Source organism: Elgaria multicarinata, chromosome 13 (genome assembly GCF_023053635.1).
Source record: "Elgaria multicarinata webbii isolate HBS135686 ecotype San Diego chromosome 13, rElgMul1.1.pri, whole genome shotgun sequence".
Taxonomy (NCBI): domain Eukaryota; kingdom Metazoa; phylum Chordata; class Lepidosauria; order Squamata; family Anguidae; genus Elgaria; species Elgaria multicarinata.
Window position 1 is genome coordinate 11,526,969 of NC_086183.1, and position 130,143 is coordinate 11,657,111.

The 130,143-nt window shown below is 43.9% G+C and overlaps 1 protein-coding gene across 1 annotated transcript; it reads left to right on the forward strand.

Annotated features, from left to right (window-relative positions):
- The first annotated feature begins 25,369 nt into the window (after window positions 1-25,369).
- ARID1A (AT-rich interaction domain 1A) lies at window positions 25,370-114,803 on the forward strand. The gene is made up of 20 exons (XM_063140670.1): window positions 25,370-26,566; window positions 54,549-54,761; window positions 55,217-55,693; window positions 57,478-57,591; window positions 88,430-88,670; window positions 89,239-89,328; window positions 90,245-90,415; window positions 91,656-91,971; window positions 93,544-93,689; window positions 93,782-93,891; window positions 100,361-100,570; window positions 101,334-101,538; window positions 104,275-104,407; window positions 104,550-104,722; window positions 104,890-105,031; window positions 105,815-105,940; window positions 106,054-106,150; window positions 107,948-108,821; window positions 109,216-109,346; window positions 111,802-114,803. Exons 1-20 carry the CDS (start codon window positions 25,370-25,372, stop codon window positions 113,515-113,517), a joined length of 6,882 nt encoding a protein of 2,293 aa, XP_062996740.1. The 3' UTR covers window positions 113,518-114,803.
- The last annotated feature ends 15,340 nt before the right edge of the window (window positions 114,804-130,143 follow it).

The following is a 130,143-nucleotide window of genomic DNA, read 5'->3' on the forward strand; positions in this document are numbered from 1 at the left end:
TTTGTTCTATACATTCTTCTAAAAATCTGTCTTTTTTGGGAACAGAAAGCTGGACTAGATAGGCCAACAGGGTTCTCCATATGTTTTTTATATAGGCAAGTAAGGAACATCACAAAAGACATCTTTATTCACCGTGAAGCTTCCTGCAGCTCACATTTGTACTGTGTTGATTCCAGTGTCTTCTGCCACATTGTGTATGGCCATCGTCACCTTTAATTGTTACTGAATGAGAAATTATACCAGAGTAAGCAAGTGATCCTGCATAAACACAGGCTCACTTGGGTTTATTTATTATTTAATTTATTATATTTACACAGGTTTATATACTAATTTCCGGCAAACTATCAAAGCGGTTACAATAATGATATAACTATAAACAATGTAACAATAAAAATGTCACAATAAAAATACAATAAAATAATCACTGGTCAGCAATAAAGCTTATAACACCTCAGGGAAAGCCTGCATGAAAAGGTGAGTCTTAAGTATACGTCTAAAGATCAAGATTGAAGAGGCCTGTCTAAAGTCAATGAGGAGCGCTTTCCAGAGGGTCAGCACTGTGACACTGAACACTCTTACAAATACTCCTGAAGTGGACCTCAGAAGCATGTGACCATGTCAGAAGTGCTCCTTCTGAGGATTGCAAGGACCAGGCAGGGACATCAGGGGGTGAAGCGATCCCTAAACTAATCTGGTCCCAAATAGTTAAGATATACTATTCTAAACAACAACAACTTTAAAACTTATTTATTTATTTATTTATTTAAGGATTTTTATGCCGCCATTCAGCCAAAAAAGGCTCTCACGGCGGCTTACAAAAGTATTTCTTGACAGTCCCTGCCCACAGGCTTACAATCTAAAAGACATGACACAAAAAGAAAGGGGATTGGGAGGGAGGAGGAGGAGGGGGAAAAGGAAAGCAAATTCAGGCACTACAATCTTAGTTGTAAAGTTCAGCAGTTACAGAAGTTGCATGCGCTTTCAACGCTAGAGTACACTAAGTCAACTTGGTGATGCAACAGTGATCTGGGAACTGGAAGCTGAGAGATTTAAGTTTCTAATATGTATTTGGTTGTATTTAATGTTGTTCCCTGTCTCGATCCAGAGGGTGAGGTGGGTAAGAAATATAGTTGGTCGCTTACTGCCAGTCAGATCTTTTTAGCAGAGGTGTAACACGTTATCAGAAAGAGACCCTGTCGGTAGCCTCGTTGCTTCATTTTGTACCAGCTGCAGCTTCCGGAACAGGCCTAAGGATAGCTCCACATAGAGCCCATTACAATAATAGTCTTAAGGTCACCAATGTCTGAATCACCGCGGCCAACTATCATGATCCAGGAATGACCATTGCTGGTGAACCAACCAAAGCTGGTAAAAGACGCTCATCGCCATGGTGGCCACCTGAGCTTCTAGTGACAAAGATAGACCTAGGAGCTGTGCCTTCAAACGGAGTGAAACTCCATACAGGATAGGCAAATGACATATTCCACAGACCTGTGAATCGCCTACCCAAAGTGTTTCCATCTTGCCAGGATTCAAATTCAGTTTAATTCAGCCCATCACTGTGTCCAAGCACCGGTACATTTGGGGCTGGCTAGGTCTGAGACCAGACTGGCAAGCAAGGAGGACAGCGGCAGGGACTCCAATCTGCTGCTTTTTGCAGCACACTCCTTGAGGTGGGCGCCTCACCCTGCTTCATGGGAGAATCGGCCCTGGTGATTGAACAAGAGGGAAACTAACATTATTTCCAAAACAACAATGTTTTGTATTGTGTTTGACTTCTAGGATGCTCTTCCCCTCTTTAAATTGGAGCAACTTGTACCATGCAAAAATATCTTGTGGAGCGTATACTACCTATATCCAGATGGCTTTAGTGTGGACATTGCACATCAGCAGTTTGTTAAAACAACTCAATACTGCGCTGCAGTAAAGCTATAGAGTGGGCAGTCCTGAAATATAAGCACAATGGCCTAAATCCAATGCACCATTAGTGGAAGAAATTGCTGCGCAAGCAGAGATCCACTGCCCTTTCCCACTTTGCAAGCGCTTTGTAAACCTAAGATCTGCAAACGGTTGTGCATCTAGTTGCAGAAGCAGAACTTTAGTTGGACCCTCCCCTTGTGCATAATTCGGAACTTGGTTTCCATCAGCGTAATGTCATTTGCGCCAGCTGAATGACACCATTGGATACAACCCAATATCAGAGCATTAATGCACCACAGAAATTGTAAACTACACATTAATGTTTTCCCATATGGCTAGTACTTAATGCACACAGAACATTCAAGATTTCCTTGCACTTTCTTGTCTTCCCCTCCGCACTTTTCTTGTTTTCCCCTCCTTTTCCCTCTTGGTGTTATAAATATTTCCTCTCTAAGGAAAATTCTGACACAGCTACATACTTCCACTATCACAAAGCTATAAATGTGATGCCTCTGAAAAGCAAAATATTATGACTATATATTTAGCAAAAGCTAGGGTTTTTTTTTTTTTTTGGCTAAATATCACTACCATCATCACAGGCTAAGGAAAACCACTCCACAGATTCGTTCTGTTTACCTGCTAAATTGCATCATAAGTATTAAAAAACTAGTGCTATGTTTCAGGGGATGAGTAAGGCACCAAGGACAAGATAGTACTGGTTTCAGGAGGTCTCAGATTAATAAAACATTGGGTTGCCATATTCAGAAGGATGCTTAGTTCCTCAGGTGGAAAATCCAAATTGTGCTCCTCCCCAGAATACAGCTGATTTCCCCTGCTAATTCTTATGGTACCCCAAACCCAGATGTTGGTGTGACAAAGTGCACACTTAACTCCACAACCAAGTTGATTATTCTCCTACTCCATCACCGTAACATACCAACAAACCAGTTTTATAAGCCTAAATCATTATAATTTATCGGACGTTGTGTAAGAATATAAACATAGGATATCGTTCTTTAATTATATTTGAAATCTGTCCAAGAAATACTTGCCTCACTTACCATATGGTAGAGCTGGCTCCACAGGCCATACCCCGAGAATGTCCTCAGAATTGCACTGTTTGTATTACATTGTAAGCTACCTTAAAACGTGATGTAGAAATGTTTAAATCAGGGGTGGGCAACCTCTGGCTCTCCAGATGTCATCGGACTGCAGCTCTCACAATCTGTCATCATTGACTATACTGTCTAGGGCTCATAGGAGCTGTAGTCCAACAACATCTGGAAGGCCACCTGTTGATTTAAATTGAATAAATAAATATAATTAAATGTTTAAAATAAATAAATTCTATCATTTTCCTCAGTGCCAGCTCCAGGATTTTGAGGGTGCTTGGGCAAGACAACCCCAATAGGCCCCAGCCTCCAGTGATTCTACCTTCTCACCACCATTGTCACCAGCTACTATTGCTCCTCCTCCTCTTTATCCTGTTTGCTAATACCTGCTTGTTTGACGGGGAGCAAGTAGGCGGACACATCTCCGCCTCCTCCCTACCACCATCACTATAGTCTGGGCCAGAGCGCGAGGCAGGTTAATAAGCAGGTTGCAATGATGAAGAAGAGGAGCAGATCCAGGGGGCTTTTGTTAGCGGGGCTCCTGAGTTGGCCCTTGGCAGGTGCCCAATCATACTTACTCTTGCTGCTGGCCCTGATTTCACCTTTTGTTGCATCTCCCAAGGGCAGAACTACACTTGTTTCATACAGCTAATGATGTAGGGCAGGGGTGGGCAACTTGTGGCTCTCCCGTCATTTTGGCCTATATCTCCCATCATCCCTCACCATTTGCTATGCTGGTTAATGCTGACGGGAGTTGTAGGCCCAAACATCTGGAGGGCCACATGTTCCTCACGCCTGATGTAGGGGTCGAGGCTTTTGAAAGGGAACTTTGATGGCAGGGGGAACTCTTTCCCCCTGCTTGCTGATTTTGCCCTGCAAATGCCCCTCCCCTCACCATTTTATTTATTTATTTATTTATTTATTTATTATATTTATATCCTGCCTTTTTTTGTCCAAGGAACTCAAATCCTCCTCCTCTCCATTTTATCCTCACAAGGTTGTTGTTAGGCTGAGAGTCTGTGACTAGCCTAAAATCACCCAGTGAACTCATGGCCGAATGGGGACTAGAACCCAGATCTCCCGACTCCCAGTCCAACACTCTAACCACTACACCACACTGTCTTTCCTTATCTTGTTTCCCCTTGATGGACCCCAGAAGAAAGCCTGGTTGGAGTAAACCCCATCTGAGGCAATTTGCAACAGAGGATTGGTAGACACCAGATGGACAAATCATCCGCCTTCTGCCATTTCCTGATTCTTACAAATCCACACACTTAATTTTGTGTCTCCTTAGCAAACATGGTTTTCAGAACACACATTTGGCAAGATGACCTCTGGGTAAGAATGGACAAATCTGTCAATGTTGGTTTCTCTCAGTTTCTCAAATGTAAATTTGTTTCACCCTGAAGTTTGAGATTTTTAAAGAAAGTTGTATGAAAATTCATATGCATTTTTGTGCATTTATCCTAATACATCCGTTTTTGTACACAATTTTGCCTAATGTACACATTACTAGCAAGTATTTTTGATGAATATACACATTTTTGTGTGCATTTCCCCCTAATATCTGTGTTTTTTGCATACATTGTTAGGTTAGGGAACTTCACTGCAAAATTCGGAGATGTGTGAATTTCAAAGGATAACCGAATTTCTATTCATGTATTGGTACAAATTTAGGTAAGTTTGTATTAAAATGTAGGCTGAACAAATTCCTCCCCCATCCCTACATCTAGGTAGATTCCTAACAGAGCATTCTTGCAGTGTAGACTTGGTTAAAAAAAACTTTTTATCATTGCCTCTAATGTATGTGTATGCATAAATTCAACCTACTTGGCCTTGGGGTTATATATATGCGCAATGACTTTTATAGCAAATTTCTGCACCTCCTAATAATGGGTTTCAAAACTGAAACAGTGGCAGATGCTTAACTAACATATACTACTTATAGAGTACCTTATCTCTAAGAGTCAAGAATGGTAGGGAAAGCGGTTATAATTCCTCAATGCACATCAATTTGCATTAAGTTTATGACTCTTTTCTCCTTGAATACAAACACTTTCTCCTACAGCACAATCCTAAACATGTTTACTCCGAAGTAAGTCCTGCTGAATTTATCCTTGGTGAAATTTGTATCCTTGGTGAAATAAAGCAGGATTTCTCTTCTTAGTAATGCTCCATTCCTATTAGCTCCTTGTCCATATTTTCTGTCTGCTTCATTTTGTTTGGAAAATGGCAGGGTAGAATGTGTTTGGTGTAACCTTAATCCTGACCAGCATCTGGGCTCTGTTAAAAAAAAAAAAAAGCAGCTTCTAAGAGAGGCTTCTGTATACATTTGCATGCCTAAAGCATGAAACGTTTTAACATCCAAAATAAAATACGATTTTTTGTTTTGTCTTGAAACCAAGAATATATCCAGATTCAAATATTGTTTTTAATTCTAGCAATGTAAATGAGTTATTACTGTGGTATAGTAATATAACACCAATCCTCTTGCATATTACTTCAGAGGTTAACAAAATGACTGAGAAAACTCGCATTTTCACACATGACACCAGTTGCCATTCAATGTGCCTTTCCCTGGCAGTAAGGTCCGTAGAACATAGTGGGACTTATTTCCACGTAAACATGTATAGGATTGTGCTATAAGTCACTCTGAGCTTGTTTTCATGCGGTGTGTGCTGTGTTTTAGTTATATTACTGCAGAATGAACAGTAAGAGACATTTTTAGATATGACGTATATACCTTGGTCAATCCAGAATGTGCATTCACATTATAAGATATTTTTAGGATGTTTTTTAGGATGTTTTTAACAATGTATATTATGTTTTAATTCAGTTTTATGTATTTTATCATTTATTGTTGTTCCCCGCATCGATAAAAATGGAGAGGTGGGTACGAATTATTATTATTATTATCATCATCATCATCATCATCATCATTATTATTATTATTATTATTATTCAGATTAACAATGCAACCCTAAACATAGCTACTCACCTACTTCTAAGTAAGTCCCATTAAGTTCAATAAGCTTATTCTCAAGTAAGTGGGTATTCAATTGCAGTCTAACCCTTGTGGGTGAAAGTCCCTTTTCGCTCAATCCTACACATACTTACTTAGAGGATAAGACCCAAATATGCCAATGGGTCTTATTTTTGTGTATATATGTATAAGAATGGGATGCCCAGACACAAGAGGAAAAAGCGAAAGGGTAATCTTAATGTTTTTAATTAATCATACAGTTGAAGTTAATTGATCACTTCACTGGCAAGTATTGCTGAAACAGCCATCCCTAACCTAGTGCCCTCCAGAGGTTTGGGACTTCAACTCCAGCCAACATAGGCAATGGTCAGGAATCTTGGGAGTTGTAGTCCAAAAAATCTGGAGGGCGCCAAGTTGGGAGAAACTTTGCTAAAACTATAGCGGAGGTGTGATAACTCCAACATTAGCTTCCTGAGAATTTCCTGTTCGATGTGCAGGGCATTCTTTTCCAAGGCCTCCCCAGTAGGAATTGTTTCAACAGAAACCACAGAATAAGATAATGAAGATGGCATTCTGGGAATCAAAGGCCTTTCCTTGCGTAGTATTGTGGCCAACCTAAAAACTAGGAATTCCTCAGTTTCATATTTGATTGACCTCTACTATGAACTCGCTGTGCGGTCTCATGCAAGCCGCTCTTTCTCAGCCTCAGCCCCATCGTAATGTAAGGACAACACCAGCCTACCTTTTTGGATTGTTGTAAAGATTATGAGCTCCATCACACCTACTTTTTTTATCCAGTTTTCATCTGCGGTTTCCCCCTCGGTTTTCTTAGCGAGTCGAGCACTGGGCACTTTCATGTCTGTGCGTTGTTGCACTCTTTCAGTTCATGCATCTTTTCACCTGGAGCGCTACTGTGCCTGTGAAGTCTCCTGCCACGCCCCACCCCTTGGGAAAGGTTTACAGGAGAGGAGAAGCAAAGGTTTGTTTTGCTAGTTTCAAAGAGTGGGCAGATGAACAATCATTTTAACTAATTTCTTTTGTAAAGGTGGTCAGGTCCCCTCCTTTGCTCCAAGGTAACCAATATGCTTACATCTGTGTACATTTTAAAGATAAAGGGATCAAACTTGGCATGGTGATAGCTCTTAAGTAGGGCTTTAGCCACCCCAAGTTTGAATCAGATCGGTTCATCCCTTGATTTTAAGGAATTTTTAAATTGGGATTTAACAAAAATGCTTGCATCTGTGTACATTTTAAAGATAATTGGCACAATGATGGCTCTTAAGTAGAACTTTCAGTATGCCAAGTTTGAATCAGATCAGTTCATTTCTTGATTTTTAAATATTTTTTTTTACATTTTTCTCCCTTAAATGCTTTTCCTGGAAGTCCACCAGTGCGAAGGATCGCTTTTCCTTTTCGTTGATCATGCAAAGCTGTGCATCTCCAAATTTATAAAATAGAGATCTGCTGGTTCTCTTATTCAAGAGTAAATCCCATTGATTTCAACTGCATTTGCATCGAAGTCATACTAAAATCCCATGCATGCTTACCTTTAAGCAAACACCATTTTAGTAAGTCTCTCACTGTTCAATGGGGTTTATTCAAAGGGGAAGAAGCGAAATCAGTTCAGGATGTGGACGACATTATGTGAGTACTGCAAAACAGCATACCAGGCATGGCGAGTGTGTGATAAATCACTGGTGTGATGGAGCCCTACAACAAGGGCTTTTCAGAATTTTACTTTCCAGAATTTTATGCAGTTTAATCATAGAAAACTTCATCATTTTTTTTAAAAAAAAACCACTGGCGAAAATGTGCATTTCCCTCATTGGCTAATGCATAAAAATGTGCATTTGGGGAGGGGGTTGTGCAGGTGCGAATTTGCGCAAGTATGGGAAATTGGAAAAAAATCTGATTCCACTAATGGGCAGGCAACTGAACAAAAGGTGCCTGACAATCTGCAAAATGCAGACAGAACGGATTTTACAAAATCCGTACATCCCTAGCAGCAGCTGGAGTATACAGCCCTTGAACCTGCATGTACAACAGATGTTTGTGAAGGAGAGAGAACATCTGGGTGTTCTGCCATTGCTCATACCTCAGCCTCCTTTCCCCGTACCTCCCATGGGTGGGGTGGGGAAGAAGACTGCATTGCCTGTGAGTGTACCACCCCCTCGGGGGTTGCAGTGAATCACTGTGTGTGCACTGTGTCTACTTGTTCTGCTCCCTGCATCAGGGCTGTGATTCTCCGAGGTAAAAAGTGCTCATGAGTGGTTGGTGCGCAGTCTGGCCTTTGCCCACAGACAGCTCACCTGCATGTGGGGATGTGTCTGCTCCACTCTCCCGTGATTGGAGTGAAGTGGAGTTTAGCGCTGTGTCGAGAGTCTCACTCACAGTGAGTAGAGAACTGTTAGCAATGCGCTCAAGTTCCAAATTGAAGCCAGGCTGTTTTGTGCAGAGTGCTCCCTCCTTTTGTGCTGTCTTCCTATCCACACTTTCCCGTCCCTAGACCTTCCCTCTTGTGAGCACTAAAGATGAGGCCAAGAGATACATTCTCTTGGTGTGCTTCCTGTCGCCTGAGTTACAGTCTCCATGTGTGGGGCTTGTCTGCTGATGGTGATGTGCAGTTGCTTGGATGTTGACTTAGATCATATCTTATGCCCTGTCATGGGGAAGTGGGTGGGGCAGTCATCAATGCAGGCATAGCTATTTTTGGTTTTTCTCCCTCCCATTGAAGTCAATGAGAGTGATGTTTCCTACCAGGCCAGGGGTTCATAAGAACACAAAAGCAGCCAAGCTAAATCAAACCAAAGGCCTGACTAGTCCAGCGCTATGTTCACGTAGTGGCCAACCAAATGCCCATGGGAAGCCCACAAGCAGGTCATGAGTGCAACAGCACCCTCCCACTCATGTTCCCCAGTAAGTGGTGTACATATTGCCTACGATACTGGATGTAATATATAGCCAGCATGATTAATAGCCATTGATAACCTTATCTTCCATGGGTTGGTCTAAAATTGTGCCTTCAGTGGGGCATGGGCATAGATTAAAGGGTTATAGGGTTTGACATGTACTTCTCCTCCATACCATTCACAGCCCAAACATGACTCAACCCCATTTCTGCCAGTGAATCAGGGGAATTCCGTCAGCATATCTGTCATGGTGGCAATGCATCTAGGGCCACAGCTAGACCTAAGGTTTATCCTGGGATCATCTAGGGTTCGCCCCTGCCTGAGCACTGGATCCCCTGTGTGTCACCTAGATGAACAGGTTTGACCCCTGGACGATCCAGGGATAAATCTTAGATCTAGCTATGGCCTAAGCGTTCCACCAGCATAGAGGACCTTCCGTCAAATCCTAAGGCACTCCAACCAGTGTAACTCAAGTATAGGGTTGTCCCTTAAAGCAATACCGTCTTTAATAATGTTCTAAAACCAACAAGGGAGCAGGCCTGATGGACTTCATGGGGGAGGGAGTTGCATAAGAAGGCTCATTGTGCCTACTACTGTATGGTCAGATAAAGAGGGTACTTGGAATCCAACCAAGTGGCCTTATTTATCGGTTCATTACATTTCTAACTAATAAATAATAACTACTGAAGTTCTCTGGACAGATTATATGGTGTTTGCATTTATGTTGTACCCCGCCTCGATCCAGAGGGAGAGGCGGGTAACAATATTATTATTATTATTATTATTATTATTATTATTATTATTATTATTATTATCTAAAAGACTGAAATGCCATAGAACAGTTTAAAATATAAAATACAGCACAAATATTTAGAAGAATAAAATACAATGTGCCTAGGGGGCATTCCTCCCCCTATCACATATCCTGGATCCAAGTTATTTTAGGCCTTACAAATCAAGTCGTTTTACAACTTTTACAACTTCATTGTCTGCCAGTCCAGGTCCGGGCGATTCAAAGTGCTGGTATTAACATACAAAGCCCTAAATGGCTTGGGGCCAGGTTATTTGAAGGAACGCCTCCTCTCATAATGTACCTGCCCGGACATTAAGATCATCCACAGGGGTCCTTCCCCGTGAGCCCCTGCCGAAGGAAGTGAGGCAGGTGGCTACTAGGAAGAGGGCTTTCTCTGTTGCGGCACCCCGGCTGTGGAACGAGCTCCCCAGAGAGGTCCGCCTGGCGCCTACACTGTACTCCTTTCGTCGCCAGCTGAAGACCTTTTTATTCACTCAGTATTTTAACACTTAATTTTAACTTAAATTTAAATTATACTGGTTTAACTCTGTATTTTAACCTTATATCAATTTTGCTGCATGATTTTATCCTGGTTGTGCTTTTTATACTGTATTTTGTATTAGGGTTTTTAGATTGTTGGTTATTTTATTATGTCCTCATGGTTTTAATTTTTGTGAACCACCCAGAGAGCTTCGGCTATTGGGCGGTATAAAAATGTAATAAATGAAAATAAAATAAATAAAACTATTTAGTTTCTGTATTTCTTTGATTCTAAGACACACTTTCCCCCCCATATAAACATCTCTAAAAACGGGGTGAGTCTTAGAATCGCGGGGGCGTTTATTATTTCTTAGAATCAAAGCTTTTTTTCTGTTGGTGGTACTGAAATTAGTGTGTGTCTTGCAATCGATGGTGTCTTAGAATCGAAGAAATACGGTACTTAGACATTAAGATAATCATTGGAGGCCCTCCTCAGGTGCACCCGCCAAATGAGGCGAGGCGGGTGGCTGAAGAGAGAGTGTCTTTTCAGTGGTGACACCCGTTTGTGGAATGTTCTCTGAGAGGCTCATCTGATGCCTACATTATGGTCATACCAGTGCCAGGTGAAGGCCTTATTATTCTCCCAGGCATTTTAAGGACATTTTTTTTAGTGCTTTTAGTACTCTATTCTCTGCTGGTCGTAATTTGGTTTTATGATGTTGTAATGGTTTTATTCTTTGCTGGTGGTTTTATCTTGGTTGCATTCTGCACTATTTTTATTTTGTTTTAATGTCTGCACTGCGTGTTTTTAATGTATTGGACACTGCCCAGAGAACTTCAGTAAATGAATGAATGAATAAAACTAGCCCTTTGAATTGCGACCAGCATCTAAGTGGGAGCCAGCAGAATTATTTAATCACATGTGTTATGTGCACCCTTTGACTGATTGACCCACCAGCCAGCAGTTGAAGGATACTGGGCAGTTTTCGAAGGCAGTCTCACGTACAGTGTGTTATGGCATTCTATTCTAAGGCTTTACAAGAAGTGTAGAATCGTTGCCAAGTCACCGTTCTCAAGGAAAGGTTGCAGCTAGCATTCCTTCATTACAGTTGCCACCTGTGGATCCAGTAGCGCAGGAATAGGCAACTTGTGGCCCTCCAGATGTTTTGGCACATATGATATTTCTGAGTAAGCTGCCCCCATGTCAAGAATTATGGCTTGAAAGGGAGATCAGTTTAAATCCTGAAGGCTGCAATCCTAGACTCACATACTTAGGAATCAGCCTAATTGAACTTGGTGAAACTTATTTCTGAGTAAACATGCATCGGATTTGGCTGAGCTTCTCTCAAGAGCTGCAAGAGATCAAACAGGAGCCTTTAGGTTTGTGCGCCACTGCCTCCTCCCCCCAAGGCTAGCCATTGGATCCTCCTGGACAGGAAGAACTATATAAGAAAGCTTCCTGTTCAATTTAAGCCTTGCTTAGGCAACAACTGTCTGAACTCTGGTGTGCTCTGATCCCTTAATCCTGACGTTCTTCAGTCCTTGACTTCTCACTTGCTCCTCAGCCCTGCATTCTGGTTTGTACTTTGGTCCTGACTTGCTTTTTGGCCCTTACTACTGGCGTTACGTCATCGCTCCTGGTTCCCAGCTCTCCTCAAATTGCTGCCTGTGGCACTGCCCTGACAACTTCAGTTTCCTATTGTGGTAACTCACTGGGCCATTTTCAGGTAGACCTTCTTTTTTTTAATGGACAGAGTTTGGGATATTAATGTTTTGTATAAAACTACTTGTTTCAGGAAAATAGAAAGTAGGTGTCTCCCTTTTGTTTGTTTCATGTACAACATCTTTTAAGTTTCCAAGGGCGTGACATCTATGTGGTGGACATAAGCCTGTTTTGCAAATAATGCTAATCCATAGTATGAGTTGTTGAATTTCTGGCTTGTCGTGATGTGTGAAGATGGCTGCATTAACACAAAAGAAAGAGAACATACGGTTTGTCGTTGGGTTGTGAACTCTGGATTATTTAAGCCATGTGAACACAGAACCGTAGGTTGTTCTTGGGTTGTATTGCCAGACTACAAAGGCAGTGGACAAGAGTGGTAAAAACAACAACAGTTGCTCTACATGCCAGTACAACAGTGAAGGAGGTGAAGGAGGAGAGAGGGCAAAAACTCTGGGATTTAGAAAACAAACCACAGTTTGTTTGATCATCTGCCAGACAAACCTTGGGTAAGGCAACCAGGCACTTTTTGCCAAACCCTTTCACTTTTTTGTTGTTGAGAATCTGTTCCATGATCATCTTCTAAAATATTGTGAAGAATTTTCCACAGAAAATTATTTTCAGGCAAAATTCACCGTGTCTTAGTCCCAGAAGCTGTTTTGAGTTTGAAGGCTCAAACCCTGAAGGGGGTGAAGTAGGATATTTAATGCATTGAATTGCACAGGGGTATCTCCAGTTTAAATGTACTGCTATGCCAGTCTGACGATGTAGTGTAATGGCTAGACTAGATGTGGAAAACTAGCTTCAAATTCCCACTCAGATATGGAATTAATTGGGAGATGCCGGGGTTAATATCGTGGTCTAACCCAACTCATAGATCAATTCTGAGGATAAAATAAGAATAACCCATGGGTGGAACGATTAACTCTTTGAAGGAGGAGAGGGGAACAAATATGTGATCAGCTCTGTTTTATCAGCCCTAATATCAAAAATTAGAGCTTCAAAATAAATGGACTGGCTTTCAAGCGGGTTTCGAGGACAGTATTTTTCTTTTTACCAAGTAGTACTGGTTTTCTTTTGCGTTTATTGGATGTTCCCTTAAGCAGCTATCATATTCTGGAGGGCTGATGTTTGATGTTTGATGTATATAGTATGTGTCGTCTGTGTGTGTGTGCATGAAAAATGTGTGTGCAGTGAAATACAATAAGTGTTTATGAGAACACAGTATGTGGTGTGGGTTGTGCTTCTTTCTCATTGTCTTCTGTTCAAATGCATCTGTTTATACACAGACCTTCAAAAACCATGCTGAAGAAAAAAACCAAGGGAGCCAACCTGCTAAGTTTGCAGATCAGATATTAAGTTGTCAAGAAGTATTGAAGGAGCAGAGGATGGTGTGGTACGATGCCATAATTTGTTCTAATTTGTTAGTAGCATAGAGAGACCACGCCACCCATCTGTGCAGACTTTCCCCAATTGCTTCCCAACCTGCCCTCCAGATGTTTTGGACTACAGCTCCCAGCATTCCGGATCATTGGCACTAGTCCAAAACATCTGCAGCTACAATCCAAAACATCTGAAGAGCATCAGGTTAGGGAAAGCTGCATGAACACTGGGGAGGAAAATCCTTTTCTATTACTGCAGAAAGACCCCCCCCCCCCTTAGCAAGTACGACCACTCATAGGTGGTGAATGAGAACATTAAAAGAAAAAGAAAAACAAGACACTGGTGGAAAACAGCCTGTCTGTTAACATTTTTCTTAAGTCTCTTGATTCTACTTACATTTTATATAAGTATTTATGTTTTATAGTCCACCCTTCCACCTGTTTTATGCTATTTTTAGATTTCATGTTTATGTCTTAATTCTTTTTACAGCTTAAAACTTTTTCTGTAAACCACCCAGAGAACCTTGGTTATTGGGTGGTATATAAATAAATAAGAACGCATGGTTCTCCTCTTCCCTATTTGATCCTCACAACAACCATGTGAGGTAGATTAGCCTAAGAGCTAGTGACTGACCCCATGTCATCCAGTGAGCTCCATGTCTGAGCAGAGCTTTGAAACTGGGTTTCCCCAGTCCTAGTACAACTTCCTTACTTCATTGGGGCTGTTCAGATAACACATTAACCCACACTCACGAGTGTGGATTGTTGTTGAACCATGGGTTATTCGTTGAACTGTAGACTGTCCACATGGTGGTTTGTAAACCATGCAGTGTGGCTTACTAATCACCCTGAACAATCCAACAATAAGCCATGGGTTCTCAGGATGGCTTATTTGAGAAAAATGAGCCACATTGCATTGTTAACAAGCCACCCTGTGGACATTCAGACAACACAGAAACCCATGGTTCAGCAAACAACACATGGTTCAACAATAGTCCACACTCAACCACTGACTGTGGGTTAGCCTGTTGTCTGAACATCCCCTGTAACATACTGGCTTACAGCACAATCTCCACTACCAACTCTCTTAATAGACAAATCAGAGTTCCCAGTTTGTATGTTGTGGCAAACAACATTGGGTTGTTGTGATGTGCAAACTAGGCCATTGTTGCTAGGAAAATGCAACGCTGGCTACCGTCGCTTCTCCATGGACACTCAGTTACTTCCTGTTTTCAAACAGGAAGTAAACAAGGTGCATGAGGGCCATTCAGTCCCTCATTGTGAACATGCTGCTTCTCCCACACACAGCAAGGGCTTGTCTATACAGCTACTTTACCCCAATATAAATGCGCATATTAATGTTTCAGGACACATGACACAGCCGTCCATTTGCCGTAGCGCTGGGTTTCTAACACAATAATGCACATATTCACATTTGCGATTTACCGCGACTTTGGATCATCTTCCGAGTTTGCACCGTGTTAGGGTTATGTGTCGTTGGGGGTGTTAAATCGCATTTTGAAATGTGGGCATAGCTTTCAGGGTAGGACAAAGTGATTGGCCGATTTCCCACCTTCCCACCTATTGACTACCTTGTTCCTTCGTGACGTTTTCAGTTTGAATTTTATGATTCTGCGAAGCTCCGCATATAGAGGTTATTAAAACAAACAGGGGGGAACAGGCAGTCAGAGGGAGGAGACGTGTTCCAGTTCCTCTCTCGCATCCTCCTCTGCTGCCTCATTCCTTTCCCCCCCCTCCTAATTTGTCTCTTCTATGAATTTGTGGAGCTCCGCATATAAAATGTATATCTTCCCTCATCTCTCCTCCGTAGCATCGTATGTGCGTATGTGCGCATTAATAACTGCACTACAAAAAAATCTTTAGGAGATAAATCACTGTTGCTGATGCAGTGTGACGCTCTTTACCTAGATTTGAATCAACGAAAATTCGGGTTTACATTCAATGAGGTGCAATCCCATTGTCATATAGATGGGGGCCAGGAGAGAGCAGCAACTTCGGTTTAAAAAATATTTCGGCGTTTTTCTGTTTTTTATTGCGGCGCAAGGAAGACCAGAAGGGGCGGAAAGCGTGCGAGAGGCAGACAACGTCATGTGAGCTACCTCCAAGGAATCCGTGAATGCCCAGTAACGAGTGTGCAATAAAACTCATCGGGTGGAGCTTTAAGTCCAAGGTAAGATTGGAAGACTTCTAAACTCTTGAGTTTTCTAGAAATGGTTGAATTCCTGATCTGAGGCAGTGGTTTTATAAACCTTCAGCCAGTGATACAGCAGATAAATTTGCTCTTCTATTGAACTATGCTCAGCATCAACAGAGGCTGATACCTAAACTCTGGTGTGGGTATGCGTACTTGTCATAAAGCAAATTTTTATCTTTAATTGGCCGTTCAGGCTAGATGGCTTTTTAACATTCAGAAAACCTCCCAGGTCTGATCTAGGTTCCATGTTTACTGTGCTAATCAAGTTTACCATGCTGTGTAATGTCATAGTTGCCCTTTCTCCCCATTCTCGCTCACTCTAGATCTAGATGCTGAACTACCGCACACACACACTCTTGCATTCATATTATTCTAAATTATTAACGTCAAGACTGCGTAGAGGTCACAAAACAAGCGCGTTAAAAGCTAAAAAATGGACTCGCGCGCTTGGCACAGTGTCTGTTCTCTTACTTTTCTAGCTCTTTCAGTTTGCACTCCCTCCTCTGAGCCCCTGCAGGCCGGGAATTATATTACAGGAACTGAATGCGCCGCAGGCTCCGTTCCATCTCCCTTCGCTGAGATCTAGTTCCAGGTTTTGGAGTTCACAGGCTGGGGCTGGTAAAATAATAGATTTCCTTGACTCAGACTCAATCCACTTTCTTGTCTTTTAATATGCAGCCCAAAGTTTTGGAAGTCGCTGTAAAATCAGAGTCAAACCTCTATGCCCAGGTTTAGCAGTCTGACGGGTCCTTGCTGCAGTTCCCCAAAGCAGGTTGTTAACTTTGGTGGACAGCAGGGCACTCACATTTAAAATCCATGCCATTCTTTGAGCGTTGCAACTTGTGCTCAGCAAATGGATTGTTGCCTTGTGCTCAAACTCCACATCAGTTTCCACTGTTAACACTTTCTCACCATGTTCTCATCCCACCCACCCCCACCAGCCTTGTGTCAGTGCTGGAAATGAGAGGGGGGGGGGGGGAAAGGAAGCATGATAGATCTCGGTGGAACTTAGCAACCATGTCAGCCCAAGTACTGCAGCTGCTGCTGTCCAATCAAGATCCCAACACATGCCCATATTATTTGGATCTTTCCTAACGTTGTAAGGAGAGCATTGAAGGAAGAATATGGTTATGTTTGAAAATCCTAGGGAGGTTATGCACAAAGGAAAGGAAGAGTAGCACACGACAGCACACACCCATTGGGGATTTATAATTTTGCTTCCAAACTACTTAATATCCACTTGGTTTATAAAGTAAACCCACCCGTGCCTGGACTCCATTCCGCATTTTGTAATTCACTCTATTAATTATAAATAATAGATGGGTCTCCTGTTCCTGGTCCTGTGGTATCTCAGAATGCAGTGCAATTGACTTTAAAAAAAAAAGGAAGAAGAGCAGTCTCTTTTCCTCAGTATGTGTCTTTTCTCCCCCACCCTTTTCCTTTTCTGCTCTTGCTTTCAACCTTGGAAGCATTTATTGCTGAAATGTTGTCCTGTTCCTGCAAAGCGCTCCATGCCTTGTTTGCAGACTGCTTGGGGGCCAGGGATAATGATAAGGGCTGTGCGTGTGTGTATGTGTGTGTGTGCGCGCGCCGTGCATGCGCGCTGCATGAGGGAGAAGAGCGTGTCCCAATCCCGTTTCCATGTCAACGATTCAGTCCACATTTGCCATCGCGCAGTTGGCAGAAACGTGTGTTTTATGGGAGAGACCCTGTTCCTCTCCTCTTTTAGCAGACTAATCTAGACCAGGTTTGCTAAACTGCCTTGGTGCTGTGTTAAATGGCAGGGACCACTTTCATGAAACTCCACTTAATAGGAGCCAACCTAGCGGTGGTGGGCCTGTACTGCCATCTGGGAGACTGAAGCTAACTGAACCGTGGTATCAAAGCAAGTAGGAGCTGGCACTGCCGAGGAAGCCATGTGCTCAGTATCCAGTAAAAGGAGAGGAGGAGGGAGGGGGAAGTGTGCTGCGATAGTGACAAACTGTCCTTCTCAGAGAGGAGGAGCTGGCTCCCTGTGGCTTTTGGCATCCTCCTTCCTTAAGCTTCTAGTTATTGCATTTTATTTATTTATTTGAACGATTTATATACCACCCTTCGTCACAATTGATTCCGCTGCGATGAGCGAACAATATCAAGCACAAAAGTTAAAACGCAACACAAAATGGAAGGCCATAGCTTAATGCAGCCTTCTCCAGCCTGGTGCCCTCCAGATTTGGTGGACTGTGACTCCCATATTGGCTAAGGGACACTGGGAGTTGTATTCCAACACATCTGGAGGATGCTGGCTTAGTGGTAAAGCATAGAATACCTGGCATTTCTAACTCCTATCTCAGTCTACGAAGAACATAAGAAGAGCCATAGAAGTAGTCTAGCATGCTGTTCACACATTGGCCAACCAGCTGCCCACGAGACACCCACAACTAGGACATGAGTCCAACAGCAGCGCCCTTGAGGGCCATTGCCAATCAGAGAATAGATGAACCAGTGGTTCAACTCAGTATAAAGCAGCTTCCCATGTTCCTTCTTCCCTCGCCAACCTGAAAGAAACAGTGTGGTATAACTGTTAGATTGTTGGACTAGGACTGGAGAGACCCAGGTTCAGATCTCTGCTTGGCAGTGAAGCTCACTGGTTCACCTTTGTGACTGGTCTATTTCTCAGCCTAACCTATCTCACGGGATAGTTATGAGGATAAAATGGAGTAAGGGAGCTATGTATATTGCTTTGAGCTCCGTGAAGGCAAGTTGGGATATAAATGAAAAAAAGAAATAACTACCAGGGGAGGGACCATAGCTCAGCAGTAGATGACATCCGTTGCAATCCCTGCTGTCTTGAGTTAGAAGAATCCAGGCAGCAGGTGATGGGAAAAACCTCCTGCCTGAAATCTGGAGAGTCGCTACCAGTCAGAGTTGACAATACTGGGCTGGATGGACAATCTGACTTGGAATAAGGAAGCTTCCTATCATACTAAAACCAACAATAAAAGCAACAGATTTTTTAGAAAGGATAAAAACAGCCCTTAAAATATCTGGGTAAAAGGGTTTTTTGTCTAGAGCTTAAAAGACAAGCTGTCACAAGATGAGATGTAGTGATGGCCACCAATTTGGATGGCTTTAAAAAGAAAGGGGTTGGGCCAATTCATGGAGAAGGCTATCAATGGCAAGTAGTCCTGAAGGCTATGTGTTACCTTCAGCAGCAGAGGCAATATGCCTATGCACACCAGGTGCTGGGGAACATGGGCAGCAAGGTACTGTTACACTCATGTCCTTGTGGGTTCTCCGTGGGCAGATGGTTGGCCTTTGTGTGAACAGAACACTGGACTAGATCATCCCTTGGTCTGATCCAGCATGGCTCTTCTTATGTTCTTATAACAATGCTGGCACTGGGTGAGCCTTCTTTGGGACGGCATTCCATAACTAGGTCATCACCACCAAAGGAGCATCTTCCGGGTTGACATCTGCATCAGGGAGGAAGCAGCAGCCAGGCACCTCTCCACCGTGCCTGGGTCCAGCTCCAGCTGAGAGCCCCCTCCCTCCTGCTACCAACTGTCTCTGCAGAGGCCACCAGTGAGGGAGGAAGCAGCAGCCAGGCACCTCTCCACCGTGCCTGGGTCCAGCTCCAGCTGAGAGCCCTCTCCCTCCTACTGTCAACTGTAACTGCTGAACTTTGCAACTAAGATTGTAGTGCCTGAATTTGCTTTCCTTTCCCACCTCCTCCTCCTCCCTCCCAATCCCCTTTCCTTTTGTGTCATGTCTTTTAGACTGTAAGCCTGTGGGCAGGGACTGTCAAGAAATACTTTTGTAAGCCGCCGTGAGAGCCTTTTTTGGCTGAATGGCGGCATAAAAATCCTTAAATAAATAAATAACTTCAGATGAAGAAGGCACTCCAAAAAGAGCACTGTCAGATTACCCCAGGGTCTGTGAACTCTGGCTTGTCTTTCCCCAAACAAGCTGTGATTTGTTGTTGGTTTATGACCCTGGAGATACAAGCCTGAGTTACCATTCAGATGTCACAATAAATAAACCATGGATGGAGGGTCTGTGATTTGACTCTTCTACTTGCAGGAAGAGACAAGCCTACTTGATCCTGATAAGTCAGAATTCCCACAAATCAGGAAATCCACAGTTTGACTCTTGCTTCTGCTGTGGTGATGAGATGTATGAGCATATGCATGCACCCAGAGCCTCCCACATAGGTGTAGGAAACCCAATGATCAAGGCTTGGATAACTGTAGAGTTTGTAGTGTTCAGTAATCTGTGCCGTTATTTAAATAGGGTATTTCATTTAAGATTTTTAAACATTTTCTAGTCAAGGGTTGTATTTTCCTAAATTTGGGTGGAATTTAACAATCTGAGTCCCTGATCCTGCCTGGTACCTTTACAGGCAAAAATACTTAAACACAGCTATAACTGGTTTTTCTAACTCCATAAATACAACTATAATTATCATCATTCTTACTTTTCAGAATCAGACATACATTGTATAGCAAAATATTTGCTCTGCCTACAGCTTACAATATGGTTTTGTTGCTCCAAGATGCAGGCAGAATTGCTACCTATTACCTTTGTTGACTTACATCCTACTTTCTGCTATGGATGGACCTATTTTCTTCCATGCAGACACGCCAGATGTACCACATATGGTTTAAATGTTTGTTTTGAATTTTATTTCTGCATTAGTCCTATTGTGGAACTTGAAACGTGCCATAAATGTACTAGGAGCCAAGATTTGCTCCCAAAGGAACTCTCAACAATTAAAATCCAACACAAAGATACCACACAAGATGGTAGTGATACACGGGTGTGCGTAGGACAGTGTATTCAGATCTATACAATGAATATTTGCAAGATGAGGCCCTTAAAGCTAAAAAAAAAAGCTATTCCAGAATCATGGGGTATACTGGAGTTATAAAAAGTAGGTCTATCACATGATTCAAGACATTTTAGCACACAATCCTATGCATGTTTAACAACCGGGGTGGGGTGGGAGAGAGACTTGCTGAGGAATGCTGGGAGTTGTAGGACGTTTTCTGTTTAAGCATACCTGGGATTGCATCTTTTGTTGATTAATCACAAGAGTTAAATCTGCATGCATTTGTGTGTGAATAAAACAGTAGCTTTGTGGAGGGGTAGTGGGAAACCAGTTTATTCTGTATATGCTGTAGCATGTACCATCTTAGAAGAGACGTTCTTCTCCCTCTCTCAAAATACTAGAACCTGGGGTCATCCCATGAAGCTGATTGGTGGGAGATCCAGGACAAATAAAAGGAAGTACACAGAGCATAGTGAAGCTATGGAGTTTGCTACCACAAGATGTAGTGATGGCCACCAATTTGGATGGCTTTAAAAGGGGAATACATTCCTGTAGGAGAAGGTTATCAGTAGCCACTAGTCCTGCTGGCTATGTGCTACCTCCAGGAACAGAGGCTATGTACATCAGTTGCTGGGGAACATGGGTTGGAGCGTGGTGTTGCACTCATATCCTGCTTGTGGGTTCCTATTCAACAGCTGGTTGGCCATTATGTTAACAGAATGCTGGACAAGATAGACCCTTGGTCTGATCCAGCATGGCTCTTCTTATGTTCATGTGAAAAGAGACTGCCTCTTCTAAGATGCAGACTGCCATTTGATGTTTTTATAAGTATTAATTTTCTTAAAATGTTCAGCTGTGTTGTGGATGCCATTTTGATCGTTCAAATTGTATTTGAATACATCCTAATTAAAAGTGGATAATTAATAGGCCAAATGGAACATAGGAAACACCGTTGATCCATCTCAATAGTATCTTCATTGATTAGCAGCAGCGTCGTGCATTTTCAGAAAGGAGTCCCTCCCAGTCCTACCTGGAGATGTCAAGGACTGAACCCTTTGCATGCAAAGCAGGTGCTCTACCATCAAGCTCTGAACCTTGCTGAATGAGTAGTAATTATGAAAGAGCCATTGACTGCAGATCTAGAAAACATTCGGTTTTCTGAGGAAGAAATAGCTTGTCCACCAAGTACTGTTAAAGTGGATTTGAATCTAGAACAGAATTCTAAAGCTGCTGATTAAAATGTCTTCTGTCCTCTGACAAATTAAACCCTTTCCTAGATATTTTTGTATGGTACGCATTATTTTTTCATGGTAGAATTTTGCTTGTTCTTAAGATGTTCTGCTTTTCTAAGATTTTCTCACTCTCTCTTCAAGATGATAAATTATATTGTGTAATAGTTGTGCAGTTGTCACTCTTGTCAATTTTAGAGGATCTAAATATTTCCCTTCCACTGCCATCTTATCTATTGCATGGAAATCAGTCTTGTCAAGTGCACCAACGTTTATATTTTGTTGCTGGGAAATTATGACACCCCCTCCCCTTCCATGCTAGGAAGTCTATCATAGTAATGGAATGTGATTGAACAAGCGTTGATGGCATGTATTGGCTAGTGCCTGTAACATCATTGGAGAAATGCAATGCCATCTCCTGCTCCCATCCCCATACTTGTTTCAATGTCAACTAATTGTCATGATGGCTGTATGCTACCTCCAAGATCAAAGACAGTACACTTCTGAATACCAATTTCTGGGAAACAACAGAAGAGGGCCATCGTGGAAAAAAAGATACTGGACAAGATAGGTCTAATTAGTAGGACTCTTCTGGTGTTCTTTTGTGCTCTATTTTCATTTTTTTAAAAAAGAACATTCCTCTGCCTTATCACTCAAGTATGGGGGCTGTCACAAAACTATTTTAAAACAAAAACACTGGCAAGTCTACTTCAATGTTCACCCCTCCCCCTAAACTATGGCTCACTATTTCACTGAACTTTTTGTTATTTTGTTCATGGAGGCTATACACTCCCATTCCAGAATGGAAGGACAGAGTGGGATGGGAGTGGCAGTCTTGGTCGAACGTAAGATAACTGGGCCATTAATGTGATGTGACCACAAGGCAAATGAAAATTCAGGACATTGTTGTGCATGCTTACAAAAGTCTTAAGGATATGTTTTGAAGTGTTGTGTCCACTTCTGACATACTAAAATCTAACAAGTGAGAAATCCGTTCAAGGGTAGTCATTCAAACCTGACACTTAAAAAAGAGGGTGTGTGCGTTCTTTTGGACGAACACAGGTCATGGGTACAAGAGCAATTGCATATTTGGAATAATTGGTGCAAACCCTAGTGTACTAAATGTGTGGTTAATAAATTGAATTAATAATGATAAATACTAAAGTCGGCCATAAAACTTACAATGTAGAAGAAAAAAGTGAAGAGTAGTCCATTAGTAATTAATAATTATTAGATGATCTTCCAGGAACAGTCATGGGAGAGATATCTTAATGTTAATTGAACTGGTTAAATGTCTGGATAATGTTGCGTGATACTTTATGCCGATGTTTCAAAGAGCTTACTGCTGTTCTTCCTTTGAAGTCATAACTGGAGATGGCCATAACTCAGGGGGTGGGCGACTTGTGGCCCTCAGTGATTTGGCATACAAAACCAATAGTGAAGGATCATGGGAGTTGCAAGCTAGAAGATTTGGAAGACCACAAGTTGCCTGCTGTTGCCATAACTGGAAGGGGTCCCTAGGTGAGTGGATTTGTAGAGGACTCGTGTGGCGCAGAGTGGTAAAAGCAGCAGTTTCTGCAGCTGAAACTCTCCCCACGGCCTGAGTTCGATCCCAGCGGAAGCTGGTTTCAGGCAGCCGGCTCGGGTTGACTCAGCCTTCCATCCTCCCGAGGTCGATAAAATGAGTACCCAGCTAGCTGGGGGAAAGGTAATAATGGCCAGGGAAGGCAACGGCAAACCACCCCGCTATAAGGCCTGCCAAGAAAACATCAGCGAAAGCTGGTGTCCCTCCAAGGGTCAGTAATGACTCAGTGCTTGCACGAGAGGTTCCTTTCCTTTTTTCCAAGAAAACATTTGACTGAGGAGATTTGGTGGCTGGACTTTGGCCTCATACTGCAGTTTTTGCCTAAGTCCAAAACTGCAGGAACAATATCCTGGTGTTGTGTGTCGGCCTCTTCTTTTATGGTTCTTGTATGCTTGCCTGAGGAGTCTGAAACTCTTTTTCATGAACATATTACTTACTCTCCTGTGTGGCCCACCTTGCACACGCCTGATAATATAATATGGATGATAAAGTCACCTGGTAGAAGAGAAAATGCAGAGATCCTGCTTCAGTGCAAAGGCACACATTTGGGAGTCAGCAAGAGGCCAGTTGAATACACATAGGCTTCACACACAGTGAACGCATGCATCACTAATGCTGCATGCTATCAGTCCTGCATCTAACAATCCACTCAACATTGTAGGAGATTCTGGCGCATGCCCCTGGACTCAAATGCTCTTCTGATAGCAGATCGAAGAAGCTTATGTGCAAGAAGGATGCCTCAGAATTCCCTGCAGCCTTGAACAGCAATCCCCCGGGGGAAGTTAAGGCCACTTAGGAATTTGCTTGAATTAAATAAGGGACCATTATCATGGACAATGAGCAAAGTGTGACTGCCCATTGGACACAACCTTGCAGCACCCATCAGAATGTTTACCTAGAAGTAAGGCCTCCTGAGTTCAGTGGGATTTAGCCCATTTCAAAACCAATGCTTAATACTGCAGACTTGGAAGTTTCTCTGGCAGGGATTGTGTGAACGCATCACAAGACGGTGTTTCACCTTCAATGAGTACTTAAACGACGAGCATCCTGCCCTAACGTTAAGGACGTGGTGGCCCAAGCTTTCTTCCACCAGGATTCTCCTCCTTGAAGTTTTGATCTCTTCTAGCTGCCCTTCTCTCAGGCCTTTATTGCTTGTGCCTCGTTAATCCCTCCTGCCCTTAAAGGCACGAGTCCTGGCCTTTCCTGGCTGACGGGAGTCTTTGTGCTTTGAGCAGGGCACCGGGGGAGAATTCCCTACCAAGCCTGCTAAGAACTGGCGGGAATTGAGGGAGGGGGGTGCGCTCTCTCGCTCGCTCTCTGAACAGTTCCCTTCACCTAGGTTCCTTCCAACGCGCCTTGTGTGTTTTGTCAGCAGAGAAGCTTCCTTTTGTGGCTTAGGCGAGAGAGCTCCGCTCCTTCAGGCCCTGCGATCCGGGGCGGGTTTTGCGGGCGCCGAGGCGCCGCTGCTGTTCGCTTCGAGCTTCAGCCTTGCTGAGTTGAAAGCGTCCAGGGCCCGGCAGCTCCTCCTTTGTGAGGGAGGGAGGAGAGGAAGGAGGGCGGAGGAGTGGGGCGGGGGAGGGGAAGCAGGCTCCAGTCCGGGCCAGATTCCAGTCCGGGTTTGGCAGGTTGCCGCGGCGCTGGGTAAAATGGCAGTGCTGAGCCTCGTGTCGGAGTGAGCAGGACTCGGCGGACGAGAGTCGGAAGCCGCCGCCACTCGGCTCGCCTAGTCTCGCCTCTCCGGCCGCGCCGCCCGGCTCCGAAGACCGGGGGCAGAGTCCGCCCGGCTGCCTTCCGCGCGCCCGGCCCGGCCGTGTCCCCCTTTCCCTTCCTCCTCTCCCACACCGGGAGCCCCGTCCTGCCCCCCCTCCCCCTTCCCTCCTCCTCCTCCTCCTCCTCCTCCCCCTTTCTTCGCCGGCTGCAACTGAGCGAGGAGGCACAGTGGGGCCAGGCCCCTCGCACCCGCCGCCAGCCCGCCGGAGCTCTCCGCGCCTCGCCCGCCGCGCCGGGGGACGAGGAATGAGCGCCCGTTGTCCCGACGAGCCCGCCGCTGCCGCCGCCGCCGCCACGGCCGCCTGAGCGAGGGGGAGGACGACGACGACGACGAAGAGGAGGCGGAGGAGGAGGCAGAGCAGAGCGGTGAGGCCTTGTGCCGGCCGGCCGGCCAGGCAGGGAGTAGGTCGGGGGCGGAGGACGAGGAGGGAGGGGGGCTGGCTGGGTGGGGAGGGGGGATCATGGCCGCTCAGGTGGCCCCCGCCGCCGCCAGCAGCTTGGGCGCCCCGGCTCCGTCCGAGCTGAAGAAAGCGGAGGCGCAGCAGCGGGATTGTTCGTCGGAGGAGGCGGGGGGCGAGGCGGCGGCAGTGGCGGCAGAGCGCGGCGGAGAGAAGCAGTCGGAAAGTGAAGGTCCCCCGGGAAAGGAGCTGCAGGACGGGGCCGAAAGCAATGGCGGGGGCGCAGGGGCCGAGCCCGACCTGAAGAGCTCCAACGGCAACCCGGGCCCCAGGCCCGTCGCCACACTGAACAATAACCTCCCGGAGCCGCCCGGTGGTGGTAGTGGCGGCGGCGGCAGCAGCAGCAGCAACAGCAGCGACGGGGTGGGGACGCCGCCGCAGCAGCAACAACAGCCGCCGCCGCAGCAGCAGCAGCAGCAGCCTCCCCCTACTCATCCGGCCGCCTTGCCCCCGCCAGCTTACGGCTTCGGGCAGCCCTACGGCCGAGGCGCCCAGGCTGCGGCGGCCGTCGCGGCGGCCGCTGCTTTCCACCAACATGGCGGACAACAAAGCCCTGGCATGGCAGCGCTGCAGAGCGGGGGCCTGGAGCAGCCGTACTCGGGGCCCGCGGGGGCCCCCCCAGGGCCGTCCCCTCCCCAGAACTCGCATGGCGGCGGCGGCACTTCGGAGCACGGCTTCCCCAACCACCAGTACAACTCCTACTACCCCGCAGCCGGGCGCAGCGCGGGTGCCTACCAGCCTCCCCCTCAGGCCTACGCCCTGAGCTCCCCCCGGGGGAACGCTCAGAGCCCCGCGCAAGCCGGGGCCAAACCTCCCACCGCGGCGGCTTTCCAGCAGCAGCGCTTCGGGGCCATGGGGCCCTCGGCCGCCGTTGGCGGAGGAACCGGAGGCAGCGGCGGCGGCGCCACCCCGCAGCCCACTTCGACCCCCACCCTCAACCAACTGCTCACTTCCCCTAGCTCGGCCAGGGGCTACCAAGGGTACCCTGGGGCCGACTACGGGAGCGGGCCCCAGGACGGGGGAGCAACGGCCAAGGCCCCGGCAGCAGCGGACATAGCCTCTCAGTACAGCGGGGGCACCAGCCAGGGCTGGGCGGCAGCGGCGGCCGCCACAGGAGGCCAACAAAGGAGTCACCACGCGCCCATGAGCCCCGGCAGCAGCAGCGCTGGAGGAGGGCAGCCGCTCACCAGAACTCAGCAGGTAAAAAAAGGCTTCGGGTTGGGCGAGAGGGATGTGGGGCAACCAGCGCACATGGGCTGGGGGCTGGGCGGGCAGCCCGGCTGGGATTAGGGCAGAGGATCGAGGGCGCCCCTGGCCGTGGGAGTGCGAGGACGCCCGTCTTTGGGGCTGGGGTGCCCTTTGAACGTGGCAGAGCTCGTATTGTCGTCTTCAGGCCCACATTGCTCGGGAGCTGCCATTGTCTGTCTCTTTCCTCTGTCTCTCTAAAATGGCTGCCTCTCTGCCTTCCCTTCCTCCCCTTTTCCAGCCTTTGTGTAAGCTCCTTCAGAGAGAGCCTTTCTCCTTTCTCGTTTTCCTCCTTCAGCTGTGAGCTTTGAGGGGGGTCCTGGGGGTGGGGGGAGGTAAGCCTTGCCACCATCACCACCTCTGGGGAGGGAGGGGTTGGGGTGGCAAAAATAGCTCCATGTTGCCGGGTTGGGGGAAAAAGAGGGTGTGCTGAGCAGACTGCTGCTGTTCAGGTCTGGTGTGCTCCACTCTTTCTCTGCTCCCTTTCTCTCCCCTCCCTCCACCTGGTGTGGGTTGCATTGAGCGGCCCCTGTGCTTCCAGGGGGTGCTAAGAGGGCAAGTGACCTGCTCTGACACCCTCATTTCGTCCAGGCTGGCTGAAGCCATTTTCTGGGCAGCCTTTTTAGATAGCCTAGTGCCTTGAGTTTCTGCTTGGAAGTGCTGGTAAACAGTTCAGTGATTGGAGTAGTAAGTGCAGATTGCTTTGGTTTGGGATTTGAATTATGGAGGTAAAATCCTTCTGTCAAAGCCAGGAGACAGTTGGTCTTAGGTTGACATCCTATCTGTGATCTGATTGGCTCCCCATCTCCTGCTCTTGGCCATTTATAATTGCCTCTGATGTAATGGTACAACAATCCTGATGAGCTCATAAACTTTTACACTCTGCTTTTTCTACCAGCCATAACCCAGAGCATCACTGCCACTTTCTGCCTTTTTTTATTCCACAGCTGAAATTGGCTGTGACCTTGAGGAGGTTCAGCAGGAGCAGATCCACAGGCAGGCTGCCCTCCTTGCATTGTGCCTGAAACAAAAGAGGCGGCGATGGCATTCTGTTGTACCTTGGATTTATTTTGCTTGTTAAGCCTTATGCAGCCTGGAGTAGATTCTGTGGGGCTGAAGCAACAATGGTGTGTTTTTTCTGTCAAACCAATTTGTTTGTTTTGGTTTTGTGACTTTCCCGGATATAAGTGATTCCTCTTAAGTTTATAAGGGTTCCTCGGTTTCCAGCAGAACTTGACCCTTTTCATCTTGAAGCTCTAGCTGCGGAAACAGAAATAGTGCAAATATTATTTATTCATTATTTTCAAAATTAGTGCTATTTGAACATCCATTTTGTTCTGGAAGAAAATTAACCAGAACAGTTTCCTTAGAGGGGAAAGGGTTGCATGTCCGCTTTTAATATAGGAGCTTACTTGAAAGTAATGCCTGCTGTAGCAATATGAGAGTGAGGAATAGGAGGGTATGGAAATAGTTGGTATTTACCTGCTGGATATATATTAATTAGCACATACATATTTAGTAGTATCTTTAATGCATTTGGAATATGAACAGGCTTTTTAAATTTTTGAGTATATAAGATGCACCAAGTTGTCTCATTGGCATTTATATAGGGGGTTTCTATCAAGAGGCAGCAATTCTCTCATGATCTAGCTACCTATCTGCTAGACTCTTAGTAGTTTTAGGATCTAGGTAACGACTTGTGGCACTGAATTGTTCAATTTTCTGCTGCCTTGTTGCTAAAAATTATTTGTGTTACTTAATTACCATGGTAATATGAATATTGAATTAGTTCAAGGCGTATTTTTCTTTTCAAAAGTATGCATATACAGTCTTTTCTTGAATTTCTATTTCCATACATACATTAGTGTCATTATTATTTTATATAGTGTTGTCACTGTGCATGGCACTATAGAATAACAACAAACAGGCCTCTGTCCCTAGGAGCTTGCAATTCTAGAATATGACACAGCGAGGCAAGAGAGGGGGAAATAGAAAGATGTTGTCTTTTGAGCTAATTCTATTGAAGCAGGATTTTAAAATCACTTCGAGGATTTTGTTCAACACAAGGCAGACTGTGATGATTATTTGTGTATGGGGTTGAACCATTGGTCATATTTCTTGGAGCTATTTCACACGCTACAGGTTGGCAAAGCCAGGTATTTTCAACAGGGGGCTGCAGCCAATCATGGCTGCCTACCTGGAAGATGAATGTTGAACTCTGTTACACTTCACGCTTTTAAGGCACACATAAAAAATAAGGCAGATATTTAACAAATGAGATACGTGTGTTGGTTCACATATCATGTTTGTGTTGCATCCCACATTGTATTAGAGAAACTGGCTACTCTGTAGCACCCTTGCATCCCAATGATGGTTAAAAATACTTCTAGTCCTGAAAGCTTGTTTATGAAGATACCCATGTAGGGGTGAGGAAATACTAATTAAATTACAGTGTGTGGACAGTTGGAATTAATTGAGGAAAGAGTAGTAGCATGTGAGCTAAAATTTATAAGTAAGGATGTCTAATGTAAGTGAACTATTTATGCATGTGAGTAACTTTGAGTGTAGAATGGGAGAGGGAAGGGAATGATGTACATCTGGGACAACATTTAATGGCTGGTGGAAAAGTAATTTAGATTTAGGGAAGAGTTCCTACTCTGTTAGTGGACAGATAATTTGTTTGAAAACTGGAGGAGATGTTGAGAAATTTCTTAAGGTTTGGGTTCAGTGTTGGTCTGTGAAACCTTACATGGATCTGTGTTCCAGGTGTTAAGTGTCTGGGTTGTGGAGGGAAGAATGCAGGAGCAAAAGAGCAGAAATGAAATACGCTAATTTCTATTTCCTTTTAGCACTCTGTTGCATGTTTTGGTTTCTATTCTACATCCGAGGATCCAAGCTAAACACATCTACTAGGGAGTAAGACCCACTGAACTCTGGAACTTCCTGAGCATGTTAACTCAGAAGTATTGTGTTGTTAAGTCTCTTTAGCTCACTGCGTGACTTTAAATAAGTCAGGTTTGGTCCTTTTGTGTTTAGCTATCATATCAATAATACAGTTTGTTATCTGTTCATTGTTTTGAGGGGAGGCTGAAATATACTTAAAATCAATCAACAAAACTCTAAAAATGAAATACAATACATTAAGATTACCTCCCCCCCCATATATATCTATACACACACATATAAACTCAGAATGTATGCTTTGAAGAGAGCTTTTCTGATGGATACAAATATTCAGTATTGGTGTCTGCTTCTGGGATAGATGCAGGCACTCTCTGCATAGGCTGACATTTCTGACCTGGAAACATCAAACTGAGTAAAGAGAACAGACTTTCTGTCTCAAAGTATAAAGTGGAAATCTAGAGTTCCTGATCAATTCTGAGTGGCTGGCAATGGAATCTTTAGGGCATCTAGAGAAAATGGGGATGTTGGGGGTGGTATTGCAATAACGCTGAGGTAGACAGCCTGGTGTCCTCCTGATATTTTGGATCACATCTCCCATCAGCCCTAGTCAGCATGGCCATTGGTCAGGGGTTGTAGAAGAGAAGTTGTAGTCCACAACATCTGGAGGTCATCAGGCTGCCTACCTGGTCTAAGCTTTTTGCTACAGCTTAGATTTACTTGTAAATTGATGGCACATTCATCTTCCCAAACTGGCCATTGGATGAAGATCCAACAGTAAAGGTGGCTGTTTGGAGGTTGGTTTTTTATTTTATTTTTTAAAATCTTCACCTCTTGGCAAAATTTCATGTAGCTGTGTGCTCATCAACTGTTTTTTTGCTGCATCTCTTCTGTACTCCGTTTTTAAATGGTCTGCTAACAAAAGATTAAATGGTCCTTTTTGCCTTTGGACTCTAGGTGCTGAGGCTACAGTTAACTCTAACAATAAGTGAAGCATGGAAATGTTAAAAATGTGATTTTCACACCAAATTGGCACTAAGTGTTTCTGTGCTGCCAATGAGCTGTGATACCTTGGAATCAGAAATTGTGCCCTAATAGGTAGTAGGTGTTGTTGTTTTTAATGTCCTGCTTTCATTTTGTTGAGTTTTGGCTGTGTGCTGTCTGGAAGTTGGTATAAACTCTTGTTTTGATGAGGTGGTCTATCTATATGACTTTCATGATTTATACGAATAGGTTTAATGGGTTCAATTCCTTGAAGCAGTGACAGGCAGAAAGTAGAACTTCAGATGTTTTGAACCAATTCCCAGCAGCCCCTGCCAGCGTTGCCAATGGTCAGGAATGCTGGGAGTCGAAGTCCCAAATATCTACCTTCTGCCCACCCGTATCTTAAAGGAGATGCTATTGAATTGGTCTGTTTAGATAGGAGTTTGTCCTGCTTTGATTATGAATAGTGAAGTATTTAAATATTTTGTGTTTTTTAAAAAAATATTCCTTGGCCAAATTTAGATATTCTTCTAAGCACTCAATGATCCTCCTGCCTACTGAATGGTGTGGTTCACATGTCAAAACAACCCAGATTTTTTACTTATGAGTTTATAGTAGTAGGAGTGGCTAAACAACCCAGAACCTTCTGGGCAGGGCTTGGTTAGTATTACGTGCAAACCAGGAACTTTGGCTTTTCTTTCCCCTGACAAGCAAGAGAAATAACCTGCAGTTTGTTGGGCAATTCCTCTGGCTTGTAAAGGGAGAGACAAGCCACAGTTCGTGGTTCATATGTAATGCTAACGAAGCCTTGGAGAGATGGTTGTCAAGTTACTCCCGCTTGCAGCAGGCTGCTGTGTTCACAATAACTTAGAATTTTAAACAATGCTGGTTTATTGGAACATGTGAACTGAGCCAATCTATACCTTAGATTATAAAGATGTGAGCCAATCTATACCTAATATTATAAAGATGTGAGGCTATGTATGCAAAAACATTGGAGCTTTTTCACCCAGTAAAAGATCATTGGAAAATAAGTAGCCCAATGTGACATAGGAATATGTATATATGCTTGTTTCAATTTTATGTTTTTTCACTAAGAAGGAATGCTCAGATCAAGACAAGTCTTTGAGATTCCTAGATATCAAAACTAGATTTTTAGGTGCCTGGTATTGCTGTAGCTCTACAGACACTTCTGGCTTAAGAAAGGGTGGTTACTGAAAAGATGTTGACGAAATGACATTGTTTTGCAGAATTGTTTCAGGGCAAGTTAATTTAACACTTGAGTAACTGGTCGGTGCAATGCCGTAGTTGCAAATAAGAAAGGATTACACATCCTTAACTTGGTCAACTGTCCTGCCAGGAACAAATGACTCCTTGGCAGAGATGGGCAATCTGTCCAACACCTAGAGCTGTAAATAAAACAATTGTACCTTTGGAGAATAGCTTGAAATGTATTTTATCCACATATACCATGTATCACTTCCATGGGTGTGCTTAATGTCAATCTTTGATATGTTCGAAACTCCACAAGCTGCATTTCAGATGGAACATTAAACCATGGTTTGTAAAACAAATTCCCCACTCATTACCCACTTTTAAGCTAACACTTAAGACAGTGGCTATGTTCGGACAACACAATAGTCAATGGTGGGGTAATAATCAACTCAGCAGTTATTTATCTAGGGGGTACTCCCCACACAACATGATAATAATCAACCATGGAGTGGATTGGGATCAGAGTTGCATTGACTATTAGTCCACGCTGAGTTGACTCACTCATCTCTGCCCTCTCTCCTCCCCTCAGTCCTCCTGCTAGTATTCCATCAGCCATTGCTGCCAAAAATCTATCCTGTCGGTTGGACTAGAGCGGCAGTCGCTGCCTTGACAGCTCTTGCCTTGTGACTCTGGCTGACGAAATAACCAACGGTGCCCTCCACACAACACAATAACCAGCAGTAGTTCAGATAACCAACTCTGCACAATGTTGGTTATTTTGGCCAAATAACCAACCATTGGTTAAAAAATTCCCTCCACACAATGTGATAACCCACAGTGGGTTAAATAACCAACCATCGACTATTTAAACCACTGTTAATTGTCATGTTGCCTAAGCCCAGTCGGTGTTGTAGTAGCCTTTTTTAGTTACTTTTGTTGTATTCGTACTTTATTTTTTACTTTTTGTTGTGTACCACATTGTGTCTGTTTTGTGGTAAAGAAGGGTTATAAAATTATAAATAAAACCATGACCCGCCCAGGGAGCTTCGGCTATTGGGCGGTCTAAAAATGCAATAAATAAATATCTGAAGATAACTACTTTCCAAACTATAATGTTTGAGGGGGATGTCAAACTATCGCAATTCAAACTAACGTTTTTGCTAATTGTGGTTTGCCATCATGTCTGAATTAACAAACCGCAGGTAGGGACATTGCTCTGTTGATATACCATGAATACAGGAGTGAATTTGGGAACAACCTAAGTCTCCAAATTGAACCACAGTGACTATATTCTGAATGAATTTAGAAATAGAAAGCGGTTGTATTTTCTAAATTGATACTGGAAGGTGTCTTTTTAAAAACACACAAAATAAAACTGAGACTGCTTTTTACTGGCTTTTGTTGCTTTATCATGGCAAGTCATCACATATAGATAGAACTGTAGCCATCAGGGCGAGGTACTCTTGTTTCTGAAAGGTTGGGATTCTGAGAAGTCTACCGGTTCCATGTTTCCCACCCCTGAATGAAGCTTGTCCAACTCGAGGGCAATAGCTGGTGAAGTCAAAACACGTTGTCTTGCAAGTGCTGAATTTACCTCTGGTGATGGCTGTTCCATCCCTCTCTTTACTAATTTATACAGTAACTCTTATAGTAATAATATTATGCCGAGGCTCTTAATCAAGTTATGTACTGAGGAGCCAATGGGACTGTTACTTTATGAACCATTTCTGGTCAGAATCTCCTGCCAATTTTCTAAACTAATCGGTCTCTTTCCACTGTCATTTCATCTGTTTCTCTCTCTTTTTTTTTAAGCTTAATGTTCAGTGGTAATGCTGTAATAGTTCATTCACAAATTGTGCCCTGTAGGGAGAGATCTCCCTGGCATCAGAAGCTTTTAAAAGTGCTGGAAAAGAGGAGGAAAACCTTCTGAATTTTTAAACGCTTCTCAGATTCAAATTGGAAAATGAGGCTCATTTTAACTAGAGCTGGCTATGTCTTTAAGGACTTGCAGTTTTCCCATTTAAGAGGTTCCTGTCTAAAACAAGGCGTTTAATGACAGTTTATTGGCTCTGAGAATATTAACCAAAAAGAGAAAATCTGATGGGAAAGCTGATCTCTGTTGCTCCTTTGTAGTTGGTTGAATATTTTACCTCTTTGAACAACGTCTTGGTTAAGATGCAATGCTCCCATCTTCTATCATGGTTGGCAAATCAGTAGTGTGTCATGGGCTTTCAAGCATGAATTCCTTCCCTCTGTTGTTCTGAACTTAACTATGCTGCACGTGTCACGCCCACACTGATAGCAACACTAACCATAGTTATAGTTATCTTTCAACAGAGTTCGCCTTTAACTATGGTACAAACCATGGTTTGTTAACTTTGGTGCAGGCAGAACACTTGGGGAAGAGAGGAGGATATTCATTGGTGCTGGTGGTGGGGAGAGGACCATAGTGAGGAGATTGGGGGCATAACATCTGCACTGGATCATTATCTTTGTGATGTCTCAGGGTTAGGGTGGAGGGAGATGGATTTCAGTGAGCAGAATTCCTGTTCTAAACACATGAATATAAGACAGAATCTTTAAAGATGTATGCATGCATATATGAAAGCAAACCAGGCTTATAAGCAGACATTCATCTACTTTCCCATACAGAGCAGGAATCGCTTCCAGGTGAGTGGTAGATAAACTTCTAAGGCTGTTAATGTGCCACAGATGGTATAAATTTGACAGGCTGGTAATTTTTTTATCGTCTTATTTGTAAGAGTGAAAAAGTACGGTTCTACCTAACCTCTACCAGAGAGTTTCTGGGGCTGAAATGGAAAAACACATTTATAGGGTTCGCATTTGAGTTCAGTAGGGCTGAGCATGCACAAAGGTACATGTCCCCATCTCCATGTTTTCACTCTGACAGATGCAGTTCTTCAAGGATCTCTGTTAATAGATTCCCCCAGCACTTGGTACTTTGGGCTGGATTTCTGGCTATCTTTGCTGTGTATTCATTATGAATTGTAACTTAAACCTGTTATTAATAAATTTTGATGAATGACCTCTTTTTTTAAGAGGAAGATCCATGAAGAGGATGATCCATCCCTTAGACTAAAAATCAATTTTATATATAATGGCAGGTGTTTCAACTAGATTTTTTTTGTGGGAGGGGTGTGACCTTATTCTATCTTTCTGTATTTATAATTCCAAAATGTGGCCTTAGGTTCCACATTGACTCAATGGCAGCTTAACCACTTCCTCTGCTTTAACTCATTAACCCATGATCAGTTCCTTTGTAGGTTACTGAGTATAACATCTGAACCCAGACCACTAGATTACTTAGGGGCTAAACAACCCAGCGGTTAACCCAACAACAAACCATGGGTTAATCGCTGGATTGTTTAGCTCCTAAACAATCCAGTGGTCTGGGTTCAGACATGATGCTCAGCAACCTGGGAAGGAGCCAATTGTGGGTTGCTGCATAATGCTGAAGAGGCAGAGGTGCTGCAGCAGCACTGCCGCTTAAGCATGACAACCCATTGGTTTTTAAACTGATGGTTTGTCATTATGTGCGAACCAGGTTAATCTGTGTTATGAACTTTGTTGGTTGCAGTTCTGTGAGGTCTACTAAGAATGAGGTGTAGGGCAGGAGAGATGAAAGCATATGTTTACTTCTGTATAACACATTGAATGTGACTAGGCAGGCATGTGTGTGAGCCTATGTATTATTTTGTTTAAGATGTATATACATTGTAAAATTGGGTAGATCGGGCATCCACAAGGCAGCTTGTAAAAAGCAAAATCATACGCAATTAAGAACCCATAACATTGCAATAAAAAGATAGAAAAGCAACATAAAACTGTAGTGGAATCCAATATCATACAGATGTCTGAAGGAACAGGCCAACCTCATCTTCCTGTCTGTTTAAAAGCTATGGAGAGAATAGCTGTTTTAATCTGATACTTAAAACAAAATTTGGTGCCAGGCAAGGTTCCATAAACAGGCACCACAGCAGACCATGGCCCTTTTCCTGGTCATCAATGGCTTCTCCATTTGAAGGTGGAGGCACCTGTTTGGGTGTCTTCACCAATGATCTCAGTGTACAGGCAGTTTCATGTCCCCTCTGACACCTGGGTCCCATGTTATATAGGGCTGTGAAGTTGGAACCTGTGCTTTGCATCATGCCCAGACACACTGGCAACCAGTGGAACCATCTTAACAGTAGCTGGTTGTTCCATGCAGCTATTTCTAGTTATTAGCTGCTGTTACGGTGTGCAAGCTGTTGTTTAAAGTTAGCTTTCAAAGGCAGCCCTACATTCAATGCATTGCGCTGATATAGTCTAGATACAACCACAGCATGGATATCTCTGGCCAGTAATTGCTGTCCAGGAGGGGTCAAAACTGGTGGAAGATGCCTTCTGCCACTGATGTCACATCAGCATCTAAAGTAAGAACCAGATCAAAAAGCATCCCTAGGTTGTGAACCTATTCCTTAAGGATAATGATATGGGTTTTCCAGAAAATTTTGAATTTAGATACTTCCTAAATTAGGTTAACTTGTATCAGAAAATTTTCAGTTTGTGTCAGAGAAGCCCCCTTCCAATCTGTGGCCCTCCAGATGTTTTGAGACTACAATTCCCAGCATTCCTGACTATTGGCCATGCTAGCTGGGACTGATGGAAGTTGAAGTCTGAAAAATCTAAAGTGCACCAGGTGCTGCTGTAGAAAATGATCTAATTGAGCTTTTAAAACAAATATCCCATGGTATTTTTTGTTCCAATATGCCATAAGCATTTGGCCTCAAATATTTGAGAAAAAATATTAAAGCACACCTATTGTGATTTAAATGTTTTAATATGTAGAAAATTTTATTAGAAAAGTTGTCTTTATTTTTTTTACAGTAGAATGTATTTTCTTTACACTGTTTAAATGTTAGAAACCCCCCCCCCAAAGGTACCAAAAAACCGTGGCACTAATAAATTTTAGCAACCCCCAAAGCTGTGCATGCTATGCTGACCACCACTCACCTGCAATTTTGAAACTGTCAAGTTTTCCTTAAATTGTATTTGCCATCTCTTTACTGTTGTCAATGAACTTATGAAATGGGAAATTTTCTGCAGGAAAAATAAAACACTGGTTTTTAAAAAAATCCATTTTGGAAAATTTCCCCAGGAAAATCTTCCACCCCCATATCACTACATAAGGACAACCCCATCCAGAACACCATCTTCCGATTTCCCTTTGGGAGGGAGGAAAGAGTGGTTGTTCAACTAAAATGAAGGTGGAATAGCTATCTAGATGCTATGCTATCTTAGAAAATTATATTCTAAGTATAAATTTACGATAAGTAAAGGACAGTATGTGTTGTCATGTACGTGTCTGTATCATTCCCTCTATTTCTGAATTTCAGAGGTTAGTGTGGATACTTAGGTAGCCGAAATGCACCATCCAAGCATTGTAAACTGCCCAGAGAGCTTTTGGCTATTAGGAAGTGGGTGTTATAGAAATTAATTAATTAAATAATATAATATATATTTTTAAAGGGAGGTATCGCCAGATTCAGGGAAACCTCAAGGTTTGTAGAAGTACAACAGATCTTTATGTGTGTGCGGGGGGGCGGGGGGGGGGGAGGAACCCTGCTGAGGGAGGATCCCAAAACAGCTCAGTGAGGACTGAACAAAAACATGGAAAACCAGGTGAGGGGTGGGGATAAGTTACGTTACTGAGCAAGAGGCCCTCCCAGTTCAGAAATACTAAGTGAAACTAATGAGGTTGCTGTCTTTTCCTTATATGATGTAAATTTATAGGTTGTATCTTCCTTCCTATTCTCCCCCCCCCCCCGCCCCTGGTTTTGTACAATAAAGCAGGTGACTTTTTAATGGCTTCGTTGTGCTTGAACAGTTCATGAGGTGCTGGAGAGCAGCGGAGAGGCTAAAAATCTTTCAGCAGATTTAGACGCAGCATTTCCCCCCAATAGCTTTCAATAGCTCTTCCAACAATACAGACCTGTCAATTCAGTCATCAAACTAAATTTGTATAGAAATGTTTGGTTAGTGGCTTTTTGTCAGTGAAAGCTTTCTGTGGATTACTAACTTTTTGTGTGTTTGGTCCTCTTGTAGTCTACTTCTACATAAAGGGAAACTGCAAATCCAGAGGTTTTAACTTGTACAGACTCACACAATCACTCTGGGCAACAGCTGGGGATAGAACCCAGCTCTTTGATTTCTAGACTTGTGCCTTAACGACAAGGTCATTCCTCCTCGACGCAGCGCTCATTTCTTCCTTTATGCTCTGTGTTTAAAGTAATAGTGCCCAAACATGCCTTGTGAGGCACGCAAAGGGAGGAATAAGCACCAACAGGGCTGGAACAGGAAGAACTGCTTCTCTCGGGATTAATGTATTGCTTGTTACAAAAGGGTATAGTGATCTGCCCATGTGATATAATTAGGTATGGGTTGGGGAGGGATTCATATTTCTCTGTGCACCTGGACTTGCAGGTCTTGGCATTGCTCAGCAGTTTAACGATGCAACTTTGGCAACTATAACAACTTTGCTACTAGAGGAATCAAGTACTCCCGAGTTTCTAGAGTGAAGTAGTGCAATAATATATTATTTTCCTAGCTTCTTTGAAAGTATATTTATCTTTCTCTTATCCATGTGAATCAGTATTCTAGTTTCCCTAACTGGGGAACATGAGACATGCACGGACTGCGTATGCATTTCACGACAAGCCACTGAGTTAATTAACCCTCAGGACCACCACAGCATGTGCTGGCCACCATTTTGAATATGCAAGCCCTGGCTGGCAGTTGCTATGGTTTGTTGTGTCATGTGAACCCAGGTAGTGGGGGTTGTGCGAAGATTAAATAACCCTCTCAAAACCCATGCCACCCAGGTTCGCACGATACAACAGGCCATGGCAATGGCTGATCAGGGCTTGCATATTCAAAATGGCAGCCAGCACATGCTGCGGTGTCCCTGAGGGTTAATTAACCTACGGCAGCTTGTCGTGATGTGCACATTGGCCCATTGAATCCAGGCCCTGTGAAAGTGTTGAAACGATTGGATCATTTTTATTTGTGGGTTTATTGACATGTTACCTGATATTAACTGCAATTCAGATACAGCCGTGTTCTCTGGTGCTCTGAAAAGCCTAAGTAGTGATTTCAAGAAGTTACTCAGTCGGAATCTGTAGAAGTTTGATAAATGCTATTGAGATGTGTTCTTGCCAAATATTGGATAAGCTCTGTTGTCCTGCAATTTAGATATTTGTATGTTCACTAAGCATAGCAGTAGTAGTTTCAACTCATTTCCTGTCTCTTAAGTGAGCTGGGGGTATTCAGCAATACTACTGCCCGGTGAATGAATGTCTGATAGTCTTTTCTTTGTACAGATTGCCTTCCTGAGCTCATATTGACTCTTGCCTAGGAGATCCATGGAGTGGAAGGAATGAACAACAGATGAGAGAAATGTTCTATATGACTATTAAAGAGTGAACACTGGTTTGGAGAAATATAAAGTGCTTCAGACTTTCCAAACAGTGAAAGTAGACTTGAGTCTAACTCAGCTTTCCTGTCAAATACACTTTTACTGTGTAGAATTCCTTAAATTTTAATATCTCTGTATTTTAATTATTAGAAAAATAGTATGCAGTACATTTGCTTAACTTGTCTTCATGATCTGTGTCAAGCTACATTAAGATCGTAATTTGAAATTAATTGCACACAAGTTGTATCTGTTGCAAAACATGGATTTCTATTTGAGTCTCAGTACACATGCACACTATCTGCACTGAGCATAACCATTTATTTGAAGACTAAGGCCTGATTCAGAAGACACCTTAAACCATGGCGAATAAGGCTTTTTGTTTTATTCAGTATGGTTAAAGCCATGGTTTAAGGTGTCTTCTGAACACAGCCTGGCTTTCTGGCATAACCACCATGGTTAAAGCCATGGTTTAAGGTGTCTTCTGAATGGGGCCACTGGCTTGGTTTGTATGCAGTGACAATCCAGGGCAGTTTCTGAAACTCTTGAGTTGTCATGAACGACCCAGCGTGCTAGTCACCATGGCTGGAGTGCCCCTGCTTGGCTCCTCCTGCTGGTGGGAGCAGCTGAATTCAGAGATGCTTCATCCCCCAGTTGTTCATCATGATACTGAAACACAGAATTCTGGTTTGTCTCTCCCCCAACAAACTAGAGTTGGAACTGAGAGTTTGGTTGTCATTTCATGCAAACCAGGCCTAAGGCTGCATTGCTAAGCATACTTGTCCGGTGGCAAGTCCCTTTGAGGACTACTTTGAGGACTAAACATGCATAGGACTAGTGTGCAGATGTCCCAAATGCAAGGTGCTAGTAAGCTACTGGTCAGAACAGTGCATTCCCATGAGATGAGAAGTAAATGTGTACGTTGTTTGGTAGGTAGAACTATAAGTATTCATAATTTGACAAGCTGTGCAATTTGTCCAGTTAAAGGACATAAAATAGATGTTAAATATCACAGGCTTGGTGGAATAACCAGGAGAAAGATAGGATGGGCTTCCTTAGACTGGATCCTGCTCCCTTGTGGGACCTGCAACTGAGACCCATCCAGTTTTCTGTTGCCCCCAAACCCACCCCCTTGCATTCTGTGGCCACTGGAATACTTAGTTTTCATTGGGCTGTTTTGGGGGTGTTCTTGAAGAAGATATTGTTATACTTTTATACACCTCGGAGGTTTCCCCAAGCCTCTTTTGCCGCCCTCTTGTGCATGGGGGGTGTTACTTTGGCTCCATAAGCGACAGCACTCACCACTAAACCTCAGAAATAGAGGGAATTTGGATGAATTGTGCCTTGTTTAAACACTTGACCTAATAAGGCAAATATTTACTTTACCCTGATTTGGTGTGGGGTGGAAGCAATTATAAAGTCAAGAAGGTATTGCTTGGGGGATACATGTTGCAGTTGACGGTAGAAAATCAATAACAGAACACATGGCTTAATCTTACTAGGTGGGCAACTCTTAAGTTCAGCTACTCTTTTGGGTAGAACTATTAAAATACTACTTGATTGTAGCGTGCGCCTCTGTAGGGGAAAGGCTTCTTCATTATGTGGGCAGAGAAGATGCTGGGAATGTAGTTCATGGCTATTGCCTTGACCAACCAGTTGGCCCGAGGCCTTATGATGATGGGGTGACTGAGTCCTGAATACACCCCCAAAGTGTTGCTCATTGCCATCCTATCATCTCAACACAGTTGTATGATGGAACATCCTAGCTATAGGCAGCCTTTCTTTTATATTTGTCTCGTAAGTCAGACTTCATGAATGATGATTGGTGAATTTTAGTCCAGAAGGCTGTAGGACTGTGTACCCTGAATAGCTCTAAGAGAAATAACTGGTATTTATTAACTTGATGTAAATAATTAAACATGAATACCAAGCTAGACAAATCTCTTTCTAGAACAGGATTTTAACTATTAAAAGCTATTTGCTTCTGAAACGATCGATATGGCAAATATTTCCACAGATTTCGTACAGTGTTGGGTAAGTCTCTAACTTGTCACATGGTCTGCAAGTCTTGTGCTATATTAAGCAACTGTCCAGTGCAGGATGCTTTACTGTTTCTGTCTGTTCTCACATTAGGTCACTTGTTCATTTTACAGATCAGAGAGTGAGACATATCCAAATTCACTCAGGTGGGATTTGCACTGCAATGGGATTTGTATGAAAGGTGTGTGTTTTCTGTTGACTGGAACACACTGCTTTAAAAGTGATGGTTTTAAGGTCTTAAGTGATACTGCAGTGCCAATTTGGTAGGGGGAGGTTCTCCCCCAAATCCCTAGTTTAGCTAATAGGTTAGCGTGTTGTCTGAACCCAGTGCATTTTCGGTAAGGTGGGTTAACTTGTCTCCCGAACAGTGTATTCTCAGGGTGATTGATGTTGTCTGAACGCAGCATGTTTTCCGAAGGGTGGATTATTGTGTTTGAACATCGCGTGTTTTTTGCAGGGTATCTTGTAACCATGCAGTATGGTTTATTTTTCTTGAACAAGCCACATTGAGAACCCATGGGGTTCTTCAGGTTAGTTAACAAGCCACACTGCATAGTTAATGAGCAGCCCTGTCGAAAACGCGCGTTCAGACAACATGATAATCCATGGTTCAACAACAACCCATACTGGTGGATTAGCATGTTGTGTGAACCTAGCCAGTGTCTTAACTGGTAGTTATGTCGTACAGGGATGCAGTTATCGATGGGATATCCATCGGTTATGCAAAGATCATTTTTTGTTACCTCTGCTAGTTTAATTAAAGCAAGGGTAGGGAATCTCCAGCCCTGTCCCCTCAGCCTCACTCCTTGCCCTTCACAGCAAACTGCTGATGGAGGAAGAGTGTGTTCCCCCCCCCCCCATCTTTCAGCTCGCTGCATTTCTGTGCTGAGAAAGAGAAGCCTTTTCCTCATCACACAGCGGGGGAGCCAAGTATGTTGCCAGTGGAGGAACAGATAACTTTCTTCCTTCACTGGCAGCCCGGGCGTTTTCCTGTTGAGTACCAGGGGTGGTAGTGCAGGGGAAATGTTAAGATTACTGAAGGGGTTTGGGTGAATGTGTATTCTGCCCAATTTTGGCTTTGGCCTCACTTACTACCAGTATGTGGCCACTGACCACATCCCCCAGGGGGGTGCAGCCCTCCATTTAAAGGCACCTCTGATTTAAAGGGTGCTTGATTACTAGATCTATAGATCACATTTGGCTTTTACAATAATCATTCCTTTCAAAGTGTATTTTGACTCTGACCATCAGGATCACATATTATTTTAGCTCTGGGGAGAAAACAAAAGTTCATTTTTTTGTGGAGGAGGTTGAATATTTCCATTATTTTGATGTCAAAACACCTGTGTGTGTGTGTGTGTGTGTGTGTGTGTGTGTGTGTGTTGTAATAGTATTCCAGTATAATGTCTGTGCCATACTTTCCCTTCCAAAAGGAAGCCCAAAGTGGCTGCTAATATACAGAAACAAATGAAACATCAGAATATGAAAAGCTATCTAACAATAAAAATGCTATAATTGTAAAGTACCATACAATACGAAATAATTAAAGGTTCCCTGAGGCTCCTTGGAAACATGTGGTCGGCTCTGAATTGAAGAATGAATACCAAAAGCATTGGTGCTGTGGTCATTGCCCCAAAACTAAGTAACAGTGCAAATAAAACATAGAATTGCAGAATTCAAACCTGTACAGCAGTTGATATAAAGGCAATTAAGAGTTTGGTTTGGGAGCTAGAGGACACCAATTTAGATTTGGTGTCCTCTAGCAGCCTTGAGCTTTCTGGGTGACTTTCTCTCACTTTGCCTGAACAATCTCCTCCTCCTGATCTGTAATATAGCAAGGATGGCCTTTTGTGTTTTTTGCAAGGAATGTTGAAATGTATGTGAAACACTTTGAGCACAAAAGTAGTGCTGTATCACGTCTACAAAGTTACAACTTGATGGCTGTCCAGTGCAGCACCATCAAAAAGAATTATCTTCATGTGACATGAGAAGCAAAAGCCATTTTAGATTAACCACTAGCCACTGACACTGTGGTTTGAAGAAACCATAGTTAAAATTAACCACAGTTTGTCAGGATCAGATGACGCAACAAGCTGTGTTTAGTAAAAAAAAATGGAGGCAAAAGCTTTTGAATTCATCCCTGCAGTTCTGAAGGTGGAGGAAGTATGAGGCTAAGTTTGTTCCTGTCATGATAAAGCTGTGGTCATGATTTACAATGACATCTGAATACAACCAATGGATGCTTATCCAGAAAAAAGGTTGTTATTAGATATGAAAATAGGTGTCTGAAAATCAGTAGGAGAGCTGTGCGTCAAGATTTGCTATCATTATAAGAGTAAAATTGGCCCTGCCTCTTAGTATTCTGGTTTCTTGCTATACTTGTTCTTAAACTACTGAAAGCTTTGCAGCATCGGCTGTTCCTCCTTCCCCCCTGGCACTGGCATAATATGAATTTCAATATCTACTCATCTGCAGACAGGGATCTCTCTCTCTCCCTCCCTCCCTGCTGAACAACTCCTAGTGTTGCTAACTTTGCTTTTATAAGCGGTCCAATTAATCCATCTGAGTTAACATGTAGATGGCTGGTGCAAGCTTCTTAATACAACTATAAGCTTTTGCTGTAGTATACCATTTTAAAACACATGGAGTATATTTGTTTTCTCCGGTTTCATGCCACAACTTCATGTGAGACTTTCTAAGAGCAGCATGTAACAAACTTTTAAGAGACGAGTTAAATTGGTTCTGAACTCGCACTAAGTTTTCGACTTTCAGACCAATTGGAGCTAGATTCCTGCTCCCTGGTATTATTTATTACAGATGCTCCGCAATAAAGCTGATTTGAGCTGTGACCTGTAAATTGCAAGGATCTCAGTGGGCAGTAAGGATGTGTTTTAATTCCAAGATAGTAAAGTTGTTTTAATTACAGCATTTTACAAATACACGTTTCCATTCATTATTCCAGTTGGTTGCTAGCTTCTTTTGGGAGCTGCTTGCCTTGTTTGGTTGTGAGTTAAAAGAGTGAGCAGGAACAGTATCCAGATTGGGAGAGCCTTCGGACCGTGGCTTGACTAGAAACGTCATCCTTATTCTGCTACAGAAGATATTAACACTCTTATTTGATTTTTGATTTGCCACCAACAAATAGGAATATGAGAGCAGCCAGGCCTTGCAGCTAATTACTTAGGAGGTGATCAACTTCCCCTTGCTCAGTTCTGAGGCTTGGGCTTTCTTTGCTCTCTTGCTTTGGGAGAGGGCTGGACGTTGATGCCATGTTACATCTAGTGTTCTGTCTCCTTTTCTGCCTAGCCTGGGATTGACTGTGCTGGATGGTAGCCTTGAGCATCGAGGACAATTATGAGTTACCACTAATGACCAGGAAACATGGAAGCAGAACTGTCCCTTTCTACAAATCTATGGTGTGACCACTCTTAGTCACCACACCTTAAAAAGGCACACTGTAGAATTGGAAAAAGTGCAGAGAAGGGCAGCTAAAATCATGAAGGGGGATGGAGCATTTCCCCTATGAGGAATGGTTACAGCAGCTGGGGCTGTTTAGCTTAGAAATAAGGTGGGTAAGGGGAGACATGGCAGAGGGGTACACAATTATGCACAGTGCTGGGGAGACATTGTTCTCCCCCTCATAGTACTAGAACCTGGCCCCTCACCCAGGCCCACAGCTTCTGAGGCAGGAGGATTTTATTCCCCAGGGCTCTGACTTCCCAATTTCCAATTGTTTGACAATAGCAACAACAAAGAACACCCCATTTTATATTGCTCAAAAGAAGAAGGTGGGGGCAGGAGTGGATTGTTGTATGAAAGACGATTAAGTTCCTGGATTCCAAATTCTTTAATTTTAAGTGCCTTTTGCCCCTGTTTCTGGTTGGTGGATCTCTATGTAGTAAGAAAGAAGATTTTACAAGCCTGATGTCTACCTGTCCCCGTTCTGAATTCTTTCTTTCTCACCCAGAAAGCAGATACCCCCCATGACTACGTTGTGCCTACTGAAATGTCAGTTCTCCCCCACCTCACAATTGTTGCTTCTCCCTTTCTTTGTATATTGCCCCAAAAGTCATGGTGAGAGCATTGGTGAAACACTACCAGGTGTCCACCCTTCCATTGCTTCTCAGAGTTCCCCTTTTGCATCTCTGTGTTGTTGTATTGTATTGTCCCGCTGGCTCGCTCTCTCAACCTTCATGTCAGGCCTTGTTGCTAGGATTGCCTCTCTTTCTCTGAAACATTCTCGCTTCTGCTACTTGGTGACTTCAACAGTTACGTTGTGATAACCTCTGACAGAGCTGCCTCCTCCTTTCTCTTCCCTGACTTTGGTTTACATATTTTGGATGACCCTCACCCATTGCCACTCTTTCAATCTCATCTTCTCTAAGAATTGCTAGTCTAACCTTTCTACTTTGACCATCGCCACATCTGAGAGAGAATTACAGTGTTCGACTCCATACACCTTCCCCTTGTTCTCGCCTTTGCTCCTTCCTGTAGGTTTCTTAGAAGCATTTTTTTCCTCTTTTGCTTCTCAGTAGTTGCCTTTAGTTCTTCCCTATCCCCTGATCCTTGCTTTAATTGCCCCACTGTCTCACCAACCCATTTGCTCCACTAATCCCATGACTGGCATACCAACCTTCTTTGTCTGCTTCCTCCAGAGGCATTCAGCAGCATGAGAGCATGATGTTAAAGTCAGCTAAATCTCTCACTTCTAAACTCATTCACTCCCAACATGAGTACACCACCTTGATCCACAGCCACACTTTCATTCTGTGGCATTTTTCTTTCATGTGGTGTAGTGGGATTCCACATAGGATCTTTCCTCCTACAGTGATTAAAAATTAAGCAATTTGTTCCTTCCTTCCCTGATCCCTAGTGACTTGTGAGGATTTTACTTTTGTATGCAAGGGCTGGTTGAAGTTTTGTGATGGGTACATATCCATTTGGCTTGTGTACACATAATGACAGGAAGCTATTGCAACTTGAGGTTGAGGTGAGTGAACTTGGAAAAGTTGGGGGTTCATATAACTATTCTGTATGGCGATGTCACTTAGACCACTGGAGTAGAATGGTTGAACTACTATACTCTTGTGTTTTAAGTTTCCTGCCAAGAAAGCTGGCTGAAGTTTAACTGTAATCGTTTGAAAGGCCTTCTGTTAATCATCCCCTTTTTATTATTGCATGTCTAGACAATCATCCCAGACTTTTATTCATTAGATGGGAAGAAATTGCAAAGGCCTCTGCATATTTTATCAACAAACATACACATGGTTTGGTCTTTTGTATATGATCTCCCCACTGCTGACCCCCAGTTGCATAATCATAACTTCAATATTATATGCGTCATAACTTCAATATTACATGTGGCTGCTACAGCAGATTCAGCTACTGTGGCTCATAGGAAAAACTTGTGCTATCAGTGTTAAGAACCATTGGCACAATCAAAAATGTTGGTGTGGTATTGCTTCTTATGCTAATTCCTATAAGAGAGACGATTCAGAACCCTTGCCTCCCATTATCACTGGTGGTAAGTGTCTTGGTCCTCTGTAAAAATACATGACCAATGAAAGAAAGAGGTGCAACATTCAGTTGATTTTCATTGATAAGATGAAAATTGCTTTGATCGCTTAAAAAAACCCCTATACTTGTTTAATTAGGCAGTTCTTACAAAATAACTTGTTAGCTTTTAAAGTAATAATCAGGTACATTTAGGCATCTTAAAACAAAGAATGGATTTTTGGGGGGAGAACTGTTGGTTTTATTCATATGCAGATATAATCCAGTCTGTTAGGACCCCCCTTTTGTATGAGTTCTTAAATTGTGGGTATTTACCTTTTTCTTCTACAAATCAAAGCTTAGCTCTTATTTTAAGCTTCTCCCCCCCTTCCGTTCAGCACTGCCATCTTTTCATGGGCCCTACTTGAGGCCTCCGAGAAGGGTCCATTTATCTAGTAAATGTTTAGAGGGGAAACCAATAACATACTATGAAAATTATGGGCCAAAACCTTGTTAGTCCATTTGATAAAACAGCTCTGGTAAAGATTGGGTCAATCTCAGAAAAAAACCACCAGTCAAACACAGGGTCGACAGATATTCCCCTGATTCACACGTCATGGCTAATTCTGGGTTATTTAACCCAGGAATTGATGGAGGTTCGTGTGAATGAACAACTACTCTGCCTCCTCCCACTTGCCACTTCTGCTTTCAATTTCAACCTGACAACAAACCATGGGTTAACTCTTGGTTGTTTAACCCCTAAACAACTCACAGTTTCAGGGTTCGCATATCACGAAACAACCCAGGAAGTTGGGTTGTTACTTGGAAGTGGGCAAGTGGATGGGAACCAGCAAATTTGCTCAGGTGCACTCACAAACAACCTATGTTTCACAAACCATGGATTGTTTGTACGAACCAAGTGATTCTCCTCTCTTCTACAATCTGAATGGAGCTTCCGGACCATAGTTTCAGAACATCTGATATAGACTTCATCCTGTCACTGCTGTTGCTACTGTTGAGTACTCTCTCTTGCTTCTGGTACTACTATTGCCAAGCCTTGAAAGTAGGGAAGGTTGAGAAATTCAATCTTTGCAAATTCTGATGTGAATCTATCTGAATCTGTACCTCCTGGATTAATGTGTGGATCAGAACATAGCTATCCATTGGATTTTGCACTTCTGAATTTTTTGATGCAGCTCTTGGCATAAAAAAAACAGGAAATGCTTTTGAGGGAGAAAAACCCCTTCAAGAATGTGCATTTAAATAAAGATTTTCATGTGGATTTAGAAAAAAAGCTTAGATTAATGATGGAAATGAGACTGTATAGATTTGTAGTGAGCATGTGCAAAAGTGACACAGACTGGAAATTGTCCGATTCATCTATCCCTAGTTGACAGAAACTACATTAGCCTTATCTGCTTCCTAACAAACCATTCATTTTGGAAAAAAACCCACCTACCTTTCATAGTTGTGTGTGGATTGAGCTTCACACAGTAAATTGGCAGAACAATGGCTGCCATGGCTCAACTCTGTTTAGGAGGCCTTGTTTGGAAGGGGAATAATTCATGAGCAAGAATGAGTTGCTTATGCCTTGTTAATCAATGTCTGTGGTGCTTTTCAGGTAACAAATACAGAGATCTTCCGCTAAGAAACTTGCAGTCTAAAATTTGTCATGCTAAACATAGAGGGAGGTGAGGAAGAAGGCGACGAGAACAGTTACACATACCTGAGCTTCGTTTCAGTAGAGGATGCAGACTGTAGAGTTGTGCCAAAGGCTTTATGGAAAAGGGTACGGTTTGAGGAGGGCATTGAAGAGAGGAAGAATGTTCAAAAACATTCCTACCCAACTTGGCTTTTCTTTTTCTTTTTGCCTTGATATACAAAACCATGGGGAAAATGTAAGGGTGGTGTCTTCTTCTCTTGTAATTCCTTTCTTTCCTTTATTAGTAAGCATGTATAGAGTTCTCATGTCTAATTTGAAGTGCTTCCTTTACTATGAGTTTGGAATGGGAGTTTTGGATGATTAAAAAAAACCCACTTAATGATGATTCATCCTCTATATGATGTGGGTTGCATTTTCACTTTACAGATGAAGAGGCTAAATAGTGTCTGAAAGCTCCACAGTGAGTTAATGTTACTGGGTTTTCCATTTAGAATTTTGGGGGCATGTGCTTTGTGTCACTTTGAAATTTCTCCCCTGCTTCAAGTGCAAGTATGCTAGAAGGCTGCTACAGCTTAGGAATTTTCATAAAAAGCTAATGCAGAGTAAATGAGTGTGTGCTAGATTTGGTTTAAATTCTCACTCAGCCATGAATCTTATTGGGTGACCTTGGCCCAATCTCTCTGTGTGTATGTGCCAGATTTCTTCCCTGCAATTCTGAAATACTACAGCTAGATGTGTCATTTCTGGTTCTATGGGTTCTACCTTTGGGGGAAATTTCAAATGTATACCATGGAATCCAAGGTGAATAAGCAGTTCTTGGTTTTCCCAAACAGCGCAAGACGTCTAAATGGTAGGGAACAATTTCTCTTAATCAGGGTTACCCCATGGTTTTGTTCATATGCATCTTACCTTGTCAATGAGGGGGTTGTAGTGCTCTTTATTGAATGTCAAGCTAATATGGCCCATTACTCCTCTGTTTATTACTTAGAACTAAGCAAAAATATGTGAGCTTTTCTGAAAGCATGATTCCCAATGGCTTTATTTCGACGTAATGCTAAACCATGGTCAGCATTATGAAAATGAGCTGCAGTAAGCCTTAGGATTGTGTGCTTCCCCTCCTCCCCATTCCTTCTCCAGTGCAGACGCAAAGAAGCTTCTACATCATAAACCATAATTTGTTCCAACAAACCATAGTTAAGTTTAAGCACGTTTTGGGGGTTGGATGTAATGCTAAACTGTGGTTAAACTAAAATGGAAGTGGAAGCTGTTCTGGAAGAGAAAGGAGGCATGTGAGCCTGGGGCTCGGTGCAGCTCGTTTTCATAATGCCAAATGATTATGTTTGAACACAGCCAGTCTTTCAGCCATTGCACTGAAGCCTTGAACACTGTTGTAATAAAAGCAAATGGGTAGCAGCCAATCACCCCTCTTTGTTTTAAAGTTATTCTTGTTTTAAACCTGGCAGTGTGAACCTAAAAAGTTACTTGATCATTTCTTTGGAACCTCAGATACCTTTAAAACACACGCGCACACACACACACACACACACACTGAAATAATGTCTTCCCTGTGCCACAAACACAACACTTCTTTCTTTTTTTGAGCAGAAATCTAATTTCTTCCTTTCATTTGTCCATGATCCCATCTGGGTTCAGCTGTGGGGAGCTGATGGAAACTGCATCTGTGCATTTGCCAAGCTGCATTAAATCTGTGTGTTGTTGGTGAGAGCTTTCATCCGTTTGGTGGCTTCAGGTCCCAGGGGTTCAGTGGTCTCTGTCCTCTTGACTAGCTTGAGCGTGGCAGGGTCCAATAGCAGAAGCGGCAGGAACAGCTGCTGCTTCTCCTTGGATTGCCTAGGAAAGCAGTCTTGCCGTCTTTGTACAGGAGCCCAGCCGCCAAACAATAGTTTGTGCTTTCAAGGCCATGTGGAGAGTCACGTGGCCCGTTGCTGTTGCTGCTTGGGGCCCTTACCCATCTGTTCTCTCAGCTCTTTCTGGGTTATCAGGCGCAGGTCCAAGTTCTCTGAGGCAGGCAGCCTCCTGGTCAGAGATTACGAAGCGCTAACCTTCCTGGCAGGGGTGGTGTGGCTTTGCTTTTATGCAGATTAGCCATGTGCTTCTCACTTAAAGGCGTTTAGAGGAAAAGACATTTCCTGTGTTTAGCTCTCAGTGGGTGGTTCCTGGCTTTACTGTACAGGGACTGCAGGGTTGGGGCCTATGAACTCGGAGCACGCCGGAGAGGGATTACAGTACACTTGCCCCCCTTCCCATTCCACCTCCGCTGCTACGTCACCACAACACAACCACTCGTGCTCTCATAGTGTTGGTGTCATTCATTCAGTGCCAAGATTGCTTTAAAAAATTCCCTTGGCCCCAGTTCAAACAGGAGTACAGCTGGGATGTGTTAGATTTTAGGCAGTCTGCCCTCAATTTGAGATGAGTTATAAATAGCTGTGCTGACTTCCTTAACTAGCACACTCTGAGGTAAAATGCAGGTTAATTACTGTGGGAATCAATTAGGGCTTCTCTCCGTTAAAGAGCCAGCAAGACTCTTTTTTAAAAAAAACTTTATTTTTTTTTTATTATTATTATAAAGCAGATGACAAATCCGGTCAGGAATAAATTCCAGATCTGAGGTGGGTTTTTCATTTTCTCCATAATCCGAGGGATAGAATTCTGCTTTGCCTTTAACGCACACAGCCATTTTACAAGTGCTTCAGGATTCTTGTTTTCTCTCTCCGTTTCTACAATTAAGTGTAGTAATACCTATAATCTTGAACAATGAAGTGCTTTATATTAGTGTCTCTTTGCTTTATTTCGCTATCAGAAACTGAATTTGTGGCACTGTCATAACAGGCTTTTGCATCTAGAAAACATTTGCTTTGTTTTGTTTGAGATCACTCGCCCTCAAAAAGTAATAGCGCTGCCAGTTATATGGCTACAAGGCAGCCACTTTTTTCGGACTACTGTGCAAATGTGGATTGGGAATGGGGAAAGTGACAGTGGCTTCCTCCAGGAGGAGGCCAGACTGCGCAACTGTTAAGCACAGACTCTCCTTTAGCATGCCACTGCAAAGCCATGCTTCCGGTAGCATTTTGTAAGTCTCAAAAATATCCTATGTATAGTGGTGCCTGAACATGAAAAGCTCACCACAGGTAGAGAATGAGTGCACTCCTTTGCTTTAAATCAGATTTCCAGCAGCCTCTGTGTGCTTGATGGTTATATAAATTGCCCCTAACAAGTATTGGGGGAGGAGGCGTTCATATCCGCATTGGAACAGCCTGTACCTCTTTTAGAAGAGGCCGCATTGTGTTTGGAGTCTACAAAGTTTAACCTGCTCTGTTTGCATGTGTGTTAAAATGCATTGCTCAGGGGTGATGGAAGAGAGAAATGCTGCTTCTAAAATATTTAAGCTACCCCTTGTGCCTGACCGCCAAGTGGCATTTCACAGGATAATTGCAGTCTCTCCAGGGTTGCTTCAGTTTACGCCTTTTTGTATCAGGAAAGGTATAGAAATTGGTGCCTTTGCTCTTCATGGAATGTAGATGTGCATTTGACCCATTGGGACAGATTAGCAGCTGTGCGCAAGGAGAACAAGTTTGAAGATGTGTGTGATGGTCAGTACTCTCATTTTGTTCTGATTTGGGTTTTTGGAAAGTGCTGTGGAACCAGCAATTCTGAGATTGCTTGCAATTTCTTTGAATATAGGTGAGTTGTAAGCAGGGGGTCAGGGTTTCAATGATCAAGGAGCAGTGCCTTCCTCTGTTATGTGTGTCTGTGGAAGGCCCTTTAGTGTTTGAAGTGTAATCATGGTAATCTATTCCTGTGGTTTCCTCTTTGAAAGGATTTCCTGTGTCAGTCCAAAAAAGAATCTCAAGCTCTTTGCAGTCAGGGTTTGGTATTTCCTTATTTTATCCTGAAGTATTCTTGCAAATGAACTGGTATCACATTTTCCTCTCAATGGCAGTTTCTGTCTCTTGTAAAATATCGGAGGGTATATTGAGCTCTGACAGCTCTTCCTCACGTCAATGTTTAGTGATCAACATTAGTTTCACATCTTATTTATTTATTATTACATTTATATCCCGCCTTTTTTCCTCCTTTTTATTTTATCCTCACAACAACAACCCTGTGAGGTAGGTTGGGCTGAGTGTGACTGATCCAAAGTCACCCAGTGGGTTTCCATGGCTGAGTGGGGACTAGAACCCGGATCTCCCGACTCCCAGTCCAATACTTTAGCCACTACACCACACTGGTGAAGAATAGAGAATTCTAGTGCAAGAGAGTGGTGGACTGTAATGGAACATCTGAGGAATGGCCAACACATATCATTACTGTAGTTTGTGAACCAAACTTTAATACCTGGAAACTTTTAGACCCCACACCCCCAACCCCACACCCCACAAATCTACACAGGATTTGTACCTGTGGGTTCCATGTTGCATATTATTTTTCCAGATTTTAAAGAAGGCAAGATGGTGTTGGCAGAAGATGTCCTTCCCAAAACCACCAGTTGAGATAATTGGACCTGTTCAGGTGTAACCCTGGCAAATCGTGGGTTAATTCACAATTTGCTGGAACACTTGCCACAATCAGGCTGCTTCCAATTTGAATATGTGACTTCCGATTGGCCCAATCATAGTTTTTTTCCTGATGTGTGAACTTGGACAGTATGGGTTATTCATGGGTTAAACAACCCAGAGTTAACCTAAGAACTAATTTTACATTAGGGGTAGGAAACCTGTTGCCCTACAGATGTGTTGGAGTGCAGCCCTCATATGCCTCAGCTAACAAGGACAGTGATTAGGATTTTGGGAGTTGTAGTCCAAAATATGTGGATGTACATCAATAGCATTAATTTGTTACATTTCTATACCACCCAATAGCTGAAACTCTCTGGCATTTATATAAAGACAGCATCTAAACCACTCCTTGGAAATCTAAAGCTGTCAATAACCCATCTTTTTAGCATCATACTGACTATATTGTACACAAGTGTGAGGAAAGTACCGTGTATTAATATGTTCTCCTAAAAGCCATTTGCTTGCCTTGCAGGAGGAATCTTGTTTTCTTAATTTGCTTTTCAGACCCCAAAATTTAACTTCTAGTCAAATGGAAAAGTTGCTCTGTTTTATATGATATGCAGATACATTAGCAATCTAGAATACTAAATAACATCTAAGAACACTGGAACGTTATGCCAGTTTGTTGCCAAACAGACCTCTTGAATGTTGGAAAGATGGTGATACCTGCTTAATAGGAAAGAGCTGGAATATTTATTTGGGAGCCTGAGGAAGGAGCAAATTGACTGACAATGGGGGTTAGATAACAACGGTAGCCGAAATTTAATAAACGTAATTTTGCTTTAGGATTTGCTTTTACTTTGTATTTATGTATGCTATGTGTAACCTCTTCCTGTATTAGCAAGTGTGCCTCTACTTAAAACACACTGGCCAACTAAGTAGAACTGAGTGCTTGTACTGTTGTAAACCTATTAGGACTGGATGGATTCTACACAGCCATGGGCATTTTGAGTAAGACCCTGTCTGATGTGAATGCAGCAGAAAGATTACTTTTGAGTATGGTCTTCAGGTGGAAACCACTCCTTCCCTCCCTCCTGTGAGATTTGAGTTATCTCGTAGGACTGTAAATTCTGGAGTGATGAGGATGAGGATAATGAAAGGTTTCTTTTGTACAGACTAATTTAATAAGGTGGTTGTATGAAAAACGTCTGCATAATTGCTTATCTTATCTTTTCTTACTTGTGGGATGAAACTGTTTCATGATCTTAGAACTTCCTTGACTTTCAGTGCTGGAAAAAAATAGGGAATATATTTTTGTTGTGAAGAAAAATATATATTTATAATTCTAAACTTCCAGGCATATATTATTGTAGTAAGGTAACTTACTCCAGAGCTGTACGTTTTCCCCAGAGCAGGTAGTAATATACTATGATGCCTATGTCTCAGTTGGTCAAGAGTTGGCTTTTCTTCTGCCTTCTTAGTTTGCTGGTGAATGTTAATTGGTTGGCAACTTTTTCTGGTAGTAAAAAGTGTGTGTGAATTTTGCCGTGTGTCTGTTTGAAGTGATATTTCAGTCCTTTGTGAGTAAGAAGTTACATCATTTGGATAGTTTCTTACGAATGTAACAAATATTGCTATTTTATTTCCTAGCCATCCAGCCCAATGGATCAGATGGGGAAGATGAGACCTCAGCCTTATGGAGGAAACAACCTATACACACAACAGCAGGGACCTCAGTCAGGCCAACAGCAAGGCCATGGATATCCAGGACAGCCATACGGGCCACAGACTCCCCAGAGATACCCAATGGGAACTCTAAGCAGGACGCAAGCTGCAATGGGCAGCGTCTCTTATGCACAGCAGGTAAAGCGAAATGAACGTCTTTTAAAAGTGCACTCCTCATTAATCGTATGCTTACCTTCATAAACTGGTAGTAGATGCTTAAAACCTGAAATAGGATAAAACGGTTACTGTTTTGCGTAAAACAAGTGACCACATCCCAGCGTAATGAGCAAGGGTACCTGATGTTCCTTTATGATGTAGTGGTGCCACTAGATCAGCTTGTCATGCTGACTGGGGATGATGAGAGTTGTGATCCCAACACATCCCCCCAGGTTGGGGAAGCCTGTCCTAGGTAAACAACCAAGAGGTGTGTGCGGTTTTTCGTTCTGTTTCTGCACTGTACTCTAACCAGCCGTGATGGTATCCTAACCTTCCAGAGGTGGTTTGTCGGCTGCCTCTCCCTGAGCTCCAGTCCTTTGTTCAGCACCTTCCTGATCTGCTGCTCTTTGTGTGTGTGTTTTCTCCCTTGTATATAGATCCCTCCGTACGGACAGCAGGGCCCGAGTGGATACGGGCAGCAGAGCCAGACTCCCTATTACAACCAGCAGAGTCCTCATCCCCAGCAACAGCAGCAGCCTCCCTATGCCCAGCAGCCACCATCTCAGACCCCCCACGCTCAGCCTTCTTATCAGCAACAGCAAGCCCAGTCTCAGCCGCCACAGCTTCAGTCATCCCAGCCCCCATATTCCCAGCAGCAGTCCCAACCACCACATCAGCAGTCTCCATCTCCGTATCCTCAGCAGCCGGCCGCAGCCCAGCAGCAGCATCCACAGAGTCAGCCTCCCTACGCTCAGCAGCAGTCACAGTCACCCTACCAGCAGCAGCAGCAGCAGCAGCAGCAGCAAGCTCAGCAGTCTGCTACCTCGGCGCTTTCCCAACAGTCGGCATCTTACCCTCAGTCCCAGTCTCAGCAGCAGTCGGCGTATTCTCAGCAGCGCTTCCCACCTCCACAGGTAGGACGTCTTCCGTCTGCTAGCCGGTCTTTACATGGCCAGCCGCGGAACAAATTTGCTGTATCTCTTAGGAAAACAGTGCCGTTACGGTAACCGATGAGACTCGGTTGTGACCTTTCCACGCTTGCGTAGGCTCTTTCTGCTTTTAATGCAGAGGTAAAAATGCAGAATGGCAAGGGGCCAAGTGGCCATCAAGATGTGTAAAAGCATGAAGTACCGTTAGCTGCAAACTCCAGTTGGGTCAGACCTTCACACACCCCACCAAACCGAACACAGCTTTATATAGCCTTATATGCCTCCCACCAGGAAGTTCAATAAAGCACCTTCTTTTGCTTTCAGTTTGTAACTGCATAAACAGTGGGGTTTATGCCAAGGTATATGGGATACCACAGATCATGGATGGCCTGAATTAGATATATTATTACATCCGTATCCCATCTTTCCTCCAAGGAGTCCACATGGTTCTTTTTTCTTCTCTTCTTCCTCCCCACTCCCATTTCAGCCTTGCAAACAACCCTGTTAGGCTGACAGGTAATGGCTGACCCAAAGTAACCCATTGTTCTTCATAAGGTGGAGTGGGAATTTGAACCTGGGTCTTCCTTGTCCTAGTCTAATATTCTATGCACTACACCACACTGGCTGTCAAAAATGGGACTTTAGATTACATGAAATTTGGATGTAAGCAACTGGACAAATAGCAGATAAAAGCTAAGGTGCTTGTCAGAACGAAGATGCTCATCACAGTTACTAAAGAGGAGAGAGGTAATGAGGGTGTGTGTGTGTGTGTGTGTGTGTGTGTGTGTGTGTGTGTGTTTGTTGAATGTAAAACCATGTTGAAGGAAAATGAAACAGGAGCCTAAAGAGCTCAGAGCTCTTCTGTTTCAAAATCCCCTGCGTGTGTTTTGTGCAGCCCTATGGTGCTGACCATGGGAAGCATAAGAGAGAGTGGAGGAAGGCTAGCACCTCAGCCCAGCAGTTTTCTGCACGATTGAGACAAAGGTCTGCCTTGGGTCTCTTTCCATGCCTTCAGTTTAACGCCAGAGGTGTGGAAAGATCTGGACAGAGTTGTTGCCTCCACTTTGTCTCACTGGTAGGGAAAGGAAGTGGGCTATGGGCCAGGGAGCTAAGTGTCTGAGCACTTACCATGTTTCCAAGCACAAGGAATGGCAGAGTGCTTGTGGGAGCAGCTAGTCTTTGCATTCTCTCTCCCTATCTCTTTGCAGAGACAGAGAGCTGCCCAAGAGCCCCTCCTGTATTGCTCATCTGGGAAGCACAGCAAGGCAATTTAGGGTATCCGCTAGCTAGAGCTTAGAGGCATCTGATTGCCTCTTGCCTTAAAGAGCCAGTACTCTAAAAGTCACAAGAAAGGTGCAAAGTTGACCACTTCTCACCTGATCCTGGCCCTCTCGATTGCATATGCAACTGTGTTTGGTTGGCTGTAGCTCTGGAAAGTTTGCTCCTTAGGTGCTTTTTCAGGGCAGTTAACCTGTAGCTGTAGCAGTCACAGGAAAAAGACTGAAGTCATGAAAGTGCTTACAAGACAAACTCTTCAGTGGGGCATGAGAATTGCTGTTATCATCCTTCATTCATGATTCAAAGGCAACAATGCATGCTGCTATTGACAGTTGTAATGAAACTACAGCCATCATTTGAGGCAGTTGATTGGAGCCAATCATGGAGATACAACAGTTTTTCACTTCTTATGGTCAGTGCTGTGAACCAGAGTGAGGATACAATTGCTTTCCTGTTGTTTTTTTTAATTGGACTGGTCTCTTGCATTCTAGGAGTTATCACAAGACTCATTTGGGTCCCAAGCATCATCTGCTGCCTCAATGGCTTCCAGCAAAGGGCAAGAAGATGTGAATTTGAATCTTCAGTCAAGACCCTCTAGCTTGCCGGTGAGTCTTGAAAATGGCTTAGGATGAGATATTAGAGGCACATCAGGATATTCATTGTGTGCAGCGTTCTAGATGGAAATGAAAAAGGAGGACTTCCATGTACTGTAGAACCCTGAAAACCCACCCCCAAATATTCTAGAATACCAGTCAAATTCCTACTTAGGCTATAGTAGTATGCCTGACATTTAAGAGATTATATATGCTGAAATCTCTGCTATTGCTTGCTCTTGTAGTAAACTCTTGTCGGCACATGTTCTAGTAGAAATTGCTGCTGTGTTGTAAGCGGGTTTTTTTTTGCTGCTGTTGATTTAGCTGCTTCTAGGGCTTCTGAAATCAACTGGTTGATGAAGTCAACAAGGCTGACCTGATTTTCAGCAGATGGGAAAATCTGCTTTGTACCTTCAGATGCTGGTCAGCTATTGCCTCTAAGCCTCGCATGTCCTGAAGCCATTTGCTAGATACCTGGTCCTGTTATTTTAGTCAAACACTAGCCTTAAATATGGTGGGGAGACTGAGGGTTTAAATTTTTAGTGGTGGTCCAATTCATTTTTGGTGGCCATCAGTGTACAGTAGTGGGTGATGTAATAGATCATACATAGAACTGCCTATTTATGGCCGTTGCTATATCTTGTGTATGTCTCATGAGGGGGATAATTAGTAGGCTAATGACTTCATATGTATAGCTCTTCCCTGTTCCTGAAAAGACAGCCTTTTCGTAGTGTTTGGAAAAGCTATTTAGTGCCTTGGCCCAGCGCCAAGCTGCTCCTCAAGAGACTGCCCCCAGCAGGCTCAAAGGGGAGTTTGAGCCGCTGACCTAGAATTGGTTGCTTCCACTTCGGCTCGAGTGTGTGGCTTTCAGAGTCATGCGCCTCTCAAATTTGCCGTTGCATGAACAAAATGCCAAGGAACTTGGTGCATGGCAGAAACTGCGCTTACTATATGTTTACAAGATTTATTAGATCCTCCTTAAAGAGGAAGTCAACATGCAACAGCTCAGTAAAAGTCGTATTAATAAAAAATACATATTCTTGAGTAGTATGGGATGTAGTTCTTATCCTCCAACCCTGAAGTGAGGGAAGTTGTAGAATCGAATCATGCCTGCTGTGAAATGAAAACAAGCTTGCTGTTAACACCATTACTGGGGGAGGGGGGTTAACTCCTCAGACCCTGATCAAAGAGGAAGTGTTCCCCTTCCGTGATGAGCTGTTGTCCTTCATGTCCTTCCATTTGACCAGACTTTGGGTCTTCGCTTTCTGTAGGCTTTGCTGCTAAAGCGAGTGGAGAAATTGCTCTAATGCTGAACTGGCATAGTGGGTAGCAGTTTCATTCTGTCCTGCGGTGACTCTGCCTTCCAGTCCTTTCTTTGGCATTTGTTGGAATTAAGTTGCTTTATAGTGGACTGACCCTTGTTCAGAGCAAAGTAAGCATGTTTTCAAATTTGAAAACAACAGTGGAATGTTGTTTCATGCAATCTGCTGAAATTCAGCTTCTTTAAGGGTGGGGTTATTAGAAGGCCTCTTACCTGTGTGACTAAGGCTTGGACAGACGAAGTCCTTAGATGCTCTACAAAGTGTTAATATTTATTAGGGATTTGAGATTTTCTATCTGGCTTCTTCGGACTGAGCTTGGCAGTTTCTTGCATTCTCCCAACTCAGCAGTCTTCAAGTTCTTTAGATTTTAGAACACAAAGTGCAAGAAAACTGGGTGTCCACAGATGTTGTCAGGCATTGGTAACCAAACCAAACTCCTACCTGCCAAGAGCTCTCCCTTCCAGTGCTATCCTAGGCAGAAGTCAATCCCACTGTGTGCAGTAGGGCTTACTCCAATATCACTGCAGTCTTATGCATGCTTACCTGGGAGAAAGCCCCACTGGACTTAGTGAGATTGACTTCTGAGTAGAGATCCATAGGTTTGGGCTGTTGGTTTCTGACTTTATACTGTACATTTGTGAAAGGTCAGGGCAATGCCCTGCTCCACACCCCGCAGCTCTAAGTTTAGCACTGGAAAAGCAGGCTGACAGGGTCCCGCAGTTTCGGCATCGGAGGATCTTGGAAGTTGGGGGGCTGTAGCTCAATGGTAGAGCCCATGCTTAGAATGCACAAGGAATCCTGCTTGAGACCCTGGAGAGCCGCTGTAAGTCAAGTGTCGACAGTACTGAATGCTGGGCTATACAGACCAGTGGTCTGTCTCAGAATAAGGCAGCTCCCTATGTGCGTATGAAGCTCAGTGTAAGGACCCTGCCTGCTCCTTCACTCTAGCTCCAAACCTGGTGCTAGGATTTGTTTGAGCACTTGAAGTAGTTCTGCTACCCACCTCCCAAACGTGTCCCAGCTTTTCCCTCTGACCAGAAAGGCTGGGGTCTGTAGGCAGTAAACGCACACTTTGGAGTCCTTCTGTAACCCGGTATCCAAATGGTCAGCTTCAGCTTCCTCTTCAGCTGACCATTTGGATCTTCCCTGTAGTGGTTGTGTTGAGGTTTAGAGTCCTCTGAAGCTCAGCACAACTGAGGGGATTGTATCTCTCCCCTCTCCATCTCCTGTCGGGTGGGAGTGACGAGGCTTACTATGGTGAGGATGGCGAGTGGGATCATGGAGGTCTGCATGTGGGACCCACCTAATACGTCCAGTTTTCTCTCTGCCTTTCTCTTGCTCTCTTACTCCCTTCCTTTAAATTTAACCCAAAATAAGTACAAAAAAGGAGACGATGCTGCTGGTGTGACCCACCTGAGGTCAGGGCATGACCCACTAATTGAAGGCCTCTGCTCTAACTTGTACATCTAATTTCCTAAAGCCACGAGTTAATCCAGAAATCCTTTGTCATGGCCGGCTTCACATCTGGCTGTTTCGTATATGAAGGACTATTTTCCCACACACCCACCTTTACTGATAGGTATTGTGAGCCCTCAGTGTGTAGGTGAAAATGTTGCTTGCATCAATTGCAGGTTGTGCTCTGTATCCTGTGCACTCCCTTATTCAATCTGTCCTGTTCAGTATTTTTTTATTATTATTATTTATTTATATAGCACCATCAATGTACATGGTGCTGTGCAGAGTAAAACAGTAAACAGCAAGAATGTAAGCATAGGCTTACGTTCTAATAAAATCATAATAAAACAATAAGGAGGGGAAGAGAATGAAAACAGGCACAGGGTAGGGTAAACAGGCACTGGGTAGGGTAAAACTAACAGTAAAAGTCAGAACAAAATTTTAAAAGCTTTAGGAAAAAGAAAAGTTTTTAGCTGAGCTTTAAAAGCTGTGGTTGAACTTGTAGTTCTCAAATGTTCTGGAAGAGCGTTCCAGGCGTAAGGGGCAGCAGAAGAAAATGGACGAAGCCGAGCAAGGGAAGTAGAGACCCTTGGGCAGGCGAGAAACATGGCATCAGAGGAGCGAAGAGCACGAGCGGGGCAATAGTGTGAGATGAGAGAGGAGAGATAGGAAGGAGCTAGACAGTGAAAAGCTTTGTAGGTCAACAGGAGAAGTTTATATTGGATTCTGAAGTGAATTGGAAGCCAATGAAGAGATTTCAGAAGTGGAGTTACATGGTCAGAGTGGCGAGCCAAGAAGATGATCTTAGCAGCAGAGTGGTGAACAGAAACAGAGTGGTGAACAGTGGTGATCAGTAGTCAAAAGCTGAACCTTGTCCTTGGAAATACCACTTGCAGGTTATGCTCTATATCCTGGGCAACAGCCCTATTAAATCTGACTTGTTCAGTAGCCATGAGCTGAGCCTTGTCCCTGTTCTTCTCTTAGCCCTGCTCAGTTGGATGGCAACTGAATGGTGCAGTACAGACATAGCACAGCCCAAAGTGAATTTGCCTAAAATGTGGGCAGAGGCATATACTTCAGCAATTCTAGAAGACCCAAGAGCATATCTGTCTGAACAAGCACTGCAGTATTTGTGATCAGACTTTGTGGGAGGCTGCATCCCAGCAATTTAGGGAAACCCCTGGATTAGGGCTTCATGATTATGACCAGAAGTGAATATTTTGCAATTTCCTGTTTTTCTTTATACATACTCTTGTTCATCTTGAAAACTTTGAGTATTCTATTCAGTTCCTTGTATTTAAAGCCCTGTTCTTTCGGAAGGGTCACTCTTGAGAAGAGTGTGTGCGACAGCAACCTAACGTGCGTCACCTAAAGTGACCCACCTGCCAGCATATTTTGTTGCCATAAATGCTACTTTCATCACACCTCTTCACCTCTAGCTTGACACCTCTAAAAAGGCTGGATTTAACACACACATGTCTTGTTGCTCTAATTTAAAGGAATAATTTATTTGGTTGGCAGTGTTCTAGGAGCACTTAACTGTTCTGAGTGATGATATAATCTGCTAGCAGTAATACGCATGGTAAAATATTGGGAACAATAAAAATAAGGTCAAGATGTTGACTAGGCTAGAATAACTTTGCCACAGCTCAAAATATGATGAAACTATCTTCACTAGATGTCAAGAAAGAACAGTCCTAATTGCCATGTTGACACATCATAGTTCTAATATAAATGGTCAGATGCACTAGTTGGTATAGTGAAGTGGTATGATTTTTATTGCTACGATCTGATTTATGCAGAGACTAGGACTACTCTTCTTTACATTTCTGGTAAGACGATAGGATGTTCTCATATTTCTTTTCCTGGCTCCACTTCTATGATATTGAGCAGCATGTGATTTAACAACCTGATGAATATTGTCTGTTTGGGTATACAAAAAGGGGGATACAAAAGGGTCTGTGGATTGCTCAGGCTGTACAATGATGCAACACTTCTGAGTGGGCAATGCCAGTGCAAGGAGGATGTATAGACCACTTCTGACTTCACATATCTGTGTTCCAGAAATTGCCATTCTGCTGTTGAGTATCTCTTGGCAGAGTGGTGACGTTGCACAGAAGTCAACATTTTTTTTTACTGCCCATCTTTGATTCATTGGACCCATGCATCTTGGCTATTGGTTGGCCAATAAATTCCCCATTCTGAGAACTTTGGCTTTCATATTGGTGGCTTAAAACATTTCTATCTTGCCTTTCCTTAAGAGTTCAAGGTGGCTAAAATCACTAAAAATATATATGAAGACCCATAAAAACCTGGGCAGTTATTCAATAGAATAATTGAAATGCTTTTTTTAAAAAAGCCTGGTGTACATAATAACACATCTGATTTCTTAACCATGGCTAAGCAATTGGGAGTGCACCTTGAGATCACATTCTCCCTCTCCTCTTGGGAGTCCAAATTTCACTCTTTAATTGTGGTTAATTGCAATGGCACCAATACTGACTGTGGATGAGGCTAATTAAATGTTGGAATATGTGGACTGGATTCAGTATGCTCCTTTTACTGTACTGTTCCTAGTATATTTTTGGCACCCTTGCAAATAATAGACAATAGTATTGATTTAGTGCTTCAAAGTGTTCCAGATTTTTGACATTCGTTTGTCTTAATTCTTACAACAAACCTGTAAGGCTGTGTTTTTTATTACGTTCATATAACATGTGGGTGGGGGAGCTGAGGCTGAAAGATGGCCTTAGACAATAAGAACATAAGCAAAGTCACGCAGGATCAAACCAAGAGTCCCACAAGCAAGCAACAGCACCCTCCTGCCCATGTTCCTAAGCAACCGGTGTCTATAGGTACATTGCCTCTGATACTGGAGGTAGCTTATAGCCATCAGGACTAGTAGCCATTGATAGACTTCTCCTCCATGAATTTGTCCAATCCCCTTTTAAAGCCACCCACATTGCTGGAGATCACTACATCTTATGGAAGTGAATCCCATAGTTAAACTCTGTGCTCTGTGAAACTAGTAGCAGAGGTAGGATTTGAACCAAGTGCTTTGTGATTCATAGCTCAGTCCTTTGGCCTCCGTGCCACACAAGCTATGATGAACATCGCTGCTGTTACAACACTTAACAGTGATGCAGAGCAGGAGGAATTTGTATTCTGGAAAGGAGCAAGCAAGGGCGAGGGTGTGATCCTGCAGTCTACCATGGTTAAGTGAATTCTGACTGTGCTTACTAAGTTTTTTAAATGTCCTTTGTTGCATAGACATTTTTTCAGACTTGATAGCATAAATGTCAAAGGCTTAGAAACCAATAATAGTCCAAATTAGGGATGACTGAGATGCAATTTGAACCAGGGACTTCCAGGTCCTGCTGGAAATAAACATGTATGTGTGGTTCATCTTGACATTTCTGATACAGCCCTATTTGTAGAACAAAATGTCCACCTCTGTAACTAACCCACATCAATTTATTTTGTTTGAATCATCTCTTCTATTACTCATGTACATGTAGATTCATTTTCAGCATGAAGAAACTATTTCTAGTCTAATGCTACATCTGTACGTACTGAATAGATAGCTTTTGCTGGTTTGCTGGGTTTGCTGCTGAAATTATCACAACCGTGGACATGCTGTGCTGCTAAGCCGTGTCCTGAACCACAAGGAAGTATACTGTTAAACTTTAAATGTAACTGAAACAAAAATATTTTTAAAGTGTCAGTGGACTTTAGCTGTGCTAATTCGATGTAACCACCGGTTTAAATGTTGCCTGCACTGGACTCTGTTGCTAATGCTGTTTAAAGCACTGTTGTATCCAAATAACTTCCCTAGGTAATAGTTTGAAAAATTAGTTTGAAGTCTCCTTCAAATTCATTTACATTAGAATTGTACTAAATATAAACTTACCTATAGGAGGACAAGGATAGTATCTAAAGTGTGTGTAAGCAAATAATCCTTGTTGTATTGAACATTCATATTATGAAGTGTGTTGTTGTTGTTGTTGTTTAAAAAAAGAGTACCTTGTCTTATGCTCTAGGAGACTTCCCAATAATGGTTAGGTGTGGATAAGTCTTATTAATTAATATTTGAAGTGGTTTTTCTTTCTGCATTCAAGCTTGGCAGCTGAACACCAAGACATGGCAGATAGTCATCTGACACTTTGAAACCATATTGCATTCTTGAAGGGGAATTGTGAGGCTGTTCTGGGAATGTATCGGTTGTCTTAATTAATTGAAATCTGAATTTGCACTTGCTAAAAAGCCCCTTCTTGAGATCAGGTTAAGAACGGTGGTGGCTGTGCCTCTGTTGCATTGGTGCAAACCATTTGGTGTCCTGTATTCAATCAACAGTGATGCACCAACACTGTAACAGTATCCAAATAGTCTTAAATGCAGGAACTGTGACATACCCACTACAGCTGTGTAACTCTTCTACCAATCATGTCATTCCCCAGGCAATGGTCCTGCAACTATGCATGCAAACACAGCAACACCTACCTTGCATGGTTTCTGATGTGCTTCCCGCACCCCTGTAGCCTTCACTGACATGGGCTGAAACAATTGCCTTGTCTTTGGGATTTCAAATCTGATGCTGTAGTTTAGTGGAATGCTTCACTATAAAGTTCTGCTTCTGGTAAATGGTGTTATGATGTGCCACCACTGGGAACTTGCGCACATCCATGCCTCATACCTTCACATTATAGCCCTTATTGCAACTCCAGGCTATTCTTCTGCTCCCCATGAACAGAATCTGAGTGCAAAATGGGAGTTTCTGGCCAGTGACCTGGTCTGCCTTAACAGTGGCATGCATTTGCCTATATAATTCCTGGACCCCTCTGCCTCAAGATTATAGTGGATTCTCATGGACAGCTTGAGTTAATCATGTGTCCATACCAAACCTCACCTTTATCTTCAGATGCTAAGGTGTGGGGCTTTATGCAGCTAGGCCTTCTGCATGTCTTATCCGGGCATCAGTCTGCTCCCCATTTCACAGATGGGAATATAAACCATAAGCATGTACCATAACAAGGAGCTAACCCAAATCTTGGACTAGGGAGTGTGTCTTCTGTCCCAAAGTTTTGGAATCTGTGGTGAGCCCTTCTTCAGATACTGTAGTGGTAAGTGCTACTTCTTTATAACCAGAGAGTGTCATTCAACAAGAGCAGTTTATGCATATAGGGAAGTGTCTTGAAATAAAAGCCCAGCAACCATCCCTATAGACCACCTTTCCCCAACCTGGTGCCCTGCAGATATTTTGGACCACAACTCCCAGTATTCCAAACCATTGGCCATGCTGGGAGTTGCCATCCAGATGTTTTAGACTACACCAGGTTGGGGATGGCTGCTATAGACCTGGTCTTTGGAATCCTAGAACTCAGAATTGATTGTATCTGTACTTGAAGCATATAATAGCATATAGTGGTAGGCTAAGCGGTAACCCATCTCACCATACTTACATCTCAGCAGATTGAGAACATGAAAAAATGCTGTAGTTGCAGGCTTTCACCACCCTCATTTTTGAAGGTAAAGACACTTTCACTTCTTGTATTTATTTATTACATTTTTATATCGCCCAATAGCCGAGGCTCTCTGGGCGGTTCACAAAAATTAAAGCCATGAGGAACATGATAAAACAACCAATAATCTAAAAACCCAAATACAAAATACAATATAAAAAGCACACTTGTACCAATTCTGTCTGCAGAAATTGTAGGTTCCAGGACTACAGCCTGGTCTATAGGGCTAAATTGCCAGTACATGGAATCGGTATAAATGATGCAAACTCCACATATTTGCATAACTTTGTAAATTTTAATAATTCTGCTTGCCATGTGTTTGAGCAAGAAGCTAAGCAGGGCCCTGAAGTTCTACCCGTTGCCACTGGAAATTTCAGTCACTCAACGTAGCTTCTGAGATTTCACCAGGCATTGCTCAAGCACTTTCCATCTCGTCATCAGTGTCGTAAGGGCTCAACACTTGCATTTTTTTTTAAAAAAAAGGAGTGTCTCAAAGTTGCTTTTTTGTCAAATACCACATATCTGCGCTTATTTGCACAGAATCATGGTATACATATAGCTCAGCAAATACGAATGCATTGCATGGCCCAGCCATAAATACCAGCAATTGTTCACCTCCAGTAGTTGCAAAGATGATGTTCAAGAAACTGTGTGTCTCAAGTTCAAAATGGGAGATTTTGAACTTGACTGACCAGGCTTTGGGTATCAAGCATAACTCTGATATGCCAACCCTATTTCAACTTCTGTGGAAGACCATTACGAGATGCATCAGCACTGTTTTATGTTTAAAGATTTATTGACTAAAACTGGTCAGTCCTCAGCCGTTTCAAGCTTGCTGCTCTTAAAGGGGAAAACAAATGCTTTTGAGGCTAACTAGAGGAGCTAATATAATTGTGCTCATGTGTTTTTGTTGATACCCAAAGTTTCTGCAAAAAAAGAGAGGCCTGCTCTCTTCAAATTTGTATTTGAGCTATGAATTTTGTCATTTGCTTAGATTATGCAGCATGGACAAAATATACTTCTTAATGTGGTTCTAAGCCCTCCCTTTCCCTCCGTTTGTAATGTGGAACTGGGCCCAGCAATTCATAAATTCATGGGAAAATAATATCTGCTTGCTAATTATAACTTGTCTAGGCATTGCTCTAAATGGTCCCACAGTACACAGTGCCAAAGATCCATATGGCGTTTGACGGATCAGTGCCTCCCAAATTGTTCTGGCAGAAAGGTTCCTATAAGAGCTGGCTGTTGAATGACTCTGCTCATTTGCATGGGAAGACTAATAGCAAAACAAACTATGCGTGTGACTACCCACATCTTATTTTTTTATTTCTCTGGAGCCCAATCCCTTTCTCAGCTTTAATAAAAACAACAGCACACAAGTAGCCTTTCTGCATTCGAACAATGTGTTCTAAAGCCACTAGCAAATCTCTCACTAGGAATCTTAGCGTCATTCCAGTGACATGATTTCTGAGTGTGACCTGCTTCTTGGAACTGATCTGCCGTTTGTCCATGTGGCACTCCCCTGGCTCCCACTTCTGAACGAAGTGAGTCTAACCTGGTGCTCGGAAGGAAATTCCCCACCCCCCACGGCTGTGTCAGTCATGGCCGTTCCGAGCAGCGCAGAAGGCTGTGTGCCTGATTCTCTCCGAAGGGGCAGCCAATCAGGGCCTGCCTTATAAATCATGCTGCTCTGAGCCGCTGATGCAGTTTGCTGTCCCTGTGCTTCGTGCAGGAGGCCGTGTTTGCAGCAGATCACTCTATGCTCGATCCGGGGCCCGTTTCCTGTTTCTATTCTAGTCATTGGTGGCTCAGCATGGCTTCCTGCCTGTATACGTTACAGATTCCCCTGATGGGAGCTTTTGTTTTCTTAGGAACAATTTCGGTTAGAAAATTAACTGAAATATGAAGCCAGCTGCGACTTGGAAGGGAACTGATTAGACAAGAGGCCCAGGCCCTCTAAGCAGTACTGGCATTTCTTTCTTGTTCTGCTTTGAGCCCAGCTTCTGTAAGCAGGGTAGGCTGGTATTCAATCAGAAAACTGCTAGAGGATACCCAATTCTGAACTTGGATTCCCAAGAGTGGCTGTTTCTTAATCTTGTATATCCACTGAATTAGAAGAGCCACAGCGGTGTTGTTGCTTGCCCCATATAAATAAGCTAAATCAGTGCAAAGAGTGTTTGGTTGCTTTAATCCAAGAGCAGCCAGGGTGAGAGGAATGAGATTGAGAAAGAGGTGGATAAAAGACTAATTTTAAATTGGATTCTTTTACCTAACCAGCACCCAGGGTGATACACAATTCTGCCATTAAAAAAGTCACATCATAAAACACAGGAGCATAAATAAAATAAATTCTGAGATAACAATGAAAGGCAAAGTTACATAAGATCAGACTAAGGGTCCATCTAGTCCAGCACTCTGTTCACAATCGGCTGTCTACCAGGAACACACAAGAAGGATGCAGGTGCAAGAGCACCCTCCCACCTGTGTTCCCCAACAACTGGTGTATTTGGGCTGACGATAAAAACAACATCGAGCAATATTAAAAGCCTGGTGGAACAAAACTCTTTAAAATAAAATAGCCAGGGAACCATCCTTGCTTCCCTTGGGACATAATTCAACAATTGGGATACTCTAATTACCACAAGATGTAGTGATGGCCACCAATCTGGATGGCTTCAAAAGGGGGTTGGATAAATTCCTGGCAAAGGCTATCAATGGCTACTAGCCCTGATGGTTGTGTGCTATCTCCAGTATTCGAGGCAATAAGCCTGTGTGCACCAGTTGCTGGGGAACATGGGTAGGAGGGTGCTGTTGCACCATGTCCTGCTTGTTCATCCCTGGCCAATGGCTGGTTGGCCACTGTGTGAACAGAGTGCTGGACTAGATGGACCCTTGGTCTGATCCAGCAGGGCACTTCTTACGTTCTTATGCTATTGAAATTACCCTGTCCTTACAGTATCCACCAACCTAGCCTCTCTACATGATGGGACATATAATAGAACCTGTATTGATTGTAAATTATGAATACATCCATATGGTAGGAGGCAGGCCTTCAGATGCCCTGGTCCCAAACCGTTTAGAGGTTTATAGGTCAAAACCAGCACCTTGAATTATACCTGGAACCAAAATGGAAACCAGTGAAGTTGATCCAGGTCCATTATAATGTGATATCCAAAGTATGTGCTAGACAAAATGTTTAGCCGCAACATTTTGCACTAGCTGAAGTCTGAACAATTTTCAAGGGCAGCCCCAAGTAGAATGGGTTACAGTAATCTTAAGCGGAAGGTGATTAAATCAGAGATTGCTATTGTTAGAACTTCCTTCCTCAAGAAGAGGCGCCATTGTACAACAGCCAAAGCTGGCCATCATTGCCACCTGATCTGGCAGGAGCAGCACTAGATCAAGGAGCACCCCCAACCTGCGTATCTGATCTTTTGGAAGGAGTGCTGTCCTATCCAGAACAAGTGTACTCCTAACCATGGGTTATTATCTACTGACCAGGAGGGCCTCTGTCTTATCCAGATTGAGCCTCAGTCTGCTCACCCACATCCATCCCTCACTGCATTTAAGACTTCCACATCCTCCTTGGCGGCATCAGTTGAGAGGGAAAGCTAAAGCAGGCTATCATCAGTGCACTGATGAAACCCAACTCCAAATGACCTCCAACTGCTTCATGTTGATGTTAAACAGCATAGGGAATAAGTAGAGCCTTGAGGAACCTCAAAGGCCAGGGTGTCAAGCAACAGTTCTTCAGCACCATTTTCTGGGAACACTCAGCCAAATTGGATGGGAACCGCTGCAGAACAGTGCCCCCAAATTCTATATTGGTCAAACGTCCAATTCCAATATTCACAGAATTCTGTTTAATAACTCAATAAAATAGCATTGTTGGACTGAATTTAGTAATTTTATAAGCCCATTTAAATGTAATCCATGATCCTGTATTGCATCATTCCACAACATGATACTTTCCAGTCGTTTGGGACTACAATTCCCAGCATTTCTTACCATTGGCTCTGCTGGCTGGGGCTGGTGGAAGTTGTAGTCCAAGACATCTGGCAGGCACCAAATTGAGGAAGACTGTTCTATTGTATGTCCAATGCATCGCCTATCACCATCAAACACAATTAAAACTTGATTTTCTGTTCTGCACCCCTGCACACAGCTTCTATCTTTTTAAGCACAGTCGTTATAAATGGGGTACATAGAGGGCAGGTACTAGATTCGTTGTTAAGGTCTTGAAGATGGAAACCCGAAACTGGGAACCCGGTTACCGTCACTGAGGTTCCTTTGTTCAAAGGGTCCCCATTCTGCCCCCAGCTTTTGGACCAAGCCACTTTACGCAGAGTTAGCATTTCCTATTTCTTGAATACTGGAAATGACAAGGGAACTGCATATGTATTGTACTTCCCTATTTCTGCAAAGACCCATCCATTAGTGTCTGGTTCACTTGACCAGGAATGAAGATGCTCCTGAAGCTTGGAATGACAAAAAGTGACATATCTATAAATGACTTACCTAGCCACCTCTGACCTCCTGTGGCTAATAATTAGCGTGGCATATGACCAATGTGCCACAATAGGCTGGTTACCATAGTTACCCAGAGGATGTCTTGGGAATATGGCTGCTGCTTCTCAGCTAACCTGTTCCATCAAGGCCAGCAGCTTAATTTCAGTTCTGTGGCCTTGGAAGGTCCATCTGGTCAAAACAAAGCACAGACGAGATCCTTCATATCCAAACACGTTGTAGCATTCTATGTAGCAGGATGACCAATATTGTAAGTCATTTGAATATAATATGCCCCCAACCAAAGTAAAAAAGGACCAAATGTGCACAATCCAGCCATTCAATTAAAGAGAGAAATTAATTCCATGAAGCTTCATATGCTAAGGACCGTCTCCTCATACTTCAATGGATGATCATAATAATAATTTCATTTATTACCCGCCTCTCCCTCTGGATCGAGGCGAGAAACAACATGGAATACCAAATATTATAAAATACATAAAACTGATTAAAACATATAAAAACTAATACGTTATTAAAATAACAGCCAGCCAGACATCTTAAAATTCAGATGGGTAGATCAAGGTCAAGGTGGCAGCAGCGGCATTGGACTTAGAGGATGGGTGAGCATAAAAAATATTTTCAGATATTTTTGACTTCAGTTCCTAATATCTGAGCATTGGTCATGTTGTCAGGGGCTTCTGGGAATTGACATCCAAAACATCTGGAGATTTTCCTTCTGCCTATCCCTGCCTTGGAGAGGACATGGATGTTGAGGATGCCTCTTCTAAACTTATACCTCCCACCTACAAACCCCAGGTCTTTTAAGCCGTAAGAGGGCAGACTTCCTCAGAGCCTAATTCCACCTCCCCTTCCCAATTTTCATGGGTCTCTGCTTTTCAAAATGTCATTTGTTGATTTGTAATAAAAGTCAAAGAAGGGATGGTTTCAAAGAAGAAGTAGTATGACACATGTACTGTGACATTTTTCACAGGTCCCCACTTGTATTGAAAGAGCAGTGAAGACAGCAAAAGCTATTGCCATAGCAACTGCATATCCCCCCACCAAGCAATCATTTTTTATTTATAAAATTTCTGTTGCCTTTTCCAACAAAGCACTCAATAAAATCTTTTTTAAAAAACTACAACAACAACAATAAAGCCACCCTAAAATCAAGAAAACACAAGGCCAGCAAACTCTGTGAACTCAGGAAATGCTTTGGCAGAAAGAAAAAAGTTTTCACCTGACAGTGAAAGCTGCACAAGGAGGGATGGGGGCGGGGGGGAGAATCTAAATCCCTGTGGAGGGTGGGGGTAATTCTGTAGAGTTTGCACTACACCGTGGGAAAAGCCCTTCTCTAAACGCTCTTTGTTCTAGGTAGTATAAAAGGAGACCAAGCCCCTGCCAGATGACTTGGAGTATTCCTTCTCCCATTATGTATCATATCTCTTCACTAAGGTATTTGGGACCCAAGCCATTAAGAACTTTATAAAGCCAAGGTCCAGCAAGTTAAATAAAGCTCTGAAAAGAATAGGCATATAGTTGCCCTGCACTAAGACGAAGGTAACATTAGTTGCAACTCCTGTAAAATAATAATGAAAATCTAGCAGTCTGCTGTAGCTAAAGCTTCTAAACCATTTCCAGGGGCAACCTAGTTCCGGAGTGTTGCAGTATTCCAAGCGGATGTTTATCACTGCATGACAAACGAAAGGAAGATCCTGATCCAAGCGAAAGGGTTGCAGCTGGTTTAGCATCTGAGATGATAGTGTGAATCAAATATTAAAGTAGGATGCCCCATGGCTGAATCTCTTTTGGGGGAAAGCTGTGGTCCACTATTAGCAATGTCCTGACTTTCCCTCGGAGGTAATCAATCAATATGGATTTGAATCTCAGCCCTTAACCAACCTGTAATGGTGTCCAAGCACCTGTCCAAAGAACTGGCTCCTCCTCCTATATCTTCCACAATGAAAAGTAGAGTTGGGTGTCATTAGAATACTGATGACTCTAAAGCAGATAATCTCTCTCCCTGGTTCTATATAGATGTTTGTTTGTTTTTTTAAAAAAAATAGGACAAGATGAAACTTTGCCATATACTATAGGATAAATTCCGTGGGTTAGAGCTGTCGTCTCCTAATATAATCAAGATTCGATCATTTTTGTCTGTCTCTTCTGCCAAGACTCTTGTTCATGCATTGGTTATCTCTCGGTTGGACTACTGCAACCTTCTTCTCACTGGCCTTCCTTCTCACATCAGTCCGTTGGTTTCTGTTCACCACTCTGCTGCTAAGATCATCTTCTTGGCTCGCCGCTCTGACCATGTAACTCCACTTCTGAAATCTCTTCACTGGCTTCCAATTCACTTCAGAATCCAATATAAACTTCTCCTGTTGACCTACAAAGCTTTTCCTTCCTATCTCTCCTCTCTCATCTCACACTATCGCCCCGCTCGTGCTCTTCGCTCCTCTGATGCCATGTTTCTCACCTGCCCAAGGGTCTCTACTTCCCTTGCTCGGCTTTGTCCATTTTCTTCTGCTGCCCCTTACGCCTGGAACGCTCTCCCAGAACATTTGAGAACTACAAGTTCAATCGCAGCTTTTAAAGCTCAGCTAAAAACCTTTCTTTTTCCTAAAGCTTTTAAAACTTGATTTTGTTCTGACTTTATACTGTTAGTTTTACCCTACCCTGTGCCTGTTTACCCTACCCTGTGCCTGTTTGCATTCTCTTCCCCTCATTGTTTTATTATGATTTTATTAGAATATAAGCGTATGCGGCAGGGTCTCGCTATTTACTGTTTTACTCTGCACAGCACCATGTACATTGATGGTGCTATATAAAATAATAATAATAATAATAATAATAATAATAATAATAATAATAATAATAATTCCTCTGTCGTCGTTTGGTAAGATGGGAGCAAAGCAGCTACAAAAAACATGCCCTCATGGTTGTGGGCAACCCAGAAGGATTTGATGGCCAAGAATATCAAATCTGCCGAAAGTTGCACCCACAGGGTCCTGCTCTTCCTGTTGTGCTATAGACAAAGTTCGTCCATATGTGTCACTAAGGTGGTCTCTGCTATGAACCCTAACTAAAAACAGGTCAAGAAAATCTCTTTCTTCCAAGGAATCCTGGAGATGCTTCACCACTACCTGCCTAATCACTTAGAAATTGGAATTTCAATTAGTTTTGTTTTGTTTTTTTCATTGGATGGGTCGAGTGACACTGATAGCTGCTTTTGCAGAAAACCTCTTTAATGATACTCAATAACATTTGGCTCAATTGTTCTTCTAACTACCGTTCACCAAAGGTCAGTTAGGCAGATGGTTGAATGCATTTCTCCAAAGATTTTGTCCATTTCTTCAGGCAATCGTATTTGAAACAGATCCCATGAAATTAGACATTGAACATTTCTTATAACAGGCATTGTGTTAATAGTGTCATCCAAATCAGAATGGATGTGAGCAATTGTGTCAGATAAGGGCATAATCCTATGCATGTTGGACATAAAAAAAGCCTGACAACCCCCAGCATTCCCCAGCTAGCAACAAACCATGGGTTAACTGCTTGGTTGTTTAGCCCCTAAACAACCCAGTGGTCTAGGTTCAGATATCATGCTCAGCAGGAGCTGGGTTCTGAGTAAAAGCAGAAGAGGCCCTCTCCCACTCGTGGAGAACAATCCATCAGTTTTTAAACCAATGAGTTTCATACATGCAACGAGGTCATAGTATCTGAGTTTGGAAATCATGCAGCAATTTCTCAATCGGGGTTGAATATTCAACCCATGTTTTGCCTCTGTTAAGTACAAACTTTTGCCTCAGTGTCTTTGATCATTCCCTGCAGCTCAGAACATAAATGTGATTCCCTAACTTAGAATACTAGGGAGCAGTGTCTGTGTTAGTGTTGTTTTCATACTTTTAAACTTGAATGTGATTGACACAGTCTGTATTTTTTACATTTCCTTTCCTTCTGACCTCCTTGCATATATATTAGGGTGGCCATACGGAAAAGAGGACAGGGCTCCTGTATCTTTAACAGTTGTTGAGAAAAGGGAATTCCAGCAGGTGTCCTTTGTATGCACACAGCACCTGGTGAAATTCCCTCTTCATCACAACAGTGAAAGCTGCAGGAGCCCTGCCCTCTTGACCAGATACAAAAGAGGGCAGGGCTCCTGCAACTTTAACTGTTGTAATGAAGAGGTAATTTCACCACGTGCTGCATGCCTACAAATGACACCTGCTGAAATTCCCTTTTCTGTACAACTGTTAAAGATACAGGAGCTCTGTCCTCCTTTCCATATGGTCACCCTAATATATATCAAATACCCATACGTGTCTATACCTGCCAACATAGGTTAACACTTATAAAGCCTTATGCTGCAGTACATTTGTTGGTCGTCAGTGGGCCACTGACTCCATGATTAACCCTCTAGAAACCTGGGGATTACGGTGCTCAGCGCAATTGGGTTAGCAGTTGTCTCTTTGATTTCCTTCCTCCTCTTAATGGACCCCTTCCTAGCTTATCTTGGCAGACGACAGTAACACAAGCAGCTTCCCAGTTTGAGCCAGGTCTCCACTTCCTTTGTGATGGATGGCAACAGCACTGTTCATCTGAGAGGCAGCGCTAGTGCCCCTGTGGCAGGTAGCAAAGGACGGCTTCAAGCTGGAGCAAGTCTGGGTCACTCCTGGCAGGCTTTCTCAGAACATTGCAAGAGACCAGCTGGATAAGAATTGCTGCTGGCACCAGGCTCTTAACTACTCTTGGCGAGATGGAGTCAAACTACTGAGCCTTTCTGACACTGCTGTGTAAATTACATGCCTTGCCCATTACCTGTATTTTGCATCTCACTTTTAACAATGTAGGGGCCCTTGAAGGGTTAAGTAGAAACTAGCTTTTGGAGGGTTGCTGCCTGCAGAAGAGATCCATTTCTCTCAGTCCCCCAGGAAGAGGAGAACGCTGGCTTTCCTGCATATGGTGGGCTTTTCCTCCAGCGACATCTTGTTGAGCGCATCTGTCATGATGCTTTCCCCTCTTACTTTGTGCCTTCAACCACAAGCTCAGTGTTCCTCTTTAAAACGAAGGGAAAAGGACATGAGACTTATCAGTCTTTACTTACTGCTGGAGCTTTGAGGATGTATTTTTATAGGTATTTCTTTTTTTTAAAAAAAAGGCGCGGGGGGGAGGAATGGTGTTGAGCAGAAGCAGTGGATGTGATTAACGCGCCTACTGAGCAGATCTGTGGGAGTCGAGTATCGACCTCTGAAAAATCAATGGCTGCTGCAGTAGCAGTGCTGGCTCTAACCCCCCTTTTTTTCAAGGTCTTTAGTTGAAGGAGTGTGGTAAAACCAGCAGCTCTTCTCCCTTCCCTTTTCTGTCCCTAGTTTCACCAAAACAGCTGAAGAGTCCATTCATTCTCTCTCCCCTCCCTCTGATAACTTGCTTAGATGGGTTATTTTTTGCAATTATAGTGAAATTTCTCGTGTGACACACACACACACACACACACACACACACACACACACACACCAAGCTCCTCCTCCTCAGAGCCTCTTTTCCAAGCCCTTCTTCCCTGCACTGCAGATACAGCAAGCAGCTTCTACCAGTTTTGTCTAAAGCCTGACTAGAAGAAGGAGCTTTTGCTTCCTTTTTCAGCCTCAAAACCCTCGGCGTGTTCTGGTTTCCATCCTGAAACAATCAATGTCAGTACAGATGTACTGTAGAGAAGCTAGAAACTCCTATTGCGAAGGAGGAGAAATGGAGAGTTCCCTCTGTTGAAAGAGAGAGAATGAATTAAAATGCTCCTTCCATCATTTCTGCCCTTCTTTTTCTTTTAAAGGTGATTTAATGTACATATCAGCTGGATGGAGATGCTGTCACAATGATAAAGGAGTCCTCGGTGCATTATTACTTTGCACAATGATTCTAGGGGGGCTTTTTTTTTTAAAAAAAAAAACACTTCCAGAACATGTGTACATTTTAAGAAGGAACCCCAAAAGTTGCCAGCTTTATTCTTTCTTGCGCACAATTCCTGTTTAAATTTGTAGACTTAACTCCTGGTGAAATTGCAATGGTACAATTGGGGAACTACAACTGTGAGACATTTATGCACCTGCACAAACACATAGGCTTGCGCAAACACAAGGTGGTATAATAATCCTAGTATAATAATCTGAAAATCATTTGCCAAGAGATGCAGGGGGGAGATGTAAACCAGTCTTCCCCAACCGGGTGCCCTCCAGATGTTTTGGGCTTCCACTCCTGTCTGCCCTAGCAGCATGGCCAATGGTCTGGAATGCTGGGAGTTGTGGTTTAGAGCATCTGGCAGTCATCCCATTGGGGAAGCCTGATGTAAACTAAGTCATTGAGACTTGCGTAATGTAGGATCCTGCATGTTGCTTTCACGATTATGATGCACGCCAGACTGAACTTGTTAAGTAGGTTCCTTTATTCTAATTTAGAACCCTTTATTTGAGAGAATCAAGGATGGGCCTGAAAACCACGTGTTACAAGATTCTCTTGTCTTTTTCTGTTCTGCCTCATTTCTTACCTTCAATGGCAGTGCCACTAGTGGTCATCTCCACAGCCATGAAAGCTAGGCGTTTTCATTGAAGTTAGACATTGGCAAAAATTCTTCGCTCAGGCTAAGATGTAAAGATACCTTGAATATGTTTCTGGTTGCAGTAGAATATGAGGGCTTATAAAAATGAATAAGCCTCTTGTAGAAGACGAGAAGAGCTGAACCGCTTGATCTATGATTCCATGATCTACTCCATAACAAGTTTATGCTTATGCAATAGAGTTAGCATTGTTGGAGAAAGCGTGTACATTTTACATTTATATCCTGCTTTTTTTCCCCCTCCAATTTGCCCAAGGTGGCACACATAATCCTCCTCCTCTCCATTTTATCCTCACAGCAACAACCACCCTGTGAGGTAGGTTGGGCTGAGAGTCTGTGACTGGCCCAAAGTCACCCAATGGGTTTCCGTGGCTGAGTGGGGACTAGAACCCGGATCTCCTGACTCCCAGTCCAACAGCTTAGCCGTGTGCACATGCACTTTCTCTCCAAATATTTTCATATAAGCAAGGATCCGCTGTTTATAGCTTCCTTGGAAATAACCCCAAAGTTGTGGTAGCCACGTTCCTGTCCCTTTCCTGCCTCCTAGGAAGGTATTGAGTGTAGCTGTCAAAAAAAGCCCTCTTACAGCCCTTTTGGGGGGAAAGGCGAGGTGCTCAGAGTGGTGCTGCCAAGGTGTGGCAGCCCCCTACCACCTCTTGTGCTGCAGAGCAGGGGAGGGGAAGGGGCTGTGTTTGGCTCTGTGTGACCAAGGCACACAGGTGCTTTGGCTACACCGTTGCCCAGAACATGCAGCCCGAACCCCAATAGTGGGGGCGGAATTCCTGTACAAGCGTCTGGATGATCCCTGCCCATCTCTGCAGGTCCAAGGTTAGGAGGAAGGCTGGTCACTTGTCATGCTCACTGGGGCTGGTAGCATGTTCACGTGGCGAGTGAAAATGTAGAAGCCTGTATATAGTTTAGAAAGTTTTAAAGTAACAGATTCATTCTTATGAGCAGATTATTATGAATCTAGAGCTAGCTTTATTTCAAGTACAACATGTTTTATTACGTTTCCTAACATTTAAATCCTATTTTTAAATCCTAATCTAACTAAAGCAACACAATGCGCATATAGTCCTGGATCTGCAGAGGCATTATCAAGAAATTGACTTGTTTATACCATATGCCCTAAAGCTGCGAAGCAACAGTTTAGAAAGGTTATGAATGGATGGATGGTTGTGTGCATTCTCCAGTATTCGAGGCAGTAAGCCTTTGTGTGCCAGTTGCTGGGGCACATGGGCAGGAGGATACTGTTGCACCATGTCCTGCTTGTTCATCCCTGGCCGATGGCTGTTTGGCCACTGTGTGAACAGAGTGCTGGACTAGATGGACCCTTGGTCTGATCCAGCACAGCTCTTATGTTCACTTCTTAATGTTAGATATCTGGTGTTTTGTGCCACTGGGCATCTGATTCTATGCCACCTTGTACTGTTTGGGAACACTTGCAGCTAGATATTGTCTAACGTGTATATTCGATGTGTATGTCCTGTTGAGTGAGTTACCTAATTATAATTACGCTGGGGTCTTGCCACCAAAGATTAGGCTGGCTGTTTCAATCTGGAACACTTTACGGCTGCGTTTCCTGCAGCTCCCTTTGTGCCCATTCTCTCTCCCAGTTTTCTTTTCTCCTGTATTGGGCACCACACTTCAAGAAGGATGCAAACAGGCTGGAGCATGTTCAGAAGAGGGTAACAAGGATGATCAGGGGTCTGGAAACAAAGCCCTATGAGAAGAGACTGGAAGAACTGGGCATGTTTAGCCTGGAGAAGAGAAGACAGAGGGGAAACATGATAGCACTTTTCAAATATTTGAAAGGTTGTCACATAGAGGAAGGCCAGGATCTCTTCTTGATCATCCCAGAGTGCAGGACACAGACTAATAGGCTCAAGTTACAGGAAGCCAGATTCCGGTGGGACATCAGGAAAAGCTTCCAAACTGTTAGAGCAGTACGACAATGGAACCAATGACCCAGGGAGGTCGTGGGCTCTCCCACACTAGAGGCCTTCAAGAGGCACCTGGACAACCATCTGTCAGGTATGCTTTAGGGTAGATTCCTGCATTGAGCAGGGGTTTGGACTCAATAGCCTTATAGGCTCCTTCCAGCTCTACAATTCTATGATTCTATGGTTTTTTTCCTCTCGCCTCCTCTTCTCCCCGTTCCTTTGGACCACTCCCTTTTCAAGCCCAAATCCTCACTTCAGGCCCCTTGCTCCTGTTTTTCAAGCCCATGTGAGTACTCCTTCTCAAAGCCCAAAACAACTTGAGACCAAGGTACCTGAGAGAGCACCTTCTCCCTTACCAACCTACAGGGTCACAGAAGTCATTGGAGGGCATCATGCTCCTGGTGGTTCCACATGGCCCTATTGGAGTCCACCAGGAGAAGAGCCTTTGGTGTGGTGGCCCCTTCTCTTTGGAACTCCATGCTCCTGGAGGTCACACAGGTGCCAACGCTAGGTTCCAGGAAGCCTTCCTCAACTGACCAGCCACTGTTTTTATTGGTCCTTTGTTTAAAATTGAACAATTTTAATTTTCTGTTTTTAATCTTTTTACTGTTTTATTCCCATGTGCACCGTTCTGGACTCTAGTCTAGATATGGAGCGGTACATAAATATTGTAAATAGAGAATGAAGTCTTTGTGTTCCCCTTTAGAACTTGAGTAGCTCAGCCCAATGGCTGAGTGAGTTAGCCCATCATTGCCAAAGGCTTCACCATTTCACAAAATCCCATAGAAGTACATCATGGCATCGACCTCAATCTTTTCTACTGTTAGAACAACTTGACCCCCCAAACCAGCCTTAAAATCCTTAAAAGGTTATTAGCCTAATAAGTTAATAAAACATGGCACCTTTTAATCCAGACTTAATAATGCTGGAGTCTCTGGGGTTTCTAGTACTTGCATTTAAAAAAACAAAAACGAAAACCCCACACGCTCACAGCCAAACCTTTACAGCGTGTTCCGAGACTGTTCTGTTGCCTTGTATTTGGCTGTATTGGGAATTCCAGTTTCATCTTGGAGGCAGCCTTACTTAGCCCTCCCTTTCCGGGGGCTGTTTGATTTCAGGCATGGTTTTGTTTTGGTGTGAAAAGGTGGTGTTAGTGGCTGATTCCCTATTCACCAGCAGCATGAACAAACTCCTGCTGGCATAAGGTTGAATTGGGCAACCAATCGCAGCTGGAACAGTTATAGTTTCGGAGTCCCTGTGGGCTTCCGCTATCAGGTCACATCCCAAAATAACACTGGGCAGTATTTCAAGTGAAGAAACGAAGGCTTTGGGGTTGGAGCCAGCCTGGAGTGTGAGATTTCTGTGTGAAATACTTGGAATCCCTCCAACATTTTTGATCTGCATGGCAGATGAGCAATAAAATGCATTAAACACACACACACACACACACTCATTCAAAACACGTGAGGAAATTATCCAGACCAAGACGTTTCCTTCATGCTGGCAGAGTTAGTGCTGTTGATTTGCACCTCCTGTTTTCTCTTGCCTTATTGGCTTAATTCAAAGAAAGAGAGGAGAGAGCTTTGCTTAGCATTGATACTGTGTAGTTCACGGTAGCTCTGTAAAAAGATCTTTAAACTGCCCCACTAGTTTAATCCACAAGCACTGCAGGTTTTTGAATTAGAATCTGCTGAGACATTGGGAGTGCAATTTTGTATGTGTGTGAGGTTTCCCCCCCACTACTTGTGATTTGCCCCTCAGAGGGCTGAAGTTTCTGCACCCATCTGCAATGATAAATCTAGATGTTAACCTAAAAATGAACTCAAACCTTTTAAAATGCGGATCTATTTCATTGGCTCACATGACACATCACGTTCCCTTTCAACTTTAAAAGATGAGCTTTAGGAAACGACGTTTCAACACATACTTCTTACTGTATTAGCAACATCACTGGAGTCAACGTTTTGGATAGCAAGGCCCTGCTGGAAGACGCATTTGTCCACAGGTTACCTCCTCTGGCTAAAGTGTGACATGGTCACCACAGGCGTCTTGAACCACATGGGTAGAATTCTATGCTGATAACTACTTCTGTAGTTACATGGTTTGAGCTGATTGCTGTTACAGGGATGTAACATCCCTGCTATCACCAGGGATGCCCCACCACCATCACCACCAAAAGAGTGGTTTCCATGCATGGTTACAGTCGGCCTGAGCCCTATGGTGCCACTGCGTACAAGTGGTTCATCGTACATGCGTTTGGGAGTCTAGAACAATGTGTGAATAGTCTTTTTGTTTAGGATGAATGGCAATGTCTTCGGCTCCGTTTCTGTTCTCCTATACAGACCATTCTTGAACGAAGACATCCGAGATAGGATTTCCTGGTATTGTCACCTCTGCCTTTTTATTGGCCTTGCTAGCCAAGAGCTTGGTCATTAAAAAGGAAGCTTCACAAATCTCCTTTGGAAGATATTTCAGATATTTTGGGTGGAGAGAAGAACACCTTCTGAGATGATCCAGAGCAAACATTTTACTGTTTCAAAAATTGCTGTACTTTTATCTAGTTCTAGTACATCTTAACATATTTCTTAATGGCAACAATATCTTTAGCTGAGCACCACTTGTTATTGGATCTTCCCCTCTTGTTTAAATACTCTTCTCTATATCTCTTAGGTTATTTATTTTATTAACAATGCCTGAGGTTTCTAGCAAAGGGCACCTAACAGGCCATCCTCCAGAATATTCAGTGGCCTGTTATGTGCAACTCACAATAATTGCACCAGGAAGAGAGGCCATATGAGTTCCTCTCATGGCAAAAGATGACATGATACTATTCGAAGCAAAGTAATAGTGGTTGTGTTGTGGGTGGGCCAGGTTGGAAAACCTTATGCTTCATCTAATGGTTTGTGGGTAGCTCTGTAACTCAAGGGTAAAACATCAAGGGAAAAGGATCTTTCACCAATGACATGCTTAATGTTCCCAGTTTGATATCAGAAGTTGCTATTGCACACTAAGCATAAACCAGCCTTCCCCAATCTGGTGCTCTCCAGATGTGTTGGGCTGTAACTCTTGTCAGCCCCAGTGGCTGTGGATAATAGTTGTAGTTCAACACATCTGGAAAGCACCAGATTAGGGGAGGTTGGCATAAACCACCAGACTCAGGGTTTTTCCCCCTATGGCCCTTTTGTTCTCTTTGACCTATCAGTGCTGACATCTCTGAAAATGACTTTTAACTGTGAAATACTTAACACTTTTAAAAAACGTTACAACACCAAAACAAAGAACCAAAGACGGGCCAGCCATAGATTTTAATGGTTGGAAGAGGTTATTATTGCTTTCATGCTCCAATTTCCTGAAAGCAGTCCTTGGGCACGTGGCTCAGAGAAGACCGATATAGCCTAAGCTTTCGGATGTTCTCTATAATATGGCATCGGACCTCAAAATGGTCCAGTAAAATAACTTTCCATCTTGAATGAACTGGATCTTGGTAAAACCCTTTCCCATGACTTGCAGACATAAAATTTCAGCTAAGCATAAATACATTTCTTTAGAAAGTGTAGCTTACAGTTCTCATGGTGACATACAATAAAAACCTCATAAAATTCAAAATCTACATAAAAACAGCAACAGGTTAATAAAGCAATCAATTAAAAGCAGCAGAGGCTAAATCAGACAGTACAATAACTATAAACAGGAAAGATAAAACTAATTAAAAGCACAGCAGCAGAAATATAGAGGATTAAAAGGCTTGAGTGAATAAAACATATTCACCAGATGCTGAGAAGATAACAAAGTAGGCACCAGGCAGGCCTCTCTGGGAAAGCAACAGTTCCCCATAACTAGGGAACTATTGCTGAAAAAGGCTGCCCCCAAACAGCCACCTGCCATACCTCAGGATGGAGCAGGGCTTGTAATAATTATCTCAGGTCTCAGGTAGGAATATACTGGAAGGGATGTGCCTTCAGATACTGTGGCTCCAGGCTGTGAAAGGCCTTGTAGTTTAACACCAGCACTTTGAATTGGGCTCAGAAATGAACTGGGAGCCAGTGAAGATAATATAATACTGGCATGATGTGATCATATTCCCCAGTTCCAGCCAGTACCCTATCTGCCATATTTTGTACTAACTGAAGTTTCCAAATCATCTTCAAGGGCAACCCCACAAACAATGCATTGCAGTAATCTAAATGGGAGGTTACCAGGGCAAGGTTTGCAGAAGCTAGGTGCTCTCTATCCAGATAGGGTCTTAGCTGTTGCAGGATCCTAACTAAGCTGGTAAAAGTCGTTCCATGCCAAAGACGACACTTGTGCGTCTAATGACACAAATGGATCTATAAGCATTCCTAAGCTATGAACTTGGGCCAGGTAGGCAAAACTCAGGGCACGGTAGGCAAACATTAGGGCCCTGTGGTCATGTTGGACCATTTGAGAAATTACCCTGGGCACGAACACACAGTGGGCATACTGCACATGAAAGCATTGGCCTGCAGCCACTTGCCACCTTCATTTGAATCCCATGTGCAGCTCAGAGGCGCTCATGAGAAAAGAGGATAGGAGCAGCTAGAGGACCTCTCTTTGAAGCAATTCCAGCGGCCAGTAAGAAACATTGTTACTCTTTTTAAAAAAGTGGGAAGGGTAGAGTACTCTACGGGTGCCAAGAAAGGTGTCCAAGGGTGCACTGGTGCCCATGAGTGCCCCATTGCCTAGCCCTGCTTTACAGGGAGTGCAACCCTTCCCAAAACAGCTTGAACCTCACTCACCCAGACAGATGGACCACCTCCATCTTGTCTGGATTGAGAGTCCATTACCATGGCCATTAAGCACTTCCACTGCCTCACCTGGTTGTGATGAAAAGGATAGGACTGCATGTTATCAGTATACTGATGGCACTGCATCTAAATCTCTGGACAACATCACTCCTCCGTTTCGTGTAGATGTTAAGTAGCATGGGGAACAAGATGGAACTCTGTGGGACCCGAAAGCATAAATACCATGGGGTGAAGCTGAACGCCCCCCCCCCCCCCCAGCACAACCTTCGGGAAACAGCCATTTGATAATTTCCTTAGGTGTGTAAAATGCACGCCAGTTTACTTTTTCTACACAGGTCTTTCATATCCATGGAAGCATTTATAGTTATCCCTGTATCAGTCTTCCGCAGACAAGTGCCCTCCAAATGTCTTGGACAAAAATCCCCACACCCTCACCTTTAATAGATATTGCAAGTGGAATTTAAAGTGGTGTGATTCAAGGATTTTAGAAGATATTTGTGAGCTTCAGTTTCAGACTTCTAGGGTCATAAGTGCATATTCTGGCTTGAGCTTGTGCCTGTACGTATTTGTGTAATGTGGCGCTACTTTTAACAATACCTGCGAGTATATGGCATGGGAGAGAGCATAGTAGGTACTCATTACTAGATACTTGGGGCTAACGCGATGGCTTTCGTCTCCATGCTCCACTCACGGGCTTCCCAGAGGCATTTTGACTAGTTATTGATAGAAACGCAACAATGGATTTGTGTAGTCCGTTCCAGCCAGGCAATACTTATGATCTCATGTATGCAGACCCCGTTCAGTTCAATAGGGCTCTTGGTTCTATTCTGATATTTTACCACAGTATGCAGTATGACAGGGCCCTTTTCAACAGAACCGTAGCTATGTGAGAAGTACTTTTCCACCAGTGCCTCCCACGTGACCAGGGCATCATTTTAATGATCCCATCATGTGGGTGAGGGCCGATCACAAGATCCTTGCCATGGAATGGGCATGCTGCTGGGATTCTTATGGTGGGGTGCTGATTCTTTGGGGAACATGTAGTCAGCCCCCACCCCCTTCATTTGGTTCACTTAAATGTGACCCCAGCCACACGGGAGGCACTCACTGAAAGCTGCTCCCACACAGATAGGGTAATATTTCTCCAATTCTGCTCTTGCGAAGTAGAGGGTGAGGCAAAGGTGTTGCCAAAGAGAGCTTGGGTCAGTAAGCTTTTATCGGGCTTAGGTGAAACTCCCGTATCAGTGGAAGGAGCCTGGTAGGGCTGGCCTCCCTGCTGTTCGTCTTTGTCCAGAGCTACGTGGTGGCACAGGCTGAATCCTACTCTTAACATCTTGTAACCAGTTCATGGCCAACTATGGGATCGAGTCCAGACAGACCTTACGGGCGCAGTCCTATCCACATGCCTGCCAGCCTCCAAACTTATTTATTTATTTATTGCATTTCTATGCCGCCCAATAGCTGAAGCTCTCTGGGCGGTTCACGAAAATGAAAACCATTCAAAGTATAAAACCAACAGTATAAAAACATGATATAAAATACAATATAAAAGCACAGCCAGGATAAAATCAGCAGCAGTACAGAAATACAAATTTTAAATACAAATTTTAAACAGCAAAGTTAAAATTGATTTATAGACTGTTAAAATACCGAGAGAATAAAAAGGTTTTCACCTGGTGTTCTAAAAGAATATAGCATTGGAGGCTGACGGGCATCGCACGCAGAGTGGGAGAAGCGTGGAGGTGACCATCACCTCCGCGTTTCTTCTGCTCTGCATTTTTGCTAGACAGCTGTTTTTGCCTGTCTGGCTAGGGCTCTGCAGAGAGGGAGAGAAGAAGGCTGGGGATAACTCATAACCCCATTTCCTCAGTGCCCACTCCCCCACCCCACCTTCTCTCCGAGGTTGCTTTTGTGAGTTCAGAGAGGCGCTTGGCACGGTTCACTCTATGTCGGCTGGGTGGGGGAACGGAACTCAGACTCCTGCGTCCGAAGTCAGAGTGCTGCCTCTGACCTCGGATCCAGGAATCCAAACTATCCTATCCTTCCCTTTTTGGGGCCATAAGATTGCTCTCCAATAAGCCATTCTTAGAATGGAGTTCCACCACAGAAGGGGGAACAAACTTAAGGGCTTTGGATTAGGATATCAAGGAGTAGCTCAGTTTTAATTGGCAGGCCAGAAGAAAGGTAATTTCTCTGTAGTCTGAAATTGCCAATTGGGCACTTGTACCCTGAAGAAATACTGTACAAAATGAAAACCTGTTAAGTTCAGGCTCATATTTGGGATGGCAGTGATGAAGAGCACTTAAGAGCTGTGTTTAGGGTTGCCTTCAAGCCTGTCTTTCTCAGTTCAGCCTGAGAGCATTGTTTTCCCATCATGCATGTGCTCATCAGTAGAGAGCTCATAGGATCTCATAAAAGTTCTGTTTATAGGAGCTTTGTACACAATCCCATCTTTCATTGCAAGTGCTTGCTCGGGAAAACCTAACATTCATAGCCTCCCAGGAAGTGGACTCACACGCAAATGGACTCACATGCAAATATTCTGTTGTAACACCCAGGCTGCCTTAATGGATTCCAGTGGAAAGCAGAGTGTTGTTTTCTTCTGATACACTTCTCATCACATACCTGTTAGATTCACAAACTAGTTACTTGATCACTTGATTTTCAAGCATCTTTCCCCCACCCCATCCCAACTCTTTCTAATTAAATGAAGTTTGGGTATCTTGCAGGACTATCACTTGTTAGCATTTCCCCACGTTCTAGCTTCCCCACGTTCTAGAACCCTCGCGTACCTGAGAACGGACTGCTCTTGTTATCTGACAGGTGGATGCTGGAGAGTGCTTGCAATTGTGTTAGCTAGATCAGCATTCTTATTACTTTGCCTGTGCAATTTGTGAAGGAAGTTGCTTTTGTGGTTTTGGAATTATGGACATCACCGGATTGCTTTCTCCATAATTTCAGAGTGTGTACTTTTCTGCAGGAGAGATAGACAAGCACCCACTTGCTCATCCTTAAAAGCCATCAAGACTGCTCAGATGTTGATATTTTATTTTATTTTATATTAGTATTCAATTTGGGAGATTCAGGCAGCCCAACCCCCTTGCTCTGTATTTATCTGCCTTCCTCAAGGGGAAAAAAACACCTTACTTTGGGGTGGTGAGGGCAACATGCAGCAGGTGAGTGGGCCAGACCTCTACCACCTGTTTTTTTGGGAGGGGACGAGAAAGGACTGTTGGGAGGGGAAGGATGTGAGGCTTGGCCTAACTCAAAGGAGAGCTGGGCCTAACCTCAAATGGGGTTGATCAGTTCAAGTGTGGCATGGGGCCCACATTTTCAAGTCTTCCTGCTTTGAATAATTGCCCTACCCCTATCCCCTACGCTTGCAGTCCATGCCTGCCCTCTAATGTGCAACTTCTGTAGGGTGTCCACTGACTCCTGTTTCTTACAGTACCCGTCCATTTGGCTCTTTAACAAATGAAAATTAATAGTTCTGTATAATATGAGGAGCTGTTTCTAGCTCTACGTAACACCTTCTGAATGTGCCTCCATAACCATGTTATGAATGGCAGTGGTTGAGTATGGGTTGTTGAACCATGGGTTGTTGTTGAGCTGTGAGTTATCGTGTCTCAACACAGTGCATTTTCCGCAGGATGGCTTGTTAACCAATCAGTGTGGGTTATTTTTCCTGAACAAGCCACCTTGAAAACTCATGTTTCGTTGTTGGGTTGTTCAGGGTGGTTAACAAGCTACCCTGCAGAAAACACACTGCATTCAGACAACATAATAACCCACTGGAAGCATGGATCATCATCTAACAGAGCAATTGTGGTGTTGCGTGATGGAGGGGGGCACAAGTAAGGAACTTAGTAGAAAAACTTGGGGGCATCTGATGGAGATGAATAGCAGATGACTGAAAGTAGCAGGAACCACTTTTTCATATGACATGCTTGTTGCTAAGTGATGCTGTAACAAAACAGTATAATAATGGTTGTAAGTTAGAGGGTTGTATTGAAGGTTGAGGCTCTCAGTGTCTGTTAGTTGGGGATCAGGCAGTACTCTGTTGTAGGGTGTTGCTAGCCCTCTTTCATGGTGAGATTGAATGTGATGGACTTTGGCTTCCTCTCTGCATCCTCTGATGTTTGACCAAAAGATGTGGGCTAAAAATATTAGTTCAGTTTGTTGTCTGGTGTAGAGTAAATTTTGGTTAAGAAAGAGAGTTGTAAACCTTAAGGAAACCCAGAGGATTTCTTGAGTTTATCTTAAACAATTTATCAGCTCTTAATTATGGGGTTAGATTGAGGTTAATCGGATTTTTAAAAATTCATAACTTCTAGTTATGATCAGACTATTTTCAGACCCACTTGGTCTTGTATAAGTCACTGTGGCAGTTGTGGGAACTGCTCATTTAAAAGATTTATTTCATTTCTTATTTGCTGTTAACAAAGTTTATCAACTAAGAAAAAAGGATTGTCGGTGCCTTATCTCTTGCTGGCTGCCCAGATGCTTAGGAAGCATTTCATAGATGGCATTTGGGGATACTTAGAAGGGGGGCCAGGAGGGAAAATCTATTGGCGATTTCCACCTAGAACTGTGTTGTAGCATTCCTAGTTGACACCAACATCAGCCTCTGTCTAGTGGAGAATTCCATAAATTCTGTAGTAAATAACATGGCGTATGGCAGTACTCTCTTCTTGTTTGTGACATGCTTGTCTGTTTCTCTCTGTAGGATCTCTCTGGTTCAATAGATGACCTGCCCATGGGTACAGAAGGAGCACTGAGTCCTGGCGTAAGCACATCAGGGATTTCCAGCAGTCAAGGAGAGCAGAGTAATCCAGCTCAGTCTCCTTTCTCTCCGCATACCTCTCCTCACTTGCCAGGCATCAGAGGACCCTCTCCATCGCCAGTTGGATCTCCTGCGAGTGTTGCCCAGTCACGTTCCGGCCCACTCTCTCCTGCGGCAGTTCCAGGTAAAACCTTATTTGGTGACCTGCATGCCACCCCCGTGTGTTAAAGTTCAGGCAGTCAATGAAGTCCACTGGATAGTGTGAAGTCAGTGCAGTGTAATGGTTAGCCCAAGAGTGGGAAGACTCCGGTTCAAATCTCCACCTGGCCACAAAGCTTGCTGGGTGGCTTTGGGCCAGTTGCTATTTTTTATCCTCACAGAGCCCTGTATTACAAGGGCTTTGTAAGGATAAAGGAAGAAGAAAGTTGGGATATAAATGTAATAAATAAATTACAAATAAAGAAGGACGTGGGACTGGGGTTCAGATTCCATCTCAGTCAGTTGTTGGGTGAGTTTGGGCTGATTATTTCTCCACGGTTTGTAAATGAGATTGATAATGTTGTATAGGTAAGCAAAATAAATGTTAACTGCTTTATCAACTTTAAGGATAAAGCAGGCTATGAATCAGTGTTCTGTCTTTGTGAGGTACTACTGTAGCTTTCTGTCCTTTCAGTGGTGGGTGGGAAGATGTGGGATTTTTCATTAGGTGGAAGTATCCTTACAGATAAACTTATTTTCTCTTTGTGGCATAGGCAACCAGATGCCACCTCGACCACCTAGTGGCCAGTCAGACAGCATCTTGCATCCCTCCATGAATCAGTCAACCATTGCCCCAGAAAGAGGTGTGTGTGCGATTACGGTTAATGCCATTCCATGTTTTGTTTTGTTTTTAACCTATCAAAAATGTTATAATAAAGCACTATGATTGAAGTACCAGTCTGGGGACCAATGACTGGCTTTGAAATAGTTCTCTTCCACATAAAGAATTATAGGGATTGTTATGAGACAAAGTAGGGAATTGGTCCAGACCTCAATGCTGACTCAAACACATCTTTGTGAAACAAAGTGGGTTTTTATCTTGGGGCAACTGTTATTTTTCTTAGAAATATTTGTTTTCCTTTACCACACCACCTCAAAGCTATTGCTTGTAGCCTGGCAGCAGACCCAAAAGTTACTTCGTAACTTTAGCAACCAATGGGAATACTGCCGCGTGGGCATGAACATTTGGTTCAGGTGGCTGTTGTTTGCTCTTTGGGGTGCTGATTGGATCTCGTTTGGACAAAATGTTTCATCCTTTTTATTTGGACGGAATGGATAAAATGCTTCCTGGGATATATTTGTAATGAACTCTGAATTTCAAATAATTCCTTGAAGCAAGCAAGAGTTCTGTTTCCTCTCTGAAGTAGGGCAGAGTTATTGAGAAGAAGCTATCTAGTACCCTGTGCCTGTGTCTCTCTTGCTCACCTCATCATCTCCATCTCTAAGCTGTACAAGTAACTTAGCAGTCATCACAGAGAACTTGCAGTGACAGCTAAAAAATGTAGTTCTGCCAGAGTTCTTGGTACAATTAAGAAATTACCATGTGGCACTTGTAATTGTCATTGATTTTTTAAAGTTACTACTATAAAAGTTTTACAAAGAATGTCGTTTGTGTAGAATTTAAGGTCTCCAGAGCTTGTAGGGGCATGTTTTAAATGCATATTTCCTTTTTGCATAATTTACTTTTATAACTATATCACTTTAAATTTATTATTCCAGTAGGTTACATACAGAGAAATCCACAGATGCCACAATATAATTCCCCTCAGCCTGGCTCTGCCTTATCTCCACGTCAGTCTTCTGGAGGACAGATGCATGCTGGCATGGGACCTTACCAACAAAATTCCATGAGCAGTTATGGACCTCAGGGGGGTCAATATGGGCCTCAAGGTGAGCGCATTACGCTTCTAATAAACATGGAAGCCATGAGCATGGCTTGCATCTATTGTTGGATGAAGAGCAAGTGCTTAAACAGTGAGCTGGTTCACACATAAAGCTAAACCATGGTTTACTGTTACAGGGGAAAGCTGTAGTGAGCCTCAGGCAACGTCCCTCCCTCCCTTCTCATGCAACTTTGAGCAGTTCATAAGCCTTTTGCTCCCAGATTTTATTAACTGCAGCTTGTCGTGTTCCGATGTGAAGAACTGTGGTTAATCTTAACTACGGTTTGTTGAAATGAGCCAACCTCAAACCATAGGAGTAAGAACCAAAATTAAGATTAACCACAGTTTAGGGTTTGGACAACACACTAAACTGTGATTAAAAAGGAAGTGGAAGCTTCCAATCTATTCTCCATGGCCACGCTGGAGGAGATGGAGGGGAGCTCACAAGCCGAAGGCTTGCTGCAGCTTGTCCTTATAATGCCAAATCACTTTCCCAATAAAATGTATGAATAAAGAAAATGAAAGTGTTTACTGTCTTGCTGTTGTTATTGTCTTGCCATGGATGAGGTTAAACAATGTGCTGGATTAAAGTCATGTGGTGTGTTGCACTTTCTCTATCCGAAATTTTGAGTCCTAGGCTTAATTTAAAAACCAGCAACAAAAACCGATAGAGAAGATTTTAAGACGTGCTGTCTTACAATGTTGGTTATGGGAAGGAGGCTATGTGGGTTATTGGGCTCTTCGTGGCCCTCCGTTTCTACCTCAGTGCCTCTTACCTGGCTGACATAGTTAGGTAACTAACTGTGTTCTTCTTCTTCTTCGTTGTCTCTGTGCATCACATGTACGGGCTCTGCACCTGTGCAAAGCTCATTTTGGGAAACTTCTGTAGCTAAGGAAAACGTTTTAGGCAGGAACCCTCCCCCACCGTCCATTGCATTGAGCTTCTGCCTACCTCCTCAGTTCTCTTTCAACTGATGTGTTTTCTTCACTGGTTTAGTCTTTGACAGTGGTTCTGATTAGCTCAGTCATGAGAGCTGTAGCGAAACAATGCACAGAAAACTTCGGCATGGTTTTGGTACTGTTGTAATTCTAAAGTGGACTAAACTATCGTTCTGTTTTGGGAAGCCAACATTCTCCCTCTTCATGTGCCTTTTTAAAATAAATAAACCGAAGCTTGAACTTGTAAAATAAATGAATTGCCAGAATACCATTCAATCTTGCTGATCACTCTCCCCTTTTCTCTGTAGGTGGATATCCCAGGCAGCCAAACTACAATGCTATGCCCAATGCAAATTACCCCAGCCCAGGAATGGGAGGAACCATGAATCCAATGGGAGCAGGGAGTCAGATCCATGGGCAGACTGGTGTACCACCCTATCCTGGGCTTCCTCCGGGGAGAGGATTGAGCCATGCTGCCATGGGGAATAGGCCCTATGGACCCAACATGGCTAACATGCCTCCCCAAGTAGGGAGTGGGATGTGTCCTCCGCCAGGCGGCAGGAAAGCACAAGAAGCCGCCGCTGCTGCTGCGATGCATGCTGCTGTCAACTCCATCCAAAACAGGTGAGCAGCGGAGGGTTTGTTGCACGCAACTTCTAGACGTTGTCTCTGAATTGGATCCCCCCTGAGCAGCCTTCCCCAACCTGGTACCTTGCAGATGTGTTAGATTACAACTCCCACCCCACACCCCACCAGCCATGCTGCCTGGGAGACACTGGGAGGCGTAGTGCAACACATCTGGAGGACACCAGGTTGAGGAAGGGTGCCCCAGAGTTTAATCATTTTAAAAAAACAACAACAGTGATTCTCGATGTATGTTCTCATCAGATATCTCCCTAAATCCAGGATAAAACATTGTTAGCTACCACCCACCCACCCCTGTTTGAAGCAGAGAAAAGGCCAAGTCACTGGGTTGGTAAAGCTCGCTCTCTTCTTGGGTGCGAAAAAGAACAGAGGCAGGTACATGATGATCTTGGAAGTTCCAAGCATGCAGAAATACATCAAATTGGTGTTGGGCCGGAGGGAGGAGGGGATGGCATCCTTCAGCACTTCTAGTCCACCAAACAAGATGGAGGGAGGAGCCTCATAGTTTAAGGCACTGGCTAAGCAAGGCGAGCGGAGGTGGAGAAGTGTTCGCCTGTTGTGCCTTGATCCATTTGAGTGTGTGGGATAACCGTCTCCCAAGGAGGTCGCAGTTTAAGCCTCTCCCAGTAACTCCTTGCACCTGCTCCGTCTGTTTCCTACTTAAAAGTTCTTTTGGGGATGTGTATTTGTGAGGGTTAGAATAATCGTTGGATTATTTATCTTCTATCTTTCGTTAGACTGTGGGGCTGTTCCCACAACATGACAGCCCACCATGGAATATTTAACCCGCAGTGAGGCTGCGGTGTGTGCAGCTGCCATTTTGAATATGCGATTGTTGTGAACCACCCAGAGAGTTTCGGCTGTTGGGTGATAGAGAAGTGAAATAAATAAATACCCACCCCTCTCGGGGGTTGTCACTTGCACAAACCAGGCGTGGGTTTTGCGAGGGTGAACAGCCCTCGTGTAACACTAGAACAGACCATGGGTTATGTGCGGGGGAGGGTGTTTAATCCTTGCATAACCCACTCTCATTGGGTTCACATGACATGACAAACCCTGGGTGGGTTTGGAGATGCAACATGGCAGCCACAGCGTGTCATCTGAACTAGGTCTCTGTTGGAATCCATTTTCCCCTTACCAATGTTACTTGGAAGAGCCAATAAAATACTACAAGCCTCCCAAATGCACAGTATTGGGATGCTTGGGGAAAGAGGTCTACGCTAGTGGGAACTGCCCAGAGAGCCTCGGCTATTGCGCGGTATAAAAATGCAATAAATAAATAAATAAATATCTGAAATTTGAGGTTTTTTTAACTATTGAGAAGAGCTGTGTTTGCCCTGCGGTAGCTCTGATAGACCTGAGCCTCTTTTTAAACTATCCAGTGGGACAGCAGGTCAGGCATACGATAGCCAGTGTCAGTTATGTGAAGAAAGAGATTCTTACCAGCCTACCTGTATCTGCTGGGAATTTAATCAGGAAACATCTACTAGCTACATGTGCTTTTGTAACTGTACACAGTCATTATTGCTAATATAGTTGTGTTGTTTTCAGGCCATCTGGTTACCCTCATATTAACCAAGGAGGAATGATGGGAACTGGCCCTCCCTATGGCCAAGGAATTAATAGCATGGCCGGCATGCTCAATCCCCAGGGCCCACCGTATTCAATGGGTGGGAATATGGCCAACAACTCTGCAGGTAAGGCACACTGTACCCAGTCGTACCCCAGTTCCTTGGATTTTGAGATGGCCCCCTAGAAAACATTCTCATGTCGGTGTTTCATTCTCTAGGGATGGCTGCAAGTCCCGAGATGATGGGACTTGGAGATGTTAAACTAACACCTGCAGCGAAAATGAACAATAAGGCAGATGGAACACCAAAAGCTGAATCCAAGTCAAAGGTAAAAAAATTAAAAAAATGTTTTCTGGAGCTGCTGCAGAAGTTGGACAGAATGACTTGTGTACCAGTTTTTAAAGAACTGTGTGCCTGGATCTCTTGACATTTTATTGTATCTTATGGAATTAGGTTATGTTGAAATAGTGAGGCCTTTTCTTGTTAAGTATTTTATGCCACACACTGTTGCTCTTCAAGAGGAGATGGTACTTTTCAATAGTGACACCATTAACTTCTGTGTTTCCAAATGAGCCCCTTTGTTCATGCAAATTCAGAGCATATCTAATAACACTTTTAGAACTAGTTTTCATTGTGCCTGGCACTTACTTGGACCATATCTGCTTAATATTCTTCCTTATTTCTTACTGTATATTATACTTCTTGCAAGGGATTTACCTCCAATAAATAAATCATGGCCTTTGAGCAGGTGGAGTATATGGATACGCAGAGCTTTTCACTCCAAACCACTTGATTCTACCTCTGATTTGATTTCTCTTACACTGGTGGACCTTCCTTATAAAAGAGGTTTGTGCAACCATGCAGCATCTCAAGCATTTGGCGTAGGTCTCCTACGTGTAGAAAAGACAACCACATACCAGTTTACTGACCAGCAACAACTTTCGAAGGTGCAGAAAAATGTCTTCCTAGCAATAGTAGTCAGCAAGTCTTCCCTCATATGCTCTTTGTAGTGGAGTGAGCAGTAATAACAGGAACAACTAATCATATTTCTGATCTAAATGGACAAGCTTTGCTGGAGTTAAGTTTTCTGAACAACTAGGAGTTCTGTGGATCTTTTTTCACTTGTTTTTAATTTCCATTGTGTTCTTCGTTGGCTGTGCCTGGTTTAGTAGAAAGACGTGATGATGTTGCTTCATACCATGTAGGCAAGAGTGTTGAAAGGGCTGGTACAGACATGGTTTCAAATCCTAGATAATTGGGTATCCTGGCTAGTTGTGACTGTAGCTCACAACTAGGTGAGCTAGTTGGGGTAGGAGGAGGGAATTTGCTCCAGAGAGGGTAGGGAGCATGCAATTCTTCGGCTTACTCGCATCTTCTTATCAAAGTAGATCTGCATCAGCTCAAGGAGATGTGACCATGTTCTATGCAGAATATCCCATCCATATGCATGTTATGATGGCATCACAACACAGTGGCTGAAACATTGCAATCTGGCTCACAAACTCGCCCATCCTGGCTACATTTTGCTCACAAGAGATTTCTTTCCCCCAAGGATTGATCTGGCCCTCAAATGTTAATTTTTATGATGAGAGTACAGGGATTTCAGATTTTTCTAAATTCTGCATGGTATTTAGCTCTAACACTCAAATGTTGTTGTCTTTTATGACAAGAGAAGTACAAGGATTTCAGATTTTTCTAAATTCTGCATGGCATTTAGCTCTTAATTTGGCTTCCTCAGTATTTTGCAGTAGCAATCTACCTGTAAGGTTAGCAGCTAGAATGCTTTAATTCCTTTGCATAGATGACAGGCTTGGCTTGCCAAGGACGTTGTAGAGAGATCTGGACAATTCATTTGAGTGTCAACTGAGTGTGTAAAGTTTTTAACAAATATAGCCTAATGGAAGTAAGCCATTCAGTGATTCTCATTTTTCCATCTGAGAGATGTAGAGGACCTTCTCTTCCTTGATGTAGTATGAGAGTAGACTTTTAGAATTGAGTCAGACAATTGCAAATGCAAGTAATATGAAGTGAGGAGCCCATGCTGAAAACCTCCAAGGCGTTATTTTAGTGTTTCTGTCCCTGCCTTTTTAAAAAGGAAACTCCATGACAGTAAACTCATGTCTTCCCCCAAATTGAATATAACACACAAAGAACATACAAATCTACGTCAGTACTCCAGGAAAGAACTTGAGACATTACCAGATATGGGTTCTAAACCAAAATGGTTAATTGTGTTAAATAGGTCAGCCATCATAAAATGGTAGTTCTGGGGTCTAAGCCTTGCAGGATTCCTCCTCACCACCATCCCCACACCCAAACTACCGATGTGTACGTTTAATGGCAGCAAAGCAGAGGAACAGCAGGGTTCAGGAAAACTTTGCATTTTCTCTAAATCCACATATAGAACAAGTACAGTAACACAGTTGCTGTGCTGACCAAGGAGCCTGCTAGCGTCTGTACGACAATGCCACGTCAAAGATACCTTCCCTCTGTCCTTCAGACTTTCTCATAGCAAAATACTGGCAAAGCTAAGCAAGATAGCTTCATTGATCTTCACTAGGCTAGATCGGATTGGTTTTCAACTTAGTTGCAGATTAGCTTGACCCCTTCAAACTCAAAACTGCCCTCACACTTTGATTACCTGGCACCTTGTAAACTTCCTGCTTGAAGACTCTGCAATTCCACGTGCTAGAGGTTGGGGACGCAATGGAAGGAGAGCGATGTAAGAATTCAGTACACATTACCCAAAGCCTGTGTGTCTACATTTCTTTGAACTTGACATCCAGACAACTGTACCATTTTCTCAAAGAGGAAGACTTCCTAATAAAAGATTCTCCCACCCCCTGCGCTGCCAACTCTGAAAATCGATTGAATGGGGAGAGTGACTCTCGTATGTTGGATCAAGTGGACCTTCCCTGTCCCTTTAAGGATGAAATTTGCTTCTGAATAATTCCAGGGAGTGATTGTTGTCTTTTTTTTTCTGCAGTAACTTCCCGTAGTGAGAGAAGAGCAGTTTAAATACATTTGGGTGTATGCATGTGTGTTGTGTTCCCATCCCCAATGACAGATTCATACAGCTGCTGGTTGCTGGTTAATGTCATACTGGTTCAAGTTTAGGCATCTTAGGAACCCAAGAGGAACATTCTCAAAATGGATGACAAAAAGGCTGAGAGTTCACTCAAAGCATCTGACCCTGACAAGGATGCTACTTGGCCCAGTCGTCCGCCATTTCTTTCAAGACAAATAACACCTTTCCTTGGTGTGAAGTCTTCTACATTAGATGATAAGCATGGAAGTCTTGTGACTATTCATTTTGCAGGTGTCTAGCTTGTTTTCAACAACTCTGAAATCAGGTTGCCATTAAAGAAGAATAAAGTATCCATAAAATTAGAGCAATAGCAATATAATGAGAGCTGGCATGAAAACGACATCTTAGTTATAAAAGGCTTGCCTGAAAAAAGTGTTCTTGACAGCTCTTTTAAAAAGGGCCTGTCTCCTGGATCTGCTGCACTGAATTTGGTAACAGATTCCAGAGCTTGTGGGGGGCACCACCCAAAAAAAGATGGGATTCAGTGGTTGACGCTAGCCTGATAGATGGTGGTACGCCAGAGAGGCTTTCATCTAGTCCTGCTCTACCAAACTTGAAGCAATATTGCACATCATCACTGGCCAGGTTGCTTGGGAACTGTGCTCACACCTCTGCTTCTGTTCAACAAATCAAAACTTTCTCTATCAAGAGCCTGTTCCTCACGCAGGATAGTGCAACTAATAGGTTGAAGGCTGACCAAGCACAGTTATCAGGATGTTTTGTTTTCCCCTGATGTCTTCTACATTTCACACTCATAGAGGCAACAGTATATAAATCCTTCCTTCCCACCTGGACTGATTGTCATTGTCAAAGGGCATCACTTCCCTTCTGTCCTGCGTACAGATACTTCTAAAAAATATTGGGCTCTCTTGCTCCACCCACATTTCGTCAAGTCGCTGCATGCCTTCAAACTCTTGTCTCTGCCTCAGAACCCCTTGTGTCTTCCTTGATCTGTCTCTTGATGAATTAGTTGTACTGCATCTTTCTCTTCATTGGTCTGTTCTTTTGTCACCTCTACAAATTCAGAATTCAGGGGCTGGGGGTTGTTTCAGTGTTCTGTCATGAACATATTGTTCTCCTATGGGGTCCAGATTTTGGTGTCTGTTAACATACTCAAGTAATACGTTCAACTGTGTTCTCACATATTGTGGCTCAGGCTTTGTTCGATTCTTCAGAACCAGATTGGTGCTCCTCATGCAAGACCTTTTGCTGTGAGAGAGCAGAAAATGTGCCCATTCTCAAAGTTGCAGGCATCCTTTTATGGCCAGAAGATCTGATGTTTGAGAGCAGTTGAACATACTAGTTAACATGTTGAATGCTGGCTCTCCTTCTTGCTTTATGACTACTTCCCATGCTATAGGCTGCATTTGGGGGAAACGAGATATATTTTTTTACTGAAGATTGCTCTTGGGCACAGTAGTATCTCGTTCCGGGTGTTGGGTGAAGGGAAACTTAAGTTGGGTCCTGCCTTAATATCCCGAGGGATGTTACTACCTGGAGTATCCCATTTCTATGGGTTATAGAAAGAAAAGTCACTGAGTTTGAACTTTCTTTCTTCAAGGATTTAATGATGTCACAGCTTTTCCAAGTCTTCTGTGCAGTTTTTTAAAATTTAAAATTTTAAAAGGTTCTCCTAGAGTATACCTTATTGTCTTGTTTGTTCTGCTTGACTTCTCTCTTGTTGCATAATAACTGGAAACAGATGGACTTGTGTCTAAATGATTATGCTTCAGGTGTTGGTACATTTGGACTGGGGTAAGCAACGCGTGGCAGGCCTTATGGGCCTCTGTGTTCCCTCCGCCCAGGGCTGGCCTGTTTGTTTGTTTGTTTATTGTTTGTTTGTTTATTTATTTATTTATTTAAGGATTTTTATGCCGCCATTCAGCCAAAAAAGGCTCTCACGGTGGCTTACAAAAGTATTTCTTGACAGTCCCTGCCCACAGGCTTACAATCTAAAAGACACGACACAAAAGGAAAGGGGATTGGGAGGGAGGAGGAGGAGGGGGGAAAGGAAAGCAAATTCAGGCACTACAATCTTAGTTGCAAGGTTCAGCAGTTAAAGTTGACAGTTGGCAGCAGGAGGGAGGGGGCTCTCAGCTGGAGCTGGACCCAGGCACGGTGGAGAGGTGCCTGGCTGCTGCTTCCTCCCTCACTGGTGGCCTCTGCAGAGACACTGGTGGCCATGTCAAAGACACTGTTCCCACCACCGCCAAATTTGCTGCCAAAGCGACAACAAAAGGTACAATTTTGCAAGCAAGCCGGATGCTTGGGGTGCTTGCCTTGTTTGCAAGCAGAACTGTTCTCCTGGGAAGGTTCTGGGAGCCTGATTCTGCTAGCAAAAAGGGCCCCCATGCCTCCTGTTTGCTTGCGAAGTTTCACCTTTTTTGCCGCCAACATTCACCAGCCCTTTTGGCGACGGCAGCAAGCCTGACAATAAGGGTAGAGGTGGGTTCCAGGGGCAGTATGGCTCCACCCAACCTCCAGAGGTTGACCAGCCCTGATTTAGACTGAAATTAAAGCATTCTTAGCAAGTGGCGCTATTTCCGTCTCCTTCAGACACATTCTATTTCTGTAATGTCTTTTATTTGCAAAGTTGCATTTGCTTGAAACTTGTATCTAGCATAGACTCTTTGGATTTGTTTCTAAGGGTTGTATTAAATATTGGTTTATATTTAATGTACAGTGAGACAGAGACTGTTTTATTTAAAAATATTTCTATGCTGGTTTTTTAATGTTTCCCACCCCTAAACCCAGTATTCAAAGCAGCTTGCAATAATAATAATACGACGACAGCAAAATTACCACAATTCTGTATAAATAAGCAAGCCGTAAAGCAGCAGATAAACACAGTATCAGCACACCAGCAACTAGCATAATAAAAGAAAATAAAAGAGCATTTCTGGCAGCCATGAAGCAAAGCAGAAAACAAATTCAATCTAAACAAGGAAATTACAATGAATCCACAATAACACAAACCCAAAACAATTAATATAAATAGCCATTAATTACCAAACACCTGGGTGAACAGGGCAGATTTCACCTGGTGCCTGAAAGTTAACCAAAGGTGACAGGCTGATAGCCCACAGGTGGAGCACAATTGCACAGGAGCGGCCCTCTCTCCAGCACCCACCTGTCTGACTTTGAAGATGGGAACATCCAAGAATAACCTCTGACAACTGTTGTATAGGTTCCTATGGGAGGAGACAGTCTTTCAGATACCCTCGTCCCAGTCTGCGTAGGCCTTTATAGATACACACACGCACACACACACAGCAGCACTTCAAATTCTGCCTGGAAACAAACTGGGAGACAGATGTTTAAGTATAGGTGTAAATTCCAATAGGTCCTAGTCGTTAACCAAATTCTGAACTAGTTCACATTTCTAAAGAGTTTTCAGGGGCAGACCCATATATCATGGTAATCAAGCTGAGATGTTACCAAAACGTAGGTAAATGTGGCAAGATCATCCCTTCCCAGGAAAGGATCAAATCTGTAATTATTATATAACTTAAAGTGTCTCTTACATTTCCACAGTACTGAAACGGGCTGCGTTTCAATGCTTAGCTGTCGTCATGTGCAACTAATAAAGCTTTCTGGGGGAGGTTCTCTTTCTCTTTTCCTGCTTTATGAGATGATCTTGGAAGATGAAACTTTTCTCAAGTCATGCTTTCAATTGCTCTGTGATTCTCTTCCTTTCCCGCCCCCCTAGAAATCCAGTTCCTCCACTACCACAAATGAGAAGATTACTAAACTATACGAACTGGGCGGTGAGCCAGAGAGAAAGATGTGGGTAGACCGTTATTTGGCCTTCACAGAAGAGAAAGCGATGGGCATGACCAATCTTCCAGCTGTGGGACGGAAACCCCTAGACCTGTATCGGCTTTATGTTTCTGTGAAGGAGATTGGAGGACTGACTCAAGTGAGTGGACAGTAATGGGGGTGCAGTTGGATCAAATGTAAGGAAGATATTTGTATTTGCTAGTAGCCCCTTTTGTTTTTAGCGTACCTCTTAGGAAGATGCACAATTATATCTAGCATCATAACCCAAGTCTGATGCACAGTGCCACATCTAATATAGAAGTTCCCAGTACTCACAAGAAAAATTCTTAAAGGTTGTGTGTTGAATGTAGTTGCTTCTTTTCATCCTACTGTCAGTCAAGTTCCCATTTATCTATTTCTCTTCATCCAGCTCAAGGTAATGTTGCTATTAACAGCCCCCCTAATTTTGACTATTGGTACATGGCGTTTGTGTTGAACTTGTGATTGTGTTTTGTACCGCCCAGAGAGCTCCGGCTATTGGGCGGTATAGAAATGTAATAAATAAATAAATAAATAAATAAATATTTGTTTGTCCCCTAAGAAGGACAACCAGATTGCGTATTGCTCCCTTCTAATTCATGGTTAGGAAAACCGTGTGTGCAGCCTTCGCCAACCTGCTGCCCTCCCCAGCACCCCTGACCATTGGCCATGCCAGCTGGGGCTAATGGGAGTTGAATTCCAATCATCTGGAGGGCACCAAGCTGGGCAAAGCTACGGAAATGATTTGTACTTCAAAGCTTTCTTGCCATCCCAAACCATTCTAGGGAAACCTATTTCTTTACCTGTAGCAAATTTTGGAAAGGGGTATGTGACTTCGATTAAAACGCAAACAAACAAAACTTGGCCCTTCTGGCTTTGTGCAGGTTAACAAAAACAAGAAATGGCGTGAGTTAGCAACCAATTTGAATGTGGGCACCTCTAGCAGTGCAGCCAGCTCCCTGAAGAAGCAGTACATCCAATGTCTCTATGCCTTTGAGTGCAAGATTGAGCGAGGCGAAGACCCTCCCCCAGACATCTTTGCAACGGACTCAAAGAAGTCGCAACCCAAAATACAGCCTCCATCTCCAGGTGAGTCAAGCTTGACTTCTGAAGCCCTTTGTATATTCAGCTTGCCTTGCCGTATCTAGATCAGTATCCAGTAGACCACAGCCCATATAAACAGACCACAAGGGCTCAGCGAGGTCCTAATTTCTATCAGAAATTAGAATTGTGTCCTTTTCAGTTACATCTACCTATTTTAAAGGCACACTTTCAAAACGATGATCTCAGCAGTCTTTTGGTGTTTTGCTCACTATTTTGATGACATCTGTAAGGGTGTTAGAGTGTGGGTGAGAACTGCGGGGTGGTTTCCACTTGCCCCAGGCAGGGTAGCTCTTAGAAAATGGAGGACCTGCAGAGATTGTGCATGGATGTGGAGAGACAAGTGGCCATCCGACTTTCCCGTCTCTGTTTAGCTTCAGGCATGAAAAAAAATCCTTGTAGCACGTCTAGAATACAACGTCCTGTTTTTTAGACCAAAAAAGTTAAACTGTAATGGGCTAGGATAATGGATTTAGTGCATTCCTCATGGGTCTCTGGTCTGTCTCCCAACAACCCAGAATTCCAGATTCAGAGAGCATAACATTTATCTCAGTGGGAGCCGGTGGGTGGCTGGAAACCAGCATGCATATTCAGTCGCAGCTTTCTGCAATGTTGCGATGTGTGAACTGGCTCATTGTGTAGTGTTTTGTGGGGGCTGGAAGAGCTGTCATGGGAAGAAGCAGACAGGGAGGTTTGCTTCCACCGGCACAATTGATCCAGCGTAAATCCGGACCCATCCCCAACATTGTCCTATTTCTCTTTTTATTGGAAAGCTTGTTTGAAAGGAGCAATTGGTGATGACATGATCATCCCAGATTTTTCTGGCCCACCTGTATTGGGTGGAGGAAACCATTGTCTTCAGTAGTCCACGACAGCTTACGCTACAATAACGCTGCTAGTCTTTCAAGGTGCCACAGTTGCCTTTGCTTTTGCGGCGACACGCTGCCACTCTGGAAGCTGCTCCTCTTCCAAAGACGTGCAGCTCTTTACGGGGTCCGTCTCAGGTTTCTTTCAGTTTTAAAGGTCCCGGCCTGCTTTAGTTCGTGCAGTTTCCGTTGAGAGGTTAATGCGTGTGGCTAGGTAATGGCCATGTTCCCATTATTGGACAGGGCTGTCCTGTGCACTGGCGTGCATCTGAAGGACAATGCGGGGTTACCGGAAAGGTGGCGGTGCCAGGGTCAGAATCCTCTCTTTATTGCATATGTGCAGGTGGCATCTCGGTCAGGCATTCACGGTGCCACGCACTGCGTGTGCTGCATCCGTTGCATCCTCTGGGTTAGGCACTGACTCCTGCACTGCTACGGCATGAACTTCCTCCTCTCCCCGCCCCCCCCCCCCCGCCCTCCCTGCTTTCGGTTTTTTCTGGCTCCTGGTTATGAATGAATGGCAACATGTGGCCTGAGAAGCACAGCCAGTTAGGCTTGGATTCACAGCGTATGGAATTGGCGCCCCTCCAGCAGTTTGTAAATTTGTGAGTTGGGAGGGACGGCAGGGGTGGGGAGGGGGTGGGGGGACCAACAACAGACGGTAGCGGTGCAGGGCCTGGCTCGAAACCCCTTCCTGCTGATGTCAGTGGATGAGAATGCCGCTGGGGCGACGGCGCTTGTTGGATTCCCAGGGGAACGGAATGGAGCTGAAAGGCGCATGAATGGGGAGAGGGGGGCTGGGGGAGGGGCTGTGAATGAAGCGCCCTGCTGGGCTTGCCTCTGCCCTTCCTCCTCAGGAGATGTCCCCAGACTGGGAGGGAGCAGCGGAGCACGGGGAGAGGGTGCCAGGAAGGTGGGGCATAAACAAACATGACCCGCCTGTGACCTCCAGAGGATTTTAATGAATAGCTGAAATGACTCATCAACTTGCAAGGCTGAGGCGAGGGAGATCTGTGCCGAAAGGGGTAACTGATGGGAAGCGTAATTAAGAGTTTGGCTCCCGCGAGCGGCGAGGAGCGTCCCGACCAGAGAGGTGGCACCGTCGGAGGCTGCCCTCGGGCTGGAACAGGGCAGCTCGGCAAACGGCACAGCTGGCTCTTTTCTTCGCCGTTTCCCAGATTTCAAGCAGGCCTTCCGGTGACCTTGTGTCGAATGGGAGAAGAGTAACCGCTTGATCCCTTTTGCTTGACCCTGTGTGGGAGGGTTTGTCTCGGGCTTCGTGGGAAGAGTCCAACGGGGATGACTTGTGTTGTGTTTACAGAGATGTAGAATCATAGAATCGCAGAGTTGGAAGGGGCCTACAAGGCCATCGAGTCCAACCCCCTGCTCAATGCAGGAATCCACCCTAAAGCATCCCTGACAGATGGCTGTCCCATCTGTCAGTCATTGCAGAGTCATTGCAGAGCATGAATCCCCCTGATGAGCTGAGGTGTTACCAACTTGGCCTTCCTTGCCGTATGTGTGTGTGTGTGTGGTGTAGAATTGCCTACTTCTAAAGGCGCTATTCAAGACGTTGCTTCTCGAACACATGAATTTGTGCATAACGTGGTCTTAGAGCACAGTGTTTTCCAATTAAGCTTAGGAACATCTGGGTACATACATGGTTGGACAGTACAGGCAGGATGTTGTGTAGCAGAGAGAAGGTTCTGCCTTCTCAAAATGCTTAGTGTGGACCCACAGAGACACTGTGCCGGGTTGGGTGGATGGTTCTTTGAGGTTGCCGGGTTGAGATCCCTGCAGATTTTGCATAATACCTTCTACTTACTATGGGGCTGATGTCTCTCTTCTCCACTTGCAGCGGGTTCAGGCTCCATGCAGGGTCCTCAGACACCTCAGTCCACCAGTAGCTCCATGGCCGAAGGAGGAGACTTGAAACCCCCAACTCCTGCATCAACGCCACACAGTCAAATGCCCCCTTTGCAAGGCATCAGGTATTGCACGGCCACTTTTTACTACTGCCAAATGGCTGCTATGTCTAGTTACAGCTTTGCTAACAGACTTCATGGAACTGCTGGTTGTTTGCATCAATGTGCAATTTGAGATTAAAAGAGTTCCTCTTTTCTGTTGGATCAGGAGTAATTCAGTAGGCCTTCAGGATGCCTTTCCCGATGGCAGCGACCCCACTTTCCAGAAGAGGAACTCGATGACTCCAAACCCAGGGTACCAACCCAGCATGAATACTTCCGACATGATGGGTCGCATGTCCTATGAGCCAAATAAGGATCCATATGGCAGTATGAGAAAAGGTGAAGATACCTTTCATGCTTGAGCACACAGCCATTGCACTTGCTGGGCCCTCTAATTCCATATGTAGTTGTGTGGAATATATATTTGTCCAATTTAGCTATTCATCTTGCTGTTGAAAACGGGTATGGATCTTGTATTCTGATTGGTTTTCTTTCTCCACTTTCAGGAAGTGATCCCTTTATGTCCTCAGGGCAGGGCCCCAACAGTGGTATGGGTGATCCTTATAATCGCGCTACAGGTCCAGGGATGAGTAATATGGCCATGGGGCAGAGGCAACATTATCCTTATGGGCCTTATGACAGAGTGAGGTGAGTACTTACTCTACATGCATTTGATCCTACACTACTGTACCAAGCAATTCCTTGTTGTGCAGATGTTCTTATCTTGCATAAGTTCACTCAATGTACTTCGTCGTCCCCTGCCCCTGAAATGTAAATTTCCACAGAATGTAGATACCTGAGTTTAGGTTTGTGGGTGGGGCAGGTTTTTAAGGAGCAGGTTGGTGCCAGGAGGACTGGGCATGAGCAAGTAAAGGATTGGAGGATTATGCTCTTTGACTTGGTTCACACCTAATGCTTACCAATGGTTCATTTAACCCGGGGTTTGAACCTGGGGTTTGTCTGGCAGATAATTGAACAAACTGCAGGTTCTTTCTCAGTCCCTGAGTTGTTTGTTTCTCTTTTCTCCTTCGTCTGCTACCTCCCTGTATCCTAAATGCCATTACGGCACTGTAGTACTAACACAGAGTGACTGGGTCTTTTTACCCCTGTTGCCCGCTGGCTCTGTAGCCTGGCAAAACAGAACCACCCCCGGTTCACACCTCTGCTTTGTGAACTGCAGAAGCTTATCCACATGGCCGCAGACTTGACAAATAAGCATGTTTTTAAATGCCTTTAAAATTCTAAGAAATTCAGCATCTGATTATATAGGTAATTGCAGAAGGGTGAGGACCCTGGGTGTAAACAAGAGTTCTATAAATTGTATGTTTACTTCCAATGGTGATTGTCCTGTTAGGTTCTATGTCCCATAGAGGAGGACTAGAAATATTGTCTTATAAACGTGTGTGTGTATGTGTGTGTGTTTACCTATAGGACTGAAGCAGGAATGGGACCTGAAGCTAACCTCGGAACCGGAACACCCCAGCCCAACATCATGCCTTCCACTCCCGAGTCGGGGATGTACTCTCCGAGCCGCTATCCTCAACAGCCGCAGCAGCGGTAGGTCCCCCCGCACACCTCTGTTGTGTCATCCGTGCAGCCTCTGCAATAGATGAATGTCATGGTGTTCTGTGCATCTGGGAAGAAAATTAATGATTTGATCTTTTCTGCAGGCATGATTCCTATGGCAATCAATTTTCCACTCAAGGTACATCCTCTGGCAGCCCCTTTCCAAGCCAACAAACCACCCTGTATCAGCAGCAACAGCAGGTGAGCTCCTGGAGGTTTTGAAATTTGACTGATAGAGAGTTATGGTGGTATGACCTGCAAGGAAATATCTTTGGGAGATTGAGAGTATGGCTTAGTTTAATAGATGGTGGGTTTTCCGGCTTTATGGGGGCGAGGTGTCTTCCAGTAGTTGCTTGTGTTGTAGAGTACCTTATCATGGATATTCTGGATCCCAAGGAACTGTAGGCCTTCCTTAATCAGGCTTTGCCTATCTTTCGCTGTGGATTTTGCAAAGGAAATAAAATGCTTTCACGTTAAACAGAGGCTTTTCTATTGGTTGAGAACTAACATATCTGCAAAAATATAGGCTTTAAAATGTAAGCAAGAGAAACTAAACTGTAGTCTGAAGATGTTCAGAGTGACACCCACACCCTTCTCTGAAGATCTACCTTTAGGGAATTCAGCTTCTGGATTTCTTAATATGCCCTCATCCCTGTGTGATTTTGTGTATGGTTTTTATTTTCAATCTTGGCAGGATAATATTTTCAGACAGAATGTAGTTGCGTATCACTTATATGTGAAGATGTTTACAGTTGGAAAACTTGGTTTATAGCCAAAAAATCCAGGTTATTCACAAAGCGTTGTCTTAAAAGATGCATTATAACAGGACCCTTGAAGAGTGAAAGGTTAATAATAAAATTCCTGCAGCGGAAGCTTGCCTGGCTGTTTGCACTGGGCCCTTTTTCTCACTCTGTTCTTGGTTTTGATATAATTCTACACACACTTTTCACAGATATCTTGCCACAATTCATTTCTTTGGCCTGGAGCCAGGTGGCTATGGTCAGGGTTGCCAGTTACTACAGTGATCAAGTACAGTGAACCCTGGTGTGGGCAAAGCTTTGGAAAACAAGCACCATAAATTAAATGACAAAACATACATCCAGCTCCCCAGTTTGAGTCCTAGATTTTACAATGTTTGTATTATCTGCCTCCCAATATATAAAGGAAACCAGTGCCTTGAAATAGTCCTAAATAAAGAATGAACGGGAAGCAAAATAAGATTAGCTTTCAATATAGTTTATTGGAAGCCTCTTCCATCCATCCTGGGCCATTCATATAATATATGTTTGCTTGTTCATTAAAGCATTTATACCGAGTTCTTCAGGTAGAGAGACTTGCAGAATACAGATCAGTAGATACAAGACTGTCTGTCCTCTAAGGCTTACAGTCTGTAAATACATGACCTAAAAGGAAAAAGAGATGAGGAGGGAAAAGGAAAATTAAAAGTAACACAGACACCAATTCTTAATCTTACACAATTCCTGTAATACCAGCTGTGATGGAAACAGGCTGCTCATAGTTCAAAAACTGGCCTTTGGAGGCATCCAGCAAATAGCCTGGTGACCCCACCTTCCTTGACATGCCTGTAATGTAGTTGGAAGTTGTTGGGCTCACAGGGTGGGGGCCTAGTCAGAAACGGTGGGCTTCTTGTCATTCTTGGCACTGCAAGTAAGACTAGAGGAGCATGGATTATCTCCTGCTGCACCTGAGCAGGTAGTCCTCACAGAGCAGTTGCCTCCAATGGCGTCTGGGTGGGGGGGACCCTGTCCAGCTGGTTAAAGCAGCAAGTGGGGAGTGATCATTTTGGCCCATGGAAAGAATCCCAATTGAAGCTCCCTAGTACCAAATCAACATATACCCATCAGAGAACCCTTTTGAAAAGGATGAGAGGAAGCATTCAGAGTGTTCCATGAATACTGCAACTCCTACCTATAGGGCTAATGTCTCTCTCTCTCTCTCTCTCTCTCCCCTTCCCTCCCTCCTTCCCTCTTTCTCCAGAATTACAAACGGCCGATGGATGGCAACTACGGCCCCCCAGCCAAGCGACATGAAACGGAGATATACAACGTACAGTACAGCACAGGCCAGGGCCAAGCCCAGCAGCAGCTGCCTCCGGCGCAAACCCAACCCACTAGCCAGCAGCAAAGCGCTCAGCCTTCTCCCCAGCAGGAAATATATAACCAGTATGGGAACACATACCCTGCCGCCGACCGCCGACCTGCTGCTGGGCCACAGAACCAGTTCCCATTCCAGTTTGGCCGAGAGAGGGTCTCTGCTCCCCCGGGCTCCAGCACACAGCAAAACCTGCCTCCTCAGATGATGGGCGGCCCCATACAGTCCACTCCAGAGGGCCCGCAGCAAGGCACCCTGTGGCAAGGGCGTAATGAGATGGGCTACAGCTATCCCAACCGGCAAGGCACTGGCTCTGCCCCACAGGGGCCTGCGTATCACGGCGTGAATCGAACGGATGAAATGCTACATCCAGACCAGAGGGTCAATCACGAGGGGCCGTGGCCTTCTCACGGCAACCGCCAGCCTCCTTACGGTCCCTCTGCCCCCGTGCCCCCGATGACGAGGCCGCCCCAGCCCAACTATCCGACCCAGCCTAGCATGCAGAATCACATTCCTCAGGTATCTAGTCCAGCACCTCTTCCCAGGCCGGTGGAAAACCGCACCTCTCCAAGTAAATCTCCATTCCTGCACTCGGGAATGAAGATGCAGAAGGCCGGGCCGCCTGTTCCAGCCTCGCATATAACACCAGCAACTGTACAACCTCCGATGATACGGCGGGACATCACCTTCCCACCTGGGTCTGTGGAAGCGACGCAACCTGTGCTGAAGCAAAGGCGACGTCTCACAACAAAAGATATTGGTAATTGAGCTTTCGCTGCTCTGGTGTTGATGGGGGGAAGGGTGGTGTCCACCAGGCTACGAGTTACCTTTTGATAGATCGCCGATGTATAATATGAAAGGGAAGGAACTCTCCCATTCTGACAGTTTGGAAATTTGGTGTTCTGGCTTGCTGTGGCTCCCTGTACCCACCCAGCATGTGCAGGGATGTTCTTCCCCCTATGCACACCCAATAAAAATCACTGGAAGCCATGCAAGAGCACGTTGGGTTTTGTGCAGGAGAGATTCCTTGTGGATTGGGAATGCAGGTCTAGCTAGTTGGGTGGACTTGTTTTTACTTCCAGTAGAATTTGGAAAGCTGGGGTCAGGCAGTTTTGGGAGCTGATGGATTTCAAAATATGTTTTGTATATTGCAGGAACTCCCGAAGCATGGCGAGTAATGATGTCTCTGAAGTCTGGTTTGCTGGCTGAAAGTACGTGGGCCTTAGATACCATAAACATCCTACTCTATGATGACAACAGCATTATGACCTTCAACCTCAGCCAGGTGGGTCGACACCTTTTCGTAACAGGGTTTTGAAATATGAAATTGGGATTGGAAGATATAAGCAAATTATTTGGGTAGACGCATGCCTCATGTCTGGAGTGTGGAACTAGTCAGCTTGAGAATAGTTCACAGAGGAAAAACGTCTAGCTCTTAGGCTTGAAATCTGTCGAGTTGGGTAGGATCTCTAGTAGTCAGGTTATGGAATTCCCCATTCTGCCTCCTTGTCTTTTTGTATGAACAGAAGAAACAAAACAAATTATGCAATGTAAGCAAATCTGAGCAAATTTGTAAAATTTATGCTGGTCATAAGATTCAGTTTATATCTGTGCAGAATTTTAAATGCTGGACAGAATACAGCCCAAGCCCTTCTAGCATTGGGACTTGCCAATTAGTAAATGAACTGTTGTGTGTAGTTAGTCTAGGAATGCATGCTCAACTGTCTTTGTCTGTAAAAAAAAGGGGGGATTCTTGTAGCACCTTAAAAGATCTAACCATTTTATGATGGTGCTAGTCCACAAAAGCTTGTGTCCGTTTTGTCAGGTTGCATCATCTGACGAAGTGGACTCGAGTCCATGAAAGTTTATGCCATAATAAATGTGTTAAACTCTAAGGTAATTCACAGTGCTTTGTGGCGTTTGATGCAACCAATCCTCTGGAAATAGTCTAAACGGTGACAGTTTTCCTCTAATTCAATTGTCTGTAATTAACTTAGGACACAGGAAGGACGATTAACCCTGCAGCTCCCTCCTTCTTATTACTTCCAGCCTGGCAAAACTCTGGTTTGCACTTGTCCTGATGAAACTATGATGAAACCCTGATTCGCAAGACAAGCCCAAACCAGGATTGTAAACCAACATTCAGATTGCTGTTCAGGTGCAAACAATAGTTTGCCAGTTCAGATGTAATGCTAAAATGTGATTTTGATTAAAACTAGGGAGAGCAAGAAAGAACTGCAGCACAGGAGGAAGAATTGCCTGATACTGAGGCATATACCAAGCTTTTTCCACAGAGCGCCAAACCAGGGTTTGGTATTGCGTCTGAACTGAGCCATAGTTATCTAAAAGAACAAGAACGTCTCACACTGTCTGAATACACCTAATACAATGTGTTCTCCGTGAATTGCAGTAATAAGACAGCGTAAGACCCTGGCCTCAAAAGACCATAAGTAGAAACATGTTGAGCACAATTAGTACACTTTCCCCCTATTTTCTGAAAATCAGTTTGAATTTTGGCCTCGCTTTGGATTTTCATCCTTCTGGTGCTTTCCATCATGCTTCACAATGGTTATGCTTAATATTTGTATGAACATCTGCAGCTGTCCTTTTCCTTGGCCCACCTAGCCCAGTGCTGTCTACTCAGACTGGCAGCAACTCTTCAAAGCCTGAGGCAGAGAGAGGTTTTCCCTTAACCTACCTTCTAAGAAAGATCCTTTAATTGGACTTTAGACTTTTTACGTGGAAAGTACATGCTTTACTATGAAGCTATGTCCACCTTCTTCGGAACCTCTGTTGATTCATTTTCTCACTAGCCAGTAGAGCAGTAGGGGTTCAGTCCCATCCATGTTTAGGCAGAAAAAAGCCCTACATGGCTGGCTGAGGGAATGCTAGGAGATATAGGACCTTTTCTGTCTTAGGGTGCACCCTAAAAGTATGGAAGAAGAGTATGGCTCAGTTCAGACAACACATTTCTCAGCGGTGGTTTTCTCACAGTGGAGTTTTTACACCATGATTGAGAAATGTGTGGTCTGGAGGGAAAACTTCATCCTACAGTAGAGTGTTTTTTGGGTTTTTTTTTTTTAAAAAAAGAAAACACTCCACACTGTGCAGAGGAGAGTTCCTGTACAATGGGTGTATTGTGTATTGTGTGGAGGGCACAATGGAGTTTTCCGTTTTGTTGAGTGGTCTTTTCCTACTGGCTACAGAGTTCTCCGGCAAGAGTGGCGGAAGGAGGGAGTGTTGTTCTAGGACAGCTGCCGGGATTGTGTTTTTTTGCAGCAATGGCTGATGGGATACTATTGGGAGGACTGGGGGAGGAAAGAGGGCGGAGGAACTGTCAATCAAACATCGCATTGCCTTTTACTCGACTCCACGGTAGCCCAGGGTCACACAACAGTGGAGTTAGAACATGTTGTGTGGGGAGTATCCCCTACAAACTCAACCGTTGAGTGGAGTTTTCCCACTGCGTAGAGAAACGTGTTGTCTGAACTGAGCCTATGCATGAGCTTGTGGAGGAGAGAGACTTGTAAAATAACAATAAAAAGAGGTGATAAGTGGTCATCTGGAAAACGGAGAAAAGATGTGGATTTCTTAACAAAGTGCAGAGAGAGAAAGAACACATATAGAGAGAAAGTAAGGGTGTCAACTGACTCCTTTACATGTCTTTCGTTTGCATCTTTGTACGTACCTGTCTGTATTGAGCTAGTCTTAACCTGCTCTTATGTTCTTTCATCTTGCAGCTGCCAGGATTGTTGGAGCTACTAGTGGAATATTTCCGGCGTTGCCTGATAGAAATCTTTGGAATCCTGAAGGAATATGAGGTGGGAGATCCAGGGCAAAGAACACTATTGGATCCTGAAAGGTTCTGCAAGTCTTCGAGTCCTCCTTCCGAAGAAGTGGAGAAAGAGGAGCCACGGAGCACTAACTGTGAGGAAGAGGAGGAGGAAGAGGAAGGGGAAGAGGAGGCTGCCTTTGCCAATAAAGCTGCGGCACCACTAGAGAGTGAGGAGAAGCTAGTCAGTAAATTTGACAAGCTTCCAGTCAAGATAGTTCAGAAGAACGACCCGTTTGTGGTAGATTATTCCGACAAACTTGGCCGGGTACAGGAATTTGAGAGTGGGCTGCTGCACTGGAGGATTGGTGGGGGAGACACCACTGAACACATTCAAACCCACTTTGAAAGCAAAATGGAGCTGTCGTTGACTCACAAACGAGCTTCCTGCAACTCTGTTTTGCGAAAACGCTCCGTGACGGAGGCCAGCCCGGTCACCCGAGAGGGAGAGTCCCCTCCATCCAACGGCCCTCCAGAGAAAAGGATAACGGCGACCATGGACGACATGCTTTCGGCACGACCAGGCTCATTGCCGGAAGAGGGGGTCAGAAATGTGGAGGCCGCAAAGGAAAGCAGCAAATTCCCATTTGGCATTAGTCCAGCTCAGAGCCACAGAAACATAAAAATCCTGGAAGACGAACCTCACAGTAAAGATGAGACACCCCTCTGCACACTTCTAGACTGGCAGGACTCGTTATCTAAGCGCTGCATCTGTGTGTCTAACATCATCAGGAGTTTATCGTTTGTGCCAGGCAATGACTTTGAGATGTCTAAACACCCTGGCCTGCTGCTGATCCTAGGGAAACTGATTCTCCTGCACCATAAGCATCCAGAACGCAAACAGGCGCCGCTGACGTACGAGAAGGAAGAGGAGCAGGACCAAGGCGTGAGCTGCAACAAAGTGGAGTGGTGGTGGGATTGCTTGGAAATGCTGCGCGAAAACACTTTGGTCACGCTAGCCAACATCTCTGGCCAGCTGGACCTTTCTCCCTACCCAGAGAGCATCTGTTTGCCTATCCTGGATGGACTCCTCCATTGGGCGGTCTGTCCTTCAGCAGAAGCCCAAGATCCTTTTCCAACCCTGGGGCCTAATGCTGTCCTCTCCCCTCAGAGACTGGTTTTGGAAACCCTCAGCAAACTCAGCATCCAGGACAACAATGTGGATTTGATCCTTGCAACGCCACCCTTCAGTCGCTTGGAGAAACTCTACGGCACCATGGTGCGTTTCCTCAGCGACCGAAAGAACCCGGTGTGTCGGGAGATGGCTGTGGTACTACTGGCCAACTTGGCACAGGGCGACAGCTTGGCAGCTAGAGCCATTGCTGTGCAGAAGGGCAGCATTGGCAACTTGTTAGGCTTCTTGGAGGACAGCCTGGCAGCCACTCAGTTCCAGCAGAGCCAAGCCAGTTTGATGCACATGCAAAACCCTCCCTTTGAGCCGACCAGTGTGGACATGATGCGCCGGGCAGCTCGGGCGCTGCTCGCCCTGGCCAAAGTGGACGAGAACCACTCTGAGTTCACGTTATATGAGTCACGGCTGTTGGACATCTCCGTGTCACCTCTGATGAACTCCTTGGTTTCACAAGTTATTTGTGACGTACTGTTTTTAATTGGCCAGTCATGACAGCCGTGGGATGCCTATACCCCCTGTGTGCGTGTGTGTGAGTGGAGGACTTAGAAACTGATTGTTGCCCTTTATTTATGCAAAACCACCTCAGAATCCACTGTCTGCCCTGCGCTGTCCTGCTTCTACCTTGGGGAAAAGATGTTCCCCCTTCCCTCACCTCTGTCCTTCAGATCTGTCCTAACCCCCTGTTCAAGGAGACAAAAGTTCTGCCTACATTAAAAAAAAAGACTTTTTTTATTTTAACCAAAGTTGCTGTTGTTTACAGTGAGTTTGGGGAAAACAACTTTGTCCTGTTATCGCATCGACAGGCGCTACTTTCATAACTGTTTTTAAAGGTAAACTCTGAAGGACAAAAAAGTGACTGCTGAACTCTTTGTGTGGTTTATCGTTGTACATTCACAATCTTGCAGGAACCAAGAAGCTACCAGTTGTGAACAGACCTTGTCCAATGGAGGCCTGTGCAGTAGAGTGTAGAACTTCATGTACTGTACACCTTAAACTGTAAACATACTGTAATAATGTCTCACATTGAAGAAGAAAAAAAAAAGGCTGGATCAGCAGCAAGCTGTAGTTTTTAAAAATGTTTTTAGTTAATGTTGAGGAGAAAAAAAGGCTTTTCCCCCAAAGTATCATGTGTGAACCTACAACACCCTGACCTCTTTCTCTCTTCCTCCTTGATTGTATGAATAACCCTGAGATCACCTCTTAGAACTGGTTTTAACCTTTAGCTGCAGCCTGACAGCTGCCACGTGTGTATATATATATGACGTTGTACATTGCACATGCCCTCAGACTCCTTGCAGTTTTGTTCCCCTTCTCCTGCCACCCCTTTATAGTATGACGAGTTAAACGAGTTGATGACCTGCAAAAGCGAGACACCAATTATTTAATCTCTTGCCAGACATCTCTCTTTTCTCTCTCTCTTTCTCTTTCTCTGGAGGATGCTGTACAGGTCTCTGTGTATAAAGTCATTGCTGTCTCAGCAGCCAATCAACTTATAGTTTTATTTTTCCTGGGGTTTTTTTGTTTTTTGTTTTTCTTTCTAATCGAGGTGTGAAAAAGTTCTAGGTTCAGTTGAAGTTCCTGATGAAGAAACACAATTGAGATTTTTCAGTGATGAATTCTGCATATTTGTATTTCAGACGATGTAGCTAAAAAACTTGATGTAAATTCCTCCCTTTTTTCCTTTTTTGGCTTAATGAATATCATTTATTCAGTATGAAATCTTTATACTATATGTTCCACGTGTTAAGAATAAATGTACATTAAATCTTGGTAAGATGTTTGTGAGAGTTTTCATTTTGAATGGCTGTACAAGGCTACACGGGCTTCCTAGTATCAACCACATGATGTAATCAGGGTTGACTTTACAAATTTAAATACTTTTTCGAAGAAAAAATACTCTTGGGACAAAGGGATGGACTAACCATTTTCAAAGGGAACTTTAGAGGATTTCTGTTTCAAAATCAAGGAAACTTTTTTTCTTCAAATATTGGAAAAATAGAATCATAGAATAGCAGAGTTGGAAGGGACCTACAAGGCCATCGAGTCCAACCCCCTGCTCAATGCAGGGTTTTTTTGGAACAAGCTTTTGTTTTTGGAACAAGCATTCAGGTTTAAACATTCTCTCCCCGTGGGCCCCAAAACATGCCTAAGATGTTTCCATTCTAAGAATAGATAAATCAGACCTGCTCATAGCATCTGCAGATTTTAAAGGGGCGTGTGTATGTTGGTAGAAAACATACTATATGGAACAATCAGTTTGGGGGGGTTCAGAATCTTGCCTCCGCACAGGAGGCTGATCTTTTTTTAGCCTTATGGTTCTGTGAAGTCTTTCTTTTACTGCATAAGAATTTGCAATAATCTACTTTGAGAGAATTAAGATCAACAAGGAATACAGTGAACCATATTTCCAAATTAGCACTAATATGCAAAGTCAGGAGTAGCAGAGACTTGTGAATGAATAGCTTGAATGGTCAGCTAAAAATGGGCCAAATCAATATTCTCCTCACAAGCAATCTAATCCAGGGACATACCGTTTAAGAGAGAGGAGGGTTTAGGGTGGATTTATATACTTGAGTGAGAGTTCAGCTGAACTATATGTGTGTAAGGAACAACTACTTAATGAACACCTCTTAGGAGCCCTTTTTTGCCTTACGAATATGAAGCTACCTATTCTAACTTGAAATATTTACCCTGTATCAAAGCTGTGAGCTGATGTGCAAAGCCAATTGGAATATCCTTCATGTGTGTCAAATCTTTGCTCTCTTTTGGCTTATGGCAGTTCAGGTTAATATGTCTGTTTCTTAAATGTGTATCTCACCTTTCCAGCAAATAATGTGCACAGCACCTGAGAGCTAAATAAAATAAAGTAAAAGACGAAGCATCTTCCGCATTTCTGAAGTACAGCCACAGCAAAGAGGCTCCAAACTGGCAAACTGCAGTTATTCACACTTGTCTCACTGAAATCATTGTGAAAAGTAAAATCGTAACTAAAATATCACTGATTTCACCAAGAAGCGAATGTGTCTAATTTAGTATGGACCATCCAATCTAGTGCCCTCCAGATGCGTTGGGCTGCAACTCCCATCATTCCCAGCCAACATGACCATGTTGTTTACCGCAACATCTCATCACTGATCATTGGTCATGCTAGCTGGGGTTTATGGGAGTGGGAGTCCAAAACATCCAGAGGGACCCAGGTTGGAGGAGGCTGCTTTGGGAGACCTGCCTAATAGAGATGGAAACAAATGCATTGCAGGCAAAAATGGATAATTGTTCGAGCTCAACGGAGATGGGAAACCTTGATAAATCTTTTAGCTCCTTTAAAAAAAGAGAGAGAAGCTTAACATGAAATACCACATTTGTATCCTTCCCTTTCTCTCAGGAAAATAATGCAGCCTTGCAGCAATCTTCAGTACTCGAAGAGGCTGAGAGAATGTAAGAGCCCTGGTGGATCAGACCAAAGACCTGTCTAGTCTAGAATGCTCTTTCCCCACCATGGCCAGCCAGATACAAGCAAGACATGAAGACAACAGCCTTCTCCCACTGTTGCTCCCCAGCAATGTATTCAGAGCCATGACAGCTCTGATCCTGGAGCGAATAGTTTGTTATGTGCAGTGACATACTGCTTCTCAACTAACCTGGAGTTTCCAGAAAGCCATCTTAACTTCTAGCCATCAATAGACGTACCCTCCAAGAATTTGTCCATTCCTCTTTTAAAGACATCTAAGCTCATAGCAGTCCATAAATTAATTGTGCTTTGTGTGAAGGAGTCTTGTCTGAGAGCTTCATGGCTGAATTCAGATTTGAATCCAGATCTCCTTAGCACTTGTTCAACACTGTCCAGTAGACCATCCTAGCTCTGACATGCTCCTCCTCTTGAGTTTTTCCTAGGATGAACTGTGAGCTGAACCACCTAACTTTCTACATAAATTCAGTTTCGGCCACCATGTTGCGTGCAAGAGCGCATCTCCATTTTAATTGCTCAGTAGTCCAGCCAAGGAAGTTTAATGCAGATTATAAAAGGCACCGAAGGAATCCTTTTAAGAGAAGCTGCTTTGATAGATCAAAGCTGCCCCAAACCTCCAAAGCAAAGTGCAAGATGAAGCCAAATGTACATCAGACATCCACCCACCCACCCCACTCCAGGACAAAAAGGATTGGAGAATGAGGATTTTGTGTGTACCTGTGTATGTATGTGTTGTTTTAAAAACCAGGTCCTGTGGTGGTCTGCAGAGACAACTTCTTCAGGCAAAGAGGAAAGAACATAGCAACATCCTCCCTTCTCGTTGTCACTGCTGCCTCGGGTTGCCCCCCCCCCTTTATTGTTAAATGTCTAGATGAGTGTTCTGCTATGTGTGCTGAAGAGCCACAAGATTGAGTGTTGGGCTTGGATCTGGTAGAAATATGTTCAGTTCCCATCTCAGGCAGGACCACTTTGTGGTTGCTTATCTTGTGCTTAGATATGGATAACTTCGGGTAAAAATACATGAGAAGGCAAAGAATTAATCTTGAAGGGTACATCTGTGTCAGAAGTGGCATTTTAACTATTCAGAGAAGATGGTAGCAGAATACCATACCAAGTGAGACTAAATACCCTTTACAGCAAACTTGGGGGATGTGTGGCCCTCCAGATGTTGAATTGCAATTCCCATCAGCCCCAGCCATGATAGCCAATGGCTATGACACACTGAGAGTTGTAATCCAATAACATCTGGAGGGTCATACCTTTGCCCCATCCCGACTTTACAACAATTATTATTATTATTATTATTATTATTATTATTATTATTATTTATATAGCACCATCAGTGTACAACTGTGGTTTCTATTTCTTAAACGTTTTAAATATTATCTATCACTTTTTTATTAAAATACCCAAAGTAGTTTACAGTATTCAATATAAAGCAGTAATTTATTTATTTATTTATTTATTTATTACATTTCTATACCGCCCAATAGCCGAAGCTCTCTGGGCGGTTCACAAAAATTAAAACCATTCAAAGTATAAAACAACAGTATAAAACCATAATATAAAATACAATATGCTCATGAATGAATAATGTGAATGAAATGTTTCACAGTATGAAATCTGCCCAATGAAATCAGTAATGAAACATTTAAAATGAAAAGCAGTGGTAAAACAATCTAAAAAAATCACATAAGAACAGAGAGTAAGGCCATAAAACCATTAGCTGTGAATCGCCTGTTAAAAGCCTTGGAAGAATTAAAAGTTAGTTCATCAATTGTATCCCACCTGTTTATTAAAATAACCCAAGCAGCTTAGAATAAAAGAAAACTCAATAAAACAAAAGAGTTAAAGTAACCATTAAAACAACAGTTAAACTGCTAAGGCACTGCTTCTACAATTCCTCTAAAAACATCTGGCTGCTACTTTAAATGAAAAGTTCTTAACCATCTGTTGAAAAAAAACAGAAAGGGAGGGAGCCTGGCAAGTCTTCATTGGGAGGGAGTTCCACAACTATGGTTCCACCACCCAGGGGCCCCTGGCACCTGTGCTTGCCTACGGGCATGAAAACGAGCAGGGGCCTCAGTAGCTGATCTCAAAAGCTGGGCAGATGGATGCAGGACATGGAGGTTTCGAGGTAACCCATGCCATGTAAAGCTTTCAGCTACACGTAACATAATAAAAGAGTTGGCATCCAATGAGCCTGCCTGGGGGAACTGGGGCACCTCCTTCTGAGCGCTGCCCTAATCTCTGAAGGCAGCAACACCCAGAGAAGAACTTCTTAAATTTCAGCCAGGTTTAGGTGAGGAGAAACCTGTGCCAGTTTTGTACACATAGCATTTTAGCAGTAAGATGGCCTGGTTGGTGTGTACACTTCTAGGGCGGGGGGGGGGGGGGCTTTTCATCTGTGGCCACTGTGAGCCCATTGTGGCAGTAATGCAGCCAGATGACTGGGGATTGGATCTCAATTACTTCCCCAGCACCTTCTCCAGCTTTCTCAACCAAAAGTACTGAGCTGTTGGATACCATCTGTCTGATAAGGCTTGCAAGATTCTCAAAGAAAAGGGTGTATATGAAAATCTTTGTAAGCCACATTGATAACCTTTTATTGGAAGGCATTATACTTAAGTAAAAAGAGAGGGCAACCTTCCCTAACCTGGTGTGCTCCAGATGTGTCAGACTACAATTTCCAACATCCCCAGCCAACCAGGATCCCCATCTGTATAATAGGAATAAGTGTGGGGTGAAAGACAGGTTGCTTACCTGTAACTGTAGTTCTTCGAGTGGTCATCTGTGCAGTCACACATATGGGCTCTGCGCCTGCGCGGGGCCAGGTTCGGAAACTTCTATAGCTGAAAACGTTTTAGGCGGGAACCCCTCCCCCACCGTCCACTGAGCATGCTCAGGGGTTCCCGCCTAATCCCCTCAGTTCCTGAAACCGCCTAAACAGTCTCGCTGAGGAGAACCACCAGGTGATCAAATATTTTAATGACACCATAGTGGGGATGGTGGGAGGGTTGTGTGACTGCACAGATGACCACTCGAAGAACTACAGTTACAGGTAAGCAACCTGTCTTCTTCGTGGTCTCTGTGCATCACACAAAGGGGCGATTAACAAGCTGACTTACCGGAGGTGGGTGGTGTCAGGTCATAGATGAATCTCACAGAATTGCTGATAGGATGGCACGCCCAAAAGCGCAGTCTCTACGCGATCTGACATCCAAACGGTAGTGGCTGGCAAAAGTCAGTGGAGTTGACCAGGTAGCCGCTTTACAGAAGTCTGGTAAAGCGATCCCCTTTTCAAAGGCTGTAGAGGTGGCCACTCCTCTCGTGGCGTGAGAAGGCACCTTACCCTCCAACGGGAGGCCAGCGAGTTCATAGGCTAGCTTAATAGTCTGAACCACCCAAGCAGATATTCTCTGCGGAGATGCCTGAAGTCCCTTTTGCCTGCCCCCGTAACAAACAAAGAGTCTTTGGGATCTCCAGAGGGTGGCAGTTCTGGACTGGTAAAAGGCAAGGGCCCGTCTTACATCCAGGGTATGTAGAGCAGACTCAATAGGGAACGTCGGCAAAGGGAAAAAAATTGGGAGCGTGATGTCCTGCCCAAGATGGAAGGAAGACACAACCTTTGGCAGAAAGGCTGGGTCCGGTCTAAGGACTACCTTGTCAGCATGAAACACAGTGTAAGGTGAATCAATGCGGAGTGCTGCTAGTTCGGAAGCACACTTAGCAGATGTGACTGCAACAAGGAATGCCACCTTGAAAGTTAACAACCGCAAGTCCGTCCTTGCTAGAGGCTCAAAGGGCTTGGCAGATAGTGCCTTGAGCACCATGGAGAGGCTCCATTGAGGAACAAAGGAGCGAACTGGTGGAACGGTGTTCTTCATGCCCTTCATGAACCGCTTTGTCAAAGGGTGTGTGAAGACCGAACAGACCTGAATCCAATGGTGTGAAGCCGAGATAGCTGCTAAATAAACTCTAAGTGTTGTAAACCGCCCAGAGAGCTTCGGCTGGGGGGGTGGTATATAAATGTAATAAAATAAATAAAAGTAAATAAATAAGTAAGTGACGAGAACTTAAGTCCTTTTTTAAATAAAGAATAAAGAAAGGAAAGCACTGTTGCTATTGGTGCTGAAAACGGGTTCTCGTTTCTACTGAGAGTAAAGGCAGAAAATGCTGTCCATTTTTTTTCGTATGACTTCCTAGTAGCTGGTTTCCTGGCTGCTAGGATAATGTTCCATACATCAGTAGGCAGTGGTTGGTTGTCTAGCGATGCCTTATTCTCCAAGCCGTTAGGTTTAGGGACTGGATATCCGGATGGAAGATGAGCCTTCCCCTTGGAGATGAGGTTGTGACATTGAGGCAGTCTGATATACTCCGCTGAGGACAGTTTGAGTAGCGGAGTGAACCACGGCTGCCTTGGCCACCAAGGTGCTACTAAGATGGCGTTGTCGTTGTCGCTGCACAGCTTTACGATGACTCTTGAGAGAAGAGGTATGAGGGGGGAACAGGTACAGAAGCTGACCTGTCCACGTCCTCTCGAAGGCGTCTCCCAGAGATGCTGCTCCGTGGCCTGCCCATGTGCAGTATCGGTTGCAGATGGCGTTCTCTGGTGACGCGAATAAGTCTATTACAGGCTGTCCCCATGCCTGAAAAATCATGTCCAACACAGAATCTTTCATCCGCCACTCGTGCGTGTCCACAAAGGTGCAGCTGAGGTCGTCTGCCAGGATATTGTCCTGGCCTGCGATATGAATGGCAGACAAAGTCATGTCGTGGGCAATTGCCCAATGCCAAATGTCCAGAGTGAGGGAGATCAGGTCCATAGACCTCGTCCCACCTTGCTTGTTTATATGCCAGACAGCAGCCATATTGTCTGTATGGATCTGGATTACATGACCCGATAAGGTCTGCTGAAAGGCATACAGAGCTTTTTGGATAGCCATCAACTCCAAGACATTGATGTGTCTTTTTCTGTCGAGGGAGCTCTAGCGCTGGTTAGATCCCCGCAGTGGGCTCCCCAGCCCAATAGGGACGCATCTGTCATTAGATGTTGAGATGGCAGTGGGGGTTTGAAGTCTAAGCCCTGTATGATATTGGACAAAACCGTCCACCAAAGGAGTGTGTCCTTTATTTTGGAAGGGAGCGACAATTTCACTCGATGAGCGTCCAATGTATTGTCGTACTCCCGCAGAAGCCACAACTGGAGAGGTCTCGTGTGCAGACGCGCCCAAGGGACAACGTTGACCGTTGCTGCCATGAACCCCAATAACCTTTGCACCTGGAAGGCAGAGGTGATTTTAGAGCGGAAGAGCTAAATTGCAAGTTTAATTAACGTATTAGCTCTATCCTCTGGAAGGAAAGCCCTGGAGCGGGTTGAGTCCAGAATTGCTCCAAGGAATTTTATTTTTTGAGTTGGTTGAAAGTTTGATTTTTCTTTGTTGATGCAAAGGCCTAATTCATTGAGGAGGTTAATGGTGAGGTGGGTATTACGGGCGGCTTCCTGCTCCGTATTAGCCACTATCAGCCAATCGTCCAAGTAGGGGTAGATCTCTACCCCTCGAGTCCTCAGAAAGGCGCAAACTGGTGCCATACACTTTGTGAAAACTCGGGGGGCAGTAGAAAGCCCAAAAGGAAGCACTTTGAATTGGAAAACATCTTCCCCTACTATGAACCTAAGGTATTGACGATGATGGGGATAGATTGAAACATGGAAATATGCATCCTTAAGGTCGATAGACGTGAACCAATCCCCTTGAGAGAGGAAAGGTAGGATGCTTGCTAAAGGGTTCATCTGGAATTTTTTAGGGTTGATGAACTTGTTTAGCTCCCTAAGGTCCAAAATAGGTCTCAGTCCCCGATCCCGCTTCGGAACCGTAAAGTAGCGGGAATAGAACCCGCCTCCTATTGTGCAAGTTGGTAATCGCTCTATGGCGCCCTTCTCTAACAGAGACGAAGTCTCCTGCAACAGAGCGTCTGTAGGTGGTGAGAACCTTGCGGTTCCGAGGGGAGGGGGGTTGGAGAATTCTATTTTGTAGCCCTGAGAGATGATCTTAAGGACCCATGTGTCAGTTGTAATAGTGGTCCAATTACAGAAAAAAGGGGCAAGGATGTCACCAAACTTAGGTGTTAAGCTGTTTGGTGCGTGACAGTCAAAGACGCCGTCTTTGATTTGGGTCAGGCTTGCTCTTGTTTTGTTTGAATCATCCTGGGTACTGCTGTCTCCTGTACTGACCCTGAGGTTGGTACGTAGCGGGACGATCTTGTAGTTGGAATTGCTGCTGCCTTGGTTGGAACTGCTGTTGCGTTCTCGGCCAGCGTCTTTGGCGGAATGGTCTCTGAAGTTGTTGTTGCTGCTGACCAATCCCCATTTTCTTAGCCATATTTTTGGCCTTCTGTATGCTTTTCATGGATTCATCCGTGGAATAGTGAAAGAGTCCTTCCCCGTCAAAGGGGAGATCCTCAATGCGTGTGCGTGCTTCTTGTGATAGTCCTGCAGACCTAAGCCACGCATGCCGTCTCAATGCAATGGAGGCTATCATTGCTTTTGAGGCACAGTTGGTGGCGTGCCTTGCTGTGTTCAGTTGTTGGCGTGACAGTCTCATGGCTTCCGTATAAAACACATTTGCCAGTTCTCGTTGATCATCTGGAAGGTATCCAGAAAGAGGTAGGTATCTGGAAGGTATCTGCTCCATTTTCTCCCATAAAAAGGACTGATATTTTGCCATGGTGGCTTGGTAATTGTGCACTCTTAGTGACAGAGATGTAGAAGAATATATTCTTCTTCCCAAGCCGTCCAGTCTACGACCCTCCTTGTCAACCAGAGTGTTGTGTTTTCTCTGAGTGCGTCCCTGGGATGCCTCAACTATAATTGAATTAGGCTTGGGGTGGGTGAAAAGGAACGGCGCTGTCTTTTCTTGAATCTTATAGATGTTATCAAGCTTCCTTGACGTTGGTGGCATAGAGGAGGGCATTTTCCACAATTGTTGGGCTGTGCGCAATAGCACAGGCAGGTATGGGATTGCCGCTGGGGTAGACGATTCACAGTGTAAGTCGTCATATACTGGATCATTTAACTTCTCCAATGGCTGAGAAGTTTTGATCCCCAGGGACCTCGCCATTCTTTGCATTTGATCTGTGAAATGGGTCAAGTCCTCAGAAGGTGAAATAACATCTGTGGCTATCACCAAATCATCTGGTGAAGGGATTGATGGTAGAGGTGATGGTTCCTGAGAGGAGTCTGAGTGATAATCATCATCAGAGAGCTCATCCAGTGCACTTCCCCTCATTCTAGCCGCGGGCAAAGCTTGCAGAGCCTGCGACGGTACCGCCGTTGTCGGTGCTGTAGTTTGCACCCATTGAGGCGGAGGCCTCGGTACCGAGGGCTGCGGTGGCGGTGGCATAGCGACAGTATCTTCCACGGGTGGAGGGCGGGAAACTGTCTCAGATGGGGGTTGCCGGAAACGCGGGTACGGGGCATAGTGCTCCTGGTAATAATAAAAGTCTTGCTCTCGCCTATGTCTCCAATCCTCTTATTGGTACGGCAGTATCGAGGGGAGGTAGGACCCTCTTCTGCCATTGTCGGATCTTGTGAGGAGCCTCTAATCTCTCCTTCCGAGATTGATGCCCTTAAACTTGTCTCCTCTGCCGGTACCGTAATGATATTGAGAGACGGTACCGGAGAAGGCATTATTTGCTCCGTTCGTGACGGCGTCAAGGCCGGTGGAGAAGACGGAGTTGCCCGTCTCGGTATCGAGAAGGCTCTCGGTACCGAAAGTATCGGTATCAGACTTGCCGGTATTGGAGGCGTTTTCTGCAGGGAGAGCCTCGATATCAGGCTCTTCGGTGCCATAGGACGCTTCGGTATCGAAGTCGTCAGTACCGGAGTCATCGGTATCGACAGTTTTGACTTTGTCGATTTTTTCTTTTCGTCCTTCGATTTTAGTTTACTTTTCTTTCGTTGGGGTTCTTCGGACCCAACATGCTCTCTCGCTCTCTTAGATATCTTCCTGGCCGCTTTTGAGGAAGCGGATAGAGAGGAGGAAGGGGGGTGAACCGGTAAGGCATCACTCCGCGAAGGAGGAGGTTGGGGCATCGACTCCATGGTATTGGGAGATTTGGAGCGTCGAGACATACTCGGTTTCTCCACTGCCTCCAACGTCTTTTCCCACAGTAACGCCCAAAGGCGATCTGATCGGTTCTTCTTGGTTTGCCTGGAGAATTTTAGGCAAAAACAACAGGATTTGACGACATGCGTCTCCCCCAAGCACAGTAAACACCAAGAATGTCCGTCAGTTTGGGAAATCTTCTGCCCACAACCGGAGCACTTTTTGAAGAGGCCTTGTAGTGCCATAGGCACCAAGGCTGAGGTAACGAACAACAGTAAAAAATCTTTTTTATATATATAACTAGATAGGAAAAGATTAGAAAACTGTAGAGGTTTAGAAAAGGATGAAAAATAGTATTATTCAGCTAAGGTATAACGATACCAAAAACAGAGAAGTCTCCAAACGCTGTTGACCCTACAGGCGGTTGAAGAGAACTGAGGGGATTAGGCAGGAACCCCTGAGCATGCTCAGTGGACGGTGGGGGAGGGGTTCCCGCCTAAAACGTTTTCAGCTATAGAAGTTTCCGAACCTGGCCCCGCGCAGGTGCAGAGCCCATATGTGTGATGCACAGAGACCACGAAGAAGAACAAGATAGCTTGAACCTTGAGCCATAAACCTCAAATAAATGGTAGGATCATCAAAGACAGATGACTTTTCAATTAGGTAATGTTGCACTCAAACAGCCAGGACTGACTCAAGAAAGACACTTTGCTACCTGAGGTGGAGCAGCAATTGTCATGTAACAAGTTATTTCCAAGGCAGAAAACCCCACACTTTCCTCTCCCTCTTCCTGATATTAAATATATTTTTGTATTTTTACTATCTAAAAATGTAATGCCCTTTCATGACACCAAAAATCATCTGCCAGAGGCAGCAGATTCATTCCACCTAATGGAATCCTGAGAAATATGTGTGCATACAATTGACCAAAGCATGAGCAAGGCTCAGGGATTTGCAAAGGGGAACGGGTTGAAGGTCCTGCCCCCAAAGCTGATGAAGTTGTGATTTTAACACGACTGTACTAAGAAAATTAGGAATACATAGTTGAACAGAGTTCTCTACACAAGCATGGTCTAGCTCAGCCTTGGCTGGGGATGATGGGAGTTGCAGTCCAGCACATCTGGAGGGAGCCAAGTTGACAAAGATATAGTTGAACTAGAGCAAGTGAATGAGGGTCTTTCACCTTCTCTAATTACTGCGTGTAGCTCTTTAAGGAGGTCCACCTGAGAACCATGGCTTCTTGGTGAGCTCACAGTAATTGGGCAGGTGAAAGATTGGGGGGCAGGGAACGGGGACTGCATGGCACAATGGTAGAGCGCATGCTTTGCATGCAAAAGGTCCCAAGTTCAATCCCCGACATCTCTAGGTAGGAATCCTGTTGGAAACCCTGGGGAGCCACTACCAGTCAGCTAGATGGGCCAAGGGTCTGACTAGGCAGCTTCCTATGGTCCTCTGCTATCGCTCTGTGACAGCGCAGGCTTCAGCAGGGCTCCGTCAGTGGTCCAGGACCTGCTTTGCATACAGAAGGTCCCATGTCTGGCATCTCCCGGTCTGAAAACAACTCTAGAAACAGGGCTGGGAATTAGCCGGGGATTTTGTGGTTATTTGACCTAACTAATTCTTTCTATGTTGATTTTGCTTATCAAGGATGTTGTGTGTGTGTGTGTGTGCGTATGCATCACAATTCCTGCAAGTTGCAGAGATGTCTGGACTGGGCACACTTTTGCACAGGCCTACATCTTGCTCAGCAGGAACGGAGCGTGCCTTCAAACACGTTCCAAATATTGCAGGGGAAGGTTGCTAATAGGGGACCAGCTGTGTTATCTACCATGCCTGAAATTCTCACTGGAGAACCCAAGCAAGGTTATGAGGAATGATGGAGATTCTTATGAATGCAATTTGGTTGAATGCAAAAGATGAGAGAGCGCCTTCTCCTTTACCAACCTGCCTCATCCCTGATGTAATCAGAGAGCATCTGTGTGGTGGTCCCACACAGATCTGTGGCCCAATTGGAGTCCACCCAATTGGAGAAGAGTCTTCAGTGTGTTGGCCCCCTTCCTCTGGAACTCCGGCCTCTGAAGGTCAGGCAGGAGCCAGCACTGTTGTTTTCAATGCTTCTTGAAAACAGCTCTTTTCCTTGCTTCAACATCCATTGTTTAATTGGCACTCTGTTAATAATAATAATAATAATAATAATAACAATAATGTATTTTATTATTTTAATCTTTGTATCATTTTATCTTTCGTTCACTGCTCCAGAATCTGCTTAGATGTGGAGCAATATACAAATGTTGTAAATAAATAAATTCGGAGAATATTGCTACATCACAATGTGAACATGTTCCCTTCTAAGGAGAGGCTGAGGTGCATTTATTCACTACACTGCAAATCACAGACATATTTCCTTCATTTCTGATTTGATGCACAAGGAGTGGCACTGTGGAAAAGCTCCGGTCTAAATACGCCCTAAGAAATAGCTGTAAAATATCTTATTGCACGGCTGCCTCCTCCAACCTGGCACCCTTCAGATGTGTTGAACTACAATTCCCATGATCCCCAGCCAGCCAAAAGGAGTTGTAATTCAATGCATCTGTGAACCGCCCAGAGAGCTTTGGCTATTGGGCAGTATAAAAATGTAATAAATAAATAAATAAATAAATCTGGAGGGCACCAGGTTGGGGAAAGCTGTTGCTGTACAGCTACATGAGGGATGGAGATAGATATCCACACACACACCTTTTCTATATGGAATTATACTCAACCCACCTTACAATATTTTATTTATTTATGCTGCTTTGTTCTTTCCTGGCTCATGTCTCCATCATCATCATCATCATCATCATCATCATTATTTCTATACCGCCCCATAGCCAAAGCTCTCTGGGCGGTTTACATGCTTCCTTTAAGGATCTTTTACTGATTGTATGTTTTAGTCTATTTTCTTTAGTTCTAATAATAGTATTGTAAGCTGCCCTAATGATTTTGATTGAATAGTGGGCTATAAATTCTAATAATGAAAAACTAGTGGGGCCTGCAACAAAATGTTGCAGTGTGGAATGCTCCTATTCAGGGTTCCAGCCAGCTATCCCCTCTTCCAAGATACTATATTCTATCCCCTCTTCCCACCCTGGTTTTCCAGTCCCCTACCCCAACAGACATGTCAGCTTTCTGTGCCCACTGAGCATGCTCAGTTCCCATTGGGCTGCTTTTAAGAGTCCCCCCTGAAGGGTTCCCCCCCTATTTTTAATTTAATTTTGGGGGTGCTTCTGCAAACCTTGTGTTTACCCTAAGCCTGCTGATGCCTCCTTCTCACATGTGGATGGTACTGCTTGGGCTACATAAGGATCCACACTCGGAGAATGAGTTTGCTATTAGTATACCATATATATTCAAGTATAAAAATTCAATCCAATCAGAACTGTTAAAATAGGCCAAAACCTAATTTACAGAATATGCATAAAAATTACAAGATACCATCCATAGGCTGATACAATCTTTAAAAAGCCAGGTCGGTAAACAATAAAAGCCTACTTGAATATATGAATTTTCAAAGTTCGAAGAGTGGAAACAAAAGCAGCCTGGCAGGACAATTTAAGGCCTCAGCCTCCATGCTGAAAAAGGCCTTGATCCCTGAATCTCTAATGATGAATGGGAGAGACAACAGGCCAAGTGCAATGCTTGGACAGGTTCATATGGGGGGAATGGCTCTTGAGGTAAGCTAGTCTCAGGCCACTTAGGGCGCAATTCTATGACAATGACGGAATCTTTGAGGAGGCTCATGGTCATCCAATGCAGAGTATGGAGATGATATTCATTTCCCTGCTCCTCCCACTCTGCATTTTTGCTAAACCAGCTTTTTTGCCCAGCCCATCTAGCTGGAGCGTTCCGGAGGGGGACAAGAGGCTGGCGAGGGCTCAGGATAGCTCATATCCTAACCTCTCCAGTCTCCTCTTTGTCTTGCCTACCAGAATGCCCCCGTCTCCCTGTCTCTGAGGTTGGGTTCCTGACCTCAGAGAGCAGCTAGAATGGTTCTCTCTGTGCCAGCTGTGAGGGGCTAAGGGAGGGGGCGTGGAGCTCTGATTCCCAGCACTGAGGTCAGAGTGCTGTCTCTGACCTCGAAGCTGAGAATCTGAAATATCCTATGGCCCTTCAAATGCTACGAGTCATAGGATTGCTCCCTTAGGGCTTTTAAGACTTATACCAGCATTGTAAATTAAGCCCACAAATAAGCAACCAGTGGAGTTGATATGTGGGCTTCTTGCACTTGCCACTGATGTGCCAAATGTATGGTCAACCTTTGTGTTAATGAAATGTTTAGGGGGGAGATGAGTGTGAATGGCTGCTGGAAAGCTATAGCACCTTCCTTAAGCTGGATAGAGTTGAGTATTTTCTCCAATATGTGTTTCCCATCTTTTGCCCTTTTTCCAAGCACAGTAACTGTATTTCTGGACAACTGTCCCCTGCCAGCTTCCATGCTGCACTTTTCAAAAAGCAATTTTTAATGAATTAAAAATAAGGCCTCTAAACCTTTTAATATTTCATCATCCCTTAAAATGTGTGAACAACATTGCATATTTTAGGTTCACAAAGGGCAAGCGGATGCAAGGTTTTGATAGGAACCATTCAGGCTGGGTGAAGGTATTTGGAGATATTTGCTGGTAGACTGTGGAGGTGTACTCACTCACACATTCTTTTAGGCCTATATTTAATTTAACACTGTTTAAAACATGCATGGAACTAAGGTCAACTATAGTAACTTTTTGTCCTTTGAGTTTAGCTCTACTTACATAACTCTTGAGCGTATCTGCGTAGAAATGTTACACTGAGACTGGGCTATTTTCACAAGGGTTTAGTTTTTGGTAAAGTTTCTGAATTTCTGCTGGGAGTTAGTTTTGGATTGAACTATGCATAAGCAATGTAAATATTTTCATATGTATATCCTATGGCAGCTCCACACTTCAATATGAAGGATACAGGAGCTGCCTGGTGCTGAAGGACCCTTGCAGCACCCTCCTTTACTGCCCTTAACAAACATGGCGTTTTGTCCCTTGCCTACAGGCTAAGTCCTCTCCACGAGGTTCTTCTTCTATCCCTTTCAAAGCATGGGTGGTGATGTAATTACCAAAATCTCCCCCTAGACCTGACAAAAGAACAGCCCTTATTGTCACTTCTGGTATAACACTGACAGTTTCCTCCCCTTTCCCCAATGCAAATGAACATACAGGGTTTTTACCCTACATGCACCAAAGCCTAGACCAATGTCACTCTTGCCACCAAATAGGACAGAATCATGGCCAATAGTGGCGGCTTCTTCTTTTAAACCCTCTAAATGGAAGTTTTGGATACAAGATCTATGATGATACTCAAGCCCAGGGGTACATTTGACAGTTCAAGTGTCCTGGATACCACCACAAATGGCTGTGGGGTGGGGGGCATAGCCAACCACGAAATGTTGGGGGTGCCTCCCTTTCTGTATGTTGGCGTGGGTATATGTGCATGTGCTTTCTTTCTCTGTGGCTGATTTTTATGGATTTTATCTCTATC

Bases quoted from the DNA above. Each gene is read 5' to 3' on its own strand.
- ARID1A (XM_063140670.1), top strand. From the start codon at position 25,370: ATGGCCGCTCAGGTGGCCCCCGCCGCCGCCAGCAGCTTGGGCGCCCCG. The intron at 54,762-55,216 runs GTAAAGCGAAAT...CCTTGTATATAG, and splicing joins GCGTCTCTTATGCACAGCAG to ATCCCTCCGTACGGACAGCA. The intron at 106,151-107,947 runs GTGAGCTCCTGG...CTCTTTCTCCAG, and splicing joins TGTATCAGCAGCAACAGCAG to AATTACAAACGGCCGATGGA.